At 32.3% G+C, this 115389-nt stretch overlaps 2 protein-coding genes across 2 annotated transcripts; both read left to right on the top strand.

Annotated features, from left to right (window-relative positions):
* Window positions 1–11991: 11991 nt before the first annotated feature.
* On the top strand, window positions 11992–84755 carry LOC134707362 (receptor-type tyrosine-protein phosphatase epsilon-like). The gene is made up of 25 exons (XM_063567068.1): window positions 11992–12081; window positions 19186–19252; window positions 24659–24862; window positions 28625–28837; window positions 30488–30688; window positions 37067–37204; window positions 38305–38445; window positions 40613–40727; window positions 41248–41327; window positions 41743–42026; window positions 45239–45326; window positions 46726–46793; window positions 47199–47235; window positions 47631–47728; window positions 49120–49248; window positions 51492–51637; window positions 60136–60271; window positions 61165–61314; window positions 63193–63292; window positions 65438–65511; window positions 65908–66033; window positions 79539–79649; window positions 80658–80809; window positions 81302–81437; window positions 84372–84755. The coding sequence occupies exons 1-25, from the start codon at window positions 12079–12081 to the stop codon at window positions 84441–84443; spliced, it is 3069 nt and encodes a 1022-aa protein (XP_063423138.1). The 5' UTR covers window positions 11992–12078; the 3' UTR covers window positions 84444–84755.
* Window positions 84756–89621: 4866 nt separating this feature from the next.
* Window positions 89622–91664, top strand: LOC134710868 (uncharacterized). Its single transcript, XM_063571313.1, has 2 exons — window positions 89622–89774; window positions 89877–91664. Exons 1-2 carry the CDS (start codon window positions 89622–89624, stop codon window positions 91662–91664), a joined length of 1941 nt encoding a protein of 646 aa, XP_063427383.1.
* Window positions 91665–115389: the final 23725 nt, after the last annotated feature.

Raw genomic sequence — 115389 nt, 5'->3', positions numbered from 1 at the left:
GTACACCCCCACCCCATCCTTTTTTTTTTTATCTAGAAAAGGACGGGGGGGATAAGGTCGTTCTGTTATAGATAATGCATATTTTAAGGTTTTTCTTGTCGTAGAACACACCCCGAGGTGTGTTCTACAACAAGAAAAACCTAAAAATATTCATTATCTGACTTATATACCGTCAAAAAAATATTATTTTTTATAAAGATTTGCAAAACTTAGTATCCTATTTTACCGACAACACGATAGTGGGATGTTCCTTTTTAATGAATCTATATATAAACCTTTTAAAAAATATTATCCATACACAATAAAAATATTACTGTAACTGCATGAAGTAAGACAAAAATGTAGTGTTACCATCCGATAACGGTATGTGACAAATACAAGACACATTGTAAGTAATTTATTGTACCACTTAGTTTATGGAAAGGGGGGGGGGGGGGGCAATATGTTTTTTGTTCTATTTGTAATGTCATTTCTATCGCTGAAAAGTGGTTATTTTTTTAACAATTTTAATTGAATCGAATGAAAAATTCAGAAAGATTGTCTTTTGATCGAAAAGCAATACATTTTATTAACAGATAATCAGGATATAATTATATACCATCCGCACCCGACCCTTTTCTGAGTTACGTTAATGTTATTCAATAGAATATAAGATTATCTTATTAGTTGATTATTTGATAGAGTAAAAGGTATACATAAATTTAAAAAAGTTCAGAACTGACACGAAGACGAATATAAATACATGTAGGTCACAGTATGATTTCCTATTCAGCGTTTATGTCCTGAACATGCATGAAATATTTGCCACTGGACGTTAAGCAAGCAACCAAAAATCAATCAACCTATTCAGGACTCAATAAGATTTTCAAAATCTAACACACGAATATGTTAAATCTGGCTTTTTATTTATGAAGGTCTATATTAAAATGCATCTCACATATATGACAATGTATCTTTATTGTAGCGATAAATTAACAAAACTTCACGTTATTTGTTTCTAAAATTAAAATGCGGGCAATGAAGGTTTTTTACATCTATCATCGATTGAACTTTAGAAAATAAATTTCCAAACCGGCAACAAAAAACTATCAGACGAATAAAATTTTGAAGTAAATTATAGATTGCATTTTTATCAAGGACAATAATGACCTCACACAGGTCATTATGTTATGCCTTGAAACATATTACATTGAAACATGGGATCGTCCGGGTTGATTCTGAAAAAGAATAACCTGTCGTTCTGAAAGAAAATAACTCCATATATGTACATAAACGTTGATGAATTTCATTTATATTCACATTGATAAATCACATGCGAGTATACGTCAATGAGGACCCAATGACAAAGAAAACAAACCGACATATAAAATTGAGAATGGAAATGGGGAATGTGCCAAAGAGTCAACAACCCGACCATAGAAAAAATACACAACAGCAGAAGGTCACCAATAGGTCTACAATGTAGCGAGATATTCCCGCACCCGGAGGCGTCCTTCAGCTGGCCCCTAAACAAATATATACTACTTCAGTGATAATGAACGCCATACTAATTTCCAAATTGTACACAAGAAACTAAAATTAAAATAATACAAGACTAACAAAGACCAGAGGCTCCTGACTTGGGACAGGTGCAAACATGCGGCGGGGTTAAACATGTTTGTGCGATCTCAACCCTCCCCTTATTCCTCTAGCCAATGTAGAAAAGTAAACTCATAACAATTCGTTCATTACAATGCAGTTCAAGAGAAGTCCGATGGACATATAGAGGGCAACATTCAGTCTTCAACAATGGACAAAATAAAGATGTAAAGCCAACTGTTTTGATGAGAGTATTATAATTTAGACTTCGTTAGATATTTTTCAACAAATTTATAGGGGTAAATTCAGTTAATGAATATACGTCATAAGGGACCGTCCATTTAGGGGAGAGCTTTCTGTATAACACTGAAGTCATATGGTCTTCTGATTGGTAGATAATGTTTGTAATAAAAAAACATTGGCATATGGATCAAAACTAGAGTTGAAAAAAATAAAAAAAATAAATGCTGAATGTACAATTTTTTTTACTACTGAATTATCGTATCAATTGGGAAATATCTACCCCGTGTGCAGGTGCTGCTGTAATGTTGTTACTTAGAAATGAGTTCACAATTGGAAAGCTGAAATCATCTCTTTTGTCGTAAAGTTTTGTTTTCAACAGACCATCCTTGTCAATTTCTAGATGTAAGTCAAGATATGAGGCCGAGTTAACTGTATCAGTAGTATCCTTTATCTCTAATTCAATGGAATAGATGCGTTTAACATTGTCATCAAATTTTGAACTATTAAGTGAAAGAACATCATCTATATAACAGAAAGTAGAGTTAAAGGATAATGCTAACTTCTTATCTTTTTTCCTAAGAAGTTCCTGTATGAAGTCAGCCTCAACTGTGATTCATAACAGTACAAAACAAGCCTGCTTTTAAAGGGTCGTACTAAGTTCCCATATAATTACCTACAACCTGTCGATAACATTTTGCCGAAACGTACATTAATATTATCAAGAAGAACATTAACAGCTTCTATCATATCTTCACACCTCCAGTAAGTATATCTAGTATATTTACCTTTCTCGTTATAGAAGAAGTCTTTAAATGAGTATCAGCAAATATATTTGCCTTCAGATTTACCAAACAACCATTTGATTAAATAGGACAACTTTTGTTTGATAAGATAATGTGGGCGTGTAGTGCTGAGAGTGGAAAAATCAAAACTGTCAACAGAATCAAATGGACCATCAAAAGCACGTAATTCATCTAAATCAGCCAATGAATTTGTTACACTCTAAATATAGTTAATTCCACCATGTTCATATATTTTATTACAATTATAGTTTATGATAATCTCTTTAATAATAGTTAAGGAACTTATTAAAATCACTGAAATATTAGTTGTAGAACACTTACAAGAGGCCGAGATGAAACGATATTGAAATGTTTTTTTTGTGTAGTTTAATACATAGAAGGGACCTTAAAATGTTCAGAAGAAGATTTAACCTTTGATGTGGTTATTGTATGTTAGTTTACTATGTGACTCTCTGTGGAGCGCATGGACTTGAATGTAGATAAAATAGTTTATTCTTGGTATTTCTAATAAGGACTTTGATTAGGAGGTATACTTGACTCAGTTGGAGTTATTGTCCTTTTTTTTTATTGTGTACCTGATATTTTACTGTGGTTGAGGTCAATCTTTACTTTTTGCATCATTCATTTGTTAGTCATTCTTCTTGAATCCAGTTTAAGTATTTGCATTTAGTGATTAATTGTTATTACTTGACATTGTATACTGTACACAGTTGTGTTCACAATTGATACAGAAGGGGAGATAATTTGAACTTGATTTTTTTTTAAATATTGAAATTGACATGAAGATTCTTAGTGGCTCTTAGTTATCCATTTTTGGAAAAGTTTTTGGCTTATACAGAGTTCACCTTGTATTATATCAACCCGATACCCAGCAACAGTATGGTTCATCACGTAGACGACGTCGACGACGCAGAAACCATAGACAAAGACCCTACTGGAACAACGACTACTACCAACCAGTACAACCTGCATACCCACCTTCTCCGACTTCAACATTTCAACCTAAAGAACCTATTATTTGTTACCGATGTGGTCAAGCCGGTCATTTTACCTTCGCATGCTGTGCTAGACTGGACCATTTTGAACAAACATACAACTACCAGCAGATCAACACAGAAGACAGCGCCGTTGCTTACCAACAGCAACCACGCAGAGATATAACTGGTCTCCTAGGCAGCACCAACGAAGTACTGTCAAGACCAATGGTTCGAGAGTAACAGCCTTACTGAATACTGGTTCAACAGTCTTGCTGAGCAACCTATAGAGACATTGAACAGAATTCTGAACATTGAGTTTACTGATAGTCAGAGTATGCCGTATCTTGGATACAATTCATCAGACTTAGAATTGCCAGTTATATCAGATAGACCTAAGCCATGCTTACTTTTAGGAGTATCAGACAGCACTTATAAGTAAACAACACTGTACCACTACTCCTTGGAACGAATGTCCTCAACATAGCTATGGACGATGATAAAACCCGTTAAGGAGCCATATTTCCCCAAGATACAGACTTGTTTACACAATGGTACATCAATTTCCGTTGCTTATCATTACGAGAGAAAGAATTGCAGAAGAGAAGTAACAAACTGGCAATCATAAAATGTGCAGAAGGCAAGACAGTACACATTCAACCCAACAAAGATATACTAGTAGTACTTCAAGGTTATATGGACAATGAGATACCATACCATCCGGTTTCTTGTTTGCCAAAACCCACAGAAAGAGTTGCCATACCAACCGATTAAGGTTTCATCTGACCTGGACCTCATTTTTATGGTTCAGTGGTCAACGTTAAGTATTTGATTGTTTTTCTTGTTTATAGTACTATATACAATAAGTCAACTAAATTTGGTGAATATTTTATTTTTCAGTGGACTTTTAAACTTTTGCTTAGTTCAGATGTATTAGTTTGTGATTAGGTCAGTTTAATATGAACCATAATGTTAAGTCAATTATATTAGTGCAATGCAATTTGCAAGTTTCATTTAAATGGAAATAATATAACCCCACACCCTCATTATGGTTCATTGACTTTGAAACTTTTTCATTGTTTACAAGTAAATGTTTGTGTTGAGGTTAGTTGAAAGGGACTTATGGGATTTCATTTGTATTTAATATGCAGCTGTATTAGCGTTGGCACATCTCAGTTCAATGGAGATTGTTTAACCATTATCCTTTAGTCGTGGTTCATTGACTGAATATTTGCATAACTTACATATTAAAGTATTTGCTATTGTAATTGCAACATTTGTATAATCAAAATAACAAATAGGCGAGACATATCTGTGTGTTAACAGGTTAGTTATCTAGAGTGCTAGAAAAATATAAGAAAAATTAGAAGAGTGTTTCACGTGAATAATTTATCTTCGGTTGAACAGGTATTTCAAACAAATATGTCCTGAGAAAGAAAATTATGTCTTTAAACAGATAATTAATGTTTTTAGACGTCAGCTAAACGGATCAATAATTTTCTGCTGTATATTAGATAATATTGTTGATGTGAATGGTTCGGGTTTAATCATTTTTATTTAAATGGTTCTCTTTATATCACGTGTTATTGTCATAAAATATAACTCATGTCTTTAAAAAGAGGAAAGACACTGACAAAGGTGTGTATGTTTCCATTTATTGTTTTCCTTCGGATCGGTTTATTTAAGAAACAAAAATATGACGGGGTTAAAAAAATAAATATGAAAATATTACCGAAATCTAATAAAATGTAAGATACACATTCAAGGGATTCACTCTTTAAAAAGTTACATTTTGTAACTAAAAGGTAAAAATCATAACAAAACTGAACTCGGAGTAGGTTCGAAAAGAAAAGTCCCTAATCAAATGGTAAAATCGGAAGCTCAAACATATCAAATGAAGGGATAACAACTGTCATATTCCTGTCTTGGTACATGCAATTTCTACATATTCTTATGTAGAAAATGGTGGATTAAACCTGTTTTTAAAGCTAGCCGAACCTTTCACTTGTATGACAGTCGCATCAACTATCATTAAAATGACAACGACGTGTGGACAAAACAAACAGACGTAATAGGTATAGTCCGTTTGACTTCTATAAATCTTCAGAAAATAATTTAAAAAAAATCATTTTTACAAAACAAAAAATTGTCTTCGTGTATGTTAATGTATGATGTATATACGAACTCTGACTATCAATATCATAATTTTGAACCAACAATCAAAACAAGTACTCATTAGGTCTCTATGTTACTTCTTTAAAAAAAAATATATATACTAAATGGAATAGTATGATCATGTGATTACTGAACTTTCTATATGCATGATTTTGCATTTTTCAGTGCATACATAAAGCTCAGTTATCACATGACCAGAGTTATTTAAATGAGTAAAGTCACATGGTTCAATAACACAGGTTTAAAGCACATATCTAATGCTTTTTTGTTTTGAATGGAAGGCTGTTACACTACTCATTCTATTCCATTAAGTGTTTTATTTATAAAAACAAAAACTAAAAGTAACATAGAGACCTAATGAGTAAAGTCTTTGATTATTGGTTCAAAATTATGATATTCATAGTCAGAGTTCGTATATATCATACATCAACATCCATGAAGAAAAAAAAATTCAGTAGTTCTCATATGAACCAGGTTTATGATAAGATACGCTATGTGCGCGTTTCTAAAAAAAATGTAGAAAAAATAGGGGTACATCAGTCAACATTGTGTTTTTATCTTAATCACTATAAAAAGAAACAAATGTGTAAAAAAAAAACAAACGCAACATGGCATATTGACCAAGCTTGTTAGCAAAAATAAAGACAAGAATACACAAATGTACCATAATACAATGACACAATGACGAGATGTACAGAGCCAAGTCATGTGTGTATCAAAGAAACATAAAAAAAAAGAATATAGACGAAGCACATTAGCAGGCTTTTTATTAAATGATATCTCAATTATTTTCTTTGCTAAATTAAAATATTGCTAGCTGCGGATTATGTTTTTGACTTGCAATGCTATTTCACAAAGCTGTTTACTACCAGATATTCAGAAATACTGAGCAATTTCCCCAAACTTTGTTTGTATTAGTGGGCAGTTTTAAAGGTATGAAGGTTTAACAGTAAATCGTTCTTACAAAATACTGATTGCTCCATGACATTTCAATGACAAACCAGATTTGTTTTCATCATTCGACTGACTAAACAACTTTCCTTTGAAAAATATCATCCCATTGAAAATCTCTCTTGGAGCCATGTTTTCTTCTTCCCAATCAGAGGTTGTGGTCTGGGAAAATGTCTGAGTGGACTGTGATGATAGTGTAAAGTCACATTCTAAATCTGAAAAAAATTAAATAAGGTTTTTTTAGAATTTTGGTACACTTTGAAATCTAACAAAGTTTAGTTTTGGACCCCAATTTGGACCAACTTGAAACTTGGGCCCATTATCAAAAAAATAAATACATGTATAGTTTAAGCAATATCAAAGAACCCATAGATATATTAATTGTTTTGTTAAAATCAAACTAAGTTGAATTTTGGACCCTTTGGATCATAATGTAGACCAATTTGAAAACGAGACCCAAAATCAAAAATATAAATACACAGGAAGATTCGGCATATCAAAGAACCCCAATAATTCAATTTTTGATGAATTCAAACAAAATTTAATTTTGGACCCTTTTGACCTCAATGTGGACCAATTTGATAAATGGACAAAAATCAAGGGCCAAAAATCTAAATACATGGTTCGATTCAGCATATTAAAGAATTCAAGAATAAAACCCCATTGAAATTGGTCAAGGAGTAAGCAATTTATACAAAGTATTAAAAATAAAGACAAGAATACACAAATGTCCTAAGTCAGGAATCTGATGTACAGTAGTTGTCGTTTGTTTATGTAATATATACGTGTTTCTCGTTTCTCGTTTTGTTTATATAGATCAGACCGTTGGTTTTCCCGTTTGAATGGTTTTACACTAGTAATTTTGGGGCCCTTTATAGCTTGTTGTTCGGTGTGAGCCAAGGCTCCGTGTTGAAGGCCGTACTTTAACCTATAATGGTTTAATTTTTTAATTTTTATTTGGATGGAGAGTTGTCTCATTGGCACTCACACCACATCTTCCTATATCTACATAATACAATGACACAATGACGAGATGTACAGAGCCAAGTCATGTGTGTATCAAAGAAACATAAAAAAAAAAGAATATAGACGAAGCACATTAGCAGGCTTTTTATTAAATGATATCTCAATTATTTTCTTTGCTAAATTAAAATATTGCTAGCTGCGGATTATGTTTTTGACTTGCAATGCTATTTCACAAAGCTGTTTACTACCAGATATTCAGAAATACTGAGCAATTTCCCCAAACTTTGTTTGTATTAGTGGGCAGTTTTAAAGGTATGAAGGTTTAACAGTAAATCGTTCTTACAAAATACTGATTGCTCCATGACATTTCAATGACAAACCAGATTTGTTTTCATCATTCGACTGACTAAACAACTTTCCTTTGAAAAATATCATCCCATTGAAAATCTCTCTTGGAGCCATGTTTTCTTCTTCCCAATCAGAGGTTGTGGTCTGGGAAAATGTCTGAGTGGACTGTGATGATAGTGTAAAGTCACATTCTAAATCTGAAAAAAATTAAATAAGGTTTTTTTAGAATTTTGGTACACTTTGAAATCTAACAAAGTTTAGTTTTGGACCCCAATTTGGACCAACTTGAAACTTGGGCCCATTATCAAAAAAATAAATACATGTATAGTTTAAGCAATATCAAAGAACCCATAGATATATTAATGTTTTGTTAAAATCAAACTAAGTTGAATTTTGGACCCTTTGGATCATAATGTAGACCAATTTGAAAACGAGACCCAAAATCAAAAATATAAATACACAGGAAGATTCGGCATATCAAAGAACCCCAATAATTCAATTTTTGATGAATTCAAACAAAATTCAATTTTGGACCCTTTTGACCTCAATGTGGACCAATTTGATAAATGGACAAAAATCAAGGGCCAAAACTCTAAATACATGGTTCGATTCAGCATATTAAAGAATTCAAGAATAAAACCCCATTGAAATTGGTCAAGGAGTAAGCAATTTATACAAAGTATTATTATAAGTATTGTTTTTTCAACTTTTTGACCTCTTTTTAGCCCCTATTTCCTAAACAGTTTGGACCATAACCCAGAAAATCAATCCCAACCTTCTTTGTTTTGCTATGGAACCTTGTGGTTTAATTTCTAAAAGATCAATTCACTTACACAAAAGTTGTTGTCTGGATACTAGAAAAATGATTATTTGGACCCCTTTTAGCCCCTTAATTCCAAACCTGTTAAAACCATATGTAACCCCCAAAATCAATCCCAACCTTCCTTTCTTGGTTTCAAACTTTGTGTTTAGATTTTATAGAAATCCATTCACTAAAACTGAGGTTATTGTCAAGAAACTATGTGTCTTCCGACTTCTCTGACGACGGCAACGTGATCCCATTATAAGAATTAAAATTTTGTTAAATGTGCATTTGCATTCAGGTATCGCAGATCAAATTTATTCGTTCATAGTGTGTTAATTTACGTTTTTTGATTAAGTTAAGCCTTCCAACTGATATTTTATCGTGTGGTTTTCTATGTTGTGATGTTATGCTATTGTTTCATAAAAAGGGAGAAGGTTTGGTACAATTAAAACGTTTAATCCCGCTGCAAATATTTGTACCTGAAATCTTATGTACAGTAGTTGTCGTTTGTTTATGTAATTTATACGTGTTTCTCGTTTCTCGTTTTTTATATAGATTAGACCGTTGGTTTTCCAGTTTGAATGGTTTTACACTAGTAATTTTGGGGCCCTTTATAGCTTTTTGTCCAGTGTGAGCCAAGGCTCCGTGTTGAAGGCCGTAACTCAAATATAAATTGTAGGCTTGAAAGATAAAATACAAACTTGGTCTCAAGTCATTTTTCAGTTAAAACAATTCATACCATAACAAAGAAAAATGTTACTTAATCATACAAGTGGAAAAAAAGACCATGTTCAGTGACTAAAAAATCATTCATTGTATTATTATTTTATATAGGGACCTTAAGCTTGCACATGTATAAACTTTGTAGATCATGTACATATGCAAAAATTTTGATAATTAATGTGTATTTACATGTATGTAAATGTTTCTAGTTGGACTCATACTTGGAAATTCAATATATCTTAAAGTGACCTGTGGAAGTCAAATCATGCTAAATGTGCGTAACATTTTGTAAACTTCTTTGTGATTGTTGACTAAATTATGACAGGAAAATGTTGATTCATTTGGCAGATTTTTTTTATCAATATTTATCAATTCACAGTTGTTGTGAGTCAGTTTTCAAATTAATCTGCTCTAACCAGTGCTTGGTCTATCTTACACCTGCAGTGAGGTGATAGTTTCTGTTGATCTTTGTTCATAGCTTAAACAATGACTATAAGATGAATAAATGCACTGTTCCTTTACATTTTGATTTCTTTGCCATGCATATATACTGATTTTTTTCTGCCAGACCAATTCAAGCTTAACACTGTTAACATGTACATTTGTACCAATCTGTGTTGACAAACATGTATGCATAGTAAATGTAGCAACCCCCCTCCCCCCCCCCCCCCCAAACTACCACCTCCACCCCAAAAAATTGTCTCAGAATATCTCCCAAATATTTTTTTATGCATGACATTAAATGTTTTGTAAGAATTTTATTAAATTAAGTATTTCACATGAAGTTCATTTACATGTCTCCCCCGCTACCCCCCCCCCCCCCCCAACCCGTTTTCCATACAAAGTTTTATCTAAAGAAATGTTATCACACTTTTAAATCATACTAGAAATTTGTACCTAAACCAACTGGCAGAGATATTCTCTTTGTCATCCATAGCTCTTTGCATACTGATGCTGATATGCCTCTGCTTGGTTTTGCAACACTCTGCCTCTGGGCTGGATGTGTAGGTGACTGGCACTTTCCTGTTTGACGCCTCCAATGTATTCCAAAATCATCCCTGTGTTTCGGGCATATGTAAATGTCACATGACGAACAGTCTATTGAAAATATCCCACTTCTGTACCGTATTAAAACCCCATTCTGGTAGTTCATAGTCCGTGGAGTTACACTCCAAGACTACGTAAATGGGTACTTGTGGGTTTGTCACATTTGGTTATAGGGATACACAGGACATTTGAAGCATAATGCAATGATTGTCCACATTCAGATTTATAATCAAATGTACATTTCATTTCATTCTTTCTCTCATACTGCATAGTTATGCATTAATTACATAATAACAGATTGTCCATGAAAAACAGCAGAAGATGTGGTTCCATTTTGTCTCCAATGTAAACATTAAAGAGTACAACCAGGGAAGGTAAATCATTTTTTTACTGGGGCACCATGACGGTTCTGTCTTAATTTTTTCTTTAAAGACAGAAATCTAAGATTAAGTTTGAAATTATTAAATCAAATATATCTACCAAATAAATATTTGAAATTTGAACTGTTATGTCCTGATGAATACTCTAGTATATGAATATTGGATTAAGATAGGGAAAACATTTTGATAATTAAATTTATCTAAAACCCTTGAATTTCTCAATTTTGATGTTAAAAAATTATGTTGTGTTTATAATTTTTCTCTTTAATTATTTTCTATATACCAGTAACTTTGAGATAAAATTGAGGAGTTTGTTTACAAGTAAATAGTATATTCTGCCTGAAATTCTTTTTTTTCGTTAAAATTTTAGATTTTTTGACATGCTCAAAATGTCATTAAAACTTATTTGCAAAGCAAAAGCTTACAGATTCTGAAGATATCAACCTTATGAAACATAAAAAGTACAACAGAAACAAAATTCAGGTGTTATCTTGCAAATTATTAACTTTTGAAAACAGTAAGCAGCATCAACCTCTCTGTACCAATCATTTTTCAAAAGTTGGCATGATGCCAATTCATAACACTTGACGGTAAAAACCGTTTTATGCAGTTGAAAACATGTTTAACTTGCATTCTGTCAAAGAAAATTACTACATTTGCTATAAAAATGACAAAAAAAAACAATTACGAAGATGGCCATTTTTTCATAAGAAAATGCTTGTGTCAATGCTTGGATGTGTTCTAAAAATAGAATTGCTTATTTCTAAAAATAGAATCAAATATTTGCACTTTTGATGGTGTACACAGAGTCCCTACATGGTAGCCTTCCAGATACATGTCACATAACATTATATTTCGAAACTAGCTTCCGGACGATTTTTGGCATATTGCATGGTTTTCTCATAGACAAGCTCTTAAATGTTCTCACAGTTATTTCGTGTTAGCCTAAACAGAATGAAAATAATATTTACAAACATTATATGTTTTAGATGGTGGAAGATCGTTAGCTGCTTTTTTTGAAGATCTTGAAAAGGATCGTGAAAGGTCTGATGCTATAAAAACGTTAATCTCATTACTGTGTCATAATGGTAATTGATATTTTATTATATTGGATTTTTATGACTCATTCTAATTTTCTTTTGTTAGTGAATAGGGCTATACTCGTTTAATGCCATTGTATTTAATTTTATTAAAATACAAAACCGACTAGGTTCCTTATAGTACGAAATAAACAATGAATTACCAAATAGACTCATACTATGAACGCATGAACGATACAACTTAAGGTAACACCCCTTACACAAAAAAAAAACGTACACATGTATTTATTTCCATATATGTAGTGTATTTGATGATTGTCAGGTGTACATATATTTCTCATTAGTTTTACCTGACCTTCACCTCATTGTATTGGATCATGTTCAGTTGATGTGATTGTTGTAGTATCAACATAATCTATACTATTAAACGAGAATACCTCATTTTGTGTTTCGCTTCACTTACTTCCACAATTAGTTAATCATCATGTCCCTGTGTCCTTGGTGAATAGTCGCATGTGTCATCCATTCTTGTGATTATTCAGTGTGGGTTTTCTTTTGGAGAAAAACGAAGAAAAAAAAGGCGTCTAGATGTTGTTTCCGTCATCGGATGGACTTTTAATTCATAAACAAGACTTCCGTTTAGAACAGTTGGAACGGGGACCCGATTAATTGCCCAATTGAAACGCATTTAAAATCCTAGTAAATAAATGGGATCCTGTTCAATTAATAATTTTTATAGCCACCTTTGGACTTCTGGTTCATGTCAGGCATTTGTTTTGAAGTGTCTCAGTACAATCTCAGTGCCTCATGACCGGTATTCCGTTGCAAAATTTTGTTTTTTTGACAACAGGGTCAGTCTGTCTTCTTCCCGGGAAGAATACAGTCTAGAATTTAAGCAATTTACTCTATGTTCTGACACCAGAATACAATTAAATCAATCACAAGTTTCACAGAAATTCAAACTAGAAAGCCTACCCTTTCAAATCAATCATCTACATTCAGTTACAGAACTAGTGTAATAATAACACTACACAATTTCAAACACAAGTTATATATTTTTTTAAGATAGTCATTCGTGGGTACCGGACTGGTTGCCGTAACTGGGATCCTTTTCCTGTCAGACTTTATTTTTTTCCAAATCTTACTACTGCACTTTTAAAATAGAGATATACATCTCAGTAGTTATTGTGCAAAGTTTCAATAAATTTAATCAAACAGTTACAGAATTATTGATCCTAGTCTATCACATCTCAAACACCAGAAAATTGATCGGAGATAATTTAAAACTTATGCAGAAAATATGCTAACAATCAGCAAAACTTTTTTATTTCAAGAGATATTTACATTAGGTAAATTGCATAATTTAGATAAATGCATTCTCTGTATGGAAATGTAGTTTACACAAAAATTTGCTAAAAAATAAATAAAAAATAATAAGTTTTTTAATTAAATTAAAATATTTCCTTTTTTTAAGGAATTACATATGCAAAAAAGCATACCACATCACAAAGATATAAAATAAGTCATTCTCTGTATGGAAATCTTGTTTAAACAAAAAGTTGCTAAAACATAAATTAAAAATAATAAGCTTTTAAATTAATTTTTTTTTTTTTTTTTTAAAGAATTGCATATGCAAAAAATCATACCCCATAACAAGGATATAAAATAAGAGACAAAGTCTTCAAAAAGTCTGATAAGTTCATTTAGAATACAATGTAAGAGGCTAGATGCAGATATGTTCTCACTTTTAGCTAAATCTAGTCAAGACGGCTTCTCCTATAGTTAAACAGATTTGGATGGACATCCTTGATCTTCCTGACTGATTGCTGCTACTGTGCAATGTTGTTCTTTTGAATGCTCTAAATGTCCCACTAGTTCATACGTGTGTTATCGTGGACACTAAAACTGTTGGTGGCTGAGATCTATTTACTTTGGTCCAAACAAGTTCACCAACCTAAATATGGATAACAAAGACAGGTTAATAATGCAGGAACTTTTAAAAATGAAACATAGGGAAGAAGCATTAATGAAAATGTTATTCAAACATTGAAGTTGTTAAAAGAACACTAAGTGGTTCCTTAAACAAAAGCTGTTCTACAAAAGTTCCAAAAGCAAGGAAGATATAGCTCCATTCATCTTCTGCTGAAATTGATACAGACAAAATTAACGGTTCTTTTAAGGACTATCAAAATCTTTAAAAAGGAGTCTAAAATTGTTGTAAATTCAGTTTAAATTGTTTTTTCAAGCTATTTTACCCCTACCGCTTTAGTATCTTCCAAAAAAATGGAAAATTAGAGAGTCCCTGGCAAGAGGTTCTTAGTTGACACAATATTCTGTTATTATTTGTGTGATGCGGCTCTAAATAAATGTGAGCTGGATTCGCACATAACTTTTATGCCACAGATGGCTGGCCTAAAATGATTTATCTAATAGTCACAATTTCTCAAAAACTTATGAAAAAACCTAAACCTTTAACTATGTTTGTTAGTTCTCTTTTTCCATGTCACAAAAATAAGATACTGGAATGAAATAAGCACGTACTTTCCATCTCTTATTGTCCCCTGATCCCATAATTCAAATTTTAAAAATAATTAAACCATGGTTTACATTTTTGAAATTTGAAATCTTTCATCCATGAAACTTCAAAAACAAGTTAACAATTGCAGATTGAAGTGTTCAAAACATGCTCTCTGACAGACTTTATTTTTTTTCCAAAACTTAAAACTGCACTTTTAAAATAAAGATATACATCTCAGTAGTTATTGTGCAAAGTTTCAATAAATTTAATCAAACAGTTACAGAATTATTGATCCTTATCTATCTCATCTCAAACACCAGAATATTGATTGGAGATATTTTTTTAATCTCATTAAGAAAATATGCTAACAATCAGCAAAACTTTTTTATTTCAAGAGATGCATAAGGTAGATTAAATCATTCTCTGTATGGAAATCTAGTTTAAAAGTTGCATAAAAATGAATTTAAAATAATATGTTTTTAATTAAAAAAAATATTTCTTTTCTTTTAAGGAATTACATATAAAAAAAGCATACTCCATAACAAGGCTATAAAATTAAAGACAAAGTCTTCAAAATGTCGGTTAAGTTCATTTAAAATACAATGTAAGAGGCTTTTTTCCAAAACTTAAAACTGCACTTTTAAAATAAAGATATACATTTCAGTAGTTATTGTAACTTTTTTTTAAATTTCATATATTTAAATTTCAATTTAATTTAAAAAGTTTAATTCCAATTTTAAAAATAATTACACAATTGTTTTCCTTATTGAATTTTGAAGTCTTTCTTGAAATTTCATCCATCATCCATGAAACTTCAAAAATAAACTTACAATTGAAGATTGAAGTGTTCAAAACGTGCACTCTGACAGGAAGGGGGACCCAATTAATTGCTCCATTGAAACGCATTGAAAATCATAGTAAATAAATGGGATCCTGTTCAATTAATAATTTTGATATTCACCTTGGGACTTCTGGTTCATCTCAGGCATTTGTTTTGAAGTGTCGAAGTACAATTTCAGTGCCTCATGACCGGCATTCCGTTGCATAATTTTGGTTATTTACAACAGAGTCAGTCTGTCTACTTCCCGGAAAGAATAAAGACTATAATTTAGGCAATTTACTCTATGTACTGAAACCAGAATACATAAAAATGAATCAAAAGTTTTACAGAAATTCAAACTAAAAGCCTACCCTTTCAAATAAATCTACATTCAGTTACAGAACTAGTGTAATAATAACACTACACATTTTAAACAAAAGTTATATCGTGGGTAGCGGACTGATTGCCGTAACTGGGATCCTATTCCAGTTTTAAAATAGCACATTATTTTCAAAAGTACTTGGGACAGGATTATTACTTTCACGTTTTTCTGTATACTATGATCATACATATACTATAAATAAAATGTATTTGCTATTTACTATCAATTCCAAATTTACAATCGACAGCTGTCACTGATGTGGTCGCTGATAAATTATATAAGGCGCTTCTATATGTCGATAATATATCAGTGACTGCCGTGGATAGTAGACTAAGAATTGAAAGTAAATAGCAATTTGCCAAATACTCTTTATTTTTAGTATCATATGTATGTTCATAGTATACAGAAAAAAAAATACTTAACGGACTTTAGAAAAAGAGCGGGAGGGCTAAAACAAAATTGTCCTGTCCACAAGGCACTCCGCGCAGGCTAAGACGTTTGATGTAATTTATACTTTTCCCGAAATTAGCCAGTCATAAAATATTTTACGAAAATTCATCCTACAAAATTTAACATACTTTCAACCATGCACTAAATGCCCGCGATATTGAGGTAGTGTTCTAGTAACAATGGTAATTAAAGAAGGCGAGACATTTCAGCGTGTGAACTCTTGTATTAATATGCAGCAGATTTCATTGGTCAAATTTACGTAAAGCATTTCATCAAAGTTTGATTAAGCAAATGTCATGTCACAAACGGATGTGTGTATAGGCGATTATTTGGTCATACAATTCTACAGCTTTTACATTTGTAGAAAAATAACGCACAGTGTTGCGTCATCAAAAGATTTGTGTATATGGGGATGAACGTTTTTATTTAGTTTTAACTAAATGATTATACAGCATTTTCACTAGTCAAAATACGTGACATACGTTCTGAATAGGTTTATATGATCTATATTTAGTGTTGGAGGAATTCCCCGGTGGCCACCATCTTGAAAACTTTAGAACCACGTAGGTTTTTATGGTATCCTAAAACTGATCACTCATAAGTACTCTTGAATTAACAACAATAACAACTCCTATAAGCAAAGGAGATACATGCATGTTCTTATTTTGTAAATAACTACCAAAAGAAAATTACCGACAGTTTCGGACATATTTGTTTTATCAACTCAAATACTGTCTGATTACTGACAAGAAATGTACAAGAGGTCGAAAGATACAAGAGTGACATTCAAACTTAACAAAATAAAAAATTATAACGCCATGGCTAAAAAAGTAAAAGATAAACACATAGTAACAGTACGCAAGACACAACATAGACTAAGCAACACGAACCCTACTAAAAATGTGGGGTGACATTAAATCATTCAAAAGCACTTTGATTCTCTGAAATTGTAAATTATGTTTTTCGCTTGCTGTTTTGCCGGATCCTAATTTAGACACCCGGATTTTAAAAAGACGTGCCTTATAAGTCACGCCCGATTAACGTTTGGTAAATTGAACCTCAACTTAAAGACCTACATTGTACACCGGGTTAATAAGTTCGAGGTACACGGTAGGTAAAGTGTCCAGCTAGGATCGTGGTTTCTTGGGTTAATCGGTCCATTCTTTTTGAGTGTAGATCTGGTTTTTCGAATGGTATATATGCGATAAGGTCAATGGACTGCCATTTCGTCTGGTGCAAAAAAATTGGTACCGTTAATTGTATTCGTAACTATATCATGTATATTAGTCTATTACATTGTTATCCATCTTATTTTGAATAAAACAACATGTTTTGATCAACAAAGAAGCACAATGTCCTTGTATTTAATAATAAACAGTCTTTAATAAATTGTTCGGGTTTTTAAAGAAAATTTTAATAAGATGAAAGGTATTCTTGACGTTAAAAAATAACTTTGTTTTAGTTTATAACAGTAATTTTAAAAGTGAATGACAATATCAAATATTCCTCCAATAAATATCCAAAACATATTACTACAATGATCAACATGAACCTTTTTTAATTTAATGAAAATGGTTCTGTTCGGAAAACGTTCTACTACAAATTGCAAGTGTTGAATCAGAAATAACTGGATCCTTTATTAACCAGTCTTTTGAACATAGTACAGGGGACTAATAATCTTTTCAACATCATGTCATGCTACTTTTGATTTTGCAGTTGATAATATGTCGTGAAATTAACCCCCAAAAAATGGGGGAAAAATGCATAGAGACTTATCGAACTACTAATGAACTTCAAATAGGGGAGGAAGGAGGGGTTTGTTTTTTTTTTCTCCAAAAAATATTCTGCCAATTTGATGAAAAATATGATTCTGGTCAAGCACCTGATTTTTTTTTATTCTAAATGCAGATTTCCCCTGAAATTGACACTAACAAATTTTGGTCACGAATTTTAAAGTAAAGCAGTGATTGGGTCCATCAGAAAAAGGTTAACGATTAGCGTTTCGGAAGCTGTCAAAAGATTTTAAGATCTCCTTAACATAAAATTGTCCATATGTTGAGCTAGAGCCGATGCAGTTTTCTATAATTCTGATATAATTGTCCCAAAAGTAGAACAACACACTAAAAATGTTATTGAGAAAGCGCAGATGGAATTTATTTGATTTTCATTTATTGTCTTAAAGAAATGCACTACGAGATAACTGTGGTCTCGGACCTTATAGGTAACCGTTTGGCCTACGATACACAGGCACTCGTCTTAGAATATTGGTTTTCCTTGTATACCTTTATATAACACAAGGTATACAGGGAAACAAATATTCTGAGACGAGTGCCTGTGCTTCGATAAGGAGGGAAAAAAAACTAAAACGTATTCATATATCATATAAAAGTGTGGTATGATTGTCAATGAAACAACTCTTAACAAGAGACCAAACTGAAAAAGAAATTAATAAATATAAGTCACCACCGTCAAGCCTTTAACAACGAATAAAGCCCATACAGCATGGTCAGATATAAAAGGCCCCGAAATGACAAATGTATAACAATTCAAACGAGAAAACTAACGGCCTATGTGGGAAAAAACATATCATAAAAGTAGGCTTTAAAAGACGCAAAAACGAAAAAGGAGAATTTATGCAAACGAGAAATTTACCATTCTAGTTTATAACTAACTACTTCCTGAAAATAAAATATGACAGACATAAACTAGCAGCAAGCACCTAACTTCAGGCTCCGCGGGGTTAAACATGTTTGTGATCACTCAACCCTCCCCTTACCTGGAACAGTGATGTAGCCGAACAACATAGATTCAAACTGTAAAAATGAGCTGCAATTGGTTAAACACAAAAAGATCAGTACGAAGAATAACAACAACTTCTAAATTCATTTAATGGTGAAAAAATATTCAGTTGTTAACTTTTTCAATTATTTTCAAACATGATTCTATTACCAAATGAAATTACTAAATGAATTTGTGTTTCAGATGAGTTTAAAACTAATACTACTTATAATTATCATTGAGACCGTCATTGTGACAGTATCAGCTCAAAGTAAGTAATAATACTTAAACAAAATATGCATAATTACATAAAAAATGTATCTATCAGAAGGTAATACATTAAAGGGGCGCTAGCTACGAGATGTATGAACAACCTAATATTTTTTTTTCGCTCAATCTGTAATGAAATACAAATAGTGAAATAATAGTTCCTTTTAAGTAGCCAGTAAGGTTCAATTTAGTCAAAATAAGCAAAAAAAACATCGATTATGAATTATTCATAAGTGAATAAATCGACCTCATTGAATCCGTATGCATGTGAACTTTAATTTAACCCCTTAGCTTGAAATGAATAAGACGTGGATTGTGTGTGTAAAGTTATGTGTACGACTTTACCCCAAGCAGAGCTATTGGAAAACAGTACATTAACGGGTGTTACACGGACATTTTTTAGATGATACACAGACACTTTTTAGTTGTTACACGGACACCTTTTATGAATATAATCACTCGTGCATGATCAGAGAGTTCATGGGCACTTTAAATTTCTATTAGATTTGAACTTATTGTTTCAACGACATATTTCCTGTCTTTTTGATTAAAATATTTACGTTAGCATCACTAACTATATTTCAAACAATTCCAGTAAATTACTATTCGTATCAGTACACTAAGGGATTGACCATTTAACTTTTAAAAAAAAGGGGGTATGTGTTTTTTCTAAAAAAATATTTTGATATCCAATTTTATGAAAAAAAATATATATTGTGGTCAAGCAGATGAAAAAATAATGTTCTGATTCCCGATTTTCCGTATACCATATATACTCGACTAATTTCGGAGAAAAAAAATGAAAATAGCTGGGTGATAGTTGAAAAAATAAATAATTAAATGTTCTTACTAAGAAAAGAAGATACCCCCTTTTGAAGCTAAATGGTCGGTCCGTACGTGTTTTTTCCCTACAACATATGGTCATGATTAGTGTTCTAGACAATGCTGAAAAATATATATAAAAAAAATCAAATCTAATCAAAAGATAAAATCACTATCAACTCACCAATGCACGATTGATCCGATAAATAAAAAGTGTTCATGTAATAAATGTTCAAATACGCAGCAAATCGTGAAGAAAAATCATTCAATTAATGTCATCAATTTGGAACGGTAAGCTGTGATTGGATGATATAGTGACACGTGTTAAATCCTGATCAACACTATCAGAGACATATAAATAAAAACTAAAGGTATGAACTAAAAATCCAAAATATATGCCTATATATATATCTGAAAACCAGAAAAAAATCCAGTTTTTCATCACATTTCATTCACTTATGCAATAGAAAATTGTGAGAGGGGCTGCGGTAGGGGGAGTAGAATGACATAACAAATATCAGTTCTGTTTATTTTAAATGAATCAACCCCCCCCCCCCCCCCCCCCCGGCTTTCCCTTACGGTATTTTTTCACAATAAAAAAAAATTAAATGGTAGCTCTGTGTTTTGTTTTGTTTTGTTTTATAAATTACTTACTAGTGAAGTTGCATTCTAAAAAGTCTCAAATGTAAATAACATTCATCTCTTCCTTGAAATGTTTTTTTTTTTTATAAAGTTATTAAATTCTTGAATTTTTTTTGGAAAAAAAATTCTCAGCTTAAGTAAATGGAAGTAAAAAAAAAATGTGTTTCAATTGTAACTTATATTAACTGGTATATGGTCATTGAAATTTCTCATGATATGTTTAGTTTTGCTAACTCTTCTAAATGCAAAATGTACTACTTCCTTCCTGAAACGTCGTAGTCGTACAAGTCAAATAGAAAACAAAGGTAACAAAAAAATAGGCCAGAAAAACCTGCCGTAAAGTTTGTCTGCACTTGTAGTCAGGTCAAGGTCCTCGGCTATCGACTCGGACCTTGACCTGACTACTCGTGCAGAAAAAACTATCCGGCAACGGTTGTTACCGGCCTGTTTCTTTGTAACCTTTGTATTGTATCTAATACTTAAAGGAAAAGAATGTCAACATTGAAAGTAAAACAAAGGTAAATCATTTGATTGACTGATTCGATCCACAAATAAACGTTCTAATACAGGTCAAAACGATGATAATAGTTATCAAAGGTACCAGGATTATAATTTAGTAGACATTTATATTATATCTGTAATATGAAATTAAATAGATCTAGAATAATTCAACAATCTAATTTATTTATAATCTATTATAATATATAATCTATTTATATCATTATTAATTATTTTATGTTTACATCGCTTATATGGTCATCGGATGACAATATAGGTCAACTCGATAAATAATTAGATGGCGTCTAGACTCAAATACACACGAAACGAAGCTACGTATTTTCATGCATGTGCATTGTTTATTGTGTTATTTAGACTAGTTTGAATAAATGTTTTGCATTGTAATATATGAGAATTTGATTAGATTCGGTGAACATGAATTTGACAGCTAGTGCCCCTTTAACATAGGTAAGTCAGACTTATGATATGCTGTCTGTTTCGCTTTGTCGGTATAAAGGTTCCTTCTTCTGTATCCTTGGGGGACTTTTATAAATATGTTATGGACACAAATAACACGAATAAAATAGTTTTGTTGTGATAATTTGCTTTCAATTAAAATAATGTCTGCTACCCGCACTGACAAGACGTGAGATCGTAATTATCAAACCGGATTCCAATTTCGGAATGATACAGAAACCAGATGTGAACTAGCATCTACTTGTATTTGTAATATTCGTTCGTTCTTATGTTGTACAGTTACACCAATGCCCCAGGTTAGGGGAGGGTTGGGATCCCGCTAACATGTTTAACACCGCCACATTCTGTATGTATGTGCCTGTCCCAAGTCGGGAGCCTGTAATTCAGTGGTTGTCGTTTGTTTATGTGTTACATATTTATTTTTTGTTCATTTTTCGTACATTAATTAGGCCGTTAGTTTTCACAGTGTCATTTCGAGGCCTTTTATAGCTGATTAACCGGTATGGGCTTTGCTCATTGTTGAATGCCGTACGGTGACCTATAGTAGTTAATTTCTGTGTCATTTTGGTCTCTTGTGGAAAGTTGTCTCATAAAAAAATTATACCACATCTTCTTTTTCATATATATACAAGCGTAGAAATTAAGAACTTTCATTTATTATCAAAATTATTAAAACTACAGAGGAATCAATATAAAAAATGGAAAACAACACGTTTAAAAATTTATTGCGTCCGAAGCGCTTTTCTGGATTTACCTTCATCAGGAACGCTCAAAGCCAAACATTTGAAATCCGAAGATGTATAAGTACTGAAAATCCTTGAAGAGCTATTATATGTCAAAAATACCTAAAATTAATAGCCAAATTCACCTAAAGCCAACTTTGCCTGAGGGAGTTGAAACCTTAGTTTCATAATAATTTTTAAATTTATAAACGGAAAAATTTAGTAAAGTTTGTTAAATCATGTCAGTACCGAAGCACTGACTACTGAGCTGATGATACCCTCGGGGACTGATAATCCACCAGCAGAGGTATCGACCCAGTGATGTAAAAAATGGAAAACAACACGTTTAATAATTTATTGCGTCCGAAGCGCTTTTCTAGGTTTACCTTCATCAGGAACGCTCAAAGCCAAACATTTGAAATCCGAAGATGTCTAAGTACCGAAAATCGTTGAAGAGCTATTATATGTCAAAAATACCTAAAATTAATAGCCAAATTCACCTAAAGCCAACTTTGCCTGAGGGAGTTGAAACCTTAGTTTCATAATAATTTCAAAATTTATAAACGGAAAAATGTAGTAAAGTTTGTTAAATCATGTCAGTACCGAAGCACTGACTACTGAGCTGATGATACCCTCGGGGATAGACAGTTCTAACGTAAGCAAAAAATTATATTATTATACAACATTTATGACTATCTGTTCATGATATAAATAAATAGGTCAAATATCGGGTTACATTCGATATCTTACTACATTTGTTACACGAGGACTTTGCTACCATATCTTCCATCGAAGCCATTGACCATACGTCTATCAATCCATCCACCACCCAAAGTAATCTTATAAACCAACAATACCAAAGCGGGATGTCTAGGATCAAGGACGGAAAGATAAGACTGTCACAATGAAAAGATAATTCTTTAACCATCAGGTCATATAACAACATATCTAACAACCAAAGGATGTCGTCTCTCAAAAACTTATGTACGGTAACAGAAACGCGCATCTGGTGCAAGAAAATTGGTACCGTTAATTTTATAACAGCTTTAGGTCGTTTTAGTAAATTTCATTGGAAAACCCTATATTTGATTTTGTTCTGATCATTATTACTTTTAGGTCCTTCTGTGCTTCTGAAGGAAGATCTTTTGATTTTGTTTTAATTATCACTTATTTTTGTCTTCTCCCACCAATACCCTTTCCTGTAATATAATGCGGCCAAGATGTCGTTTAGAAATTTATCATACTTCATTGAATAGTTGTTGCCCTTTTGAAACTCACCTTATTAAGCTTTATATCATAAGAGTTATTCCCTCAAACAGTTTGTTTTTCTTAGTATTATATCTCCCCCGTAATCATGAAAAAGACAAACTTCGTTATGTTGGTTGTTCGGTACACCCGCAGAAATGTTTGACTGATTTTAATTGATCCAGTAACATGTTCCGCGAGTTATTTAAATTTACCAATTAAATTTGCAGTAATACATATTTTTGTAACTTAATAAACCGCAAGTAATAAAAACCTAGAACATCTTTATTTGAGGTACCCGGATCTTACTTAGACAATACGATCAATGCTATAATCCTTATTTTAATTTTTACTTGTTTTATTATCTCCTTTGAAACTTTAAAAGACATTTATTTATGAACTAGTGTAAATTGTTTTATTTATAATTGTAAAAATGATATGATCCATTATGTCTGAAACAATTTAATGATATCTTTTAAAAGTTATTGCCCCTGAAATGTTTTAATATAAGTTTATTGATTATAATTTATAAATTGTTTTAACTTTATAAATAATTAAGCCAAACTTCAATCGAAAGTGCCGTCGAGTAGCCGGAAAGATGTAGTATGAGTGCCAATGAGACAACTGTCCATCCAAGTCACAATTTATAAAAGTAAACCATTATAGGTCAAGGTACTGTCTTCAACACGGAGCCATTTTATGTTCCAGAGACACCCTATATTTTATAAATATGCATACATTTACTCATTTATGTTTAGGCCAAAAGTTACCTTCAATTTATCAGAAATTCGTTTTTGGAATCTTTGAGACCGGAAGTGACCCTTTTTAAGCCAAAGTAACAGTATCTCCGTTATTTCAGAAAAGCATACAGAAACGATTTTTTCGACCAGTATAAAATAATCTATTGGACGCTAAAGAGTAACTATGAGTAAGAAGAAAGTAGATTCGTATTAACTAAATAAATTTCAATGTGGAAAGACCTTCAATTATTCTTTTTTCAGTAAATCTTGTACCACAGGGAAAATCGGAACAAAGTACAGATTATCGAAACTTCTCTGCAAAACTTGCAATAATAAGACCTGCAAATAATGAATGGGACGATGGTTGTTCTGCCACAGATACTGGACAAACATACGCATGGTGGGGCCTACAACTTCCAACAGTTGCCCATATGACACACATTGTGATTTATTACCGAAAAGAAAGTAAGTTTTGATCATGTCATCAATCAATTAATATAAATATCTCGAGGACAGGTTCGGGGTTGGAACCCAGCTGTAATTTTTTACGATCAATGCTTTTGAATGGGAACATAAGGTTCGAACTGGACCCGATCCTGAATCATACACGTACATGTTTCAAGAGCAAGTAAATTAATGTTGTATTTATTTTTACATACTTTATTTCAACAGGCATTTCAAATGTTCATACATGTACTTACATGTATCTAAACTAAGTACTGGAGTACTGCAGAATGAGAGCTTATTTTTCTCAAATTAGTTTATTGTTTGTTCTTTATTGAAAAATGTGGTATAATGGCCAGTAAAAACTAAAATCTCCACAAGAGACCAAATTACGTAGATGTAAACAACTATATAAATCACCGTGCGGCCTTCGACAATGAGCCGTACTGCATATTTATATTGATTTTACTGTTTTGTTGCATGTCGTACAGTGACCTATATGTATGTGTAGTTGTTGATTTCCATGTCGGGAGATGTCTCATTTGCAATCTTTTATAAATCAAATGCAATGAATGCCTTCCTTATTATTCACAGTTTCTTGAATAACCTGGAACCGTCGGTTTGAAAAAAAAACCTGGACGTTTAGATGTTGCTCTCGAAATAAACCATGGACAAATTAACACGCTGAATTTTAAGTGAAGTTCAAGAAAAAGCATAGTTTGCGCTTACAATATGTAAAGTAATCAGAATATGAAGATGAACTCTTATGAAATTACACTATGATACTTGCGAATAGAGATAAACAGTAAATTACTCCAACCAGAGTCCGAATACAAGTCGGAGTAAAACATTTAAAATGTTGGGGGTGATCTCAAAACAATGAAATTATTGTAAACATTGTATTTCAATCATTATTATATATATTGTTATTTGAAAACTTGTTTTCAGTGATTAACAAAACAATGACTGCCAAAAACAGAATAACATTTCTACGCCAGTTTTTTGGTGAAATTATGCCAAAGGACCAGTGTCTCGGTCACGTCGACAATCTGTGTCGACCAGCTATAATTTATAAAATAAATATGACTGTGTACTTCCATAAGGCTATACAAAATCATATATGAAAATATAATATATTTTTTACAAAGCTGAAAATGCATTTAATTATGCATTTCAAATTGTCCATTTCACACTTTTACATTATTACATGTGTCTGATAACGGTTTTCCTTTATGTTATAGATAATGCATGTTTTAAGGGTTTTCTTCCCGATTATCTTGGCATGTGGTATGTAGGCTAGTGGCCTATCAAAGTGATTGAGTCTTGAATACCGTCAGTAAGAACTTACTTCCATTGGTCTATACAAAAACAAATGCAATCAAAAACAACTTGTTAGCTTTAAATGTGTTTTATGAGTTTATTTCAATCGTTCATCATCAATTATTTCGCCTGTTGGAACTTTTAAGATTTTCCCGCCTCACCCTGTTGTTCTTATAATGGGACGTTACACAACTACTAAGCGTGTATTGAAATAACTGCATGTATTTATCATTTTAGAGCACTAACAGATATGCATATATGTGCATAATACCTATTTCTGTTAATGTGCAGTGACTAGGGAACATTTTAAAATTTAAAAGAAAAGTTCCAGTACCTTTGGATTTTTTTGGAATTAATGCTGTTGTGATTTACAGTATCATTTTTATATCCTGACTCTTTAGCTCACCTGGACCAATGGGCCAAGTGAGCTTTTCTTTGCGTCCGTCGTCCGTCGTCGTCCGTCGTCGTCCGTCGTTGTCCGTCGTCGTCCGTCGTCGTTAACTTTTACAAAGATCTTCTCCTCTAAAACTACTGGGCTAAATTAAACCAAACTTATCCACACTCATCATTAGGGTATTTAATTTTAAAAATGTGTCCGGTGACCCTGCCAAATAACCTAGATGGCCGCCATGGCTAAAAATAGAACATAGGGATAAAATTCAGTTTTTGGCTTATAACTCAAAAACCACAGCATTTAGAGCAAATCTGACATGGTATAAAATTGTTTATCAAGTTAACATCTATTTGCCCTGAATTTTTCAGATGGATCGGACAACCGGTTGTTGGATTGCTGTCCCTGACTTTGTAATTTTAAGGAAATTTTGCCTATTTTTGTTATTATCTTCAATATTATTAAAGATAGAGATAAACTGTAAACAGCAATAATGTACAACAAAGTAAGACCTAAAAATTAGCCAACATGACCGAAATGGTAAATTGACCCCCTAAGGAGTTATTGTCCTTTATAGTCATTTTTTAACAATTTTGATAAAATTTGTAAATTTTAACTAACATTTTCCCCTGAAAATTAACTGGGCCAAGTTCATTATAAATACAGATAATTTTAAGCAGCAAGACTTTTCAGTAAAGTAAGATGTACAAACACACCACCATCACCAAAACACAATTTTGTCATGAATCCATCTGCGTCCTTTGTTTAATATTCACATAGACCAAGGTGAGCGACACAGGCTCTTTAGAACCTCTAGTTTTTTATGTCATCTAACTACATTCTTAAGCAACATGTTATGTTTAACTTTCTTTATTATTAGTAATAAAATTTTACATCATAACATTGACAATAATCTAAAAGAAATGTGATTAATTTTGATAAAGAAATCGATTCTTGATCGGTTTTCATATAAAAATCAGATTGATTGATAATTAATTGATTACACAAACACCAAAGTATTCGATTAATTATCAGTTACCTGTCGGTAAACATGCCCATCCACGCGTTAAACACAACGACGGTGTCTGAATTGATTAAGTGAAAGACAACGATAGGTCTACCTTTGCCCAAACACGACCACATGCGGTGTGTTCTACGACAAGAAAAACCTTTTTCTAATGGGCATTCAAAACATATTATTTCTTCAAATAGATTGCAAGATGTGTATTTTATTTTACATTCATTTAAAATTGGATATTCTTTTCTACTGCTGTGGTTAGGTATAACTGCTCCCAAAAGATTAAATATAAGGGTAAATACTACAAAGTTAAACTCAGTTATTATAATCTATATAAGCGTATGAACTAATTCACCGCCCAGTTAAGTTTAAACCGTTACTGTAAATGCATGAAGCAAGAAATAAACGAATTGTTCGGTGTATAAAAAATGTAAGTGACTTCATAATCGGCCATAGTATTTTTTTCTTTAAAAAAAATGAGAATTTGAATAATATCATCCCAACCAATAAATTACGTAGCTGTTCGCCTTAAGAAAATGTGAACATTTCCCTTCTCAACTTTATTTGAATTGAGATTAATTGTTTCGAACATAACGAATTCACGTAGTGTTGATGTCAATAACACAGTTTAGTAGCAGGCATCTAATCTAAATATTTGTAGATAGTAGATTATTCAGAAAAAGGACATTCTAATGTTTTTTTTAAGTGTTCATGAAGTTCATCAAAATTACAAAAATATTCATGTCTATTAATAGATTTAACAGATTTGTATTCTTAATTTTGTATATTTTGGTTACTTAGATTAGTGAGTAATTTGACTGTAGGTACAAAAAAAAATGTATCTACCAGAAATATAGAAAGAAAAGAACAATCTCTCATTTTATCAAATCATGTCAATAAAAAAGAAGTTTATTCTCTATCATTTAACTTGTTTTTAAAATAGCATGGTGTCAACAAAATTAAATATTTCTTAAAAAATAACAACAACCTCAAGACCGTTTTATTTCAGCTTTGATATTTTTTTAAATTATTTTCATCTGATTTTTATTTCCAGCTCCTGAGCGTATGGATGGGTTTCGTTTGTATCTTGAGAATGGTACTGCAGACCAACGTAGTGATCTTGGTTTGTGCTACACAGACCAAGGAAAAGGATATCCTGATGTTACTCAAAACATTTCTTGTAATATGCTGGCCAAAAATATGTTTTTCGTTAACAACAGAAATAATGGTGACTGCTTCGTAGAACTGTGTTACGTAGAAATCTATGGTAAAATATTCAAATGTAAAAAAAGACACCTTTATTTATGTAAAAGTAAAGTTTTTGAATCCGTGGTTAAATACGTGGGAAGGAGAAATAGCCAACATTAATATGCTTGTGAAACATTTTAAGGACACGTTTCAAATAATATTAACAGAAAAACGTGTTTCGATGAAGTAATATGCTTTAATTAGTTGGATTTAAGGTCATGTAATTCCACAAGTTGTACAAAAAATAAAGTAATGTTAAAATAAAACCAGAATCTCTACGAGGGGGTGACGGTAAAGTCACTGCCATCAGAAAAGCTATCTTTGAATGACATTATGTCTATAGCAGTTTATTTCTTGTAGAGTTGTTTAAATTTAAAAGACTTTTGTTATGAGGTTTTTAATGTATGTGCACGTGTGTAATAAAACAGATCAGTCATTCATGTACCTGAACTCCAATTTAGACACATTTTGAGGTATTTTGAATATTTGTACACGACACATTATACAATGTATACCAAGATCATCCTTCTAACCAAAGTCCAAATTCTGTTAGAAATAAAGCTATGGATAATTTTTTGAGTAGACGACAGTGCAGTTTGGTTATGGAGATATATATTTGAAACTTTACCGTATTTTCCATTTTTTTCTCGTCGTAAAGAGGTAGTTAATTTGAATATTCAAATCACATTGAAGTCAACCTTAATTGATATTGCCAATAGGTGAGTGATTGGATAAGTTTTCAGAGAATTTTAAGTTATTTGTTTTTCTGAGAGAAGTGTAAATGATTGCACTCGATACATGTAGTTGTTGGTGTGGAATTTGTTACTGAACGATTTACGTCAAGAGTTACCCGTTATATCTTCAGGGTGACGATGGTAATACATTTTAGAATTTCCAATAAGAAGAAATCAGAATTTATCTAACAATCTTATCACATTTAGTTTCCATTTAAAAAAAGGAAGGTTTAAACCTTTTTGATAATGAACATGGGACCAAATTCTTCTTGTATGATGAGGAAAAAAATGGTTTTCGTATAATGATAAATTTGGCAGTTAGCTGCCTCCAATACTTACCTTTACATTTTGACATGTACATGTAACGGCCTCCCATATCTAACCATACGGTATTGGTTAAGCTCATTGTTGGGGTTGTATGGAGACTTCTAGTCGTTGACATCCTCGATCTTTGGTCTCTGGTTAGTTTTTGTTTATTTGGAATCATACCAGTAATGCTACGTCTGTCTTTTGTAAATTATAAAATATATAACAAATACCATAAGAATTTCAGGACGTGTATTGACTGTCTGTTATAATTATAAGGCAAAACTATAGACTTCTTACAAATTGAATTCTACTGAATTTGCTATACTTATTTCAGGTTGCAATGATTCAAAGAGTATTGGTTAAGGTCCGTTGTATTCGTATTGTCAAGACGTCGATAACGGCGGATCAAAACAAATTGTGAATGCGTAGAAAAAACTTATAGTTCCTTACATGTTTTACCATAATCTCGTTCAAAAAAGTATTCAACTCGTGACCGAACAACACTGATAATTAACGTAAATTAATGTGTTTTTCGGTCACTCGTTGAATATTTTTCTCTATTTGAATTCTTCGATTAGTTATTCTATAATTAAAGAACAATAACCTCGCACATTTTATGTTTTTAGGATGTTTGAAAGGTACATGGGGAAGAAATTGTACAGAATTATGTCCGCTGAATTGTATTAATCAAAACTGTTATCCTGAAACTGGTGTATGCGTTTGGGGATGTGATGCACATAACTGTTTAAATGATAAATGTGATAATAAAACAGGTTCTTGTACGGATGGGTGTGTTATTGGACAAGTCGGCCAGTATTGTGATATGCGTAGGTATTTAATAACAATGCGGTTTAAAGATATCGAATATTTTGTTTCTCGTAGTTAAGTATTGTAAAACACACATATAATTTGCGTATATGTTAAGGTCTGCAAGACTGTTCAGTACATTTTTCGAACTTTAATTGTAATTTTCTTTTCATTTCTTTAATTGAATAATTGCTTCAGAGTAGGATGCGTTCTAGTAAAAAAAAAACAGGTCTTTTGTATTAACATAAGGTATAAGATCTCTAATGTGAACTCAATTACCTGTATTAGCTTCTGATATCCATCATTACCACGTTGTGTTATCGTCAATTAATGAAATGTAGACCTAGTGAATGAATGAGAGGTTTTAGGTTATGATCTTTAATTTATTTAATATGCTACTTTGTTTCGAAAATATAACGTTTAAGTGTATCACAGCTGTAAGGTGGTGATCCTCCATCAGTTTTCTCTATTTCCTATTTCCTATACGGTTTATACCTTTCCTGATCGGTTGACGTTTTTGGTAATACAACAATGCCTGATGATATCACATAGATATACATATAATTTTGAAGTTCTTTTAAATAAAGAAGAAAAAGTGTTTTTCTCATATCGATATCATTCAGAAGTCATCACCTACATGCGAATGTTTCTCGTGCAATACGATATTTTTCCACTCTGGTCAAATAAACGGTAACACAATTTTCAACAAGCTCGGCAACTCTAAATTGTTGATATAAAAAATTCTCGAAAGGAATAATATTTTATGTTGCTGTTTTCAATTGTAGTTTTACTTTCTATTTTTGAAGATTTTTTTCTAATCGACAATCGACTAACTACTCGTTGTCGTTGTACCAATTCACAATCGGTTATTTTATAAGTAGTGCCATATTCTGGAACGATCCAGTAATCATAAAATGAAAAGTAAATCGACATTATCATACCTTTACCCATGAATATTCAATATTCCTTTTTTTAGTTTTAAATCAAGAACAAACATACGTATAGTCTTTATAGGAAACCGGATTGGCTTATATTATTCGAACATTCCTTTATTGTATGTACTAATATTATTAATTCGTATAGTTCAACTAACTTGATTCGTTCAGGCATAGTCACATATAAATGTATGTTAAACTATATTTTCGAAGGTAGATAGATAACATGAAGCATCTTACACGGTTGTATTTAGAATATCTAAAAACCGATATACTTTGTGATTTCATGTAAACAGTTAAGGTAGCACAATACAAAGATTGTTTTACTTCCGATCTCCAACCTTCAAAATGCTGTAACTTTCTTAAGAATGCATATAAAGTAATAAAAGAGATATACATAAATAGATCAAAGATTAATTTTTTAAATTAATACAATATTTGTGTTATGCAATCATTATGTAATCAATTATTATGCAATTAATTCCAAAATCTTGGTCCGTTCATTTGAATAAATTTAGCTCTTTTATCTCTATACCTATACAGGAAATTTTAACGAAATTACAACATAAATAGATAAAGTTTGATTATGTGTAAAATTTGATCTGTACATTCTATCCAAAATCTGAAACACTCTTTTACAGATAATGGCTCTAGGAACAGCATATGATAAAATAGGAGTAACCGTGAAAACGCTATTTTCAATTGAACGTGGAAATTTCTTATAAAATTTTGTAGACGCAGTTAACATTATAACTGATTACATTATTGTTGTATAATACTGACATTGCATTAATTTCAAAGAGTTATCTGTTAGATATCCATAAATATCCCTTTAATAAATTTTTAAGCATTATGAAGAAAGTTACAGCATTTTAAAACTGTTGAATTTGAGGTATAAAATCTTTGTATTGTGCTACCTTAAACCTTTGAAAAAATAAAAATTGATGAATAAAAAATCTTCAAATACATAAGACGTACAAACAAAAACATAAAATACAAATGAAATAACAACTAATATGTTACATTATCTTACAATATAATGTAATATCTAGGGATACGATTGTTTAAAAGCGTCCGCATGAAACCGTGCATATTCCATATGGGCGGGGCTTATTTCAGTAGACGGTTATAATTAGTAGTGGAGTTACGACTTTTTGGCACTTTTTCATTATTTAAATGTATTGAAAATTCTGTTTAATATTTTTATATCAAGGTTGTTGATATTAAATTGATATTGTTGACATTAGTTTATTTTCAGACCAATGAAAGTAGGTTCTTAAAATTGGAAACTTGAACATTTTAATCTAAAAATAAGATGTGATATGATTACAAATAGACAACTCTAGTCTGAACATATGCAGATACGGTGGATTCATTAATATTCGTTGGATACCAATTTTCGTGGATTTTGTTTGGACAGGTAAACCAAGAATTTAAAAATTCCACAAATAACAAGTTTTCCAAAGGAATGAATGGAGTCTTTGCCAAAACCACGACATTAAATATCTAAAGTATGCAAGTTTTCGTTAAACCACGAACATTGGTACTAAAAAAAAAATGAATCAACAGTAGTCGGTAAGATAAATTAATTACATAGTGTGCTAGTGACCTTATACGATATATATGGGGCAGACAATTCCATTAGTTTTTTTGACAGACAAATGGAAGTAGGTTCTTAAGATTGGAAACTTGAGCACTTATATATAACAATAAGAAGATGTGGTATGATTGCAAATGAGACAACTCTAGTCTAAATCAACAAACAAATATAGTCGGTAAGATAAATTCGTTACATAGTGTGCTAGTGAGCTAATACGATATATACGGGGTAAGCAAATTCCATATGGGGTTCGAGCTTCGCTCTCAACTCATATGACATTTACTGACCCCGTATATATCGTATTCACGGTGGGTATGGTTGTCCTGCGAAAGAACGTTCTGTGCTGGTGATTCGGTCCTAACGGGTGCTGGTGATCGATGAAAAAATGTAAACAAAGACGAAAATGATGATTTTTGACATTTTCACTCATAAAAAATGGAAGAAAACAGTTGAGATTTTTTTAATTTTGTTTCTTATGGGTTCATATGTAAACCATTTAAAAGTTGATCCTCTAAACTGTTTCAGTAAGCGTAACACAAAAATGCTCATTTTCAGAAAATCTTGAACTGAAAAAATAAAACAAAAATGCTCATAGAGTCCGCTTTCTATACCGCAATCCACACGACAAAACCTTTTTTGTGAAAAAACATTGCAATTTATTAAAATATAGCATTTTCTCAATTTATGCATGTCCTGATACTGTGCTGGTGGGTCCTGTCATTGTGCTGGTGGGTCCTGATACGGTGCTGGTGATTTTGGATAAGAAACTGGTCATATTTGAAACAAATGTTACAAAATCAATAAAATTGGGCAGAAAATTGTTGTCAATAGGATCTATGACTCCTATTTTAGCTCTTGTGCATCCATTTGGCTGTTTAATATGTGTTTTCAAATGATCGTAACTTGTATTACATAATTACATAAAAGGGCAACATTTTTTGTCCAATATCAGATAACAATATATAGTATCTAAAATAAGAATAGTTTTATTAAGATATTAAATGCCCCTTTCATTGATGCTTCAACAATGATCAAAGCCCATGCCACATAGACATGTTTGTTAGCCCTCCGCATACCCCTCCCCATTTCCACCCAACCAATCCTCCTCATTTCCTCCTTCATTGTTACAGTGGTGTACCAGCACAACAATTTATCACATAAAATAATAACACAAAGACACACATTATTGAACAACGAATGCTCTCAGGTACTGAAAGCTAGTAGTTCAAAGGGTCCGCACTTTCAACTAAAAGATAAACCATGTTCTCATATACAAAAATCCCAATCGTGTCGATTAACAAAGTCTCAAAACTTAAGTTCACAGTTTAATGTTTGATAAAGCAGAACTTTAAAAGTGTGCAGTGAATCTTGTGCTCACAACAGCTATTGTCATAATTATGTTTACATAAGACTTATACAGGAATTAAGAAGGTACCAAGAAATATTTTACAGTTCAATTTAATGATCATGAATGGAAGGAAATGGTACGGAAGTTTACATAGGACAAAAAGAAATTGATAGTATTTGTTGGCGAAAGAATTAAACGCTTCTTTGCATTATATAGTACAGCTCTTCTATAAAAGCATGCAAAAAAAACTTTGATTGACTTGCTTGCTATGTTTTCTTGGAAGTTTTCAAACAATAGGTAGGCAGGGTTTCAATACATACTGGGATTTGATTGGACAAATACAAACTGACAGGAATTGAAGTTAATGTGTATTGTACAAACAAATTCTAGTATATAGTAAACAGACTACTAACCTGTCGTTTACAAACATCCAAACAATCATAGCAAGCAATTTGATCAATGGTTTGCTTTGCATATATTTATAGAAGAGCTGTAAATTCTAAAAAAAAAGTTTTGTTGTCGTAGATGGTTTAATCCTCAACAAAATCTCAATAACTTTGTTGGAACGAATAAAGGTTTTAAATCAAATTTCTGTTGACTTTTTAGCTTCCACCCTGACGAGGCATGTTAGCTGTTCGTATGTTGTTGCACCTGACGCACGGAAACTTTCACATTTCCATCTTCTTTTCTGAAATATTTTACCCAGCTCATACTTGACAGAATTGTTATCCTAGTAAAAGGTGTAACCAATGGATTGAACACAAGTTAAAAATTCCACAATACTATATGATTCATTTTATGTGTCAATTTGTTCGAAAAAAAGTCGAAAAGAAGAAATTTTTTTTAATGTCATGATTTGTATTGTTTTAAACTGTTATGACCTTTTAAAGTTAAATGTAGGTGTTTAATCTAAGAATTTCTTTTTTAAACTTATATACTTGTTTTATACTCAATTGGTAGTATGAAGCTACGAAATATTTTAATTTTTGAAATTGACATATTCTAGTCTGCCCTTTCATAAAATAGTGATTTTTTTTAGTGTTCTATCGAACTTTCGAAAAAAAATACCTGATAACCATTCAGACAAAAAAATATGTTGAAAATGTTTACAGATACAGCAAGTGAGTCTTAATAGCTATAAGATACATTTTCTTTTAAAATACAACTTTTAAAGCTTACGGGAAACTATTCCAAGCTTAAACTTTCACTGTTATATCGCTCTAACTTATCCCCATCCCCCCCAAAAAAAACACCAAACAAACAAACCCGCAATACTATTGTCATTCTTATAGTCAGCACTAAATTGTTTACAAACAAATGTGTTTTAAGCTGCTAAAGACATATGATTCAAACGCTCAGAAAGTCCTTTGTTCTATATTTTGGCTCTCCATTTTTATGCAAAACCTTTTACATTTTTATTTTATGGGTTATTGTTGAAGGTCGTACCGTACACACATACTTCCTTTGGTTTCTTATGGAAATTTGTCCATTGACAACAAACAAACAACATCATCTACTTTATATAAGTATTGTATAAATTACAACGTATTTTGGTGATCTTGCAAAATGATCGTAATCCCGAAAATCGTAAACATATTTTCTTATCTTAAAAAGGGGCAAGAAGGGTTCCATTATCAGGCCAATAAATAAGATTACAGTTAATTTAAAAAAAAATAAAAAATAGGGGTATTTTAACTCTCATAATAACAGTAAACAGATTAACAGCAATGTCAATTTCAAGAAAGCAGACAACAGTTAATTAGTCAATAACAGTACAGCATCAATGATCTTGAATATATGCCACTTTTAACTAAAATATAAAGGCACAGAACCAGGACCGTTTTTCTTATCACCAGCACAGCGTCAGGACAATTCCGTTTAACGAACTTGCACGACTTTTGCAATATAATATTGTTGTTATATACTTTGCATGGTACTTATGACGCATCAGAGAAAAATTAAGCAACAAAACAGTCGTTTTATTGCCGTTCTGATACAATGTAAACAATTGGCACTCACACCACATCTTCCTATATCTATAAACCCACCAGCACAGAATCAGGACCCACCAGCACCTGACAGGACCAACTCACCAGCACAGAACGTTCTCTCGCAGGACAACCATACCCATCGTGTATTAGGACACTAACACACTATGTAACTACTAATATGTTATTATTGTCTATAAGACAATATGATTCTGTCGAATTCCAACAAAATCAAATGATCAAAAATATTACACTGACGATTTTGATACAAAAATTGTCGGAAATCAATTTTATAACAAATCTAAAATGTGTATGAGATATCGATTCTAAAAAAGTATATCGATCTCTGACTTCTTCCTCAGTCAATACAGGCTATATTAGTATACTATATCCAAATTGGGCAATCCAGATCACACTGCATACAAATTCAATTACACTTGATATAATGCACAATGTATTTTAGAACGAGTTGGCACACACTAACATCGATATTTCTTTATAGTACTAATTGTTTTAATTTATTTAAGAATGTGACAATGGTTTTTATGGTTTAAATTGCACAGAACAATGTGCAACATGCTTTAATATGTCTTGTGAAAGATTGGATGGAAATTGCACATTTGGCTGTATTGACAAATACGAAGGAGTGAGGTGCGAAACCTTAGGTATGATTCTAAGCAAATGACAAGTGTTTGCAATAAGCAATTACCAATGGTATTCACTTGGTTTAGGAATGTACAAGTCATTTTTAAATTCTTTTACAGAAGCATATAGAACCAAGATATACAATATAAGTAAAGTATATAAAACATTTTTTACAAGTTGCCGAGAAACTAAAAGCTATGCTTTTTCCCTTATGTCTCACAGAAAGCATTTTTTTTCTTTACTTATTATATTACATGTACTTAATTTATTTCACTTCACTTGACTGGGCAGGGCTAAACTGGTTACTTATTTAAAACCAGTCCATCTATAGACAGGTGTGTCGGGATAATCTAATCAATGAAGTGTTCAGTTATTCGTTCCATATCATACACTCAGTTCATTTGTATATCCGTTAGGTAGGTTATAAGAAATCAATTATAATTATTACGGCATTCATCCTTTCCACACACATCTTTAAATAGACCGTCCTTATGCAAATTAAAACGGAAGTTCCGCCCGATCAGTTGAAATAACATTGGTAATACTCTATACTGATATTGTTTTATTCAGTGATTCTGTTAATGTATGGATTATTGAACAATTTGGCAATTTTGAAAAAAAGTTTATTTTTATTGACCTTTATCATCATTGTGTTTGCCTATACTCTTTGTTGCTTTTGTTGCTTTTCCTTCTACTCCTCACAAAGTTTAAACTAAAGTTAATCCATTTTAGATTTCAGAACTTGAAGTCAAGGTTTTCTGTATTTCTTAAATGTGAATTCAAGTTTGTTTGTAGTCTTCAATTAATTTTTCCTTGAAATACCGATGTTAGTATTTGTTCTTTCAAGGACATTATTTCTACAATGATATTATCTAGTTTTACACACAATACAATGTATTTTAGAACGAGTTGATTTAGGAAAAACACGAGCAGAAAATCAAATAAGTATGGTTGTAATTGCCGAAAGGTAAACTAAATTTTGAAGCCTTAAATTTACAGATCTAGCATTGTACATTGTTGTAAGGTAACAACAAAATTCAATTCAAACACATTTTATCTTGACACACAATAACATCGATATATCTATAATTATAGTACTTGTTGTCCTTATTTATTTTAGAAGAATGTGACGATGGTTTTTATGGTTTAAATTGCACAGAACGATGTGCAACATGCTTTAATATGTCTTGTGAACGATTGGACGGAAATTGCACATATGGCTGTACTGACAGATACGAAGGAGATAGATGTGAAATCTTAGGTATGCTTCAAGGCAAATGATAAGTATTTGCAATAAGCAATTCCCAATTGTATTTACCAGGTTTAGGAATACACAATTTATCTTTAAATTCTTTTATAGAAGCATATAAAACCGAGATACATATACAATATTAGTAAAGTATTTAAAAACAATACTTATAGATGACCGAAACACGGGGTTAAATGTGAGGCTTTTCCGCTGTGTCTCACAGCAAACAATTTTATTTTTACTTTTTCTACTCCATGCTAATATTGATTTATCTTGTGATTTTATTAATGTATGGATTTTGAAACAATTTGGCGATAACGAAAAAAGGTTATTTCTCTTGACTTTTTTTAATATTTTATTTAGATTTTTTTTAAAACATTATCCTGCACTTTGTTTTGATAATTCATGATTTAGTATTGTTACATTAAGAATTAAAAATAGGGAATGTTTCATAGAGACAACAACACGAGCAAAGAGCAGACCAAATGCAAAGAACACCAATAGGTCCTTAACACAACGAGATGATCCCGCACCATGTTGCGGGCTGAGCTTGCCCCTAAACAAAAAGGTGTTCTGGTTCAGTAAAACAGTTGACATTTTCTTCATCACACGAAAACAGCTCTACAGTAGATAAAGGCAACAGTAGTATACTGATGTTAGAAAAGAATATTTATTTGTATTTTATTTGCGAACAATTCAATTAACTTTACGATAAGAGGAACAAAATACTCAACCGAAGTTTGATTTCTAAAACATAATAAATGTTCTTAAATTGTACAAAGCATATCTTTGACAGAATTTGCCTGATAATTCTAAACAGAGTTAAGAAGTCATAATAACAATGCCTCCTGTTTGCTAATAATTTGAATTTATAAATATGAAAACGTTTTCCGTCACAAATGTCTACAAATCTATTTGCCAGAATGTCTTCATTTTAACAATGTGACATACTTGTTTGAATCGAAGATATTAGGTGTCGTCAAACACAATAAGTTCGTCCGTTTATCAATTCGTTTGTGCTTCTGTCTATATATTTTTTATCCGCAACTACATCTTGACCTGCTGGAAACGTTGTTTCAAAACAATGTCTTCTTCGAGGGTGGTAAATTGGGTCAAACCGAAATCTTCTAAGTAGTTTTATGAAGCAAACATTTGTCGATTTAGAATCGAAAGAATGTTTTAGCACGTTAAAACCATATCAGGTCGTCATGTTAGAAATAATATAATTAATTGCATTTCTAATTAACATATAATCATTTTTATAATGTACGGTATGAGTTATCTCAATGGGTACATCCCAGCTCCTTTGTTCTACCAGGGGTGATCTGATAACCCCAGCTTGGGTTTCTTGGGTTTTGCATGCTTTCCATTGTTTTGTTACATATTGGCGGGACTGCCTAATCCACAATAAATCTTAAAATTAATTATTTAGTAAAGTCACACTTTTAAAATTTATGTAGAAAAAATCCATTGTCTTTGGATTCGAACTTAAGACCTTTACCATATCAACCCACTACACAGACCCCTACACCAGGACGACTGGATACCAAAAATCATTAATTTAACATATTTAAAGGATGCAAGATATTTTTCATAATTTGGGAGCTGGCAGAAGTTTATTCAGAGGGATTTTTTAACCCTTTTCAATAATATGGCGAGCAGTCAGACTGATTGTTCAATGGGATTTTAGCCTTTTTCATAATTGGGGCGAGTTGGTAAACAAAAGTAGGGAGATGTTTTAGAAAGTGGCGATTTAGTGTGGGCCGATTTGCCAGTTGGGCGCGATGACATGGTTTCATATTTAAACATCGTGGTCGGGGGTCATTAAGGGTATACATTATATCGTTATATATAAAGTATATTATAATGGTTGTGTGGCGTTCTAAATTTGATTTTATGAATTGTAAATGTTTTTTCTCTATACAACAGCCTTGGTGTGTTGGTGTAATTTCACCCTCTGGCATCCGGCCATCGGGATGATCTTACACTGACACACGGCGTCCTCATGGGATAACTTTTACTGAAGGTTCAACGGAGACATATACCGTCCTACATTCCCTATATTCCCGTATATCAACTTCTTTGACTTATGGTTGTTATTTAGTCTCAATGGTTATGATTTATTCATGTAAGATGTAGTGATGAGTGAATTTTAAAACAGTCAACATGTCTTTTTTAGTTAATGGAGAGTTGAACACCAGAGACAACAATTCCAGTGCATCAATAGTAGGAGGAATAGGGACTGCTGTAGTTGTTATCATTGTTGTATTTGCAATACTTATAATTATATACAGGTAAGTTGCAAATTGTCAATTATAAGATATTTGTGGGTTTTACGTTTAGGCATCTCTGTCGAATTATCTGGACGGAAAAGAAAACTTCATATCGCTTATTTTATCTTTAACCTAATTTATTAAAGCCATTAGATTTTTCAACACGAAAAAGTATCAAGTATATGCTGTGAAATCATAAAGAATTGTTTTTTTACACAAAGAAAACCTACATTGTAATTAGGTTGAAGAAATCAACCTTCGTTTGAGTATTTGGTTCTTCTTACCGCAAAGAAAATAGAATTGTTCGCTAATAAAATATAAATGAAGATACCTGATTATGAATCTTACCTTTGATTAAATATAAAGTGGCAAAGATTTGTGGATTGAAATTAATATCATCTCAAACTTTCAGTTGAATAATTATTATCAGTGTATGGAACAAAACGTATGTCTATCTAGCGGGACATTGAATTGATTTATGCATTACATCAATTTCCATCATACCAAAATGCAGACTGATGTTTCATTATTTCATTTTTAGGCGTAGATCTAAACCAAGTAGGGAAAAGTATATAAGAAACCAAGACAAAATAAACAGAAGCGACGAAAACATGTATTGTAGTGAGTAAATGAACGTGTTGAATTATACACAAAAATAGCAAAATAATAGCGCTCCAAATTGTATTTTCCATTTTGAGATTGATCAAGTATTGAATCATTTTCCCTCGTTCTTTTTGTGTGTTTCATGAAGAAGAATGCTTTGTAAAAATATAAACAATGCGAATTTGTTTTTTCTGTCTAAGTTTACATGTTTTATTGTTCTTAATGTTTTGTTCAAAAAGGAGGGTTATTTTAATTATCTTTCTTAACAAATAGATATAAGATAATGTGGTATAAATACCAATGCGACAACTCTCTATCCAAGTCACAATTTGGAAAAGTAAACAATCATAGAGCATATTAAATATTCAAGTACATTCTACATAAAATATTATATCAATATAAACAGTGATGTTTAATTTATGTTTACTTTAAGATCATAACTTTACACTGAAGACGGAGGATGTATTTCTAAATGTAGATAGTGTACAAGATTTGGCGAAGGATAAACCTCCTTTGACTGGTAAACAAAAGGGTAAAACAAGCGTTATTGAAGTAATGGACGAATATCCAGAAGAGCATGACGAAGAAGACGGAGGAAACATCTATAATAATATACCTTCTGAACAAGCAATTACTCAATATAAAATACATATAGGAGATCTGAAAATGGTTATCAACGAGAAAAGAAAGGAAGATGGTTTCAAAAAGGAATACGAGGTATCGAAACAATAGTTTTGTGTTTAATAACCATTACGAGATTCGCATGTTTTATTGAATAAGAATGTTTAGAAATTATAATTTTAAGATAGAATATTGGGACTACAGGTAAATTCTTGATATGCTATTTAGAATATTAAAAAATCTGCCCATAGTTGAACATAATAGAAACAAGGACAGGAGATACGTTTGACAATGCCACTCCAAGGAAACAAGAACATAAAAAAACAGAACCCACAGTTACCTATATTATTAACGATACATACAACTATTAAACTATAAACTATGACAAGCTCTGGATACACTCAACGAATAAATTTAGTCTATGACACAATATAAATACATTTTTTTTATAAACAAGAATGCGTACATAGTACACGCATAAAACAGGGGAGATGTAGAACAATATCAGAAAGTCAATTATAACTTTGGATCAAATGGCGATAAATGTCAATCCCACCAAACGTGTCTCTTCCCTCTAAATAAAGGCAACAGTAGTATACCGCTGTTCAAACTCATAAATCCATGGACAAAAAACAAAATCGGGGTAACAAACTAAAACTGACGGAAAGACGGAAAGGCATAAATATAAGAGGAGAACAACGACACAACACTACAATGAATTTGGGATAGACAAGTACCGTGACACGTCTTATCGCAATGTCAATTTACACTAAAAAAAATAAGAGAAAACAAGCGACGCAACGTTAAACTATAACACACACAGAAACGAACTATAATATAACAATGGCCATATTCCTAACTTGGTACAGGACATTTTTAAAAGAAAAAAAAATGGTGGGTTGAATCTGGTTTTGTGGCATGCCAAACCTCGCACTTTAATGGCAATATTAAATATAACATAGAAATGACAACATAATAGTACAGGACTACAATACAAATAAAAAGGAAAACAAAAAGCATCAGGTTTAAAATTTAATACGCCAAAAACGCGCCTCGTCCACGCAAGACTCACCAGTGACGCCCAGATATAAAAGATCGAAAGCGAAAAAAAGTACAAAGTTGTACAGCACTGAAGATCAAAAGTTGACATGTCCGTAATACTCAATTTTGCCCAAACGTGTCCGATAATTGTTATTCGCCGAAACTTGTCCACTTTTAAAGGCCAAAACATCACACGTCTTTTAGCGCTAATATACGAACATCCTTAATGATATCAATAACGTTTACGGCAGTTCTATTATAGGGAAATAGTTAATGAAATGGTCATTTATTATCACTAGTTTGTTCAATGCCGGTTGTTAACGATTATCACAATTGCAAATTCAATCTGTAACATAAGATTTAACTTTTCGCTAAAATTTTGATTTTCCAGTGGCAAATTTATCATTCGCATTAGGAGCGAACATACCAATAATTTCAATACAGTTGAATTAATCCGAATATTGCACGGCGGACTTTCAACTGAATTTACTTCCCCATTTTTCAACAGTTCTGGTATTTTAAAAGCTCTTCAAATCATAAACTGGTTAGCATTTTTGTAATGTTATGTTTCGAGCATCACTTAATACACACTAACAAGAGACATAACGTCCAGTGCCAAATATTTCAGGTCTATTATGATACCGGGATTTTTGGCTTGGGCATAATGTTTATTGTTTTTCGGGATTACGCTAAATGAAATGTTCATCTATTTGAAAAATTTACAAGAGTGAGTAAAGACTAATATCTTAATGACCTCAGTAAGAAACGACTTCCATCTCCGTTATGTAAAAGAGGCTGTTTTAAATAAAAGTTGCAGAAATAAAAAAAAATGAATTCCAAAATTCGACTGATGCGGGCACAATGAAAGAGTGAAAAACTTCAAAGGTTTTCAAGCGCAGAGAATAAGGCATTCATCTAAACGGGGTATCTGATTTAATACCTATAATTTAGCTGAGCATGGCTGCTAACATTTACATCCGACATAGCCGAACGGACGCTCACACTTTTACCAGGGTTAAACTGCCAAAAAATATTTATTTTTATGTTTTCAATGCAATTATAGTAAAATGAGTATACGTTAAGGAAAAAACAATTACTAATATACCTACGAATATATATATATAATGAACACGAATGATAGTTCCAGTAAAAGAAAAAAAAGCTTGATATGGACACGTTTGGGCGTTGATACAAATGACACGCTGTAGCGCTCTTTTACATTCATACATGTTTCGCAGTCCAGTGACGTTATATGGACACGTTTGGGGAAATCGGACACGTTTTTTGGGGAAGGACACGTTTCTAAGAATTACTCGTATGTCAGTCAAAGTTAAGATTCATTCATTGCCGTACATTAAGTACCCAATTTCAGTCACTTTGCTTGCAGCTGAATAAAATCAGCGTGATCCATGTTCGGAGATTTCACTATTTGTTATAGTTCTGTATAAATCAACATCATGCTGATTATTTTAAAAGGAAAATGAAAAGAACTGAATTGACTGCAGGTAATCATCTGAAGAGTACAGTGAAATATTAACATAGTGCGAAAGACTGAACATTATGTTTTAATTTATTATTCAAACTTTTCAGCAGTAGTGAAGATTAAAATAACCGTTTAAGACTTAACTTATTTACTAGTGGTAATGTTCAGTTTCCTCATAACCAGAGACGGGGCGGAACAGCGCTACATAATTCATTCGAACAAATAGTAAAAATAAGTTGACAATTTCTTATCTTACCTGCTCGTCGCTTTATAACAATAAATAAGCGCAACGTACATGTACATATTTAATAGCAATTGGCATTGGTGTCATATTGCAACTACTGCATAGACTAAATGTTCAATGACTTAAGGGTAAACAGCTAAAACTCAAACTAAATGAGTCGTCGCACACAGTAACACCACTGCCGTGTGCATGTCAATACTGCATGTTCATTTATAAATTACAAAACAAATGGTTATTCTGAACAGTAGGTTATGTGACTTGTATTCTAAATTTAGAGCTTGTTAAGACAAATCACTGTGATAATTAGAATTTAGGAGATTGCATGTTGATAGTCCAAGATACCAGCTGAGATGTATTTTGATCCTTCGTGTTGTTCAGCTGCTATCTTGTTGACAATTACCTTACGTCTCCATCTTTTTATCTGAAAGTATTTATAGTATTAATTAAGTCAGTAGGCTTTGTTTTTGTTACTAAATATTATTAATATATATTTGACTTAAATTGTCAACGTGGATATATTGATGTGAAAACATTTTTCAGCTCTTACCTAAAGGACTTGTTTATGCACATGTCGAAGGTTCAAAAGAGGAAAACAAAGTTAAAAATCGCTTTCTTACAACATGGCCATGTACGTATTATCTCAGCATTTTTTTTTACCTATAATCTGTATCGAACAATAGTTAGGTTCGAGAACCAATACACTTTTGCAATGTTAGATAAGATAGTGTTGTGTTGTTTCTGGATTGAAATATAATCTGTTTATTCAGAGATAGTCAAAATTGTATTACACAAACAGTAAAATAATTATCTTTCTGAATTCGTTTACTGGACAAATTACGATAGCTAATAAGATAATTTAGGATGTTGACTTCCATAGGTGTTATAACCTTACGGTTTTATCACTTCCATAACGTTTTTGTATGGTTTTGATTTTTCGATTAGTTTGGTCTCGAGCATCGCTGAAGGATAGTTATTGACGAAATGCACATCTGGTGTAATATAATTAGTTACGTTAATGTAATTCAAATTTATATAGCCAAACATAATCTTCGGAATTATAACTAAAAATCTATATAACACAAAATCTAAATAACTAAAAATCTAAATTCTTATCAAAGGATGGACCAGATTACTATTTTGTCGAGTTTCGGAGCATCTTACAACAGTAAAACGTTTTGGTTATCACACCATATCTGTTTATTTACAAATAAAGCCAATACAAACATTTCTCTCTTTGTTATAGCCTAATAGGTGGTTCAGAAGTAATAACATATGTTTTTTTCCTGTCGCATTTTTTTTTTGGATTAATTTGTCATTTAAACCTGCGGCACTGCATACCTTTCTTGTACATATGACAGTAGAGAGTTTATTTTAAAGATAAATGTTGTGTCAAATTGTGAGAAGGTGTCGTCGTTGTTACCATTTTCATTTCCATCTTTTGACTAGCTCACATTCTTTCGAATGAGAATTTAATCAACGTCCTGTTCCTGTCCTTAAATTTGATAGACACAAATGTTTTTTTTCATATTTTTGTCTTAACTGTTTTTTTTTTTGTATAATTTAGTCTTATATTTTTATATTTTCATAAATGAATGAATAAATAAATAACTGGATTAATAAATAAATAAATAAATAAATAAAAAAAATATAGCTATTCTAAACTATTTAAAAAATCAATGTACAGTTAAGAAGACAAGTATGTTTGCAACTACTGATTTCTCGTCACTATTATATTTGTTATGTAATTATGTAATTATGTTTTATATATTTAAGTTTTCCTAACCGAACATGATGAATAAGTTAATGTATACACGAATAAATGAATACATGAAAAAAACAAATAAACTATTAAATAAAGCTATCCTTAAATGTTCTAAATATATAAATAAACTGTTCTAAATGTACAATTTATCATATAAGTGTTTGATTATGTCATGTTTATATCAAACTAATTGTTACATGTACAGTTTGTTAAAGACGTTAACATATACATAAATAATCTAAAAACCGTGACTATTTTCTTGTAGATGACCACTCAAGGGTTGTGCTGACTAGAGATAACAAACATGATTACATAAACGCTAGTTACATTGATGTAAGATAACTTCCCTTTATATAACTCTTTTATAACGTTTTTATTTTCAAGTAAATCAAAATAAATAAAGGTGTAATACATACTTCAAAGTGCATAACATCTATTCATGCCATGAATGCATTGGGTTTACACATTCGGGCAGATCTGCATGGCTGGTAGTACAGGAGGAGACTCCTTATTAAATTGACGCAACCGGTTGCCTGCCTTTCTGGGTTCATGCGCTTGCCTCAATTTGTTATTCTAACCGTTTATGCAAGTTATGCATGGGTTAGCTAATATTTGTTGAATTTACAACCATATTTGAAAGCGGGATGTACTATATTAAAGTATTTCAAAGTGTTGTTAATAAGAAAATGTTTGCATTGCCATTCTGCTTCTAATTATATCCAGCCTATTTGATTTCAGAGCTATAACAAAGAAAAGGCATACATAGCAACACAAGGTTCGTTTATCATGTTTATATTAATAGTTTTATAGTTAAAGACATAGACTTGCATTTAATTTCAGTCTGTTTTATGTTTTCAATGTCTGTCTCAAGCATTGTACTTAAGAAGTTAAGCAATGCTTAACTGGACATTTCTTTTCTAAAATTAAAAATAGTTACTTTTACAGCTGAAAGGGCATCATAAAGTTTCGTTGGGTAAGAAAATATTTCCTTTGTTTAAAAGCATACGGTATGAATATAGTTTAAACGAAATCTTCGATTATTGCTAATTTCTATATATCGGATAGGGGGCCAGAGGAATTATTCAGGTAACAGTTCAAACCGAACAAATGATATATAATGCCATTTCTTTTACTGTATAAGTTCTTTCAAGCTTTTCGTTTTGTAAGTAGGTCCAAAAAAGAACACTCTTAGAGATTTCTGGCAAATGGTCTGGCAGGAAAATGTTTGCAAAATAGTGATGGTAACGAAACTAGTAGAGGGGAGAAGGGTATGTACATCTATTTTCATACATATAATTTCAGTCAAATTATATATAAAGCCAATCTATAAAATGTATTGAGCAAACAGTCGTCAGTGTGTATTGAGGTTCTCGGATAATTTACAAAAAAAATATACATGCAAAGTAGCAGATGTTTCCCATGCCAATGCATTCGATTGCTGTCGTTTTGGAGTGGATGTGAAACCCTCAGTTTTTGTTTGTTATCTTGATTTCTGTCTTCCTAGTCGAATTACGACATGATGGTTGTGTTATTTCATAATGACATCACAAGGGACTTTTTCACAAAAGTGTGCATACTATATATATCAACGTAATTATTCATTAATCAAGCAACACAATGTAAAAGGTTTCCTTAGTAAACATAGATGTGCAATATCAAGGGATAATGTTGTATATTATTAACCCTCCATTCACCTATGTGATATGTATATATTGTTGACATGCAATTATGTGAGGCGTGTATGTTTTAGTGCTTGCGTTGGAAATACACGCATTCATAGACGTCGATTCCCTCCATTTTTGTGCAGGCTATGAGCATTTTTTTTAATTCAGTATTTATTGACGTGTATACTGATAAATATCAACTTAACTTAAAAGTCTTAGATTGAACATATCCTAATTTGACTGACCATTTTAGTAGTCTCGATGTAGTGTGTTCGCCCCGAGTGCGGGATTTTGTGAGTTCGAACCCCGGATTAGTCTAACCAATACTTCAAAATATGCTGTGTTGCTTTGCCGCTAATCTTGCGGCATTAATGCGTAGAAGGAAATACTGGTCAGCTCGGAGTCGGAATCTTTAGTCAGGGTAGGATGAAATGTTTTTCTGCGGACTTTTACCTAGTGAACTAGCTCGTTTAAATCCTGCTCAGCTCGTCGGTCTGGTACAAGGCAGGGCTATTTTTGTTTTGTTTCATTAACATGTTCTCGATATGAATAGTACTGTTTACATGATGAATCAGAACATGACTGATGTTTTACTAGTGGTAGTGTGTGTTTGTTATTTTTGTATGGATCGTCTTTTTTGATAATGGAAACAAACACAGTGATAAATTAATGTTTCCTAAATATACATTACTCAATCTAAGAAAACCAAACTTGCTCAATTAAAATGATACATGATAAAGCTTTTAATATATAACTAAAGATGACCGATCGAATAATGCAGGATCTTCTTTGATTGGGTATGTTTTGTTTAGATATTGTATAACAATTATCTTTAAAATGGAGTTAGGCAATAGTAAATAGGTGTGTGATTAATAAAACATATGTCTCAGATCTTTGGTTCATGTACGTATTCATGTCTGTATGCAACAAACATAATGTTATATCTAAATACATCATTTTTATATCACACGCACTTTTGAAATTTTGTATTTCAGAAATGTGAACAATACTGGCCTGAGTCTGTCGATAGAGCAACCGTGGTAGACAACTTTAGACTTACAATGACAAAGGAGAAGTGTTATACCGTTTTTGTGTACAGATCAATTATTGTTAATAATAAAAAGGTAATTTTAATTCAATAATTTCAATTTACATCAGTCATTGGTAAAACTAATGCAGTACATTTGACGCATTTCTATCTTCTACACCAGAACACCATATGTATAGAAAACATAATATTGACGTAGTAACTTTATACATGTTATGAGATTTTTCAAAGAAGAATGTAAATATAACCCACAAAAAAAACAATTTAAGAAGAATTCCTATAAGAATTCATCGTTGCACTAATATACTGTTTACACTTTTATTATTCACTTGGCTTCAAAAAAGGCAGCAGTAGTATACCGGCCGTTGTCATAAGTCACAAATCGATTTTGAGAGAGCAAATCCAGGTAACAAACTATAGTCAACGTCACGTAAATTTGGCACAATGTTTTTTGTCCAAATTTTGTTAAATATCAGCCGCGTTCACTCGGGATGATGTTTTTCAATTAGCAGGAAATATCCATTCCAAATATCCACTACTGTCCTACCTTTTATTGTGTTTGCACTGTATAATCCTGACCTTCACATTTTAAAGATTTATTACATTGTAAAACAGCCATCTTGGTTTCTATGAGGATCCTTATTTACATACTATTCGTTACTCTCTGGTAATATCATTGTCCTTGATGATACAGTTTCCCGCGCTTTTTGTATAAAGATGATGAAAAGCTCCGAGAGACACGATAAAACAGACAGCACGTGGAACCCCACAGCAACACTTCTGGAAATAACAATGTCGAATTCTACCATGCAAAACAATCTTGCATTAGGTGAAGGTCAGGATTATACAGTACAAACACAATAAAAGGTAGAACAGTAGCTGATTTTTGGAATGATATTTTATTCCGCTAAATGAAAAACATCATCTTCAATGAATGCGGTTTTTAGTTTAAAAATTTTCAACCAAAAACATTGTGCCAATCTAACCTGACGGTGACTATAATTCCGAGTAAAACACATTAACTAAAAGAGGGAATCAAAGAAACAACAGGAACATTGAAGTGCAAAAAAAACAAACGCCACCATACATTGAAACGAACTTTTTGATAAGAAACGCCTTATGTCTGACTTGAAATAGGTTAGTTTAAGAAAGAAATTGTGATTTGAAACTTTCTCTGTGTCTAGCCAAACCTCCCGCGGTTATGACAATTTCAAAAAATATTGCTAAAATGAAAACACTACTGACAGAAATATAGCACAAACACACGCAATAAGACTCGTCACTGAGAAACGCATAAACAAAAAATATAATAGTCGACAAAACATGCAAACCTTAGAACAAATTAATATAAGCACTTTATACTTGTTTCTGAATCCTAATTCTGAATGTGTTTATAAGAGAGGGACGAAAGATACCAAAGGGACAGTCAAACTCATAAATCTAAAAACAAACTCACAACGCCATGGCTAAAAATGAAAAAAAAGACAAACAAACAACAGCACACACGACACAATATAGAAAACTAAAGAATAAACAACACGAACCCCACCAAAAAACTAGGGGTGATCACAGGTGCTCCGGAAGGGTAAGCAGATCCTGCTCCACATGCGGCACCCGTCGTGTTGCTTATGTGATAACAAATCCGGTAAATAGTCTAATTCGGTAGGTCACATTCAGGAAAGGGAAGGGGATTGTAGTTACGACGTAAGGAACATATCCGATATAAAATATACATAAAATATTCATAATAAAATGTTGTTCACATCAAACCGCAGAACGAAAATCTAACAGCAACGACAGACACCACTGGACATCACAAACAGTGACGCACTTACGTAACAAACAAACATTTTGAACATTATACAATTATTTTCACAACACTAGTCCAAACAATTTTCATGACAATGATGGTACTGTAAGGCGTAAGTTGTAACTTAGTTACACTGTGCATTACACATACATATGTCAGTAATTGTTTCTTGTTCTATATATTTTTTACAAGCAAAGTTTAAAAAGCATATCGCATAGAAGTTTAACCTTGAACTCAATAACATGCGTATGATACAACATGTACAAGGAACTATACAAATTTTCAGATAAATTTAAGAAAAATAAAGTGTTTTTACATGTACCAAATCACGAGGAATTCAAATGCTGCAAGAGATAGTAAACTCTTATGTATTGTTTTGTTCCTCTACAAATGCACGATAGAATTAAACACAGTTAAAAGTAAGTGAAATGCAAACGTTGTACTTTTAGTCCAAACATACACTAAGCTATAATTTAATGTTAGGCGAAGGTAATTTCTTCTAATTACAGAACAAGCAAGAACGGATAGTTCATCATTTTCATTTCACTGAATGGCCGGATCATGGCGTTCCAGATAGCGTCAAACTGGTATCATTTTACAGAAAAGTAAAAGCCGAAAAATGTGATGTGATTGGTCCAATGCTGGTCCACTGCAGGTACATACATATGCTTAGGCCATAAAACCAACATTTGAAAGTTCGCATGAAAAACTGATCTTCCTTTGGGTACATATGTCATCCTATCCTCTTTGTCATACATGATAATACATCTAATATCTTAATTCAGATATAAATGTATATGTGTTCGCTGGATTAGTTCAGCTCTTGGTGAGGTCGCGGAATGAGCGGCGTGAAAATGTAAAGTTTCGTTGTTTTCACGATATTATCACATCCTCATTACGCCTCTACGAAGATCCCGCTACGAATATTCCACGTTCCTATCACGCTTTTTCTGCGACCTCACCACGATAATCACGATTTTACTACGCTCATCACATTATCACTATGACCATATCCGATTGCAACACGATCTTACCAGGCTTTTTTTGTGATTATATCACGATAATACTACGATCATATCACGTTCATAACTCGATCTTACTACGCTACTCGCAGCAATAACGCCAATATCGCGTTCCATATAAGTGCTGTTCTATTCCATCCATTTCTCACTAATATAAAGATTTCTCGGAGACAACACAGTCATGCCATTAAAATCTTCCAGAACTCGTGGGCGTGGTGGTAGGGAAGGAGTTGAGAAAGATGGACCTCTGATACGAATTCTGACCCAGTAGAGATGTCGAACCGATCAATCCAACCTGAATCTGTGTTAATGATTGTAGAAGCATTATTACATGTACATGCTTTTGTGTTTCCATGGTTCAATTAAAACTAATGTTTCAAACTAAACCAGAGTTTTTATATATGTTATATGACAATTACAATGAAAATGACTAGAACTCAAAATGGTCGTAGTATGAACGTAGTCAAGTCGTAAGGAGAGCGTGATGAGGACGGCATGAGCGTGCTAGAATCGTACTTTGAACAGATTGGTATTAACGTAGTATAGTCGTAGTAGAAGCGTTGTTGGGTCGCAGTGAACACGTGATGGTCAACATGAGGTCGTAGCAACGTCGCTATGAGATCGTAGCGCAGTCTCTTCGTCTAATATCGTGCTCTTGCTACGATGGTACAGCGACATGGTCAAAGTTGGCCAAGCTCGTCACGATCATAAAGACCTCAACACGATCGTACCAATTTCTTACAGGGATATATACGATCGTCAACATTTGCATTTGTTTTTAGATCGTAGTACGATCGTAGTCTAGTGTGACTGCGATATTATTTCCTTAAAGGGAAATCACACTATTTATACTACTAATAATAATTCATTGAAAGTTTGCATGTATACAGATCATACTTATTACGATATTTTAGGCAGGAACATTTTTTGGGTTCACCGATGTTGTTTTCGAGATATGACGTCATCAAAACTTAAAGAATCGCGTTATACCAAAATATAGAAATAGCCATCTAAATTGCTTTCAAATGGCAAAATTATTGAAAAACGATTTGAAACTGGAATATCAAATACAGTCAAATTTTATTTGTACCTTAAACGTATTTGATTGTCTCTGTTTCCTTATTTTTGGAGGTCTTTGGACATTTCCCGCCATTTTTAATTGCTATTTATAATAGATTTTTCTTGAAATAATAAAAATCTACTAATGTTTTTCCTGTCAAACTTATGCATAAGTTACAGCTTCAGGGGAGATTTTAAAAGCATAAATAAAAAAGGGGGGTCACCGACGTTTTAAATCCGTTAAAACGGAAATAATCTTATCGTCGAATTTTGAGGGAACTATAAACTTTTCTGTTAACGTTATAGAACGACGTTGCTGGTATAACAGCATTTCTTGCAACGCTTGGGCTGAATTAAATTATAATAAGTATGTCATCATTGAACTTTTTTGGGGGGTATTTTGATTATTCATTAATATTTTTATCAATCTATCGAATCGTTAAATATAGATGCAGTAACATTTTATTGTAAAGTAATTGTCAAAGTTGAAGTCATCTTTAGTATTTCTTAATTGCATTTGTTGTATGGGAAAAACGAATGTTTGTCTCCGATGATGCCGTATTATGCAAATAAGTTTCGGCTTCCAGGTAAAGAATCTTCTATCTCAGAAAACAGAAGGTATCCGTGCTAAAAAGTAACACGTTCCTTTTAGACTGCAGACAGAATAATTTCACGAACCTGAAATGCCGTGTTTAAATGCTATAAACTCAAAACGTTAATAAAAACTATTTTCGTAAGGAATTAAAAAATGGTTAACATTTCCGTAATTACACAACGATTCATAAGTCAGTTATTCGAACTGTGGAACCCATTTTTTGTCTGAGTTCGATCATCCCGCACCCATTTTTCATATATCGTTTCGTGTTCATTGTACATAATATGTTCAGTGTTCATCGCCTGGGTATGAAAGCTTTATGTATTACTTCAATCTAATTAAAAACCGATCTCTCATCGCGTGACACGCGACATATCAGAAACAGGAGCGATGAGAGATCGGTTTTTAATTAGATTGGTATTACTTATATGTGATATTTCCGTTCGATTATTCGCGCAACCTTGGTACGTTATGAGAAATACAATGAAAGACACATCGTTATATTGATATCAGGAACATATAAGGTTCCCAGTTGATATGTAATAAATAAATCTTTAAACTTATAATAAACGGAACTAGGTTTTTTTCTTGTTCTGTTACATCTTTCCGTGTTTCTGTGGAAAAGTTGATATATTTTACCTAACTATAGTTTTTTTATCAGATGACATGTGAAGTGTTCATAACATTTGTAGACATTTTAATGAGTTCGAGTTCCAGTTAGATTTTGAGTTTATTATAAGTTCGAGTATCATTTCAGTTCACATATTAACTGGAGTAAGAGTTCTAGATAAAGCTCGAGTTCCGCTTAGAACTTCCAAGTTATAGTATTACTGTGAGATAGTATGAGAAATTTTGGTAAGAGTTAAAATTTTGAGATCCGATGTTGAGATGCTAATAAATTAGTATTGTATTATTGTATATCCAATGAAATTAAGAGAAGGATTGCAGTTTCTATTTTCTGTTGGAGGACCTCTGTTTCTTTGAATGTATATTCTTTTATCACATTTATGTTTCAATATATACTTTTGTTTCCCAATACGGATTAATAATAGGTAATTTGAAAATAACTGATTAATTGTGTGTGCCATTTTCAGCACTCTGATATATCATGTTGGTCATTATTTTTAAAGAAATATGGTATCAAGAGAAAATCAGCTGCCTTTGTATTAAAAAAAATCGTAAGGGTTCCGCAGAACCCAGTGTCTCGCCTTCTTTTGCTGTTAATCCCTCAACAAAAATGAGGGGGAAATCAATAAGAATATTCCGCTCGATACTATCTTTTCATTGTAAGAAGCTTCTGTCCAAAATTGGTAAAAAATAAGGATAGTTTATGAATCTAAGAAATGTTTTAAAAACTTTAACTGTACACTGTATGTAATATTAACTGGAAGAAAAACTAAGGTAATTTATGAGTAAAATACGGATAAACAGGTACAAAATTTGAACAAAATTTCCTTCTAGATACTAGCTTGTAATCATAAACGAGTTTCAGTCCAAATTTGGTACAAATCTAGAATAGTATAAGAGAGTTATTAAAATTTAAAAAAAAACGTTAACCACAAAGTCAATGTATTGTTTCCTGGCAGAAAACCTAAGTCTATTTATAAGTAAAATACGGAAAAATGGATATTCTTTTTTCAAAATTTACTTCTGAAAACTATCTTATGCTCATAAATAAGCTTCTGTCCAAGTTTGTTAGAAATCCAGAATAGTTCAGAAAGTTATTAAAAATTTCAAAAATTGTAACCACAGAGTGAATATTTGTGGACGCCGACGCCGACAGAATGTCGGATCGCTATGTCTCCCGTTTCGACTAAAATCGAAGGCTCCACAACAATTGTTGTCCTTTTCAGTCCTGATCGGATTCCGACAATCTCTATATGTCACTGTTTTGTGAAAGGCAAGTGATCACATTGAGAGATCTGAACACGCACCTACATCTGAACTACTAGTTTTTGTTTTGTTTTTTCCCGTCTTTTTCTTAATTTTTGCAAATATTTCAGTGGCAAATATTACACGAAATTCAGCACAAAAACATTTTTTTTATATGAATTGAATATTCTTTCACAAGACAGACCCTGGTGTGATGGTTACAGTTTAGCATTCTGAAAGATATGTTACTCTACATAAATACATGTATTTGTGTGTTAAATATTTCAATTGTCGGCGACTTGTAAAGCCAAATATACAGTGTGGAACTTTTGTTGTTGTGGTCATCAATAGGACCAAAATAACTAGGCATAGTGTTTGATATTCCCATATTGCTATGACGTCTAGCGGTCGTATGTTTTGATCTGCTGGTCGTACAGTTTGCTGCATGTAGCTACAGTTTGAAGAAATACAAAAACGTATATTTTTTTGGGTGCTTAAATTATGTAAGCCTTTACAAAGCATTAAAGAAATATTGAGTATGATTTATTTTATAATACGGTGCTAAATTTTCATTGATTTCGTCAGCAAGCAACCGATGCTTCTTACAGTGATTTTAAAATGGCGTTATTCTTAAATAACGTTTGATATTTCAACAAATGTATGATTACTCTACAAATCACTCGTGTTCATGTACTTGTGCTACACCTCCCCAAAAGATAAAAATAAAATAGAGGTAAAGAGAGACGTAAGACACCAAAGGAATATTTTAGGTTATGTTCTAATTCGCCAAGCTTAACCGAACATAAATTATTTAGTCAATAAAACTCAACACATGTATACTATAGGAATTAGCTCTCCTTGTGAGTAGCACACTTTAATACTTTATTTTTTCTGCAAACATCAAAACCATTTCGTATATTCATATTTCAATATTCAAACGTCCATATGCATCTAATAACTCATCCAAGAAAATCACACAAGTTTCCTCAATACAACAAAGTCCGTATCGGGACTCCATCCCACTAAAAATAAAAATCAACAACAATCTACAAAACACAATAAATACATTATTATTACAATTTATCTCGTCACATCATTAAACTGTCTAACTCAATACCATCAAATGGTTGGGGTGGTTGGGGGATGTGAGTATAACGAAACGGAAGGTATGCTACTCTGTAAAGGCAGAACGTCGAATAACTGGTTATACAAATATTTTATATTTATAATAAGATTCTGCGTGAGAATCACGATCCTACCCTCGTACAAACGGGTAGGATACCTGCATTGCGACATACAATAGCCAATCAAATCATACAATAACATTAAACCAGGTATGCAACCATGTACTCATCAACACGTGTTGAACATAAACAGACACAGACATGTGCTTCCGATACTATTAATAAATATATAAAGATTGATGACACTTGGATAATTTCCGCCGTCACATGTGAAATAAATAATATTTCAAACACGTCACACATTAACGGCCAGTGGCAAGTTAAATACATATTCAGAACTAGAACATATTGACTTATGAATTTTGAACCTGATTTGTATAACCCGACAGGCTGAGCCGGATAAATACAAATGTGAAATTAAGTTTTGATGAATTGTTTATACATGTAGTATAGAAGACTTTATAGTAATGACGTTTCATGTGATCAGAGAAAATTTACAGTCGACAGAATCTCCTTGTTCTTATTAACGTCCCTATGCTGGACAGAAAACTACAAGTTCTGGAAGCTATACGCTTACATGCTGTTTCTCTTGATAATAATATATTGGTTTTTTTTACGGAAAATATACGCTGAATCCCACATACCGCATCGCGACGATACGCTGCCAACAGCTTGGTTACACTAATGACAGGACGATTGTCCGGATTGTGACAGGATATTGACCGGAACTTTCTTGTTATTTGCTAGATTATTTTAATATTTGAATACCTTATAGAGATACAAGACTATTTCTTATGGAAATCTAACAAAAATAGTTTAAAAAATATTTTTGAGCGAAACAAAATTGACCGGACGGATTTCACTCTATGTACGCTTTACGTATACTAAACTGATCGACAAAAAGTGTTAATACCTCTTTTGATTTACAATATTTTTTCATACCACTAAGAAATCTGCGAGATTAAAAGTTATCTTATATGAAAATTTAAATTCTATAGTAAAACAAATTTTTTTTTCTAAAAAAAAAATTGACCGGACGGATTTTATATTCACCAATTTAGGTGTTGATTATATTGAACTGATCGACAAAAAGTTTTTTAAATATATCTTCTGTTTTACAATATTTGTTCATACAATTAAGAAATCTGCGAGATCAATAAATATTTTATTTGAAATCATATAAACTTTACAGTAAACTTAAAGGTTTTTTTTTATATACAAAAATAAGTTGAGCGGACGGTAATTCATATCAAGCCCATATCAAGACCACTATTGGCTATTTTTGTTGCCATACATTGTGATTGTGTCCATTTCAAGTAACATTTTTATTGTTACACTTAAATCAAACCGTGGTTTACTTTCTTCTGCTTTAGTGAACCGTCCCTTCGAGCGGGCCGCCATTTTAGAAATTAGCAACCACTGCGACGGAATCGAAAACGGCGAGGTCATAATACGGCCACGACACTATAGCGGCGTCGAGAGTGATGCGTATGAATAATAGTGTGATTTCCCTTTAAGAACGTTCATGACTTTCTTTCAGACCTAGCGAGTAAAATAGTACCCACATAGCAATGAGTGTTTTCATATCATATATCCCATTGAACTGTATATTAACGACATTACTAAAGTAGGAGGTCGGCTTCAAATATAACTATCTTTCCGAATTCAAACTAAAATCTATGAAAAACGTAATGAGTTCAATCCAATAATTGTCGATTTCTCATTTCTTACATTATTTGTTTTGAAATGCATGCGACTTCCAAAGTTGTTATGTGATATCGTGATTTGTCATGCTAGTATTTTTAACAGAATTAAATTATTGAGAAACTAATAAAATTGAGAATGGAAAAGAGGATTGTATCAAAGAGACAACAACCCGACCATAGAAAAAAAACCAGCCGAAGGTCACCAACAGGTCTTCAATGTAACGAGAAATTCACGCACCCGGAGGCGTCCTTCAGCTGGCCCCTAAACACATATATACTAGTTAAGTGATAATAAACGCCATACTAATTTCCAAATTGTACACAAGAAACTGAAATTAAAATAATACAAGACTAACAAAGATCAGAGGCTCCTGACTTGGGACAGGCGCAACCATGCAGCGGGGTTAAACATGCTTATGAGATTTCAACCCTCCCCCTATACCTCTAACTGACATGCCAGCTCCAGACTTCAATTAAACTGATTGAAAGATTATGATTTCATCATATGAATATCAGGCACAATCCTTTCCGTTATGGGTTTAGTATCATACCATCATAACATATATGAGAAGAACATAACCCGTGTCATGCCAACAACTGGTTTTTGAATAAATGTGTTTAGTTCCGATGCAAAGACCCTATAAGTGAATCAATATTAACGCCAAAATTTGCAATCTTTAATGACCTGACAACAGTATCGTAACTATACCCCTTCTTAATAAGTCTATTTAAAGGTTTTGATAGTTTCTGCGGTGAATATTGACATTTTTGTGCTTTATAAAGAATATTTCCATAAAAATTTGGATGTGAAATACCAAAACGTATAAGAAGTCTACATGTTGAGCTATATTTACGAATGATGTCCTAAAAATGGATAATTAACGATAGGAAATGAAAAATCATCTCTTTTATCAAAAATTTTAGTATTACGCTTTCCGTTAGTGATATAGATATCAAGATCGAGGAAAGGGCAGTGGTCATTGTTAGTATTAGCTTTATTTAAAGTAAGTTCAACAGGATAAATTTCTTTAGTATACATACTGAAGTCGTCATTATTGAGAGCCAAAATGTCATCCAAATATCTAAAAGTATTATTAAATTTGTTTATCAGATGTTGTTTCGATGGGTCTTTGCTGATTTTTGTCATAAATTGTAACTCATAGCAATACAAAAACAGATCCGCAATAAGTGCGGCACAGTTAGTCCCATTGAAATTCCGATAACCTGACGATATACGGAATCTCCAAAGCGAACAAAAATGTTATCTAGTAAAAATTCAAGGGCATATATAGTATCAAAGCATGTCCAATTGACATACTTTTTTTTGTTTATTGCTACTAAAAAATGACCTAAAAGAGTTTGAACATATATATTCACATTCTGACATTTTAAATGTCCATTTAATTAGGTGGGTGAATTTTTTTCTTAATAAGAATGTGATGAAATGTGGTATACAGGGCAGAAAAATCTAAACTTTGAACAGATTCGAAATCACCAATATAATGTCGACTTCATAAATATTGCCATCACAAGTGACATATTGCACTTGAGCGTCCAAAGTGTACCAACCTGTTCATGTATCAAATAATAAACATAGTTTTGAAGGTTTCCTTTTGAAATCTCAGAGCCTAAAATGGTATCAATCCTTTCACCTGTATGATAGATTTCTGTACTCAATTATATATATATATATATATGTGTCATGTATATTTTAGCGCTGGAGTTGGTAGGACAGGCACATTCATAGCTGTGGATGCAATTTATAAAAATAGCAGAAAAGTTGGGTTCGTTGATATTATGGAGTATGTTCTTATGATGAGGAAAGACCGCATGAACATGATTCAAACACATGTATGTATGATTTTGAACAAACATTTAAAATAAAAGTGTTGGTATTTGAGGCCAGAATTGGAAAATGATATAGATGCGTAAGACACACACATTATTTTCATAAGACCAAAACATACGTGTAAGTAGTTTTTATTTCCATTTTTGAAACTGTAAAAGAAATTTGGTTTTAAAGCATTGAGTGGCTGTTTGCAGTAAACGTCAGATGATATTTAAATAGTTTATACATCATTTATGCCTATTTCATAACTCTAGCTTGTAGACTTGATTTAAAAAACGGATTGCTAATATTGTAACAAAAACCGAGCGGTCAGGCCTTAGTGTACAACAAAATGTTTTTCACACTTATTCTCTAAATGCAACTTGTAATTAAAATTGCAAACCAACATAATACGGAAGTAGTCTCCTCGGACATTGTAACAGTGTTGGCTGTTTGGTTACCTCTTGGTCTGGTAAATGGTATCTGTACGTGTATATTAAAATAGCTTGGAATACGCGTGTGTTACTTGCCCAGGGTAAAGTCGTACTGCAATCTTATCCTTATTCTGCGCCCCGTGTTTATATTTAGGTAAACCATTTACCGTTATGGTTTACATTTACCATTAGAGAAAATACCTATATTACCAAAACCGGAACTGATGACCACCAAAATGGTAATGACGTCATTGTACGTCATTTGAAGTGCACAATGAACAGGTGTTGCGAATGTAAAAACATAGGCAAGAATAATAAAAGGTTATAGAGTTAAAAATGTTTAAACATAGTTGTACAAGAAATATATAATAAGAAAAGTCAATTATCAGTAAGATTTAAACATCGTCATCACACAATTTTAGGGGACCCACATTTCGTGACAAGACGTTTCGTCCTTTAAAAAAGTCATGTTACATTTGCAGGAACAATATGAGATAGTGTTTGAAGCACTGCTGGAGTTATTAACAGTTCCAGATACGTCAATTCAAAAGGATAATTTCAGTGGATATTTACTAAAGCAAGATAACAAGACTTTACCAAAAAATCAAACAATGTACAGTGAAGAGTTTCAGGTATCCTAAATATGTGTTCTTTACAACAAGCATCGTCAGATTATCGGAATTCCAATGGGGACCAACTGTGCACCACTTATTGCGGACCTCTTTTTGTATTGTTACGAGTTACAATTTATGACAAAAATAAGCAAATACCCATCAAAACAACATCTGATAAACAAATTTAATAATACTTTTAGATATTTGGATGATATTTTGGCTCTCAATAATGACGACTTCAGTATGTATATTAATGAAATTTATCCTGGTGAACTCACTTTAAATAAAGCTAATACTAACAATGACCACTGCCCTTTCCTCGATCTTGATATCTATATCACTAACGGAAAGCTGAATACTAAAATTTATGATAAAAGGGATGATTTTTCATTTCCTATCGTTAATTATCCGTTTTTAGATGGTGACGTTCCCTTGTCACCATCTTACGGTGTTTATATATCTCAACTTGTACGATTCGCTCGTGTATGTAACAATGTTTTAGATTTTAACGAGAGAAATTTATGTATTACTGAAAAATTATTACACCAGGGTTTTCGATATCACAAACTAGTCAAAACATTTACTAAATTTTATCATCGGTATAAAGACATCATTCGTAAATATAGCTCAACATGCAGACTTTTTATACGTTCAGGTATTTCACATCCAATTTTTTATGGAAATATTCTTTATAAAGCACAAAGGTGTCAGTATTCACCTCATAAACTTACAAAACCTTTGAATAGACTTATTAAGAAGGGATATAATTACGATACTGTTGTCAAGTCATTACAGATTGCATATTTTGGCGTTAATATTGAGTCACTGATAAGGTCTTTGCGTCGGAACTAAACACATTTATTCTAAAAACAGTTGTTGGCATGACACGGGTTATGTTCTTCTCATATATGTTATGATGGTATGATACTAAACCCCTTACGGGAAGGATTGTGCCTGATGTTCATATGATGAAATCATAATCTTTCAGTCAGTTTAATTGAAGTCTTGAGCTGGCACGTCAGTTAACTGCTAGTAGTCTGTTGTTATTTATGTATTATTGTCATTTTGTTTATTTTCTTTGGTTACATCTTCTGACATCAGACTCGGACTTCTCTTGAACTGAATTTTAATGTGCGTATTGTTATGCTTTTACTTTTCTACACTGGTTAGAGGTATAGGGGGAGGGTTGAGATCTCACAAACATGTTTAACCCCGCCGCATTTTTGCGCCTGTCCCAAGTCAGGAGCCTCTGGCCTTTGTTAGTCTTGTATTATTTAAATTTTAGTTTCTTGTGTACAATTTGGAAATTAGTATGGCGTTCATTATCACTGAACTAGTATATATTTGTTTAGGGGCCAGCTGAAGGACGCCTCCGGGTGCGGGAATTTCTCGCTACATTGAAGACCTGTTGGTGACCTTCTGCTGTTGTGTTTTTTTATTTTGGTCGGGTTGTTGTCTCTTTGACACATTCCCCATTTCCATTCTCAATTTTATGCTAACATGTTCACTAAAAAAAATGCATAAGAAAAACATGATATACACATGCACCAACAACTTGGCTTACATGCAAATTAACGAATATTTTAAGCATAGAGTGGCAATTTGCATTAAATGTCAGATGATATTTTCATACTAATACATCGTCTATGCCTATTAGATAAATGTGTATCTGTAGTATCATTGTAACTGTGTATGTACTTAGATAAGATCTGTTGGACGTTTTTTGTGTTAATTTGGAATACACAAAATATGTTATATTTTTTAATGAATATTTTTATCGTTATGAAATTCAAGTATTTACTTTTTCTACCTTTTGTAGTTTAATACGAAATTTATCTGTCTATATATTGCGTAACTGCTTCTTCTTATTTGATTCTTCTTATTTTAACACGTTAGAGATTGAGAACGCTGAGACCATCATATTCTGCTGATAATTTTACTGCTGCAAATTGTAAAAAAAACAAAACAAAGAACTCTTCAATTGGTGTGCTTGCACGTAAGTAGTTTTGGTACTTGTACACATTTTCAGATAGTTTCATGAAGAGTGTGTTATTGTAAATTGAAAGCTATATTGGTAACGATGAAAATATTGTTTTAGTCAAAAGCCATATAAAAATGAATGTAACGTTTTCAAAAAGTTATTATTATATATCTTTTTATAAAAACATTAATATATTAATGAATTTCCTACCAAAATATACAAATGCAACAAACCATATTATTGTAATAAAATAGATTGAAAAACAAACTAAGAGTATTATATTAGATCAATGGGCCCGAAGGTCCCCATTCAAGCTTATGCCATCACTTAGCGTCCAACGTCGTCCGTCGTCGTCCGTCGTCTGTCGTTGTAAACTATTTCAAAAATCTTCGTCTCTGAAACTACTGTGCCAAATATTTTCAAACTTTAAGTCAATGTGCCTTAGGGTATCTTGTTTATAAATTGTATCCGGAGTTTTGATTCATCTACAAACATGGCCGCCATGGCTAAAAATAGAACATAGTGGTCAAATACAGTTTTTTGCTGATAAATCAAGAACTAAAGCTTTTAGAGCAAATCTGACAACGGTAAACGTGTTCAATGGGTCAAGATTTATCAGTGCTAAACTTTTCAGACGATTCAAACAACCAATTGTTGGGTTACTGTCACTAAAGTGGTATTTTTAAGGAAATATTGCCTTTTTGTTAGTATCTTGAATATCATTATAGATAGATATAAACTGTAAACAGTAATAATGTTCAGCAAAGTAAGATCTACAAAAAGCTATATATCAAGAATTGTTAATTGACTTCTTTAGGAGTTATTGCCCTTTAAAGACAATCTTCAATTTGTTCATCAACTTTTAAAAATCTTGTCCTCTGAAGCTATCGCGCCTAATACTTCTTTACTTTAACAGAATGTTCCTTTATGAATCTAGTTTATAAATTGTATCCAAAGTTTAATTCATCGACACACAGGCCGCCATGGCTAAAAATAAAACATAAAACATAAAATAAAAAAAATGCTGTTTTTTGCTTATATCTCAAAAAACAAAAGCTTTTAGAGAAAATCTGACATGCGCTCAAATTGTTGAGTTAATCAAAATCAGTCAGCCCTGAATTTTGTAGATGAATCGAACAACCCATTATTGTGTATCTGCCGCTAAATTGTTTATTTGAAGAAAATAATGCAGATTTTGGTAATATCTTGAATATTATTGAAGTTAATAAAGATAAACTGTAAACAGCAAAAAAGATCTACAACAAAATTATCAATTGACACCTTAATGATTTCTTGTCTTTATAGAACAATTTTACACAAGTTTAAAAATGTTCTCAAATGAATTTAGTATAAGTTTTATATGTTATGTCCTTGTACGTCAAGAAACATAGACAATATGGCTAAATTGGAACATATGGATCAAATGCATTTAATTGCTTTTGGCGAAAATATGACAAATACAAGGATCATTTGAATGGCATTTTTAAGCAACTAATTAATATATATTGAAAAACAAAAATAATCATTGATGAAAGATTTAAGCAAAAAAAAAATAACAGGTGAGCGATTCATGCTCTTGAGAGTCTCTTTTTATATCTAACATACATGTAGATTGTCATTATGCATAATGAAATGGTTAGTTATAATCAAAAAAAGAAAAAGAAACCAGTATTAAAGAAATTTATGACGATAGTTTTTTTTCAAATCAAGAAATGTTCGGGTATGGTTCGTTAAAAGGAAACATTTCACTACGTTGGTTTTTTTTTTACATGTATATTAGGCAGTACATAAGGTTTTATCTAATTTAAAAGCAAAATATACTAAATATACAACAAAAATCTGAAATTGTCAATCTGTCCAGTTTGATGTATTATTGGTAATTACATGCGTCGAAGTGTGGACTGTCAAAATTGCATGCAGCATTACTGCAAAAAAGAAAAACACGAAACTTAATCAACTTCCGCGTAAGTCATATCTGTTTAAAATTGACAAATTGAATGTTAAAAATCTGTGTATACACGTTATTTATATTTTTTTATTTATGAGATACGACTTTCAAATATCAAATCAAGGAAATGTCACCTTTTAAATGAGGGGACTTTTTACTTAATCTGTGAATGAATGATGAAAGATTGCTATATTCAAATTTATTTGTTGCAGATGACAATTATAGGCCTTACTTAATGTCTTATGGTAGAACCAGAAGTGACTATATCAATGCCGTTATAATTCCAGTGAGTTTATTAATTATCGTATCAATTGTACACCATCATTACATTAAAATCAAGTATGTCAAATCGCTATCGAGTTCTCATGCATCGCTATTGACAACCAAAATGATACTTGATTAATCGGTTTTTCTGTGTGAACATTATCCTCTCCTGTTAGTGAATAGACTTTTTAATGAATCACTCATAGATTGAAAATCGTTTCGTATGTTTGTACGTTATTGTCTTTCGAAACAATTCAAATAGTGGAAATGGTCTTCTGTCAAATAATTAAAGACTATTGATCATATTGGAATGACCTCGCTGTGTCAATTATTTGAGACTATTCATGCTTAAAATTAAATGAAATTGCTTACATTTTCTTTTTTACCTAAGTGCATATTTCGTCTATTTTTATTACAGGGCTATTCAGTTGATAGTAAAATGTTTGTAACACAGTGTCCACTTGTGGAAACTGTAATTGATTTTTGGACGATGATGTATGATCACAGTTCCAGAATAATTGTTTTGTTAGATCCCGAAAATAAGGTAAGAATAATTTGTTCTATTACTTCGGATATCAGTGAGTAACAAGTAATTGTGATCTATAGAAAGACCCCTTTGTCTCTACACATTGATAAATGCTGTAATATTCTGAAATATGTATTTACTGATATTTTTAACAATATCAGACTGGCACTCAAATAAGAAGTGAAACTCATTTCCAATAACCAAGGCGCAGAGATGACACTGTATTTCATCTCTAGTAATTCCATTCCATCTTCCTGTTTCGGTTGGTATTTTTAGGTTGCAGCTTAGTAATATTTTAACGATCTTCAAATGAGAGTCTTAATAGATATTTTTCTACGCCAAAGTCGATTTTGAAAAGACCGTAATATTCCCCCCTCGATAAGTTTAGGATTTAACAGTGCCATTGTTGGATGAATTCATCTGTTAATCTTTGCTCTATACACATTTATTTGAAATGGATCTATTTGTGATTGAATATTCCATACAAAGCTGAACCCAGTATTATCAAATATGGGTCCAATCCTTTTAAACTTATGTAATCCGGATTCCTTCAATTTGAAAGTTAATGATTAATGCCAGAGACATATAATACAATAATACAATTGTATTATGTGCCTCTGATATAGCATTGTTCTAAAACACAACTAAAATTAATCTCATAATACAACAGGGTAAACGTAATACTTGCTGTAATACATAATAAATAATAAAGTAACAAAAAATGAAATATCACAAATAAATAAAGCAATTAGATCTATGTTTTGTTTTACAGATTTATTTGGAATAAGTAATCTTAATGATAAAAAAAATAGTTTTCTTGTCGCTTAATAAATAGTCTTCTTGACGCTTCATGTCGCTAAATTATTCTTCTTGTCGCTTCATGACGCTTCTTGTCACTTCATGACGCTTCTTGTCGCTAACATTTTTTTTGTCGCTAACTAGACATGTTAGAGACACCGCAAAGTTTAAAAATGATTAAAAACGCAAAAAAAAAAAGGTCAAACTATTTTACATCAGCCTTATATCAATCATAACTAATCAATTTAAATTCATTCTTATAATATACCGATTTATGAATGAAGCCGGACAGCTCAAGCGAAAAGGAGTAGGTCCGGTAACACCCCTTTTTGGCCCAACAATATAGCAGTTTTACAAGATTGTTAAAATGTAAACTATTAGTTATTTATTGGAAAGTAGAATGCTTCTGCTACATGAATATGGGCTGTTTTTGACATTACAATGTACAAATATCGGGTACAAGCATCATCAAGTCATGCTAAATTACTGAAATCTGCACAATTTTAGCATTTTAGTTAAATTTTAGACGGTTTCCGCTTCAATTGAAAGTGGCCGCATTTGTGTTCATTCTTAATATTGTAATGTAAGTTGTATTTGATGATACTACATAACATATATAAAGGTTGAGGATGAACACGGATGCGGCCACTTTCATTTTTGACAAAAAACATCTGAAAAATTACATTTTTTTTGCATATTTCATACGTTTTTCATATTTAAGCTTGACTCGGAGCGTTTTTAATGACTAAATCAGTTAAAATCTTTCACATAAACTAATTGAATCAACTAAACTAGACTCTTAAGTGTTTAAAAAGTGTTCAAAATCTTTCGTCAGATGAACCTGAAATTTGAAGCCAAAATCGGCCCTTACCGGACCTACTCCTTTGATGATGATATTGCTATAGTTTATACGATTATTGACCCTTTTATGAACGACATAAAAAAACATATACATGAAAAGAATAAAAATGCCAATTTAATTATAGGACACTGACTTCGATTGAGAGTTGTATCTTTGGCATGCATACCACATATCTATAAATACCAGTAATTACAGATATATCATATTAAACATAAGTTACAATTATATATTATATGCTGTACTCACATGAAGCAAGGAATGGACAACATTGCCCCTGGTGAAGTAACTGTCGGAACTGTATCCGTAGCTAATGCATGGATGTGTTTGTGTTGATACTGTTACTGTAGGGACAGGTAATAGCTGCATGCCTCACTGTGGGCGATCAGTTTGGCACACCATAAACATCCAACAGTACATATAACGCGATTAAAATAAGTTGGTCGATATCCGGGTGACTGAAGCCGGTATCCATGATAAATGAAAAAAAAATCACGTTTAAAAATTATTGTTTATATATAAGGGGGGCTTTGGTTAGGGAAGCCATACCTCTGTTTGAGTGCACGACAGGCCAAGTGGTGCAGGATATTGTAATAAGTTCTTTGGAATCAAACACTTACCTGTCAGCAGTTGTCAACCCTAATTAATTAACTTTGTGTTGTTGTAACTTTTTCCCTGTATTTGTGTGCATATATTTACTTAGATATTCTTAAAAAAATACTTTAATGAACGAATGAACTTTGTTCTCATAAAACTGCATTTCATAGTAACAGAGAAAATATATATTTACAATGACAAATACCTATATAGAGAACATGCACATGGGTGGAAAAAAACTAGAGCATAAAAATAAGGGAGCATTTCTTTCTAACACAAACGATGCAAACAGCTACGCGCGCACATGTTTTGATCATTTCTTTCTAACATACGTTTGCAAAGTTAACATAAACTTTGACAAACTATGCATTCGCTAAACATGCGTCTACAGTTTGTTGTTCATCGTTTGTAATGCAATCGCTACCTTTTTTTTTTAACTTCAACTTTGAATTTTAGTAAAGTTATAAGAAAACATTGGAACAATCTCCAAAAAGACAAATAATGGAGTTAAATATTCGCCCTAGTGCCTATCATATCGTATAAACGTAACACAAATATAAAAGAATAACTTGCTAAATCAAGGCAACAGTTGGGAGACATTTGAAAAGAAACCCGTGCATGCTTTAACAGTACAAGCAAAAAAATCCCGACACACCGTTAGTAATAATCTTATGTATAGGCAACAAACGTTGATACATAAGAAATAGTAAAAGCAAACAGTGTAAAGTCTTGAGATTTATTACTGTATTAGTTGAAGGAACCGCATTTAATTATAACCGCGTAATAAGTCTGTGTATCAACAACATCATGAACATGTGCTTTCATTATTGAAAGTTCAAACAGGGTCAGTTAACACGGATTACACGATGTATTTGTTTCTACTTTAGTAGCGTTTAGCCAACGATATGAAACACCACACAACATTTACAAAATTTAGATTAGAAATAATTGCACTCTTACATTTATTTCTAACACAAACGATGCAACGGGTAAGCGATCACTTGTTTTGATCATTTGTTTCTAACATATGTTTGCAAAATTTACATAAATGTTGACAAGCTATGCACTCGCTAAAAATGCGTCTACATTTTATCGTTCATCCTTTGTTAGTACAAACGCTACATTGTGTACATTTGTTTCAAATTTCAATCTGATTAAACGATGTATCTGTGTCTTCTTTTGTAAGAAGTCGGTTTGACAACAACATGTTCATGCATTATTGAAAGTTCAAACAGGGTCAGTAAACACTGATTAAACGATGTATTTGTCTTTTTTTCTTTTATAGCGTTTAGCAAAGGATAAACAAACAGGGTCGGTTAACACTGATTAAACGATGTATTTGTTTCTACTTTTGTAACGTTTAGCCAACGATTACAAACGCCACACAACGTTTACAAAATTTATGTAAAAAAGAAATGCACTCTTAGAGTGCATTCATTTCTAATACAAACGATGCAAACGACTAAGCGAGCACATGCTTTTATCATTTGTTTCTAACATACCTTTGCAAAGTTTACATAAATTTTGAAAAACTATGCACTCGCTAAAAATGCGACTACAGTTTATCGTTCATCGTTTGTTAGAAACAACGCTACATTTTGTACATTTGTTTCTAATTTCAATCTGATTTAACGATGTATTTGTTTCTACTTTTATGATGAGTCTATTTGACAACAACATGTTCATGCATTATTGAAGGTTCAAACAGGGTCAGTAAACACTGATTAAACGATGTATTTGTCTTTTTTTCTTTTATAGCGTTTAGCAAAGGATAACAAACGCCTCACAACGTTTACAAAATTATGGTGACAAAGAAATGCACTCTTCACATAGTTAATAAACCATTAATTTTGTATGAAAAAAGTATAGAATATAACAGTGTTTCTTTTGATATAAAACTTACAGCAATATTCTAGTAAAAATGGCTGTCTCTCTATTGCTTCAGCCAACGCTTTACAAGTAATGATATAATGATATTCGTCACCGATATCACTTGAGCCGCAGTGATGACAAAGTCTGTTTTAGACAGGTTTTACTATTATAATTTTATAAAATTTATAATGAATATAGAAGAGAATTAAGGTATGGTTTTTGCTCATTGTTGGAGGCCATATGCATACGGGGACCTATAGTTCTTAATTTCTGTGTCATTTGGTCTCTTGTCGAGAGTTTTTTGATTGGCATACCGCCTCGCGATCTTTTTTATATTCACAGTTCGACTTCAATCCCCCCCCCCCATTTTCTTGAAACTCCTGATAGAGTTGAAGATTAATAATAGATAGCTTACAAATGCAATTTTGAGATTATTCTCAATGTTTTGAATCTGAGCTTCAGACAGCTATTATAATTTGTAATTATGTTTTAAATACTTTATGAATGCTCTGCAAATAAAGCTAAATGTACGAAATTTGATTAAGCATTCGAAGTGATCGGACTACCGCTAGGCCATTTCAACTCAATATATAAACTATCGTTGCATCGGTAAAGCTATGAATCGGTCTTGACAAAACTATTAGCTTTTAAGGCTGCTCTGCTTTTACAATAATTGTTTACGCTCTGCATGTTATCATTTCACGGAATATCAAGTAACATTTGTCGATGGTCGGTTGATGAGTTACAGAAAAAAACATTTGACAAGTAAACTGTAATCATCAACATGATTTGTTTTTATCAGTTCACTATATACCTACGGGATATCATACATATAAGGGTTTCTACGTGGTAACATTTCCCCGGGTTAATGTACTGTATTGTGTTTTGTTTCACAATTGAATTTATACAATTAAGTTTTTTTAAGACTCATTCACCTATGTATCGAGGAAAACAGGAAAGGAATTAAAATTTCAGTTGATAATCATATCAAGGCCATCATAAGTCATGTCGCGGGGTGTCTTAAGTTTACGACAAACGTTATGATATATCGTTACTTGGGACACTTTCGAAAACATAGCTTACGACTATGACATGTCATAAGACCATCATAAGACATGTCTTAGTCATAATATACTTTCGAAAACCAGGCGCCAGGACTCCGAAGCGCATGTGGATTTACCTTTATCATGAACGTAAACCATAGATGACAACTGAGTTTTGGAAATGGAAATGTGGAATGTATCAAAGAGACAACAACCCGACCATAGAAAAAACAACAGCAGAAGGTCACCAACAGGTCTTCAATGTAACAAGAAATTCCCGCACCCGGAGGTGTCCTTCAGCTGACCCCTAAACAAATATATACTAGTTCAGTGATAATGAACGCCATACTCATTTCCAAATTGTACACAAGAAACTGAATTAAAATAATACAAGACTAACAAAGACCAGAGGCCCCTGACAGGCGCAAAATGCGGCGGGGTTAAACATGATCTTAACCCTCCCCCTTTACCTCTAGCCAATGTAGAAAAGTAAACGCATAACAATACGTGCATTTAAAATTCATTTCAAGAGAAGTCCGAGTCTGATGTCATAAGATGTAACCAAAGAAAATAAAAAAAATGACAATTATACATAAATTACAACAGACTACTAGCAGTTAACTGACTTGCCAGCTCCAGACTTCAATTAAACTGATTGTAAGATTATGATTTCATCATATAAATATTAGGCACAATCCTTCCCGTTAGGGGTTTAGTGTCATACTATCATAACATATATGGGAAGAACATAACCCGTGTCATGCCAACAACTGATTTTTGAATAAATGTGTTTAGTTCCGATGCAAAGACCCTATAAGTGAATCAATATTAACGCCAAAATATGCAATCTTTAATGACCTGACAACAGTATCGTAACTATATCCCTTCTTAATAAGTCTATTTAAAGGTTTTGTTAGTTCCTGCGGTGAATACTGACATTTTTGTGCTTTATAAAGAATATTTCCATAAAAAAATGGATGTGAAATACCTAAACGTATAAGAAGTCTACATGTTGAGTTATATTTACGAATGCTGTCCTTATACCGATGATAAAATTTAGTAAATGTTTTGACTAGTTTGTGATATCGAAAACCCTGGTGTAATAATTTTTCAGTAATACATAAATTTCTCTCGTTAAAATCTAAAACATTGTTACATACACGAGCGAATCGTACAAGTTGAGATATATAAACACCGTAAGATGGTGACAAGGGAACGTCACCATCTAAAAATGGATAATTAACGATAGGAAATGAAAAAATCATCTCTTTTATCATAAATTTTAGTTAGTGATATAGATATCAAGATCGAGGAAAGGGCAGTGGTCATTGTTCGTATTAGCTTTATTTAAAGTAGGTTCATCAGGATACATTTCTTTAGTATACATACTGAAAGTTGACATTACGACTATCACACATTAAAGTTACGACCATAATGCTCGAATTTTTAAATGACTATTTTACGAAAATTGGAATGATTTTATGTATCAGATTTGGTTTCAATATCAACTCTCTCACGATAAGTGTATATGAGACAAGTGGTTTGGCTCAAATGAACTTTTTACTACACAGCAATCGGAAAAGAAAAAAATATCCCTAGATATGTCTGTCATATGCAGATGGTCGTAACTTTACGCTAAGACCATCCGCATACCAACAGTGTATATGGTATAGATTTGATTTGGCAATCTTCGTTTAGAGACCTTTGAGATTGATGCAATTTCATTTATGGATTAGCAGTATTAAGAATAACCTGTACTTTATATATAAAAATGACATATTTTCTACATTAATATAAAATTTAGAATGGAAATTAAAAGCCTATTTCAAAAACCTAAAAAGGATTTTTATTTGTAACTTAACAAATCCTCGAAAAAACTGTTTAATTGAAAGTTTCTTTAATACATTTTTTACGTATACGGAAATGTATTCATACCAATTGTTGTCGCTTAAGACCGAACCTGAGTAACCTTAAAAATTAAGAAATTACACGATCAAAACATTAAAACTTTGCGTATTACAGATATTTTATAATATTATTAATTCGTATTATTTAACACATTTGATTCGTTTAGGCATAGTCACATGTTAAACTATATTTTCGAAGGTAGAGAGAAAACGGCGTATAGCAAAAAGCATATTGACCGGCAAAATGCATATCGCACGGTTATTTTTAGAATATCTAAAAACCGATATACTATGTGACGTCATGTAATGAATTTCATGATATTGTTTAACGTTTTGAAACACAGCATATCTGTGATCAATAATTTGACGGAAAAAATCTTCAAATACATAAGATATAAAAAAAAAAGTAAATCAAATAACAACTAATATGTTTTTTTGTCAAGGAGACAAATTGATGTAATATTTATAAAATTCCAACAGACCTAAATGACGATTTTGATACAAATATGGTCGGAAATTAATAATATAACAAATATAGCCTTTGTATGAGGTCAATACAGGATATATCGACCCAAAGAAGTATATCGACCTCGGACTTCGTCCTCAGTCAATATACTTCTTTCAGGTCAATATATCCTTGTATCGACCTCATACAAAGGCTATATTTGTATAATATACACGGTTGAATGCAAAATGGCCCTATCCAAGAGAACCGTGTACTGTTAGAGGAGGAACGACAGCCTAGAAGTCGTGTGCAAAAATCACTTGCCAATGGTACGATTTCAACTTGCGTTTTGCAATTTTAAGTAGTATAGATTAGTTTGTACGTGTTTTAAAATCAAATAAGCTCTACTGCATTCCTGAATAATATAGCAAATTTCTCAAAGCAAACCTTTAATAATGAACGAAAATCTCTTTGATATATAAAAAAAAAATAATGTATTTGTTACTTCTTTTTGGTAAATTGTATCTTTGAAGATCATATTCAGTTATGACCGGAATTCTATTCGATGTCTATAAAAATACAATGCATAATGCTTTGTCAATATTACGTTAGATCGCCAGTAGAAATCATTGAAATTTATAACAATTAAAGAATATTGTTCATACATACAAAAGTCATTATTATGTCTGCATCCCTTGTTGTATACTAACGACGCTAAAAACGACGATTTTTAAGTAGAATGTCAAATATATTTGTCAATTGAGAGGACAAATACGGAACACATCGACATCGGGAAAAATTAGTTTTTGCGTATTTTGTTTAAATTCAAGATAAAATAAACACCTGAACAAGCATGTAATAAACAATCGTTTATAAAAATGAGTGTTATTTGTGTATTGGTCGACTTCGTTCTCTAGGCCTCGTTTGTAAGGTTTTGTTTTGTACAGATAAATGAAGAATGAGTACAATATATCTGATTTTCATGATTTTGTAACAAATACAGTTTGGTGCGAAATAAAAGCTTAAAACCAATCAAACTATTCTAGTAATCTATCCATGCCGTATGAAATCAGCCCTTGGGGAATGCAGTTGAATATGGGGATAAGTATTACAATTACGTGTATTCCCGATAAATGATGACAATTACCAAATTCGTTTATTACGTGTACATGGATGTACAATCATTACATCTGTTCATGGCCAAATGTTTTCCTCAGTGTAAGCCAGTACGAGTTATGGCGCATGATTTCAATTTCGTATCCGTCTAAATAGTCTTTTCTGTGTGAGATATCTTATCAAGACAACATGCTGAGTTTGTAAAGACAGTATTGACAATCGTAAATAATTTGACAACCCTAAGTAAACAATATCACAATACCACATGGGTAGTCAGTGACGGTTTTACAACGGGAACGGTGAAATCGATGACACCAAAAACCTGCAATCAGCCAATTATTGTACAACTAAATAAAGTATTTTACTTATTTTTACCTACAATGGTTTACTTTTACAAATTGTAACTTTGATGGTCAGTTGTCTCATTGGCACTCATGTCACATCTTCTTATATCTATCTATCTATACTGTTACGTCTCTTCCATATTGAGCAAACGGCAGTGGGAATATTTTGTGTGTTTTTTTACAAATGGTTCGATGACTTACTTATCAGCCTTTGGTAGTTGTTTGTGTATAATGCAGGTTATAATCTTCCGAATTTCTTTCTTTATATTTTATGCATCAAATAGAAAGAAGTACATGTTTGAAAATAAAGTTGATGAAATTTAAGGTACAGTAGTGATTTAGTCAAAATAAAAGTGTAAAATACTTGTATGATAATATAGAATGATTCACATTTTAAGTTAGAGCTGTTAGACTGCTGTATAATTTGATATATAGCTATGAGAAGATGTATGAGTGCTAATGAGACAACTCTCCATCCAAGTAAAAATTTATAAAAGTAAACCATTATAGGATAATGTACGGCTTTCAACACGGAGCTTTGGCTCACACCGAACAGCAAGAATATATTTTGTCTGAAAAGGAGTACACTGCACTGTGAGCATCTGTTTTGCAATAAGCACGCGCGATTTAATTATTTAAAAGAAATGCTATACGAATTAACTAGGATCAATTCATTTGTACTCGCTAAACACAAAGGAGAAAAGTTTGGTGCGTTTCTCTTTATGTCCAGTTACCAAAGTTCGTAAAATAAAAATTATATTTTCTGACAATGCACATATAAATTGTATAAGTTATTTCAACACTTACATTTTTTTTTATTCTTTTAATTGCATGGCTATTTATTGACCATTTTTATTTAAAGCCTGGATTTTAATCCTTCATTCTTGAGAACGTTTGAATTTCTACCTAGGTCACACTTAATAAAAGTGTTTGGTTAAACGTCAATGACAAAGCAAACAATCCACACACACAATACATCTATAGGACACACATAAATCGTTCGTCTGGCAGCACGTATAAACCACAGTTATCGTAAATTATATAAAAGTACAAAATAAATAAAACAAAAACAAAAACCAAAAATCAACATTAAATTATTTTTAGGACAACAAAGAGAAAAGAACAGATAGGTCCAGGTGATCATTGCGTCTAGCTCCCTTTATGTTTCGATTTAATCAAATTTCACATGTTAATTAGATTCAAATTGCTTTTAAATATTATACCACATGCAAACTACACTTGTGGGTTCCATGTCATAAACCAACAGCTCGTCCTGAACATGCATGACATAGTTATCACTTGACCATAAGCAACCAACAATCAATCACAATTCACAACTCATAGTATATATAGTTGTGCAGTACAAACTGTATGTATATAGTGATACCATTTTGCCAAATTAATAGAATACAAATAAACACCAGTTTATATAACTGACATAATTTAAAGGAATACTCTCTCAACTATATAAGTAGAGAAGCGAAAAATTTCTTTTGAATACTTAACAAACTTCCGAACTATCCGCATTATCTTTTTGTGTTTAGAAATATGTAATATTATAAGAACCTTACACTACACATTCTAAGCTATAATAGATTCAGAATCATTATTTTATTAAATATAAGACATAACATATAATAAAACTGACGGTCAAACATCAATAGCTTAAGCCTCGGTCACACCTTAACGGATAGCTCGAACGAATGCCCTACGGATGCCTAACGGATAACTTTTTTTCAATCCGTTGATGTCCTTTAAACGTCCGTTCGTATACGTTAAACGTCCGTCCATATCCGTTGCATGTCCGTTTAGCGTACGTTTTATCCGTCGACTCCCGTTTTGTCCGGTGTAAATTGTTGAGTATGTTCAAAACCTTGAACGGACGTTCAACGGATGAAATGTCCGTTGAACATCCGGTAGGCGTCCGTTTTGTATGGTACTCGTCCGTTTCTTTCTCAATGCTCTTCAACTTTGTATTTGTTTGGCTTTTTTAACTATTTTGGTCTGAGCGTCACTGATGAGTCTTATGTAGACGAAACGCGCGTCTGGCGTATAAAATTATAATCCTGGTATTTTTGATAACTATCTTTTCCGTTTTGTATCCGTTTCGTGTCCTTTATGCATCCGTTGGAGGTCTGGCTTATCAATTCACCAAGGGACTTCTAACGGACGTCTAACGGATAAAACGGATGTTGAACGAATGTGAAACGGACATTTACCGGACGAATAACGGATAAAACGGATGATGAACGGATCTGAAACGGATAAATGCCAATAAAAAATGTCGCGTCAGAAATGCCAATTAGACTTTTTAAGGTTCATGAATTCTTATTATTCATAATCGATCTTAAAGTAAGGACACGTCTTCAGAATTAAGCAACTCTTATTCAGGCCTGATAGTGCTCTTTTGTGGCATTTTGAAGAACAAACCCAGACCAGTTACACAGAAACATTTTGAATATTTATGCAATTTACCTATTATTATTGTCGCCTTTAATTTTTCCGTATATCCGTTGGATGTACGTTCGGCATCCGTTCTGTTCGTTACAATTCCGTTTCTCATACGTTGCATATCCGGTGTGTGTCCGTTATGCATTCGTTACGCGTCCGTTTTATTTGGTCAGTACATCAACGGACTCCCAATGGATAACAATTCTGCCAATGGACAACTTTTTTTTTCATCTGTTAGACGTCCGTTCGTGCTATCCGGTAAGGTGTGCCCGAGGCTTTAAATACTAATACGTATACATACATTCATTTATTCTTTATCAGCTTTTAGCCCTACGGCACCTTTTTATTCAGGGTGCATTTATTTCTAAGTTTTTTTTTCGAAACGGTTTTGTGCCGTTTGTTATCGTTTTCTAAACAGATACAACGTTTAATAAGAGTGTTTACTGACCCTGTTTGAACTTTCAATAATGCATGCACATGTTGTTGGTAAACATACTTATTACAAAATTTGAAACAAATAAATCGTTTAATCAGACTGCAGTTAGAAACAAATGTAGCGATGTAAACGATAAACGATGAACGACAAACTGTAGACGCATTTTTAGCGAGTGCATAGTTTGGCAAAGTTTAGGTAAACTTTGCAAACGTATCTTAGAAATAAATGATCAAAACATGTGCGTGTTTAGCCGTTTGTATCGTTTGTGTTAGAAAGAAATGCACTCTTAGAATCATTAGTGTAATTGTATAATAGTCATGTACTTTCTTACGTTATGGATCACTAATTTCGTTACCGGTTGACCCGGTTGATTACTTGCACGTGCCATTGAACTCGAACGGAAAATTTTAAATTTACGCCATATACTAAGTACGTTATATATATATATATATATATATATATTATATGGGTTAGAAAAAAAATATAAGGATACATTGTTTGAAAAAAAATCTTTATACTTTGGTACTTAATTTATAGTTTTTATACTGGTTCGACACAGACCGAATGCAGTATCATGTACTATGACGACCTTGGTGGTGTTTAGACGCACTACTGTGTAAAATAAATTATTGTTTAATAATATATTGTACAGAACAAAGCTATGGTAATAGGGGATTTTCCCAGATTAGTAAAATAACACCTAATTTACGCCCTCTTACCAGCGAAAGATGAGCAGTGTTATTTAAAGGGCTGTGGAAAATATTTTGCGATCTCTTCCGTCAAAAACAACTTGCCTTTGTGGCCGAGGTAATGCATATTGACTTTGAATAGGCAATGCATAACGCGCAATTATGGATGTTTTTCCACTATGTTGTCGTTTTCAACTGGCTCAGAACTGGTGGAGTTAAATTTAGTCTGTTGGGCTGAGCACAGAGTATAAAGACAAATTAATTGACATTGGTAAATGGTTATCCCAATTAATTGACAGTTCATAACATTTGTACAACTGGCTAATGGAGGAGGATAATATTTACCTGTACATTTTTTGTAATTTACCTGTAAAAAAATCGGGGCAAATGAAAACAAAATCGGAGTAAATGAAAGAAAAAATCGGCGCAAATGAAATGTAGATCGGCACAAATGCAATACACCGATCTCCACAAGCCTTAACGGACTGATTTACTTGATGAGACTATCGATCGTCTTAAGTTTTTCTCTGGCTGTAAATCCAGTCGATTAAGATATGATCAGACCAAAATGACCTTTTAAAACTGAAATCGTGCTTCTAGTTCTGATGTCATCGTCTAATGTTGGCTTACTCTCAAAGAAAAAGAAAAAAAGCTTGTAAAAAAACGTCTACATAATACATTTTGAGAGCCTAGATTTCTGAAAGTTTCGAGATTAAGATTATGAAGTGAATACTAGTAAAATTGTTACAAATATGTTTTGACTGGGATATACATGTACTTTGTAAGAAAACAATGTCAACGTACATATGTAATTAGCTATAGGATATCGAATTGCTGTAATATCCGCTGACACGGAATATCTAATAAAAAATAAGTTTGTGTACTGTTCTTCAGAAGCGTATATCCAGTTTTAAGAACTTTTAGTTTACGACTACATCTCACATATTACATTTTATATCTCTTCAGGGTGCTCCATTGTGGTTAGAAAAGAAAGAAATGCTTCAGTTTGATGATTTCCGTATAATCAAAGAAAAGGAAAATGCACAGGAAGAGCTTCAGCTAACTATGCATCATACGGTAAATAGTTATCAAAAGTACCAGGATTATAATTTCATACGCCAGACGCGCGTTTCGTCTACATAAGACTCATCAGTGACGCTCAGATCAAAATAGTGAAAAAACCAAAACATATACAAAGTTGAAGAGCATTGAGGACCAAAAATTCCAAAAAGTTGTGCCAAATAAGGCTAAGGTAATCTACTCCTGGGGTAAGAAAATCCTTAGTTTTTCGAAAAGTTCAAAGTTTTGTAAACAGAAAATTTATAAAAATGACCATATAGTTGATATTCATGTCAACACCGAAGTGCTGACTACTGGGCTGGTGATACCCTCGGGGACGAAACGTCACCAGCAGTGGCATCGACCCAGTGGTGTAAATAGTTATCAAAAGTACCAGGATTATAATTTCATACGCCAGACGCTAAATACGACCATATAAGTTTATACAATTTCAAAACTAAATGAATTACACCATCTTCTATCTGTACAGAACTTGGAGAAAGTAACAAATGTCTAGTCTTCTCACAAGTTCAGTGAGTATACCTTGTTACTATCGTCTGTCGTAAATAACGAGAAAATGTTTTTGTAAACTTAATAACTAGGCATTCGGGAGCCCTAAAACGCTCATTTCGTCTTTAGTCGATTTTGAAAAGAAATATTAATTTATATTCGCCGACATCCAATTTAATTCTCACGACATAATCTTTTTTCATCAGTAAAGAATTGAGAAACTCATCCTGATAATAAAGTATACAAAAATCAGGATCGGCTCCTCCAAATTCAGACCCTCTGATATGTGTGTTATGCATTTATTTAGTTTACACAAACAAGTGATTAACGATGATAATGATGTTCTTGTCTTAGACAGGTGTAACTTAAATATACTAGTCATTTGAACGTATTATTTTTTTAGAAACAGTTTTATAAAAAAATCATTTGAGTTTTCTACCAAAAATGTTTAACCAATTCAATTCAAAATCATGTTTGAATATATCTACCAAACAAAATATTGATATTCCTTTACAGAAACATCAAGAAAAAATCTCTATGAAAGTGTTCACTGCTAACGACTGGAATATCAGTAATGCACCACCTTCACCAGAGTATATGTTAGACTTACTGCAGCGTGTACAAACCTACTGGGAAACGCAGAAAGTTCCTATTACTGTAGTTTGCAGGTATGTCCTGCTAAAATACCGTGGATTAATAAAGAAAGGTTTACATTTACGTTTTTAACTTTATACAACGTAATATCTTTAGTTTTCGAAGAATGTTCAATTTTGTCTTTTAAATTTATATTTGGAGGAAATTATAAACATATAAAACCATCGTGTCAAATTGTCAATATCACCAAGTGGTACTTTATGCCAAGAGGCTATCACAAGTATATAAAAAGGCAACAGGATAACATTAAACATATAACACTACAAATCATTATACCTAATCTTTACGTTAAGCATTTGTTAACTAAGGAGGTCTTAAAAGCTAAGCTATCCCTATTCCTCGAGTGTTGACAGTTGTATTACAGTTATAAAGCAGAAAATAAGCATGGGAATATTTGATAGTAATATATAATTATCAATCTTATAATAACAAAGGGTTATTGCCAAATAATAAAACGTGTTATTATCATTTGTATATATTTCGCAATCGATTCTCAATTTTTTCAGTGATGGTTGTAGTAAAAGCGGATTATTTGTGGCATTGAAATTGATTTTGGAAAAAATGCAGATTGATGACGAAATCGATATTTTCCAAGTAGTAAGAGAACTGCAAATGAGGCAACCAGAATTCCTTGTGGATTTTGTAAGTGTATGCTGATGGTAAATTAATAAGAGAGTGTCGCATGTTTCAAAGTTAGACGTAACATAACTAAACATTTGCATAGTCCCATCACTTGACAACAAAATATAAGAGATAAGAATCCGATATTTCAAAACAGTTTTGAGTAGGATTGGAGATCTGTTTCATAATTCCTTTCATAACAGACATTTTCGAGGGACAGAATGAGCAACTTCCCCAGTAAAAACGTATGTAAGCTTAGCTTTATGTATAGCTGTTAATATACATGCAAGAAAAAGACAATTATAATGAAGTTCTCCTTTTGAATGAAATAAAACTACATCAATCAAACTACTGGCTTAACATAATCCTTTATTCGCTTGACAGTGATTTATAGAATGTCCAGTATGACTCAAGCGAGAACATACAATAAATGAGCACTTTCTATAACATTTTAAGACTGAATGTAACCGTTTATTAACTTATGATGAAACATGTCTTTCATGATATATAACATTTACAAAATCGTGCCATTTGTATGTCATATCCCAGTGGGCACTCAACGTTGTAACAACGTTGAAATTTGGTTGAAATTTGGTCGTTACGTTGATCAACCTAAATTCATCGTTGATGTAACGTCATGGTATTCAACGTTGACTTTACAACGTTGTTTTAACGTTGAATTTAAGTCGTTAAAATCAACGTTTAAACAACAACGTTGATTTACGTCAGTCAATCGCGAAATGAAAATGTCATTGTCAAAATTGAAGGGTACAGATATATTTGATGAGCAGATCGGACAAGGAGAAGTGCTGCAGTATTATTAAGAACTGTTTATAATACTTCTAAGTGGTCCACTGACTGCCATTATAAGAGTTAGGGGGCTTCCTTCTGTCATGCTTTCATGATACCTATATAATCAATATTTTTTTCCCACAAAAAAGGGGATAGAGTTGATTGCATTGTTTATGCATGGAAAGGAATTTTGGGCAAAAACAAGTGGTCAGGAGATATCACAAATAACAAATCGTTTTTTCCAATTTTTTTTTTTTTTTTGTGTTTGTTTTTAAAGTATCTTTAAATAAAATCTAACCAATTATTAAGTAATTTGGGTTTGATTATTCTCTATTTTTTGGGAGATCTCAAAACCTGTTCATGGTATTTAAATGTTATGTATATCTGTATTAAATATGGCATATTCTGAGTTTATATTTTTAAATCAAATTGATTTTCTAGTTGCTTTCTTTCATTTAAATAAATAGGAGATTTCGTTTGGTTTATTTATTTTAATTATTTTTTTCTGATTGATATTTAATATATAAATTTAAACTATCATCGATGTACAATGTTTTTAATTTCTATAGTTAATATAGTGCCAGTAAAAAAGATGCAGTGAAATTTGGAAATACATTACTTGGTGTTCGATTTACTCAATTGTATCGGGTGTATAGATAATAATTGACTGAATAAACAGCTTGGTGATGGTATGGTTTGTTCCAAATGCCTTTAAGATAAATGAAAAAACACATATGGTATACCCACAAAATGTCAAAATTGGATCAACAAGTTTTATCAATAAAAATGACAAAAAGATAAAAAAAAAAAGAACTAAATATCGAATAACAAAAACTTAAAATGAGATCCGTTTTTTTAAATGGTTCTGCTATGTATTCACATAAAACAAAGGAGATATTTTTCTTTCACTGTGTCAAATTTGCTGCATTTGCATGATTATGTATAAGTTGGAAAACTTGATCAACCATAATCAAACCAGTGTGCTGTAGTGAGTTTTTACATATGATCCTTTGCTTTGAGAAATTGATTTGCTAGAAAAGAAAACTTTATTAATATTTAGTGATTTGGTTTCAAATAAAATTTTGATATTGTAAGTATCTCTCCTCTTTCGTTTTGATTGTAATTGTCAACCTTTCTCTGTTGGAGTTAACGTTGTCTCTTGTTGAGAAAGGAACTGTTGATGGACATTCTAACTTGAAATAAAACATAATTGTATTTAAACACGTGCCAACAAGGATTAATTTACACCCAAGAACCATCACTTCAACAAACCTACAATTGGCCTGACTACAACCTAACTCGACATGATTTCAACCTAAATCCAACCTGATTTCAACCTAAATCCGACCTGATTTGAACCCAAACCCGACCTGATTTCAACTTAACTAAGACCTGATTTCAACCTAACTGGATCGATTTCAACATGCTATCAACGCCAATACAACGTTGAAACTGCAACGTTGATTCAATGTCAGAATTTCAACGTCATTACAACATTCGAAACTAACCCAAGTGTTAACGTTGTAACAACGTTAATGACTGATATTTGATCATTGTTGACACAACGTTTTGTGCCTGCTATACTTCAGCTCGTATAAAACGTTATGCAAATATTAATCAACTACTGAATATGTTTGAATAACATCTTACTTTATCATGTTTGTCTATGGATTAATTGCACACTTTATTTGCTCCCATAAATTAAAAGGTCATTTCTGATAACAGATGCTGGCAACTGAAACATAGTATAATTCAGTAGTAAGAGGCAAGCTGGAGGGTGGAATACACGCTGTGTTTAAGAGTTATTATTTTTTTATTATTCTATCATAAAACATATTTCAGTGAACATTTAGGTGAAACCATTCTCATAGTTAATATGTCCATCGAATAGGTAAAATATACAATTGTTACTGCATTTCGTCATATTGAACATTCTACTTCAAGTTACCAAACTAAATAGTTTGTTATTTTAATCATTTCGGACGATTACAATTTAAACAGTAAATACATAATTACAATATATGCCTACGGGCGGTAATCGATGTAAGATGTGTTTTATTTTCTCGTCCTGTTTTACGAAATGATTTTTTTTTGCAGATGAAATATAAACACATTTGTTAAGAATGACATATCTATCACATTACTCTTCCTCCTATATTTTAGGATCAGTACGAATATTGTTACAAGTGTATCAGAGCGCTACTGGATGGAGATTCACTGTATGCTAATATTTAGTCAACTTGAAATAGTCTGTGATTTTTATATATTTATTTGTATCTAATTGTGTTTAAATTTTTGTAATTGTGGACTCACTATTGCGTCTGTATTGTTATGGGATATTAGAGAAAAGCAAAACTGTCCTACTTTTAATTTGCTGTTACTTGCAAGATACAGACATTTTGCGCGGTCAATAGTGATCCCTCAAGAAGCGTTACAACTCAGCAAACATTGGTAAATTTACAGAATATTTTTTTGTTTGTTAAGAGGATGTGTATTTTCCTTTAGTTTTAAAATATGTTTGTACGTTAATTGTAGTATAAAATATGCAAATGCAAATCTTTTGTGATGATATTGTTCCTTTTTCGTGTCTATTTAATAAATCGCTTACATAGTGTCCGTGGTGTTTAGTACTTTTTTCTTAATTTAAATGCTGCAATCACACAAACATTAAATATACAGTGAGTGTCCTAAAAATTGACTTGTTAACTCTCACTTATTACTACTTCAAATATAAATATGTTGAATATATAAAAGTAAGTCGTTTTGTAAATGCAATAACGTTATAAATTAATGGCTGCTGCTTTTAAGTTTGATATTTCTACAACCGAACCGAAACAGAAAGGTGTCTAGTGCAACAAAAATAGACTCTCTAGGACTTGAAATCTGAAAATTTAAAATGAATGCACACTTAAACTCATAAACATACAATTGAACCATCACTTAAACATAAATATATCTGTTTTTCCAATATAGTTTTATTTTAGATAAGAATTGTCTTTCTTGTTCATTTCGTTTATTGTTGATGTTGTCTTGTGGTAAGGTGCGTACCTCGAGTAATAATGTTGTCCTCTCGACCACCTGTTTGGTGGAACCAGAGACTATAATTTGTTTTCAATTACCAAGGACCAATAAGGAGAAAAATAAACAAATTGTCGAATCAGAGGAAGAATTATGTCTCCCTATTGATCGTTACATTTGTTTCATCAATATAATACAAACAAAGAACTGAATTTTAATATACGTCACAATGTGTATTGAACAAATATGCATACGTTTACTTTTCTACATTGGCTAGAGGTATAGGGGGAGGGTTGAGATCTCATAAACATGTTTAACCCCGCCGCAATTTTGCGTCTTTCCCAAGTCAGGAGCCTCTGGCCTTTGTTAGTCTTGTGATTTTTAATTTTAGTTTCGTGTGTATAATTCGGAGTTTAGTATCACGTCCATCATCACTGAACTAGTATACATATTTTTAAGGGGCCAGCTGAAGGACGCCTCCGGGTGCGGGAGTTTCTCACTACATTGAAGACTCATTGGTGGCCTTCGGCTGTTGTCTTCTCTAATGTATGGTTGTTGTCGCTTTGACACATTCACCATTTCCTTTCTCAATTTTATAAAAATCAATCATAGACAGGGTGTTAGATGTTAGATCAAGGCTGAGTTCATATACAGATAAAACTTGAGTACATGTCAAAATGCTGATATTCATGTAGTATTTGCCACTGGTCCGTTATAACCTACCAAACAACCTCATCGTATGCATTTTTTAACTTTTACATTTCGAATCAGTTTTCAGAAACATCAGATTATAATGTCATAAAACTATTTTCAGCTTTTTCTACGTAGGACGACCTGATGACACACTAAGTATCAAACAAATACGATCAGATAAGGACTCGATGAGCTAATTAATAGTTGAATAACTTGGAACTCGTAAAATCATTGGTAGTAACCTTTTCATATCAAGGAGCGTTTAGAACAATGATGTTGTCATAGTTTGGTTAAGTTAAACCCTGCGTTATCTGGCGTATATACAAAATTTAGTCCTGGTATCTATGATGAGTTTATCTATTATTAAGTCTTTTTGATGACAAACAATTCCAAAATATAAACATTCGAATATTTTGTTAAAGAGACTTCTGACCATATATTCAAGCTGGTAAGTATCTTAACTAATATGTAAGTACATCAAAATGCTCATCAGAATATAATATGCTTGCGTGTCAAAATTTAAAAGTTGTGATTCGTTTCTAATGCATGAAGAAAAGTAAAAGTGTTTGCTTACTTTCTGATACATTACAAATTTCGTTGTAATATACAATTGTCGTTAATTATAGAGAAAAATAGCTACTCCTGCACGCACACAATTTACAGAAAGTTCGGTGTCATGGTTTGGTTCAGTGGTGTCTTAGTTTATTGCATGTTCGTCATGGTTATGTTATGTGAATCTTATCGTGAATGAAGGTAAAGTAACGATCAAAAGAAACAGACATTATACAGCTATTGAAATACTTCATTTTTAAATTATCTTACATACAATGTAGCATTATAGGTGAGTACATGCGGTCTGATTGTCAATGAAATAACTATCCACCAGAGACCAACATGACATACATGTATGTAAACTAAATGTAAGGATATACAATATAAGACAGAAAAGTCTTTAAAAAGTTTTTAATTGCACATTAATGAAATATGTCGTTGTTTGAACCTATATAAAAGTTATCGTCTTAATCTCCGCAAGTAGGCATTTTCAGATGCAATACTATTTTCAATAATAGGATAGACAAAAAGGTAACAGGACAGACCTCACTATTGTGATATATCATAAACGTACGTTCTTGTTACCAATAAATAAGAAGACACAAGTAAACATGTAGAAAACTTTTTTTCAAATGGGATAGCTTATCAGCCTTTTTATGGAGGTGTTGTTTTCCGAGCCTGGAAATTTAGAAACGACCCTGGTAAAAACGGTCCTTTAAATAAATTAAACCTATTCTAAAAGGTTACTGATTCAACACTGTAATTATAACATTGGATATTGTATTTATCGGTATTAATATTGATTTTGTTATAAGTAAATTAAAAGCAAACTAAATATTATTGTTACATGGGTCATTATAAAAAAAAAACACGCACAACTATGTTATTTTAGTCTTAAACAAACAAACAAAAACCAATCACAGACTTGAAAATATATCAATATAACACTTGTTTATGTTAGATATGAATGTATTGTGATACACAATTTACAGTTTACAGTATCTTATATTGTTATTAAAACATCCTTAATGCTTTCTTAAACCCTTGGATATAGCCATAATTAACTGTTATTTTTTACTATAATACCTTTCAGACATGAAATATGACTATTATTCATATCATTTTTCATTAGGAGTTATCACTATTTTTTTTATATTTGATACATACAGTTTTGAATAATTTTGGGGGTATATATTGGTTTCGTAATATTTGTTTTCAATAAAAAGAAGAGTCTTATATTTGTTTAAGTCACTGGTGTAATCAAAAGACAATTGGTTGGGTTATAGTTATTTTTCTCAAGATTTCAGCATTTACAAGAGTTCCTCTAGTAATATTACTTGAAAGAAAAATGGGAACAAATCTATGTTGAAAATTTTGTGAACGTAAGTATGTCACGATCCAGATGAATTTTATAGAGTAATTCACATATTTATTCAGCCAAACTTGTATATAGGTAATGATTTGTGAAATTGTCGTAATGATCCGGTCTTTGCGCAGGACGCCTTTTTTCACAGTTTATTTTATACATAGTTTTAACATACGCTTTTATGTATATATGTACGTTTGGCCTCAGTTTGGTTCACCTGTGTTTAAACGCACACTGATTAGGCTTAGCCTATTTACACACCTGTTGACTATTTTTAAAAAGTGGTCAATCGAGTTCTTCGGACAGGTTTGGCTATTTGTAAACAGTGGTCAGATGAGTTCTTTGGACACGTTGTCATTTTATTTCTGCTTGTGATTTTCGTGTGGAAGGATGCCACACTCGTTAGAGCATTTTCATATTTGATAGCTAAATTTAACCTACAATGGTTTTACTGTATATAGTGCATCAATTCCGAGTTAAGTGTTTTATTCTGACATATATTGTAACTTTTCTGTGTCTCACTTTTGTTTATCAGATTTCCGAAACTTTCAGACTTCTGCAGACAATTTTCCATTGTGTAAATTGTTCAATTTATAATGCTTTGTAAACGGATTTAAAGATATGAAAACCATGTTTTATATTCAGATATTTGCGGTTTTACTAGTGAACAAGAACAAGATTGTTAATTACGGGTACACATTGAATGTACGTGATATGTATGTGTACAAGGTTCCGAATTTCCTTATGTACGTGAAACTATCATGCAAATTATGATATTTATTACAGTATGACACATTTTGCTACATATAAAATGTATGTGCGTATTTATCTACGTAAATTAATAGAATATATATGTTCATTTTATGAACGTGAGATTATAGAGTTTATGTTTATGTTGCATGAACGTGCAAGTAAAATATCTAAATTGATAATCGTACTAAAGAGTGTGTACAATTATTTTATTACTAGGTTCCAGCCTGCATCAGAGTATAACAATGCTGCGGTGTTAAGGAGTGGTCATACAGATTGAACGCAATCATACTTAAATCATCAAACAACATATCTACGTATTAAAGTGGAACTGTCGTGCACGGTACCATAACTGTCAAAACGATACAAAGGGAAGTAATCTGGATATACAAACAACTGAAGCTATTGGACTATTTATTTGGACTTTAATGTTTATAATAATTTGATGTATTTTTCTTCTTAACTGTTTTTTCTTTGTCTGTTTATTAAATAATTTATTTATTCTGATCGTTGATTCTTTAGTCAATATTGTAAAATAGCACTGAAATACTTATCCATCCGTCCGTCCGTGACAATTGGTGTCAGAAGTGGGATAAGTCTGAAGTGTTTTTCTTATACATTTTGAAGTTAAATTTATATTTTCTATAGAAGAATTGTTATTTTTTTTTAAATACTTTGAATATACATTTATAACTTATAGTAAAGCTTACTATTGTATTTTTCAGAAACTGTAATGTCGACAGAATCCTGATAGTTTGGAACCTCAGAATTTGTAAAAGTTCTACACTACATTGCCTCGGTGTCGTTGCACGCTGCAAGTACAAACAGTAGATTTAATGTAGGTATTGTTATTTATGGTAAATTTAGACTAAAACTACTGTTTATTTTGTGTTGCGATTGACACTTGTGGACCAGGCTATTGTCAACTGTGACACTAAAGCGTAGTGTCACGAGATATAGATATGTGATATATTGAGCATTTGCCTTGGTCTAGTTTATTGGTACATAGCAAGTCATATTAGCAGGAATCAATCATGGAGAGTCTAACAGAGTTACGACAGTATGGCGAGTCATTGGGGTTAGCCAATGAAGATTTATTTAGGTTCATTGAGTCACAACAGGCCAAACAACGCGATGATAGACGTTTTGAAAGAGAAAGAGAGAAGGAAGAATGGGAAGTTGAAAAGGTAAGATTAGAACATGAATTGGAATTGAAAAGGCTAGATAATACTCGTTGATTTGAAACTGAAAAACACAGGGAAGAAAAAGGTAATGTTAACCCCTCAAAGGTACCTAAACTACCTCCTTTTGAAGAAGGTACTGATGATATGGATGCATATTTGCGTCGTTATGAAAGGTATGCTATATCGCAAAAATGGGACAAATCAATATGGGCCACTCATTTGAGTGCACTTCTTAAAGGTAATGCATTAAATGTGTACGCTTTGCTGCCATCAGATCAAGCATTAGATTATGATGCTCTTAAGACATGTTTGTTGAAGAGGTATAACATGACTGAAGATGGTTTTAAGCAGAAGTTTAGATCTTGTTGTCCAGAGTTTGGTGAAACGTTTCAACAGTTTTCTGTTCGTTTGGGTAGTTATTTTAGTAGGTGGATTGATATGTCTAATGTTTTGAAGACGTGTGATGGACTTTATGATCTTATGTTTAGAGATCGGTTTTTACACATATGTAATAACGAGGTAATGTTGTTTCTGAAAGAGAGAGTACCGAAGTCCATAGATGAAATGACTCGGTATGCTGATCAATTTAAGGAGGCAAGGCGAGTAAATATAGTATCACTTACAAATCAGACTCAAAAAGGTAAGCCACAGCCGTCACAAAAACCCAACAATGCACGGAGCCAAGAACCGCCAAAGCAAAGTGACAGAGATAGAAATAGACATACAGGAGGTTATGGTGGAAACAGGTTTGATAGAAAGTGCTTTAAGTGCAACAAATCAGATCACTTGATATCGAACTGGCCATTATTAAAAAACAAGGTTGGCAATGTACAGAATAGTGGTTCACGGGGAAAGGAAACTCCTATTTGCGGTAATGTTATTACTCTTACTGATAGCATTATTAATACACAGGTAGGTAGTCTTACAATACCTGAACAGTGTGAAAAGAAACCAATCAAAATGCCTGTAGCTAAAGGCAAGTTAGGTAACCGTGTTGTGACAGTACTTCGCGATACAGGATGTAATGGAGTCGTTATAAAGAAAAGTCTTGTAAGTATAGATTGTTTTCTAGATGATTATCGGACATGCGTATTAGCTGATGGATCGAGTGTTAAAGTACCTATAGCTATAATTAATATAGACAGTCCTTATTATCAAGATGAAGTAAAAGCATGGTGTATTGAACAACCATTGTATGATGTTATTATAGGAAACATAGATGGTGCTAGGGAGCCTTATGATCCCGATATATCTCCGTCGGTAAGTGTAGTAGCTCGACAGCAAGCGAAGAAGAGAGATAATCCATATCCGAAATTAAAAGTTCCAGGAAGCATTAGGGACGTTAGTCTAGAGGACATTGAGCATGAACAGCAGTCTGATGCAAGTTTGTCGAAGCTAAGACAGTATGTAGCTGAAGGCAGAAACTTTGAGAAGACTAATGGAACAAAGGGAAATTACATAGTGAAGAAGAAATTTGTGTATAGAGAATTTATGTCACCAAAAGTAGAAAATGGTAATTTATACCGTCAGTTGGTCGTTCCTGGAGGTTATAGAAGCGATGTCATGACATTAGCACACGAGTCATTGATGGCTGGATATATGGCTACACGACGTACAGTATATCGTGTATTATCAGAGTTTTACTGGCCAGGAGTTGAATCCGATGTCAAGCGGTATTGCCAGTCATGTGATATTTGCCAACGGACTGTACCAAAAGGTAAGCAAGTTAGAGCTCCTTTGGGTAAAACCCCTATCATAGATGTACCTTTTCGCAGAGTAGCTGTAGATATAGTTGGACCTTTAGTACCAGTAACTGATAAAGGAAATCGTTATATACTAACACTTGTTGCACTGCATGAAATGATACGTTTACAAAATTTATTCTCATATTAAATTTCTAGTTTTAAATTTAACTTCTGATTTACGAAGAATTATTAAAGTAGTTTATGAAAATTTAATGCTTTTGTTAAATTTCAAATTTTCTTGAGTTTAATTCCGATTTATGGGTTTTTAAATTTGTTAATTATTTGAAAAATAATACAAGTTTAAATTTGTTATTTAAAAGATTTAAATCTAGTTTACCCTCATTAAACTTTTAGTTTACAGATAGGTTTATATTTTAACAAAAGTACTAATATAAGACAATTTAATTGAATTTAAATTGGATTAAGTAACAAGATTATACGAATGTATTTTTTTCAATAAATTTGAAATTTAATGCCAGTTTTCGTAGCGTGTTTATATCTTGTTTTATTACACAGGACTACTTCTCCTTCTTCTTCTTTGTGCCAACAAGGCTTCAATACTGGCTAATACATGGTGTTCAAAGTAAAACCGAGCGTTATTAAGAAGAAGAAAAGACAACATTACAATCCGGCTTATAAAAATTGTCCAAACAGAAAAAAATAGAAAGTTTCGTTGCAAATATATCAACAACTTACGTAATGAAATATTCAAATTTTTATATCCCAAACCTTTTCACAATGACAACCAATGAGGGGTATAGTTAAACCAAGATAAAGGTCGTTCTCGGATTTCCATAGATATTTCTGGTTATTTGTCTCTATAACAGAAAATACAAAACTGACAAAGCAAATGACAAGAGCTTAAATATTTGCTTGATTTCATCGTTTGTTTTTATCGTGTTTTTTTTTTAGAAATTATTCAGTTCTGATAAGTTTCAACAAATAAATTTATTGAATTATATATGTACAATACAATACACAAATAGATTTTTTTTTTTTTCAAAACAAGCAGTTTTGATTATCCCCCTTGTAATAAAGTAAATATATTTTGACATTTATGACATTTTAATTACAATTGATAATATTCATAATAATCATATATATACTTTTTTTTTCCCGCAACAGTGTACTGTCTCAAGTATTTCGTAAATGTCGTATTACTTTAGTAATATTTATAATGGGATACACTCTAATCTTTTTGTCAACAATATCTGTTTCAGAGGATTTTTTTTTTAAATTAAGTATCTCCCCTAACATTGCATTGGCAAAGCTTAAAACAATACATATGAAATCTGTCTTCCTCTTCATATTTAATACAAGTTTAAAAATGGTTGGATAATTCTTTATAAATTTAACAAAATTTGCCGCACACTAGTATAAAAGGACACAAAAAAAAAGTGAGAGCTGTTTTAAGCGCAAATTTTTGAATATTCACGAAGTAAACGAGATTTTTCTGTATTCCGGTTGTATTTGCTCCTGACTTTTTCGTAAATCATATTAGAGGTTTCTCAACATCTTACGAACGGACGAAACTCGACGAACGTATCGTTATGGAGCAGTCATTGTGTGGAGTAAACTATTTCCAACGATATTGTAGAATGTTTAAAGACAACAATAAACAATTATATACTCTTTTTGCAACCTTGCATTTTATTGTTGTGGTTCATGATCAAGATAAGTGTTCTGATTGATTTTCTGTTGTTGAATGTTATTACGTATTCATACGTTGAGTTCGTTTGTTTACATGTCAAATATATGCGTTTGATTTATCTCCCTTACCCATTTAAAAAGAAATTGTTTCTGGTTTCTCGTTTTTTTTTTATATAGATTAGACCGTTGGTTTTCCCATTTGAATGGTTCTACAGTAACACTTGTAATTTTGGGGCCCTTTATAGCTTGTTGTTCGGTGTGAGCCAAGGCTCCGTGTTGAAGGCCGTAAAATGTCGAAGTGTATGGAATTTTTTTTGTCTATGTAAAATGGTTCTAGTATGATTGATTAATACAAAATCTCTTTGTTTTGTTTTGTTTGTCCGCTTTTTAGATAAAAATAAATAGTAGGATCGTTTGTAAATGATGAATTTTTTTGAATTTATTAGGTGTTCAGTTTACACAGATTGAAGCAGTCAAGGTTTGAGTTGTATAAATTGAAAAAAATAGAAGATATGGTATGATTTTCAATGAGACAACTCTCCACAACAGACCAAATGACACAACAATTAACAACTAAAGGTCACTGTACGGCCTTCAAAAATGAGCAAAGTGCATATCGCATAGACTTTTAAAAGACCCCGAACTGGCTATTGTAAAACAATAGAAATAAGAAAATACCGGCTTCATCTATGAACAAAAAATGAACGAAAAAAGTTAACAAACCAACAAACGACAACCACTGAATTAGTCTCCTCACTTGTAACAGGAACAGTTTGAGACACTACAACATGAGAACAAACTACACAAATCAGTTGATGAAGGCTTAACTGATCAGATGGATATAAATAAAAATACTAAGTAATCTGACAAAAACACAGATTTATGATGTTAATTTTCAAGAGAGTGTAAGAGTAGCCTGATTCGGTATGAATTTTGGTGTCTTCTCTTTTCTGTAGTTACATCTAAGGTCTATGTTCTGCTTTATTGAATAATGAAAATGTAAATATACAGGACTGATAATGATTAACCAAACAGAATAATTGATTGCCAAGAAGGTACATTAAGATTTGTTGTGACGTGAAAAAGGTTTTTATTTCAATGTTGAAGGATTTTTAAAATATATTTTATCTTTAAAAGGGATAACAAGATTCTTTCGGAAAGTATGAGACAAAAAATAGATTTTTTAAATTTCGGTTACAATCTTTGTTTCCAAAAATGAAAAACAACACGACCATTGTCACTGAACTAGCCCACTTTTTGGTTTAAATGAAGCACACATTCGGGTGCGAGATTTTCTCGCTGTGTTTAAGACCCATCAGCTGTTTTCTGTTCTTTGATAGGGTTGTTGTCTCCATCTTCATTTTCAATTTTATTCGTGATATTTTATTATAGTTTCTTGTTTTTATGGCTCGCGGCTGACAATTTGATCAATGTGCCAACTATATTCTTTTATTGTAAACGTAATGAGCCCTGTTGGTCACATGCAGATACAGAGTTGATGTTTCCAGTGTAACAGATCTAACGCCAAGTGATGTATATGTAATTTAAGGGCATACGATACAGTTTTGATCCTGTATTTACAAGTTCATGAAAGTTTGCATATAGGCTATTTTTCACCTGATTAAATCAAAAATGTCATAAAAAATATACCTTCATGTGCTACTTTTTGAGTAAAATGAGGTCAAAATTTTGTATATTTGCCCAAAATTCAGATTTGTGGCCGTAATTTCTTTTTCGAAAGAAAGACATAACTTTTTTGTTATAAAAGATAAACACAAATTGTTTTTTTGTTAAATAATTGGTAATTTCTGTATTTCATAAATATCCTAAAAAAAATATGCAATTTTTTATTCAGAAATAACTCATATTTATCAAATGTTCCTGAATTGAGGAAAAAACGTCATTTTTTACTGCATGTTTATCAAAATTAAAAAAAATCCTTTATTTACAGTTTTATAAAATTTGGGTCACATAATCTCCCTGCAAAATGAAACAAGATACCGTTTTGAAAAATAGGGGTCCATGAACTCGTTTTCGAATTAATTTTGAATGATAAAAATTAGTCAAAAAATGCATCTTTTCCCGATATGTCACAGTTTGACGTCGCGAAAATAACAAATTACGTTAGCAACGTCATTACCTTCCCTGTAAAGTCTCGCGCAGTAGATCTAAGGTCAATCTCTGTAGATCTGACGTCTACCACTGTAGATGTACTCTCCAGCGCTAGAAATGTCCATTACAGTGTATGCAGGAATAGATGAAAAAGGTTTTAACACCGTTATATATATTTATTTGTTTAAAAAGGATTATTTTTTTTTTGGGGGGGGGGGGGTCTCAGTAATTATCACATAAAGTTGCACTGATAAATCGTAAATTTTAAAATAGTTGTGTGTATTCGAATTAAAAATATGAGTGATACAGCACTAACAAAACTAAAAGTAATAATTAAAGTTATTATAAATCATTTACATTTAAAAAAAAATACCTGCCTAAAATACAAAAAAATGTATATATATAGAAACAAGTAGAACATGAAAACAGAAATAAATTTAAAAAACATGTCATAAAAGCTCAACGGAAAAAAATAAATAAAAAACAATAGAAATATATTAATACTAAGTGTATACATACGCCTTTACTTTAATAAAATCATACAAAAAGAGAAATAAGAATGGCCGTGAAATCAAAACAAGCCAAAGGCAAAACAATATACATTACTAAACATCATTTGCAAGTCAACTGGCTTTGTTTATTCAAACATTTATTTCAACATTTTCCTATATTAATTTTCTTGCAAATGTAGCTTGCAAATAAATCATTTAAGGCGAAGAAGTGCAAATTTAGATTTAAGAGGTTAACTTTGGGGCAACAAAGTTATCTCGGATGCAAGGATATTTTTTTCAAATTAAAAACCGGCTTATTCATAGAGGCGTACAGTTAAAGATCTATTTTACCCTTTTTTGCCCTGGAATTTTCACCTTGAATTTGAGCTTAAATAAGTTTCAAAACATTTATTGCCTCTCCCATCCCAACAAAAATACACTCAAGTACAGATCTGAGACTATTTGCAGTCAAAAGAATATATCTAAAACTCTGAATGGTTTTAAAAAAGACCTGCATGTATGTTTTTGTTTGGTTTTGTTTTGATTATGCGGAAGACATTTCTAACGGAATTTCACAGTCGTTAGTCCAAAATTAATGAATAAATTAATAAGCGCTCCCTCTTTTTTCGTTACGGCAAGTTACGCCAAGTTAGGGCGATTTTCGTTTGTTCGTATGGTCTAGTTATGAGGGTGCATTACCCAGACGGGTTAAAGTACAAACATATTTTACACAAATATGCATACAACTATGACGATGTGGTATGTTACGGATGGATAATCGGGCAATAACGAAGCCGTACATTGTACAGAAACATACATGTATATTGTATATAGATACATTCTTGTTTGTGTTAACTAGATTAATACCCATGTATATTTCCAGACATTTATATACCAAAATGGAGACCTATACCTATCATAATGATTTAATCACCGTTCTCATTTTCATAATAAAGTATAAGATGCGGCCGTTTGAGACCAACTAATAATTTCCATTACAATTAACAATGAGCAAAACCTTTACTTAATAGTCAGCTATAAAAGACCCCAAAATGACTAATGTAAAACAATTCAAACGAGAAAACTAACGGTCTGATTTATGAACTAAATGTAAAAATTCCTTCATAACATGAATTTTCTTAATTATTAGCCTTGTATAAAACAATCCAATTTAAAAATTATAATCAATGAAAGGCATTTTCTTTTTAAAAAATAATTTGGATCCCAACCAATTTTAATAATTGAAAAATGGTAACGGCAGCATAAGAGCACATATTTTTTTTCAAACTTGATGCACTTTTTATAAAGTTTTTTGTTAAAGATTTTTGAAAATATGCTATTTTTTAACTTTTCCATAAAATCGGGATTGATGTTAAGATTGTGGACTTGCTTTATTACGTTAAAATAATTGATATGAATTATAATGTAAGTATAAGTCACTGTTTAAGAAAAATCAAATAAAATCAAATTCTGGGACTAATATATTGAGTTAGAATAATAGTCCCAGTATTAAAGTGCTTATAAAGAAAGATTATGAAAAGAAAAATAGCTGGCGATATACTACCTACATCTTTCACATATCAAGAAGCATTTGAGCATTAACGAAAATTGAGGGAGCGAAATTACCAAATTACAACAAACATATAGATATATATATTTACGTGTAATTGGGGGAAAGAGACAGAAACAAGACACGAAATATTTACATTTTTACTAGCAAAGATAGGAGATATCCTCTGGCAGAGAGAACACTACGGGGACCTATAGTTGTTAATGTCTGTGTCATTTTGGTATTTTTTTGTGGATAGTTGTCTCATTGGCAATCATACCACATCTTCTTTTTTATATTGCTTAATTTTAAGGTTATAAGCAAAGACAGCCAATGTGATATTTTAACTTGTAAGCACGCTCGTCTTAAGAGTAAAGAGGTAAGCCTCAGATTTGTCCTACATTTCTTTCACTCATAGTATCAAACTAAATTTTAAATTTTAAAAACATTTCGAAGAAAAAAAAAGAAAAATATATACAAACAAACTTTTGTTTCATTTTGTAACATAAATTGTACTAGGCATTTAGTTTTTTCGTCTGATTTGTTTTACATTGTCATTTCGGGGCCTTTTATCGCAGAATATGCGGTATGGGCTTTGCTCATTGTTGAAGACCATTCAGTGATCTATAGTTGTTTATTTATGTGTCAATTTGGTCTCTTGTGCACTTTACTTTAAACGGCAATTTGACACGAGTGGAATTTAAGGTCAACGTTTGAAACTTTTTGTGGAACAACGTCAAAAATCCACGTTTTATTAGGAATGTCGTGTAACGCTAAATGGAACGAATCCGTGCGTAACGTCTTTGCTATTGACTTGTACATTTTATAATTAAAAAATTAACAAAAGTTGGGCACATTTACAACGCTCTAGTCTTATTTTCATCAGTTAACTACATAACTTCAAATTAACATGTCATTTAGATTAACCCCATGCAGCTAGGTACATGCACAGCTTCATTCAATGAACATGAGATAAAACTAGATGTTAATTCTGAATCAGATCTTTTCTTTACAAAACAAGCTATAAAAGAGAAAAAAGGGGTTGGGTTATAAGATGAAAACTTATCTGTAATTTTAAATAAACCGATGTGTTCAATTTTAAAGGGTGAATGTGAATATAAAACTTATAATATATGTCCAACAAGAATGTGTCCCTAGTACACGGATGCCCCACTCCCACTTTTGTTTTTCTATGTTGATTGGACAATAAAATTGGAGTCAGAACTCAAATTTGGCATTAAAATTAGAAGGAGCATATCATAAGGAACATATGTACTAAGTTTCAAATTGATTGGACTTGAACTTCATCAAGATTTACCTCGATCAAAAACTTTAACCTGAAGCGGGACAGACGGAATAACGAACGAACGAACGAACGCACAGACCAGAAAACATAATGCCCTCTATTATCGTTTTCCAATTATCATCCCGTTCACAAAATATAAAAGTTATATCAAACCGCCCATAAATGATTATCACAAATACATGTCCTATGGCGAACAATAAGGGGATGGGATTGGTTCCAGCAAACTTATACATGTAAATACTATGTATTCCGTTAAATTGTGTACGTCCCTGTCTAAAGTCAGTATCTTTTCTATCAGTGGTTGTCGTAAGTCACTGTGTATATCACAAACCCTACCCTTTTCGATGAGAACCAGGAGCTTCAAAATTGAAAAGACACAACGGAAAAGAAAAGAAAATATGGTGAAAAAGTCCAAGTTTTGCCATGTTGGCATCATGTTTACTATCTTTACACATTTTATAGTTTTTATTTGAGAAATCTTTAACATGCAGTAAAACACAGTAAATCCAACCATTCAAAACATCTCTATATCCTATGTATATAATCTCAAGCTGTGCATTTTGCTTATTGTTAAAGGCCATATGGTATATCATATAATTGTTTACATAATTATAAGTTATTTGAATTTTTTTTGGAGGATAGTTGTCTCATTTACAATCATACCCGTGACCTGCTTCCATTAGACTAGTTTGTATAACAACTACTTTGTTTCTGTTTAATGGATTAAGGAACAAAAATATAAGATAAACTGTTTTCAAACTGACCGCTTTAAGGGGACGATAATTCACTTTTCCTGGATTGGCAATACGCGTTTGTCCTCTCAGCATCCAAGCCAATTGTATTTATATATAATTCATATCAGTTTACTACATTTCATATGAAAAATGTGTAATTTCACATAATTTTTGTGTCGACTATATATTTGTAAATTGAACTCTTTCTTAGAATATGTTTTATTGTATTGCATAGCATTGCATTGTATTTTATCTAATTGAATCATTGTTTGTGTTTATTGCTTGACCCTTATGGGCCATGTGGGTGTAATTTTGCAATGAAGATTAAATTAACGAATTTGCAAAGAGGCATCAGGTTCACGTGTTGTTTTACTCTTTTTTTTTCTTTTTTTTTTAAAAGAAAATAACTTCTTTAATCAGTATAGTTTGAAGATTTGTCTACCGAAGACGTAAATCGTTTGTTTTGTTGTATATTTGTTTTGATTTTGATCCAATGACCTATTACTTTTACTATAAAGAAACCACATATTGTGCACATTATCAACGCTTCAGTGTAAAATATTTGTTAAACTCATAGTAAATTGAGTGTGATAATTGGTAAAGGCAACGATATCCGGTCATCTCTTTGTTAAAATAATAAAATGACCTGATAAGCCAAAAATGATCAGTTGGAATTGATTTTTTGGAAATACGAGATTTCAGATGGGTCATTTAGGTTTACATTTCCTCGTTAGAATATTATAAAGTCTTTTCATAATACAAAGCACACACAAATATAACACATTTTTTTTAATATATACTACAATTATCATAATTTCCAATTTGTATGTTTTATTACAATTGCAATGCTTACTTAATTAGTTAATCTAAATGGCTCAGCATAAAATTGTAGCATGTTCATGGTTCTCATACAAAAAATACAAAATAAAACAGATATAAAGCCAAGGCTCTGTGTTGAAGGCCGTACATTGACCTATTTATAATGGTTTACCTTTATAAAATGTTATTTAGATGGAGATGTGTCTCATTGGCACTCACACCACAGCTTCCTATATATATAAATAAAATACAGGGAACAAACTTTTAACAAGAGAAAAGTTCATTCTGAAAGTGTAAAAGGAAATTGGGAATGTGTCAAAAAGACAACAACCCGACCAAATAAAAAACAACAGCAAAAGGTCACCAACAGGTCTTCAATGTAGCGAGAAATTCCCGCACCCGGAGGCGTCCTTCAGCTGGCCCCTAAACAAATTTTTACTAGTCCAGTGATAATGAACGTCCATACTAATTTACAAATTGTACACAAGAAACTAAAATTAAAATAATGCAAGACTAACAAAGGCCAGAGGCTCCAGACTTTGGACAGGCGCAACAATGCGGCGGAGGTTAAACATGTTTGTGAGATCTCAACCCTCCCCCTATACCTCTAACCAATGTTAGAACCAATAAAAGACTAAAAAAACAACATTGAAAGTAAGTTAACATTAACTGATGAAAAAAATAAAATGTTCTTGAACAGCCGAATCAAAACAAAATATGAGCTCGAAATGCTATATTAAGTAATCATTTCTTAGAAGTTGAAAGACGTCAAAGAGAAAATAAATGTGTATCCATTGTATATATAAATGTAAGTTTGTTTGTGATTAAGAAAATTTGAGAATTCAATGAAATTATGCATTTGTTAAAATAAGTCTGTATGTCTATTACAAAGATTTTATAAAGACCAAGATTCTTCTGCAATATTTTATATAAAACGATCCAAGTACTATACATTTAAAAGAAAATAGTTTCCAAATGGATAATATGAAGATAAATGATACATGTATATACATGTATTTACATACGCAAGGTATCGAAAGAAGTTTATCTTCCCTTGGAAATACGGCAATTTTGTTGCACTGGAGTTGCCAGACAGACACCCCCCCCCCCCCCCCAAACCGAAATGAAACTTGCTATTTAAATCTTTTATCTTTGTGAAACAATAAAAACAGAAATATCTGCAATTGAAAACGGGGCTCGAATGCAATAACTTAACATTTGAATTGACTCTTACTACCACAAGTGATTAAAGTAAACTTTATAGTTATGTACGTACTTATTTAAAAAAAAAAATGACGGCCCCAACGACAAAAAAATTCAAGAATCAATATTTCTTTCAACATATTAAAATCAATATCATATAATATGTGCCTTAAATTTTATACATTTTAATAATCAATAGTGAAATAATGTTTATATATTCGTTCCAGTATTTAATGGACAAATAAAGGAAACTTTCCTTCCTGAAAGCTCACCATCCGCTCGTACAAATTTACAATAAATTCGTGCAACAGGTATAAATGCAGATGGCCCAAAAGGTTCAAACATTTCTTGGCTCCACACTTCTACTGGTCTCCCACAGTGATACCTGTATCTAGCTGGTAGAGCACGTAACCACTTTACCCTTGCAAATAAGTGAATGTTGTTATCACCTCTGACCAACAGGTTATGTAAGTAATAAGTCTGGATAATGCCGGGTGTAAGATCCCCAGTGCCGGTCTCAGTAATTATTTCCCCGTCTTTTGTATGCCAATAAGCCATTACAAATGATGAACGCTTGTGTCTAGAGTCCCATGAACCATATACCTCATTGCCTAAACTAACTGCTGTGCATTTTCTACAAGATTCTGGAATTACAGCTTCCGACAAATCTGGATACATGACACTGTAAGTACGAGAAATAATACGGTGTTCGTCATATGTAAGACAGTGTCGTGATGCCTTTGAGTATTGATATGCACCAATGTGTGACCAGTCCTGGTTTAAAATTGGGGCACTTCGTTTTGCTAAGTAGAGAAGATGTCTAACCTCTTCATCAGCTATGTCTGCTACTGCTCCAAGGGTGTCCATCTGTTGAAAGTGTTTTATTAGAGTAATTTCGTATTTTTGTGGTAGTTTTACAGATTTTACAAAGGAATCTCGAGTAAAACGTCGCATCATCTGCAATTCAACCGATCGATTGTTTTTCGGCAGTGAACCAAGATGACCATTATATCGTTCGAAGCTAAAAAGCCAAAACGAATAAACTGGTCCATAGTCTCTTATACAATCGCTCAAATGATAGTGCAAATGCATGTTCGGTGTTACTCGATCCTTGCCATACTTAGCTTCAAAGTCTTTGCAAAACTGTAGGATGCTATCCTCATATTGCCTTATATCTGCCTCTGTAACATACTTAGAAGCGATTGTATGACTTGCAAGTACGAATTTCCGCCAAATATCCAAATCTGCATTAGGTAAGACATCCTTTAGTGAAAATATGGAAAAAAACATTTGTCCAATTCTTCCATTGCTCTGCAGTAAATCCACCGAAAGAGGAGGATATTTTTCTTGGTATAGCACCGATGTTGCTAGCAGCATTTACAGAGTCTACCCTTTCCTGTACCGTTTTCAATTCTTCTGGTAGCAAAATTTTTAATTCCAACCAAATTTTAATTAATTTCTTCGCTGTTCCCTGGTACAGATTATGCATCGGGTCTATAATTGACATCCGGATTGGATCAAAGTACTCCAGATCCCAGAGGAGAATATCTGAGACCGTATTTGCTTTCTAGACTGTCTTTTTCTGTTTGTGTTTTTGCTTGTCTTATGAGATGAACCAACTGTCGCTGATGAATTAAATCCCGGGGTATCCAATTTTCAACGTCAAAACCACCATATATTTTCCTACCGATATCACCAGGAAATGTTTTCATGCATTTCGAGCATCCTAAGGTAGCGCCATGGCCCAAAAATCCACACAATTTCCTTGTTGCAGGAATATCGCAGCCGACACACATCAATGCTAACTTGAAATTCTGTTTATCCTTTTTACTTTGAAAAGAATTCGACGAAAAACCGTATGTCCATACACTTTTGAGTTCATCTATAAGAGGGTCAAGGAATGTTTGTAGACTTGGTTCTTTTCCCATATCCGGTATTATACCGATGAGAACGACATTTTTTAACTTAAAACGTTCGTTTCTTGGTAAATTTAAAATAACAGCGTACATAACACCTACAGAATACTGAACATGCTCATATGGTTGGAACCAGTCCAAGTTTATCATTAATCCATAATGTCTCTCGCTACACAAAAAGTTGTCTTTCTCTGTACCTTGGAATTCTTTCCAAATTCGTCCATCGTAAACATCTGCAAAAAAACCTTCTTCTTGTCGTCTTGATCTCCATTTTTCACAGTTCTTTTCAAATTCAGGAAGGTGGACAAGACTTGAAACTGAAGATTCCAAAGACTTATAACAAAATGTTTTATAAGGATACAGCTTTCTGTTCTTTTGCAGCTGAACAACTTTCAAAAGAAGTTCTCCACATACTTTTCTCCTTCCGATCTGTGGATGATTTGGGAAGCGAATATTCTGACAGGTTTTTGAGACTTGTTGACCCTCGATAATGTGCATACAGTCTTCGTAATCATATAATTTGTAACACTTCTTGCATATCACATATTTAGTAAAATTATCTTTCTTGAAACCGATATCTCTATATAATTTGTATACAGAAGCAGGAAAAGCAGCGGATATTGTTGCAATTGCAACATTTTCCGCAGACAAAGCATTGAAAAAATCGCTGAAAAATGAGAGCAAACGCTGGATTGCTATATCTGGAATAATGTGACAGGCCTGCCATGTACAAACAAAAATTGATAAGGACATTAAAAGGGAAGACATATTTGAGCGGCTACTGTCATGATCACCGATTATAGTCTGAAATTGACGTGCATCGTCCCCTGTGTTGAAATCAGAATCAATGTCTGCGATCGTTACATTGTCCCAAATTTCTTCTTCTTCGCTGTCGGATTCATCTGAGTCGTGGTTAAGCGCCTGCAAATTGCTTTTTAATTTTGCCTTTATAATAGAAATTAATGGTCGGTCATTTTCATCAGCTGATGATGCCAAATAGGCGCTTGCTGTTTCTTGGTTGTCATCTATCGAAGTTTCCTGACTTTTCAATGTCTTACTACTACAGTGCCATATACTGTTATTATAATATTTAAGCCGATGATTTTCGAAATGCTGCTTCCCAAATATGTCATTACAACCAGGACATTCTTTCTTTCCTCGTTTCCTCTGAAATTCCAAATGAGCCGTTGACACAGGCTGGTCTCTTTTTGACATTCTCGCTGAAAAAATAAAGACAGCTTTACTTATACTATTTCTCAGTGTAAATATTAAGAAACAGAGTGATGTTATTATAAATGTACATTGGTTCTTTGTAAAATAATAAATAGGGAAATACACTTTTTATCAAAGCATTTTCAAATGATAATTGAATTCAGATGAAATCACTGCAAAAATTTTAAAGAAATGGAAAACTAAAGTCTCATATTTTCATTTATTTAAAGGTCTGTGTACCCTTCAATCGTGAATATAATGTTAGAGTACTAAAGTTGCTAAAGTACCCAGACCGACCATCAGGGGTCGAATTTAAGCTTTTTTGTGTACTGGTCAGCCGGACCAGTGGACTGAAAACTATACTGGTCCGGCTCAAAATCTACTGGTCCTGCAAAAATGACATTAATTTGACCAACATTTTGACGATCCAGTTACGAAAATACATTTCCTATAACTAGGTCTGTCATTGCAAATTTTTCACATATTGTACAGTTCATTAAATTCCGATCTACTATATAATACAACCATTCACGAACTTTTTCCCATGATTTTTGGTATTTGCGTTTCCCTTTGTCACTTTCGTATACTTTATTTCGATCTTCCTTTTGATTTTCAGTTATCTTATTTTTTTGGTCCGGCGGTTTAACTCCTAAAAATTTCCACATTTTGTATTGTTGTGAAGGACGCTCACCCGAGATATTAATTAACTTCATCAGTTGTAGTACCCCCCATTACCGTGTAATTGATTTCACAGGTAAATTGTTTTGTAAACAAACGCAAATTGCTATGCAATCAGTGACTTTTATCGACAAATTTCTACTGGTCCGTCGGACCACCAGCTGACAAAATCTACTGGTCCCACGCAAATTTTACTAGTCCCGGACTACCGGGCTAGCGCTAATTTCGACCCCTGCCGACCATCCCGTTTTGTTTTGTCATAGTAAATGTTGAACTAGAGGCCTTGGTAATCCTGTTTGACCCTAAGTAAGATGGAGAAAAAACATCAAAGTTTGAGCTTAAACTGATTTTCTTTTATCTCTATCACCATGGATATTAACCTATATACAAGGCCATTTGTGTCAATGTCGAGAGAAGTGGTGAGGCTTGCTAGTGTTATTTGCATGTCGTATGCTTGCTTTTGCTGTTCAAAAGACAACTGAAAAGTTGTGTGTTTAATGATACAACAAAGAAAACGAACTTATGTTGATTGTACTGTTACATCATTGTTCCAGGTTGGGGGAGGATTTATCCGCTAACATGTTTAACACCGCCACATTCTATATGAATGTGCCTGTCCCAAGTCAGGAGCCTGTAATTCAGAAGTGGTCGTTTGTTGATGTGTTACATATTTGTTTTTCAAATCTTTTTTTTGTACAAAAATAAGGTCGTTAGTTTTCTCGTTTGAATTTAGTGCATTTGTAATGTCGGGGCCTTTTATAGCTGATTAAGTGGTATAGGCTTTTCTCATTGTTGAAGGTCGCATGGTGACCCATAGCTCTTAGTTTCTGTCTCATTTGGTCTCTTGCGGAAAGTTTTCTCAATGGCACTTATATCGGATCCGTAATTTTTTTGCATGAACCCCCTGAGGGGTTCATGCTTATATATTGGCGAGTTTTGGATGTGTCTATGGGCCACTCAATATCTCTCGACCGGAAGTCAGAATAAAATAATCGGAACGTCTCGAAAGTTTTCTGTCGTTTTTACAGGTCTTAACAGGTTGTTATATTAATTTTTTTTTTGTTTGTTTGTTTTAATAGTTTAATCGTATAGCATCTACATATTTGTACTATATGGTCCGGTTTTGAAAATTGCATTCATTGTGTTGACCAACGATACTACACCTCTTGATTCATTTACGTTATAGATCACATTTCAAAAGCACACTATCGGTTTGCGTTCTCAAAAATTCCGTATAAAATGAAGATACAGACGATGTAGACAATTACGAAAGTGAGTTAATTGAAACGCCTGTTGCAATTGTTAATGAGACATTACGAGATGTTCATATCAACGAAGCTTTAAAAGAAGCAAATGAAATAGTTAAGGTACATTGTTTACTAGATGAGTTCTCACACGTGTTAACATATATTCCAGGTAGGACAAATGTACTACAGCACGATATCAAGTTGACTTCTGATGATCCTGTTCGATTTAAACCTTATCCCATACCATATGCTATGCTAGACACGGTGAATAAGGAAGTCGATAAGATGATAGAAATGGATATCATTGAGCGATCAGATAGTCCATATTCAAGTCCATTTGTGATTGTGAAGAAGAAAGATCAGAGTAATCGGTTTTGTATAGATTTTAGAGGCTTAAATAGTATTACAATTTTCGATGCAGAAACGATGGGTAATATAGAGGAGATGTTTTCAAAGTTGTCTGGTTATCAGTTTATATCTAAAATTGATTTAACCAAGGGATATTGGCAAATTAGTCTTGTGGATGCTGCAAAACCCAAAACAGCATTCCAAACACCTAGAGGATTGTTTCAATTCAAAGTGCTGCCATTTGGCTTGGTCAATAGTGGTGCTACTTTTGTTCGTTGTATGAGAAAAGTTTTAGAAGAGTTGGAAAACCTTGATAACTTTGTTGACGATATTATAGTGTACACACTTTCTTTCAATCATAATATGGAGGTTTTGGAGAATGTATTTGATAGGTTGGCATCTGCCCATTTGTCAACAAGACCCTCTAAGTGTTATATAGCGTATAGCAGTCTTGAAGTTTTAGGTCACATTGTTGGAACAGATCGTCTTTCACCAAATCCAGATAAAATTGAGGTAATCAAAAATGTTCATAGGGCTACAACCAAGAAACAAGTCAGAAAATTCATTGGCATGGCTGAATTTAACAGAAAGTTTGTTCCCAATTTCTCAGATTTAGCTAGTCCGCTTACTGATCTGACGACAAAGGGACAACCAAATCAGGTACGTTGGAAAGCTATTCATGAAAGAGCATTTTCAAGTTTGAAGAATGCATTAGTAAAAGCTCCTGTTTTAAAGTTGCCGAACTTTTCTCAGGTATGTATCCTTCAAACTGATGCTTCTGATAACGGAGTAGGCGCTATACTGCTACAGGATGAAGGTAATATTAGATTGCCTGTATCGTACGCTAGTAAAACATTGAAAGCTAGTGAACGAAATTACTCCACTATCGAGAAAGAATGCCTAGCCATTGTAAGGGCTATCAGCAAATTTCAAAGGTATTTATATGATAAACAGTTTATATTAGAGACAGATCATCAACCTTTGATATATTTGCAAAAGTCTAAAATTGCAATTGCACGATTGATGAGATGGTCACTCTTGTTACAGCCGTATAGGTTCAGGATTGTTGCCATGAAAGGAGAGGACAATGTTGGAGCAGATTTTTTGAGTCGTATATTATATCGTAGAGATAAATAAAAGTAAGAATACTTTCTTAAATTGGGGAGGTGATGTCACGATCCAGATGAATTTTGTAGTAATTCAAATATTTATTCAGCCAAACTTGTACATAGGTAATGATTTGTGAAATTGTCGTAATGATCAGAGAATTGCATTTGCAGTCTTTTTTCACAGTTTATTTTATACATAGTTTTAACATACGCTTTTATGTATATATGTACGTTTGGCCTATGTTTGGTTCACCTGTGTTTAAACGCACACTGATTAGGCTTAGCCTATTTACACACCTGTTGACTATTTTTAAATAGTGGTCAATCGAGTTCTTCGGACAGGTTTGGCTATTTTTAAACAGTGGTCAGATGAGTTCTTTGGACACGTTGTCATTTTATTTCTGCTTGGGATTTTCGTGTGGAAGGATGCCACACTCGTTAGAGCATTTTCATATTTGATAGCTAAATTTAACCTACAACGGTTCTACTGTATATAGTGCATCAATTCCGAGGTAAGTGTTTTATTCTTACATATATTATTACTTTTCTGTGTCTCACTTGTTTATCAAATTTCCGAAACTTTCAGACTTCTGCAGACAATTTTCCATTGTGTAAATTGTTCTATTTATAATGCTTTGTAAACGGATTTAAAGATATGAAAACCATGTTTTATATTCAGATATATGCGGTTTTACTAGTGAACAAGAACAAGATTGTTAATTACGGGTACAAATTGAATGTACGTGATATTTATGTGTACAAGGTTCCGAATTTCCTTATGTACGTGAAACTATCATGCAAATAATGATATTTATTACAGTATGACACATTTTGCTACATATAAAATGTATGTGCGTATTTATCTACGTAAATTAATAGAATATATATGTTCATTTTATGAACATTAGATTATAGAGTTCATGTTTATGTTGCATGAACGTGCAAGTAAAATGCATATCTAAATTGATAATCGTAATAAAGAGTTTGTACAATTATATTATTACTAGGTTCCAGCCTGCACCAGAGTATAACAATGCTGCGGTGTTAAGGAGTGGTCATACAGATTGAACGCAATCATACTTAAATCATCAAAAAACATATCTATGTATTATAGTGGAACTGTCGTGCACGATACCATAACTGTCATAACGATACAAAGGGAAGTAATCTGGATATACAAACTACTGAAGCTATTGGACTATTTATTTGGACTTTAATGTTTGTAATAATTTGATGTATTTTTCTTCTTAACTGTTTTTTTTTGTCTGTTTATTAAATAATTTATTTATTCTTATCGTTGATTCTTTAGTCAATATTGTAAAATAGCACTGAAAGACGTATCCATTCGTCCGTCCGTGACAAAGTAAAAGCTATATCGTGAATGGAAATAGTGTCCATGGTGTACCCTTATAAAAATTATTTTCCGAAAGATTTCCTGAACTTTGATTTATGAAAAGATATTGATTAAAGAAACATGCAACAGGAACAACATATACCATAAGGGAATGGAACACTTATTTTGTAACTAAATCTGAAAATACACCTGAAAATCAATGGTGTTATTTTCAATGGTGAGACCACTTTAATAAGATAGCCCCACTGACCAGTTGTGTAACACCTCTGAATATATTATGACAATCAACATTTGTATGTGTTTCTTTCACGTTTAACAAGAAAACAATTATAGTATTTATGAAATATTATACTTATTTCACAATGCTTTAATAATATAATGTATTACATATACAAAGTTTTCACAAAGTGGTGCATGCTGGTAACACCAATGACAATATATAGTAATATTATTGACAATTTTAGTTATTGATGTTAAGTTATTTAATTTGATATTTTTTAGCCGAAGAATTTTTTTTTTCTTCTTTTGTTTTTTCTCAGTGTTCTTTGTTTTGTGTACTTAATAAAAGTAATATTTGAAATGTGCTGTCAATGGTGATACTTTTGTGTCACTGGAGTTACTGAAGGATCAGTGGTGTAACTATATAAAAATGCAATAAGTTTTATTATTTATTAATAAATGAAACTGTTTTAGGTCGTATAGGAAGGATTAGGCATTATCTAATCATTTAATCTTACGCAATTTACATATATTCAATTGGGGTGTATTTTTTAATTATTACAACGTCCATAATTATAACAACGAACCTTTTTACGACAATGTATTCTGAAATTTATGTTTAAATAAAATGCAAACCTATAAAAGTAATTTCAATAAGTAGTAATTGTAACCTTAACATCAAATTGGAACAGTAGTTTGATATTTAACAGTATTTATTAGTAACTATATTCATGATTTATATTGGTAACACCATTGACATGGTTCTATCAGAGGATGACCTAAATTTGTTAAAATTGAAGGAACTCTTCATTTTTCCCCTGGCATATTTCTAAAAAATAGTTGCTCTCATATTATAAAATAGAAGGACATATCTAAATTTTCAAAACGATGACATCATTTAAAAAATTTATCCTCATCGAAATTTGCACTGCATAAGGTAGTGGTTTTTCTCTGGCTGTTTATGATGTATTTACACTAAATTCATTGGGAGTTGGATGTAAACAGATTGATAATTTAATCTAAGATGCATGATTTTTAATAGTTGTTAGTGGCTTTGAACTGGCTGTTAGTAATTGCGAGTAATCTCATATCTAAGATTCTTTTTGTTGTCGGGATGTACAAGTATCCGGCCACGTCCACTCTGTGTTTTTGATAGATGCATTTCATTTGTATACATCTGATGAGTAATGCTTTTTTCAACAGATTTTTATAGTTTGTTCTTATGTTGTACTGTAACATCACTGTCCCAGGTTAGGAGTAGGGTTAGGATCTTGGTAATGTGTTTAACCCGGCCACATTCAGTTTGTTTGTTTCAGTTGTTGTCGTTTGTTGATGTGATATTTTTTTTTTGTACATAAATAAGGTCGTTAGTTTTTTCGTTTCAATTGTTTTGCATTTGTTATTTCGGAGCCTTTTGTAGCTGACTATTCGGTATGGACTTTTCTCATTATTGAAGGTCATATCGAGACCTACTGTTGTTAATTTTTGTGTCATGTGGTCTCTTGTTGAGAGTTATCTCATTAGCAATCATACCACATCTTATTTTTATATACAACATGCGATTGAACTACTGGAATTGCTATATGAGACTTCCATATCAGGTGGTTATTATTATCGACTTTGAAAACAAATTTTGAAATGTAGTGTGCAATATAGCATGCAAAAATTGAAAAACTCTTCACACGCTGTTATTCCTTCGTCTGGTGGAATGTTGGTATATAAAGAAGACACGTCCATGGATGCAAGTATAGTATTGTTTCGTTGGACAATCAGTCGTATCTTGAATGTTAGAGGGTTGTTTTTTTACATGAAGTCTTAGATATTTTCAGTTTGGTGACTTTTCTTAGACGAAGGAATAGGAGCGTGTGGAGAGGTATGGAACATTCTTAGTGAAAAATTCCTCCTACTGAGTACCTTGTAACACTTGTGAAACAAGTGCTGGAGAACCATAACTTCTCATTTAATGACAAACACTATCTCCAGATAGACAGCACTAGTATGGGCACAAAAATGGCCCCGTCATATGCCAACATATTTATAGGCCAACTTGAAAAACGCATATTTCCTAGTTCTCCATACCAGCCCTATCATGGTTTCGATTCATTGACAGTATTCATTTCAAATGGACAGATTCACAAGAACATGTTAATAAATTTCTAGAACACTGTAACTCTTTCCACAATTCAATATTTACAAACGAATCATCTATGGAGAAAATAAACTTCCTTTATACGACGAGTTGCATGCAGAACGGAGCCATTATAACAGACCTTTATAATAAACAAACGGACAAACATCAATTCCTTTGTCCTAAAAGTTGTCATCCTTAACATTTCTCCCGTGGTATTCCACTTAGCCAGGCATTGCGAATCAAGAAAATATGCTCTACTGAAAATACTCAAAATGCTAGACTGGGACAACTACGTAAACATATAGTTGCTCGAGGATACAATAACAACATCATTGATACAGCTTTGGAAAGAGCAAAAATAACTAGTCGCCAAGAACAAGTACAAAGTTAAGAATAAAGCAGATAACAGAACACCTCTTGTACTCACTTACCATCCTGATTTTAAAAATGTGTCATCAATTGTTCAGAATCATTTGAAATCAAATCTAAAGAAAGTATCTTCCTCAACACCAGTCATGGCCTTTAGAAGACCTAAAACATCCGTGACAAATTAGTGACATCTGTATTAGTAAAGCAGCCTGCTCCACCTCCCGGTTGCTATAAACAATGTGGTTGAAAGAATTGCTTGTGTTGTAAAGCTGATAAAACAAGCAGTTCTCTTATTAGCTCCGTTACTAAACAAAATTATACCACCTACTCAAATTCCAACTGTACAGCTCAATTTATATATTAACATGTGACACTTCTGGGATTCAGTATTCACCAGCTCCACACTTTAGAACCTGCTTGTGTTAACAAAAAAGACGAGAAAAGATACAGGAAAGATAAATAATAATGTAATACACAGCATCGTCCTTTTTATCCTGTAATATTGGCCAATGGACGTTGCACTTGATAACGACTGCTGTGCCGTTTTACTCATGCTAGACCTATTCTAATAAAGCGGATGGAATACACTTGTGGGATTACCAGTACAGCACTTAGTTTGTTAAAATCATATCTCGGGATGAGGACTCGGATAATCGCTATTGGCTCTGTTCTTTCTGATGAAATTCGTCTCCTATTTGGTGTTCCTCAAGGATCGGTCTTTAGACCAAAAATTTATTGCATTTTCGCAAGACCAATTAGCGAAATATGTAAACGACATAAAATGTGCTATCACTGTTTTGCAGACGACACACAGGTGTATCTGCATTACTGTATGGACTCCCATCAACTAGTATTCAAAGATTACAGCAAGTGAAAAACACAGCAACCAGGGTCATTACAAGGAGGAGGAAATACGACCACATAACGCCAATCCTAAAGTCTCTCCATTGGCTATATGTTCAAGGCTTTGCATGAGGAGGCACCTGTCTACCTACGAGAACTCGTTAATATATATAAACCAATGAAAACACTCAGATCTGAAAATTACATGATTTTAACAACACCACGTGTGAGATCTAAAACATATGGGGAAAGGAGATTCGACAAAGCAGCAGCCGTTCTATGGAATGATTTGCCAAGTGATATACGGAACACCCATTCTGTGAATGCTTTTAAGAAACACCTGAAAACTCATTTATTCAGACATGCTTTTTTCATAGTTCTTACAATATTTTATCTCACTGTAATTTTTGAATTTTTAAGCAATCATTTTTTTGAATTTTTTTTTTTTTAATTTGTTAGCAAATATTTTCAATTCATTTTTATTTGTACGGATTAAATGTTTCCTTTATTTTACCATGCCCATTTATATATATGTTATGTTGATCAGTAAATTTAATAGTATAGTTTTATATACCATTTATTTTAAATATATTTGTATTTGATCTCATAACATGGGCTTTCATATTTTATTGTTAATACTTATATATGTGCATGAATATGTTGTAAAGCGCTTAAGGTAATTTTAAATATTATATAATGCGCTATTATAGTTACTGTATAATAATAATAATAATAATAATAATAATAATAATAATAATAATAATAATAATAATAATAATAATAATAATAATAATAATAATAATAATAATAATAATAATAATAATAATAATAATAATAATAATAATAAAATAATAATAATAATAATAATGATAATAATAATAATAATAATAATAATAATAGTAATAATAATAATAATAATAATAATAATAATAATAATAATAATAATTATAATAATAACTACCAATTTTGTAAATAATCTTGAATATATATATATAGATTAAAACTGACGTGGAAAGGTAACACCTGGCCACTGACAGCTTCATATCATGAAGCCCAGGTGGTCATGTTGTCTAGCGCGCCGGTTACAGTGAAGGCGATTTGGTGTAACTATATCTCAATAGCAAGGGTTCGAACCCCGGCGAGAGGAAAACAAAAAAAATTCAAAAACAAATTTACAGATCTAACATTGTTGGGTAGATGTTTAGACGAGTTGTATATACAGAATGTAGACAGCCATGTATCACCATCACTACTGGTGATCCGATGGATAAATCTGTTGTAGAGTTGTCACTGGTTAAGACGTACTTATAAATATAATTATTTCTGTGACTGTGTCTTACATCAATTTGTAGGATCCTTACTATAGATAATTTAGCTGATCTGTAAAAATAACATCTTCATGTACTGTAGTACGACGCTAGATTAAAACTGACGTGGAAAGGTAACACCTGGCCACCGTAAGCTTCATTTTATGAAAGCTTCATTAAACCAACACATTATTTTTTACCAACAGTTATGTTTTACATTTTAAGTAGACCTTTTTTACAAGTGATCTAGCTCACTTAAGTCCGTAATCAAATGGCAAAATCAAAAGCAAGAAAACATCAAAAGAACGAACAATAACTGTCATATTCCTGACTTGGTACACGCATCTTATTTTGTAGAAAATTGGGTATTATACATGGATTTGTTGCCAGATATTATTCCTATTACATAGACAACGATGTGTGAACACAAACAAACATCATAGGTAACAATGTTTCAAATAGGGGTACAACGGACAGCATTGTGTTATAATGGTATTTACTATAAAACAAACAAATACGTCAACAAAGAAAAACAAAAGATATATAGACAAAGCACATAAGGGAACGAACATTTAACTTCCAGAACAGGGGGGAGGGGTATGTTTTTCCCCTAAAAAAATATTCTGATTCCCAATTTGGCGAAAAACAATATTTTGGTTAAACTGATGACAAAAAAATATTCTGAATGCAATTCCCTCCCCCCTTTTTAAAGTGTTTTGAAATTAATAATCTCATTGATCGGCACGAAAAAATAAACACATTTGTTATTGCCGTGCTCTCAAAAAATATTTTGAAAATGAAAAAAAAATCCCACGCCCCCCCCCCTCTTTTGAGTTGAATGGTTGCTTCCTAAGCAAAAAACAATGAGCGAGCCATGTCAAATACATTGCAAAAATATGGAATAAACAGTTAAAGCAATGATTTACAAAGACAAATAAAAAAAAACTATTATAACACGTCATTGAATTGACAAACAACGTACCCAGAATCTATACCCCTGGTTCATTAAACTTTCTGCCTAGACATTGGTGAAGTTTTGCATTTGAGTAGCAGCTGAAAGCTCTGGAATACCAATAAGTTGGGAAATATATATATATCCGATACGCAGGTGAAGGTGGTATAATCATATTAAGGTGGGGGAAATCGATAATTTCAAAATTAAAATCGTTTGGTTTGTCATAGATTCTGGTACTGAAGTGGCCATGACCGCTCATGTTTGATTCGAGGTTTAAGAATGATCTTCTATACTATTAAATGAGAAGACTTCAATTTGTGT

This window comes from Mytilus trossulus, chromosome 1 (genome assembly GCF_036588685.1).
Source record: "Mytilus trossulus isolate FHL-02 chromosome 1, PNRI_Mtr1.1.1.hap1, whole genome shotgun sequence".
Lineage (NCBI taxonomy): Eukaryota > Metazoa > Mollusca > Bivalvia > Mytilida > Mytilidae > Mytilus > Mytilus trossulus.
This window is presented reverse-complemented; position numbering and strand designations above follow the sequence as displayed.

What these genes read in the sequence shown, in the direction of transcription:
- LOC134707362 (XM_063567068.1), top strand. An exon ending in TGAACATGATTCAAACACAT is followed by an intron (nt 60,272 to 61,164) that starts GTATGTATGATT and finishes TTACATTTGCAG; the next exon opens with GAACAATATGAGATAGTGTT. An exon ending in AGCTAACTATGCATCATACG is followed by an intron (nt 79,650 to 80,657) that starts GTAAATAGTTAT and finishes ATTCCTTTACAG; the next exon opens with AAACATCAAGAAAAAATCTC.
- LOC134710868 (XM_063571313.1), top strand. Translation starts at nt 89,622, where the DNA reads ATGGAGAGTCTAACAGAGTTACGACAGTATGGCGAGTCATTGGGGTTA. An exon ending in AAGAATGGGAAGTTGAAAAG is followed by an intron (nt 89,775 to 89,876) that starts GTAAGATTAGAA and finishes AACCCCTCAAAG; the next exon opens with GTACCTAAACTACCTCCTTT.